General features: G+C 36.1%; 2 protein-coding genes across 2 annotated transcripts; one reads left to right on the forward strand and one right to left on the reverse strand.

Moving 5' to 3' along the window:
* Nucleotides 1-18,645: 18,645 nt before the first annotated feature.
* Nucleotides 18,646-75,211, reverse strand: LOC150075128 (uncharacterized). Its single transcript, XM_090389188.1, has 5 exons — nucleotides 75,027-75,211; nucleotides 61,618-61,779; nucleotides 45,599-45,692; nucleotides 26,776-26,948; nucleotides 18,646-18,756 (listed from the first exon to the last, which is right to left on the reverse strand). Exons 1-5 carry the CDS (start codon nucleotides 75,027-75,029, stop codon nucleotides 18,670-18,672), a joined length of 519 nt encoding a protein of 172 aa, XP_090245314.1. The 5' UTR covers nucleotides 75,030-75,211; the 3' UTR covers nucleotides 18,646-18,669.
* Nucleotides 75,212-78,714: 3,503 nt separating this feature from the next.
* On the forward strand, nucleotides 78,715-96,434 carry LOC150075129 (calexcitin-2-like). The gene is made up of 7 exons (XM_090388374.1): nucleotides 78,715-78,954; nucleotides 83,145-83,250; nucleotides 86,212-86,264; nucleotides 90,450-90,587; nucleotides 94,633-94,738; nucleotides 95,377-95,474; nucleotides 96,321-96,434. Exons 1-7 carry the CDS (start codon nucleotides 78,715-78,717, stop codon nucleotides 96,432-96,434), a joined length of 855 nt encoding a protein of 284 aa, XP_090244500.1.
* The last annotated feature ends 13,182 nt before the right edge of the window (nucleotides 96,435-109,616 follow it).

The following is a 109,616-nucleotide window of genomic DNA, read 5'->3' on the forward strand; positions in this document are numbered from 1 at the left end:
ACAAGAACAAAAGATAAAATTAATTTGCAGGGCATAAAATTGATATTAGCTTTTGTTTTTTGATATGAAACCATTTTTGCATATATTGGTTCTAATATTATATAAATGCAGTTGACATTTTATAACATAAAAATCTGTACAGAGTGGAAAAACAGCATGACACAACTGCTGTTTCAATGAAAATAATTCCATGAGGTGTAGAGAGGAGAAGCTTGCACATTGTGGACCTAAAACATATTTATTTTATAAATAAACAGTGTAAGCTGTATTGATTTTCCCTTTATGCCAAAGCATTCAACTATGTACTAGCTTGGCAGTGAACAAAAATGTTAAATAACAATAAAAAGAGAGAAACAGGAATAATAAAATGCACAGTTGATCAAGGCATGGATAATAAAACTGTAATTTTAATCTAGTAGTGGCAATACACCTAATTGTGATAAAAATGGTGGTGGCTGAACTGACAAGTAACCAACTTTCTTTTTTTAGAAATAAATTTAAAAAAACATTTTTTTAAATTTATTTCTGCTTAGAAAATATATACCAATGTTTTACTTTTATAGTAATGGATTTAAATACTTTTTAATTTTGTTTTTAATGAAAATTGTGAATTTTAATATTTAACAATTGTGTAATTTAAACATTTTATTTCCAAAAAAAAAAAAAAAAAACAGACAAAACAAACAAGAAACTAGTCTCTTCCAATTTTTCTGTTTATACATCCATTAAGAAAAATTAGTATGTATAACTGAATACTTAATTAAAACTATAAAATTAATACTGTACCACTTAATATGTAACATAACAAGCAGAAATATAAAACAATAAATATTTTAAAAACTAAAAAAAATAAAAATAAATATATATTAGATACTATGTCACTTCCATTTTCAAATTAATTTCAAATTTTGCATGCCTAACAGTATGCAAAATTTGAATTATTTCAAAATTTCCCAAGCACATATATTGCTGCTTATATATTACATATATATTTTTAAAAATATATAAAATACTTTTAGATTTCATGCACCAAGCCTGAAAATTTTCAGAATTATGGGTGAGTGCAGTTCTTCAATATCTATTCATACCATGTGATTGAATACATCATTCATAATATATGTTTTGTTAACTACTTAAGTAATCTAACCAAAGAAAACAATTTAGCTATACAAACAGAAACCACTGCATATCTCATATTACTTCATTCAACAAACTTCTATGTATAAATATAGTGCAAATGCATCAGGACTTCTTCATTCAAAATGTTCTGAAACACAAGGCTTACAAATGTTTTTGTTATCAAGAATGAATACCCCTTTTCAAATTAGTCTGCAAAAACAATAAATATCCATTTAAAAACAACCTATGTAAGATTGAACCTTTATAAAGGTATAGTAACAGCAATTAACTTTGAATGAGTGCTGTTACAAAACATCACCTCAGTCACGTCTTGTGACTTTTCTGAAGTGATCTTTTGTGACAGTGATACTGCAAAGACAGCTGTCACTGAAAAAGTGGCAAGAAAATACCATGAAATGTTTGACCCCATTATGTACATATTTCCAATTCAGAAATAAACATAATACCAAAATAGGTTTTGAGTGCTTTCTTATCTTCAAACAACACAGTTTACCTATAGATCATGCCACTCAAGAAATACATTAAAAAAATATTAATCCAAGATTTGATAGCCATTGTGCTAAACAATTTATTCACTCCAATACACAAAGCTTTTGTATTCATTATAGAAAAAAATAATACTGGAATTGGAGAATTCCAGAAGTTGCTGTTCATTGTTTTATTCTTCATCATTAAAATATGAAGTTTGAAGGCGTAGCTTAAAATATGAAGTTTGAAGGTGTAGCCCTAACTTAAGTAACTAAGTCCAGCCACATTCATTTTAAAATGGTGCCTAAAGATAAAGCACTTTTAATTGAACTATATTACAAGAATGGTGATAGTGTTATTACAGTCCTTGTCTCAAGGCTGCCTTGTTTGAGAAGAACCATATTAAATTTTGTAGGAGGTTCGAAGAAAACTACCTAAGTAGGAGTTTGATAGTACTCTAGAAGTGGTTGCCTATCATCATCGCAAGCAGTGATGAGGTACAATAACAAACCTGATTTTGTAGTATCACCACACATCTCGCATGACTGGTATTACCTGGAGCATGGCATGTAAATCCTTAAGGTAGGCCTCCACTGTTTCCCTATAAAATCAAATATCTGCATGAACTGGAAGCACAAGACTATCATAGCTGTTATAATTTCACCCAGTAGGTGACTGACGTGGTTGCATGGGTTTCAGAATGGTTAATGTCTAATGAACAGGTGAAGGACACTTTTACTTTGGATCAGTAATATGCACAAATTGACAAATTTTGACTACAGAAAACCTTCATGTTCAGAAATCACTCCCCCATTAAAGGTTACAGTATGGTGTGGATTTATCACACATGCTATTATTAGCATTATATAGCATCATTATATAGCATTATATAGTTGATGCTATAAAAGCAAGCTTATATAGCAACAACAAAAAAAAAAAAAAAAACTTTCCTGTTTCACTCATCCATTCACTCCGAAAATTTAGTTCACCCTAGAATTTATATAAGCTGTCAACTTCCAAGACAGATAGAAGTTTGTTCCAGCAATCAACTACCCTGGCTAAAGGCAAATTTCCGCACATCTATTCTACAACTGTCTTTTCTCAATTTGAGTTTATGCCCCCTCAGGTTCATAATCTGAGCAAGAGGAAGAATCTCATCAACGTTAAGCCTGCTCAAACCATTCAAGGATTTATACACATCAATCAGATCACCTTGCAGGTGCCTAGTCTTCAGATGCTGCAATTTGCAGAATTTAAGCCTATTTTGGTAAGAGCAACCCTTTGTTCCATTCACTAATCTCATTGCAATTTTTCTATACTTGTCCTAGTAGCTCAACATTTTTCCTAAAATGAGGCCTCCAGACTTGCATGCAGTATTCAAGGTGTGGCCTGACCACTGCCTTATATAAGGGGATAATCACCTCCTTATCCCTGCTAGCAAAAATTCCTATATATATCATTAAAAATACCCTATGAGCTACTCTTACAGCCTGTCTACACTGCTCAGAAAACTTCATATCTGACTGCATAATTACCCCCAGGTCTTTTTCATTCTCCACAACCCTGAGTGTAGCATTGCACAGTTGATATGTTACTCTGGAGTTACAGCAACACATAGTACTTTGAATTTGTCAATGTTAAACTTCAGTTGCAACCTCTCAGCCCATCTGCTCAAATTTTCTAGATCCTGTTGCAGCAGCGTACCATCCTTACTGTTGTTAACAACCCTACCAACCTTCATATCATCTGCAAATGTGGACATTAAGCCTGATTACCTTCATCAATATCAGTGATAAATACAGAAAACAACAATGGGCCCAACACAGACCCTTGGGGAACTCCATTAATAGCATTAGTCCATGAAGAGCAGTGTCAATTGATTTTTTTTTTTTTTAGGAGCATTAGCAACTGAGGCCATATTGCTCCGGGGATATGCGGTGGTCATTCCCTGACCTTTCCGCATCCTCCGTATTTGGTGGTCACGGGCTCGAACCCCGGTCTAATCAAGAAGCGTGTGCTATGCACTGCTGCTCCTGCCCACCTGGCTATGGAGGCGCCTTGTGTCCATTGATTACCACTCTGTCTTCTCCCACTCCACCATCCTTTTTATCTATTGTAGCAACTTGCACTTAACGCCATACTGCTCCAACCCGTACAGTAATCTTCCATGCGCAACATTATCAAAAGCTTTCCTAAAATCAAAGTATACGATATCAAAATAATTTTTTGCATCCAATTCCTTTGTGATCACGTCATAGTATCCAATGAAATTGGTCAGACAAGACATCCCCTTAACAAACCCATGCTGTGTCTGAACTATAACTGCAGTCTTGTCTAGATGATCATGCAGTGCTTCTTTAACCAGTGACTCCATTATTTTTGTTGGAGCAGAAGTTAAACTAATATGTCTGTAATTACTCATGTCATCTTTCGATCCCCCTTTGTGAATTGGAGATACATTTGCACATCTTCAGTCCATGGGGAACTCCCCTGAGTCCACGGATGCCCTCATAATCACGGCTAAGGGCCTGCCTCTATTAATATAACTGGATAGATCCCATCCACTCCAGGTACCTTCCTTATGTTTAACTTAGCAATTTCTCCTCCACTTTGCTCTCAGTTATTACAAAATCATTTAGCTCCCTGCCAGAGTTTGATAATCTTCTGGCATTCCCTTCCCTGAATAATTCCTCATGTGTGAATGTTGATGCAAAATACTCATTCAGTTTGTCAGCTACCTGAGCAGAATCCTCAACAAGCGAACTATCAATATCAAGTGGACCAATCTGATTCATCCCCTTCCTTCTAGAGCTTACATAAGTAAAGAAATCTTTACTGTTTTACTTTGCATCCTATGCCAAAGATTTCTCGTAATCTGCCTTTGCTTGCCTAACATCCTGTGAAGAAAAAGGGACCTATTGGTCCCTTTTTCTTCACAGGATGACAACACAATTAATAGTACACAATAGGAGACAACACAATTAATAGTACACAATATCTTAGCCTTCTGCAGTGCAAAATTGTTCCAGAGATTAATGAACATGGTTTACATGAAGCAAAATTATTATACAGGATGGTGCTATGTCCCATACTGACAATAATGTCAAACAACACTTTCAAGAAACTTTTATGAAGGAGTAAGTTATCAGTCACCATTTTCCACATCCCTGGCAGCAAGGTCACTTGATCTGAGTCAGATCAAGTGACCTTATCACTTGGTCATGGGGAAGGGGTAGCTGAAACACTGTGTTTAAAGAGTGACCCTTCAGCCCATTCAGATTTGAAGGATGCCATCCACAGGGAGGCAGTGAACATTCAATCAGAAATTTTGAAGGCAGCTAAGGAAAACTCTTCTATGTCATTTTTATAACTTAATCATTTTGTGTGCCCCTGGTAATAAAATTTCAAACAAATCAAAATATACTGATTTTTCCTGCATATTAATGTTTTTTTTCATGACTTACTTTCTTCGAGATATTAATTTTTAAGTGGAAAAGGACTTTATAACAACCTCATATATTTCATTATTCAAATTTAAACAATGCATTTCAGAATAGAACAATTGAAAAATCAATCTGTAAATTGAATTAATGTCTAAAATTACTGAAAAATTTTAAAAGCCTGACAATCCAAACACTTTAAACCTCCAAAATCCATCAACTAATATTAAACCCTGCAGATCTTTGAATTTTCCAGATTTCAGGTATCTGTATCATAGTCATAATTTTTAAAACAATAGCGAATTTCTATGCTGCAACTTACTGTATGTGGTACTACACGTGTGTATCCTACATCAAGAAAGAGTTTCAATATGGTATATGAAAAAATATTATACAGTACAGTAAAAATATAACTATCTACCCTAAAAACATAAAACCATACAAGTCAGGGTTGGATTATTCACCGACTACAATGGGCATGGTACCCAGAGTCAACAAAAACTTTCATTTAATTACTTTACTTTATTATAATGATGTTGTATCAACAACATTATTACTCTGTAGAGAACGGTTTAGAGATTTGTTTAGAGACTGAATACTAAAGGAGTTATCTCGGAGTTCCTGCACAAAATTTTTGACAACAGAGTGGTTTTTAATCACTGTGCTGAGATGATGGTAAAAGACTGACATGACCTCCAATGTCACCTGATTTAAACTCATGTATTTTTATCTCTGGGGTTATATCAATGACAGTGTTTCTGAAGAATTCACAAATCATTCCTGCAATTAAAGATCAATTTTTCTGTGTCACATAAAACATTGTAACATGTTCTCCACACTAATAAAACCAACTTATCTGAAAAAAAAAAAAAAAAAAAAAAGATCTAAACCTCCTAAACACATCCTCAAACATTTCACAAATATATGTGGTCTCAGTTCCAATCTCAACTATGTTCATTTCCACTTACAGTCTGCCTAGCCCCACTTACTTTTTTCGGGTAGAATCCTAATTGTTGGTTAATTTAACCACTGCTCATTTAACTTGTCCTAATTAATCACTGTAGTAATAGTAATGGAGGCATGTGATGCAAGAAAGCAAGCATATGAGCTTACATAGCATTAGCCAAAAAAAAAAAAAAAGACAAAAACAATTTCACACATCCATTCCCTCTAAAAGTTTGTCCAGTTCCTCCTTGAATTTATTTAAGCTATCAATTTCCTAGATCGTACGTATAGCTTAGCTTAATTTTCAGCACTCACCTCATAGTAATCCGCTTAGCTGGTGGAGAGTTTTACCACATACACAGTGGAAACTTAATACGTGCTAAATTCCAAATGGGGGAGAAATTGGCGGGAATCTTTTTGTTTAACACCAATTTCTCCCCCATTTGGAATTTAGCACGTATTAAGTTTCCACGTGCACTGAAATGCATTTCGGGAACCCAACCCGTATATAACACAAGCACGCTCTCTTCTCCCCTCCCCCCACAATAGCTAACTGAGGACGAATTTCGAAAGTCGCTCGTGCGCGGCTATTAGCTTTTAATTTTTTTTTTCTTCATTTAATTTAATTTAATTAGGCAACCATAGAATGGAAGGTGCACTTTCCTTTCTTAGGAAATTTATAGCCCATAACTTAGTTTTAAACCCATAATTCCTGTAAGTTATTAGAATCCTATAACCACTATGTATGTGGTAAAACTCTCCACCAGCTAAGCGGATTACTATGAGGTGAGTGCTGAAAATTAAGCTAAGCTATACATACGATCTAGTTATTACATTACAGCACATAAGGACTCCTTAAAAATCAAGCTATCAATTTCCACAATGACAGATGGAAGTCTGTTCCAGCAATTAACCACCTGCTGGCTAAAGGCAAATTTCCATATAAATCTTTTACTGTACGATTCCTTTTGCTTCAAAGGTGGTATCTGTGCATATGTCCACTCTGATATTCCCTCTCAGAGACAGTATTTTGGAATATTCTCTTTTTGATCTTCTCTGGCTTAAAATCTCTGTAACCTATTCTGTCAAATTCATCTGCTACTTCTATTGATCTCCCAATTCCACTAATCACTTGAAACACCTTGACTTCCTTCCTTTGAAGCTCAGCTTTCTCCAGTCCAACTTTCCTAACAGTTAGATAATTTTCCTTGGTGATTTTAATGTCTGCAACTTCAGTTGGTTTCAATTTTCTAGTCACATGAACCATCTGGCCAAAATGCTAAGGCTTTTGCATTTAATAATGACCTTGAACAGATTGTTCATTTACTTACCAGAATACCAGACAATCCTAAACACACAACAACACTCTTGATCTTTTCTCACAAACAACCCTTCTAACAGTTGAGGTGAATAGGCACTTCACATCACACTTGGTGATAGTCTCTCTCTCTCTCTCTCTCTCTCTCTCTCTCTCTCTCTCTCTCTCTCTCTCTCTCTCTCTCTCTCTCTCGTGGTCATTCTCAGCCTTGTATTGTTTGCATTAAAAGAATTCAAAATGGAATCTGCAAGATTTCTGTCCTTTTCCTTGGTTGGATTACTGTTTTAAATCTTCTGATATCAATGTTTGCTTAGATCATGCCACTGAAATTATCTTTAAAACCTTGTTAAACCTTGGTTTTCCAATAAATGTGCTAAGGCTGTTCAAAGACAAGAATGCTGTATATCACAATTGGCTTGAACCCAAATCTCCAAGTTCATTTTCTGCCTACACCAAAGCTCATAACAATTGTAAAGCAGTTATTAATCAGTCCAAACTCAATTTGTTGGACAGACAACTTATGTGATCGAGACTCGCTAATATTAGCGGGTCTCAATCACATAAGTTATCAGTCCAACATGTCTAGTAAAGTTTCGAGACAACAGGATTCCCATAATGTTTTTATACAAACTCGATTTTGAACAGACTAAAAGTATTGCTTGACTACTGTTTTGACAAGAAACATTTTTTATCAAATTTTTTCGCATTTTATCACTTGTTCAAATTTGCTCAAGAAGCAAATTTTCATTTGCTTCTTGTCGAAACAGTAGTCAAGCATTCTGGTCTCTTGCCAAAGCTATTTGGCTGCAACTTTTGCCCATTTGTACTCTCACCTTGGTTAAAATTGGATGGTTCTACTGCCACCTCAGCTAAAGATAAAACTGACTGCATAGCATCCTACTTTTCTTCTAATTCCTAAATTTATGACCTTGGTACCACCTCCTATCATTCCCAGTATACTCCATTCAATGCTTCCTGTGGTCTTCCACAAAAAGGATGTCAGAAGGATTCTAAACAATTTTAGAATGTTTAGAATTCTATAATTGTTTAGAATCTGGAATTTACTTGATGCCAAGGAAATTCCAGATCCTGATGTTATTTCTCTACTTGTTCTCAAAACATGTGCTCCTGAGCTTACTCCCATTCTTGGGAGTAAGCTCAGGAGCACAAAGGTGTGTCACCTTTGTTTTTTTTTTTTTATCTCCCACAACAGAAAAACCAATCATGGAATTCAAATTTCCAAATACAATATACTGCTATGAGATTGGATAATTTTGTCAAGTTCAATGCCCGCAAAATTTAATCCTATTTTTTTATTTTTTTTTTTTTCTCATTCAATAAAAGATCTTTCTTTGTTTATGCTTACTGTGGGTGGGACAGCAATTTCATGCCTTTGAGTGATTGCACCCTTGTATAAATTATACCATTTTACAACTTAAAAATAGGCAAGAAATATTCTATCCTTTATTTTAACATTATAGTGAGCACAGTTAACATTGCATTTTTCACATCAAAAACATTTTTAAATATACTAACTAGAATACTTTATACATAGATGCTCTCACTCATAACAGGAACTTGTCATGTACAGGCAAAATCTTATTCCTAATTCTTGTAGGGTGATTTTTTTAAATAAGATGAGCAACAATCTTCTCCACCAATTCTGAAAATTGCAACACACAAGTTATTTACTATATAACTTGTAATATGCATTGCAATTTTCATGTGAGTGCCTTATATAAAGTATGCCAATATTAAATTAAACCTATTATTTTATTTTTTATGGTAAAACTACTTAAATTCCAACACAACTAATGATGCAGATTGGAAAGAAACATAATCATTGAGAAAATAAAAAAATGACACTGCTGTCACACAGATATATATTATTTTTTTAGTTTAAAGGGACTGTGGCATAGTTTATACAAGGGCACTACTTCAATTCCAACACTACTAATGATGCAGATTGAAAAGAAACAATCATTGAGAAAAATAAAATTGACACTGATGTCACAGAGATATATATTACTTTTTTAGTTTAAAGAGACTGTGGCATAGTTATACATGGGCACTAACACTTGTGACTCATGGATAGTGGCTAGACCCATACTTAATTTTTTTAGTATAAGCATATTGTGATTTCTACCTCTACACTATACTAAACTCGAACATTAATCATTAACTCTGCACAAATCCACATTACTGTTCTTGCATCTGTACCCATTCCCCTTCCAAATATTTCCAAAGATCCTGAACTCCATACACAAAATGGTAATAAAATTAACTGATGGACTTCCATTCTCTTACCGATTTTCAGAGGCAAAATTATAAATTCTTGGCCTCTTTGCTTGCTAGATTTCCGAAGGATTCCATGTGGTGTTTAAAAACCAATGCCAAACCAGCCATTGGCCCACCCCAACTCCTCTGGTCCTCCCAGCAGTGGCAAACCTGGCAAAATGGAAGTTTCACCACTGCTGATTTCCTCTGCTCTTATCATACAGATGTTCACTTTTTGCTGCATACTACATCTATTGATGTAGTATGCAGCAAAATATTAATATTATTTTACAGTCTTTTGTATCATTTTATTTTATTATTAAATCAGTTTTAAACGGTTGGTGTATCTGTTTAAATTTGTGGTACATCTATTGATATTTCCATGGGTACCATTCTTCTGAATTAAAAATAATTCAGAAAAACAGTATGGAAAATTACTTTTCCTTTAATTCATCTGCTTTCTTCAAAAGCTTGGGACATGTGCAGCAGCCAGCCAACATTCTTTTTCCTGCTTTTTTTTATTTTTTATCTCACCTCTTTTTCCATTCATAGTGCTAAAAATACCTTAATAATAAGCCATAAATAATCAATAAATAAGCCATTCCAACATGTTTGAACAAATAAATTAAAGAGAGAAAGTGAGAAAGGAGCATCCATTTATATTAGCTAACGGAATTATTTAAATCTTAGTGCTACGTGACAATTTTTAATCGTAGAATAAGCAGGGTATTCTCGAATTTTTGTTTATCGATAAAAAATTAAACACATTAAAAATAATTTAAAAAATGCAAACGTCTAAAAAAAAGATTTCCACAGATGTGGATTTTACCCCACTTATAGATGTGAAACACATAATTTGTTATGTGTTTCATAAATTCCACCTTTGTGTTGTGCTCTCATGTGTATATATATATTATTTTTTTTAAATTTATTATTATTAATTTTTTTTTAAATCACTGTGAAAACTATTACGAACAAAAATTCTGAAAAGCATAATTAGAGTAAATTAGGAGTAAAAAAATAAAAAAAGTTTGAATAATACAGTAATATGTCAGCATTATAATATTCCTGCTTATTATAAAACATTCTGCACTACAAAATGTCCCTCTAAAACAAATCCTTAATAAAATGGTGATGAAACTTAAAACAGAAGTACATTTGTTGACATTATTTTAAATGAGTTTATATTTAAAAAAAAGTAAAAAAAAGTAAAAAAAAAAAAGTTATGGATATTATCATCAACCCTTCTTTTTATTCTGTAATTCTCCTCTTCCTACCCAAGCAGAGAAGAAGAGAGAGTTATAGGCTGTCTCACATGGCCTGTTAGCTGTTTCTCTATGTGCCTGTGCCAGTTTATACGTTTGATATTTGATATCTCCCACGGGAAGATCCTACACCTTCCAGAGGAAAACTCTACACCTCTGCCTGTGTACAGCTTCCAAGTGAAAATATCTTTAAGAAATTCCTCCAGTTGCTGACAACTTGAACCTAGACCTGTCCAAATGAAAAGCAAGCACCAAAGCCACTATTATCTGATGGAGGAATATGACGAATATACAGTATCAAAAATGAGCCTGCCTAATATAAAATTAATTAAAACTAAGATAAGTGAAACAGTACACAATATTATAAGCAATGATAATAAACAGTTCTGAAATTTAGCATTATCAGAATCAGAGTTAAAAAATTCTGTCAAAAATCCATCAAAGCATTACGATTTATAAGCTTCCTGCTCATTTTAAAACCAACAATAAGCAAATTATTTTTCACCTTTCTCTATATGTATACCTATTTATTTTAGCTCATCCTTCAGGTTACCATTATATAATGAATCACCACTGCAAACATTTACAATTCAATGAAGTTCAATATTCAGATATTCACTTTTACAGTGCAGTGCTAATGGTAACAGCAAACATTTATGTCTGATGCCTATTTCACAGTTATACCGTTACTATTTCAATCACATTCAGAAACATTATTACAATACAGGTGCATTCTTTAATACTGTGTGGTATATAAGTCAACATCATGTTAAATTCTAGCCTTCAGCTAATAGGCAAAGCAATTCAGTATCATCTGTCACAATGTCAACATACATTTATACCTATTTTGGAGGAGGCAAAAATAAAACTGTTCACGATATATACCTGTGACCAAATAAATGAACTACCAAATGACTTAACAGATTTTGTTTCATTGATCATATATATCTCTGCAATTCTATTCATAATTTAAGCTCATTTTTTAACATTTATATACAAGTTCTGTTCTTCATTTGCTACAGAGATATACACACCACATCACATTTTTTTTAGTGTTTTCTTTTGTAAGCATTCTTAGAGAGGGAGATAGACAATTTATATTGCCATCAATTCAACATTTCTAGAGAGGAAAAAAAGATACAATGGAAGATTACAGAAAATTAACAATTGCATATAGTAATTTTTATCACTAAAGATTTTCATATTATTTATAATAATTCACATATGAAGCCAGGATAACATGGAAAATTTTACTAACCAGCGTGCTTGTTAATAAAGTATCTTATTTTTAATAATCAAGTACATACATGTCATTACAAATGGGTATGACAAACTGGAATGGCATTCCGGTGCACTCCAGTCCATTCTAAGCTCTGTATGAAGCACAAAATGTTCAGGTATGAAATTAAGTTCAACACCTCCATAAAAATATAACTTAACTCTTGACATTTTCATACAGTCAATAATTATTAGGTTTCTTTACTATAGCCCACAGATAAGTAATCTATCTTACAAATATGATAAAAAATTACAACTGATATTAAATCACATACTAAAAATAACAGCTATTTTATTTTTCAATATAAAATATTAAATCTGATATAAAATAAAAATGGTATTTTGTTCATGGAGGAATAATGAATATGAGAGATGCTTTACCGCAAAATAATCAAGAGTTTAATTTGGATTTCTTTTCATTGCAAGGCTGATTACCAAAAAATATCCCTCCATTTTCAAACTGAACCCTACATACAGGTAGGAGAATGAAAAATGATTGATACAGAAGTCTCCTGCATCCCCTTCCCCCTCAACAATTTATCCATCTTAATACTTCATTCAAAATGCATGAGATTCCTACATGCAAAAGAAATAAAATTCTGTCTGTCTTGTATATTATATTACTGTAGGATGGAGCCTCTCTAATTGGCAATTAATGCCAACTGCTTTTACTCACCTTTTTATAAACCTTTTTTGATGAAGTAAAAGAAAAAAAAAAAAATAAGAATTTCATCCAAAGTTAAAAAAAAAAAGGAAGGAAGGAAGGAAGGAAAATTATTGATATTCTGTTCTGTCTCCTAAGAGGTTTCATATCAACAGATGATTAGATTAAATTACAGAATGTTGAGTTTAAATATCTATAAAACATACTGAATAAAACATTAAATGCAAAAAAAACCAGCTCAAAGTTTATACAGAATCTTAATACTCAACACCATAAAGATCCATGGTGTTATTAAAAAAGGAAGTTTACTGCTTAAACAGCAACCTCTCACAGACAAATCGATTATAAAATAAACTAAGTAAAAATACAGTTAATACTGGAAAGAACCTTTAGAATGAAGTAAAAGTTAATTTCATCATAGAAAATAAATCCAGAACACACATTACCCTAAACCAAAATTATTTGTCTAAAAGCTTTAAAAAATATTCTGAAAAAAATTCTAGAATTAAATATTTGTATTATAATGAATATTTCAGTTAAATGAATATTTATATAAAAATGGTATTTTAATTTAATTGCACATTGATATCCAGGAAAAAATTTGTAACAAAATAATTTTAGGCTTTATTAAGTTATTATTACAATGAAATGCTAATTGCCTCAATATAAAATTTCACTTGGTAGCAGTGGCAAAAATACTATGCCACCACAGATGGCCTAATGGTATAATTAGTATGGTTGTTAAGAAGTGGAAGGCAGAGGGAAGATACTCAAAAATCCTGTGAGAGAGAGAGGCCTTGGTTAAAAAAGGGCATTTTATGAATATAACCTCATGGTGATAAATGGTAGTTTTAGCAACTAAAAAATTTGGTCAACTCAATTACAGTGGTGAAAAAAATTATTGCAACACCTATATATATATATATATATATATATATATATATATATTTTTTTTTTTTTCTGTTTCTCTACAAAATTGCCTACTATCTGCTTGAAATGTATATAAAAATGTATTTTTTATATAAGGAGTGTCCGTAGTCCATAAAGTCCTTATGCCCTTTAAAAGTATAATAACTTAGGTTCTATATGAGATATTTATAGAACCTGACTTATTGTATATTTCTTTTAATGAATCTGCAAAATTCATTAGAAAAATATTACCAGATTTTATGCACAAAAATAATTACTTGATTTACCCTAATTTTGTTCTTTAATTTTTTTACAGAAAACCTACCCTACAAGAGGTGGCTTCAATAGAAGAGAAAATAAACTGCATCTTCTAGCTAGCAAAGCTTAAGTCCATATCAGCAGTTAGAAGAAAAATTACAAAACATTACACAAAGGAAGCTACACAGAAATTTAATTTCAAACTGGATAAAGAAATTTTAAGAAACTAGTTCATTAATGGTAAGCCACAAATCAAAAGGCCCAGATTAAATGAGGAAACTGACATCTGTAGAGGAAGCTTTCAGCAAAATCCATGAAAATCACTAAGACTGGCATCTCTAGAACTTGTTCCTAAAGCAACAGTGCATAAAATTCTTAAATTCTTAAAGTGAAACTGTACAAGCGACCTCACAAATGCATCAAACATTGCTGGAAGAGGACTCATGCAAGATTAGTTTCCTGTCATGAGTTTAATGAAAACATTGGGAACATGAAAGGGATTCCCTAAAGTCAATGTCTGGTGTGCCCTGGGAAAAACATGCATAATCAGTCTTTTCTTTTTTTTTTTTTGAATTAAGAGTGGTTAATGGTGACAACTATCTTGCAATGCTACAGGATTTTTTTCATTCCTGAAAATTAAGAATTAAAGCCAATGTGGTTTTTCAGCAAGATGGAGCACCTTGCCATGCTGCTCAGAATGTTTGACAATTTTTAAATAGTCTTCCCAAAAAAGATAGACTGGCAGAGATGGGCCAAATGGCCAGCAGATCACTCACCCGATTTGTCCTCACTGGACATTAAAAGTGTGATTTACTCCTCAAAACCTCACTCTTTTTAAATGATCTTCATACCAGAATCACAAATGCCATTAATGCTACAACTGAAACAACTGGAGAATGTGTTTATTGTACACTTTGTATCAGTAAAGATTGAGGTTGTGTTCAATCTTATCACCTATCCTAAAAATTAGAATAAATTACCTTAGCAGTAGGTGCATTTTACAGATTTTTTTATAATAACTTAGATTCTCACACAGAACCTAAGTTACTGCAGTTTTATAGTGCAGACTTTATGGACATCCTGTATTGTTTAATTTTTATCAATTTCTTCTGAACCATAAGATAAAATACATGTCTGTATCATAATGGTATGTAATAATTCCTACTGTGTATGCTTTGAGACTGAATAACTTGTCAAAGCATCCAATTTTATAACAGAAACTAAGAAACCAATGCTGCAATACATATATTATGAAACAAATATTAGCATTAGCATAAGCATATGACACAAGAAATCACACTTATACATCATCAGACAGGAAAAAAAAAAAAAAAAAAAAATGCCCTTCCCATTTCACCCATCCATTCTCTCCAAAAATTTGTCCAGTTCTTCCTTGAATTTATTTAAGCTATCAACTTCCACAATGACAGATGGAAGTTTGTTCCAGCAATCGACTACCAACTGGTTAAAGGCAAATTTCCACACATCTATTTTACAACTGCTTTCCTCAATTTGAGTTTATGACCCCTCAAGTTCATAATCTGAGCAAGAGGAAGAATCTCATCAGCATTGAGTCTGCTCAAATCATTCAAGGCCTTATACACCTCAATCAGATCATCTCGCAGGTGCCAGAATTACAGATGCTGCAATTTGCAGAACTTAAGCCATTCTTGGTAAGAGCAACCCTTTCTTTCTCTCACCAATCTTGTTGCCCTTCTCTGTACTCATTCTAGTAGTTCAACATCTTTCCTAAAATGAGGCCTCCAGACCTGTATGCAGTATTCAAGGTGTGGCTGGCCCATTGCCTTATACAAGAGGTATAATCACCTCCTTTTCCCTGCTAGCAAAATTCCTGTATGTAATTGACAAGATCCCATGACCTGCTTTGGCAGGCTGTCTGCACTGCTCAGAAAATGTCATATCTGACTGCTCAAAACATGCTTTTGAGTAGACTATGATTCTAACCCATGTAACTACTAAATATGGTTAACAACTCTATTCCAGTCACAATTATTAGTTGTAAACTCCTCTGACCATACCAGTGTACAAACAGCTTTTTGGCCTGACAAAAACAAGTGATGAAGCAAGATAGTACAGTCACACATGTATTTGAGTTGATCATGATTCAAGCCTGCATGACTGCTAACTATGGTTATTGATTGTATTCTTATTAAAATGATTAGTTGTAAACTCTTGTGACATATGTCCCAGAGTATAAACAGAATACTGTTTTTTGATGGAATTAATTTCAATATAAAGTATAGGACTACATGAAACCACGAATAAAAAAAAATATTTTTGGAGTTTGTTTATTTCTTTGTTATTTTACTTGTAAGATATTGGCATGCTTATAACTTTTCAACATTCAACTGGATTAATGACTCAGCTGATGGTTGAAAAGTTATAAGCACAGCAATAGCCCTCATCCTTTAAGAACAGCTGAACCCATTAGAAAACATGGAAAGATGAGTTAATATGACAGTCAGTACTGTAATTATAAAATAAATTTAAAACTGCTGCTAATTAATTCAGTTTTAGCTCTGTAGCATAGAGCCAAATCATCCTGAAAAATTCAACTTTTTTATATCATATAAATGATTGCATACTGTTGGCCTCATCATCTTTCCAAGGATGTTTGTGTATACATTTTCATTAGCAGTGCCCTATGTGAATTGCAAACCAATTACTTCATGACTTGATGTACCCACGCACAATTTATCACACCAAATCTTCAACATGGATTTGAATTCGAATGTGAACTCATCAGCACGGTCTGCTTTGAGCCGTTGAAATGCTCAAGTGTCACCTCAGATCATTTCTGATATTTATGCTTCAGCTGTATAGATGCGAGATGATGATCTGACCTGTCCTTCTGATGACATTCTTCAGTTTTGTCCCTGTAACTCTGCTGATCCTATATTTTGCATAAAACATGAAGTAGTTTCTTGTTTAAATTCAATTGCATTGGCTACTAAGGCTGCCTTGACAATGCTCCTATGGCTTTTTCTTTCAATTTTACCACTTTCCCCATGGTTAGGGAGTTGGTTAGAGTTTTATGTGCTATTTATATGCAACACTAGACAGTCTGCTATAAACGACCTTGGTCAATGGAGATGCAAACCTGCTATCGAGGTGTGTAAGGCAACAGTTTATACATGTAAAATCCAAAGAAACTGTTATCAAAATAGTATACTTCCTGCTGGGAGGTGGGGGATGCAAAAGTGATGTTAACCAAGGTGATGCAATAAACTTTTCCAACCCAGTACAAGGCTTGAATACTGTCACTAATCTTAAAGGAAAAGTATTTTTTTAAATTTTTGAAAAATGTCAGAAGTAATTACAAAAGTTATACTATCTCTCTACATTGAGAAGAAACTAAATTCTTAACCTCATATACCAGTGAAAAAAAGATTTATATAATGTGCAAGCCCATGACAATTATGAAAGCAAGCAAAATTTTTATAATCTACCATATGAAAAATTCAATGCTGCTTAAATTTAAGCACAAATAAGAATCTGTTACCAGTTTATCATTCAGGTGTATTTCTATTAATTTATTCCATTTTTTTCAGCAACCAGACATGGGAAAGTAATAATTTCGGCAAAAATGATTTTATGTAATTTAATACATAAAATATTTAAAATATGTAGTAACTGATTTAAAGAATAAAATTAGTACTTTAAAAATAATACTTTATCACTTTATATTAATTACAATACTTTCAACAACTGGTAAACACTTTTAAATATTTCTTTTAATCTCAACAGTTTATCAAAGCAAAAACAAAATCAATATATTTTATGAGATCATTTTAAATGCACAATCCTAAGTACATGTTAATTACCTGACAGAATTTCAGTAGTATTAAACAGCATTTTATTTTTTTTCACATAATATTTTTTCAGACTATTTGAGATAACAATTTATATCCTTTAATATAAATACCATTGCTTCATTTTTTAATTATAAATGTACCTTTTGAAATATGTTGTACAAAGTCATTTTCATTTAAAAGCTTGGCATCGCCTTTTGATCATAAAAAATTGGCAAGTTTCTTCTAAGAGTGCTAAGCAACTAAAGCAGAATGTGTCAGTAAAATAAATTTTGTGTGTGTATATGTGCGCATGTACATCCAACTAATAACTACAGCTTCAGGGAAGGGGAGTGTTCATAAAGAATTCCATCAGTCCTGAATAATTTCAGGTCTATTAATAATTAATTATTTATATTTAATTCTATATTTATATAAAGACATTTCCTTTATCACCCACAGCAAATGTAAGAAATGAGAATGACATTGGCAACTTATTAGGATTGCTTGAGGTAGGTATACATACCAGATTGTCTATAAAATTACTTTCCTGCAGCAAAAAGCAGGGGGGGAAAAGTAATTTAGAGAGTGGATTTGTTGCAAATTTACAGCATCTATAAAGCTTATTAGAAAGCTATATAACACAGAGAAATAATTTTTTTTATATAAGATAATGTACAAAATCTATTTTAGGCACTTCTACTAGTATAAATTCAGCTGAAATTCAAGGTATTGCTTAATTTGTGTTTGTTAAGTACTTACTTTAGCTCATTTAAAAGTAATAAAATTATCAACCACTCTAAGTGCCACAGAGCCATAATTAGTACTGGAGACTTGGTAAAAGCCTTAAGACCACTTGTAATGTTGAAGTGCCCATCTCCCTCTTAAGTGGTAGTCAGTAGGGAAATATCATACGAAGTAAAAAGAGGGAATGTTGAAGTTTCTGGTTGGTTAAAAAGTACAGTAGAGGACCAATCACATACTGAAAATTAAAATGATAGAAAGTAAATTTACTCAGCTCATATAAGCAAGTTTAAATAAACTCCATTACCCAACAATTAACAAAAATTCTTAATAATTTTCTTAATAATGATTATAAGTATAAAACAAACTGCTAGAATTAATTTCAATTAATTTCATTTTGAAACCCCAGGGACTCACATCTGGTGAGTATGGGCTTGGCAAAGCCAGGGTCCTGAGCTGGATACATTTTTCTCTTTCTTGGTGATTCTTTTCTACTTTCTCTCTCTCTCTCTCTCTCTCTCTCTCTCTCTCTCTCTCTCTCTCTCTCTCTCAGGGTAACCTGGGAATTTTTTTTGGCTAGTGCAGCATAAGCCTCAAGCTTCCTTGTACCATACGGCTGATAATAATAATAATAATAATAAAAAAAATCAGTGGCCACTGATTTCACAGCCTGTGTCATGAAATCAGTGTGGCTACCTATTAAGCTTCCTCCAATTTCTAACATTATGCTTCATGGTATTAAATTGTCCTGCAGCTGCACAATTGTTTATCTTTTCTGCATACTCAATGACTTTAAGCTTGAACTTAGCAGTATATTTGTTCTTTCTTGAATCCATTTCGATAGAAAAAATGGGTTTACAGAAACAGAATAAAGGAATGCAGATGAAGAATGTAAAATTATAAAAAACAAAAACCACTGGAAAAGCAACATGTGAACTATGTAAACACTAAACAGTACTAATAGGCTGGAAGTTGGAACTGAATCTTCATTTATATGAAGTATTTGTAAATTTAAAGTGGTATATATGAAAAAGATTCTACTCTTCATGTAGCAACATAAATGACAATAAAGGACTTAACAGTAATAACCTTATTGTTAAAGTTAGCCTACAATGAACATGTGTGCATGTGGTATAGCTTATGTTTGCTAAAAATGCCCCAGGAAAATGCAAAAATTTTAAACTCTCAAAAATATTACATGTGTATAGTACAATCTCCTACTTTTTTGCATAAAAATTTGGGCATAAAAACTTTCTCTATACACAAGTATATATGGTAATAAAAAAAATTTACATTACCACAGTAAAGCATATGGTGTAAAAATTATGTCATTTGTAAAATTTCTTTCTCATATATTTACTTTCAGTCGGGAAACTCAATGTAGTCAAAAGCTGAAGTAATTATAGCCTGTGAATAAATTCTTGAACCCTTCTACTAAAATAATCTTTTGATCCAAACTTTCAGCCTTACAAACAAGTATTTTGACACCACATTTGATGTTTAATGGCAACACTGGCAACTGAGGCCATAATGCATCAAGTCAAATTTGAGCTGAAAACTATATCTTATGAACTTCTACAACTCCAAATATCACCAATCTGCAAGATATTATTCCAGACAATGATAATCAATTGACTTAATATTGCCAAATTCAGCAATGGAAAACCAATGGTATGTATAGGAAAATATACAGACATGTGATCAGCCATAAATAGTTTATACTATCAAAAATTATTTATTATTTGATAACTTTTTTATGGTCTGATAATTTGTTTTTATGATTAATTTTATGGATAATTTGTTCTATGGTGTAACAGTGAACAAAATTAGGCAGCAATAAAATTTTCATTAGAAACCTTCAGTATTGTAGCCCTAGTTAGAGTTAGCTAGCCTACACTGCACATTTATAGTACTTCTAGGTCTTGCACTTTGGGGGTTATACTCATGATTACTAACGATCCAACCAGCATCATGGTATAAGTAAAGGATTTAACTGCCTCAGAATGATAGGATGTGACCAAAATTTAGCACGCTTTACTCACAAGCATAACTTGAATATCAGCTCTGCCTGTCAGCATTTCATACTTCCAAGTGACAGCCTTAGCTGTTATCTTGGAAAGAATGATCAAGACTATCCTCAGCTTCTCAGAACATTGAAATATCACTTATTATACAACTCTGTAGTTGCCCTGCAGTGTTTATGATGTTCCATCTTGGCCAAACTGATTTTTTTTTTTTTTTAAATAAAGCCAATAAAATTCATAAACCCACAATTCTATGTTACTTCATGCTTGAGGATTCAAAGTGTAAGTCTAAATGCTAAATGACAATTATGTAGTTACAGAACAATTACAATATTTTTAAACATGATCTTGGAGATGCTCAAATAATTTTTAACTGTTTATTTATAAATTAAAGTGTTAATTTTATGTAAAACTGGAAAGGTTGTCCCAATTTATTCTTGAATGTGGATATTTTATAATATAATTGCAGAAGTTTCTATATGGCTATTAACTTTAAATATCTCCAAGAAATTATTTTTAAGTTTTATGTAAAAGAACATCCTTTTTATTTTATCAACATATCTGTAGAAATAATTTATATAATTTTTACATTAGTAAAACTTGTATAAAGTATTATCAATTTTGTTCTACTATTTGTATACAAGTATATTTTATAATAAATCATTCTTTCATATGAATAATAACCAAAATGATGGACCAACTACCTACAGAAAAATTAAAAATTTCATGAAGTATCAAGAAAATATGTTTACCTGTCTTTCTGTTCAGGTCTTTATTGTAAAAAAAATAATGTTATTATGAGGCAGAGAGAGACAGATACAGAGATTCTGCATCTCTGGCACTGAGTACATCATGCATTGCTAAATATGAGTAGCAAAAGAATAATATAGAGTAGTGGTTCTCAATAGTTTTCCCCCTTATGAACCCCTTGAGCAATAACAGTTTCTGGTGAGAACTCATTTGATAGTTAATTTTTTAAAATAAATGTTTTGAATGGATAAAATTTATTAAAACAACTGCTTCTGTAATAAGCAGTGTTATATATTAGGCTGACATCCACTTCATTTATGGTTTTGGTAATGGTAACACACAAAAATGGCACTAGCATTATTGGCACCTAAGGCAAAACCTTTTCATGGCACCTAATTCATATAGTATCTTAACATGCATATCTATGCAGTAGTGCAACAAGCAGGGCCTATTTTAGGTGGCACCTGTGGCAGGTGCCTCCTGGTAACACGAGAGCTGAGGCTGAGAAATATCAATGCCAATTTCCTAACCATATTATCCCTAATCAGCAGATTTTTATTGATAAAAATACTAATGCCACCAGGAAACTGGATTATTGGGTGTTGTATCTGAATGTAAAATTACTTACAAAGTTCAAAATGACACGATTTGAGCAATATAGAGCAATCCTGTAGCACATATTCGGCGAATTTCTGCATGCTTTGGAGTTGCTAAAATGCCTGAAGGGTACTAAATATAGACCATTTACATCCTTTAGAACAAGTACCTAAAAAATTATGAGCTATGAGTACATTTCTCTCATTGGGCATTAATCCTTATATGTGTAGGTACATTTTATTCACTGATGAAGCAATATTTGCTTGAGATGTAGGTGAACAGTACTTGTAATAAACATGTATGGGCTGATGACAATCTTCATGCAACAGCTGAAACCAATTTCAAGCCCTGGTTTTCAATAAATATATGATGTAGAGTAGCTGAGAATCATAACTGGATCCTATGTGCAAAGATTCTCGCAGCAAGGAACATATTTTGATTTTTTTGAAAAATGACCTGCCAGGCCTTAAAAATGTTTCTTTCATTGATGGAATGGCATATGTATTTCCATCACAATGAAGCTTCTCTAAATTTTAACAAAAGGTTTCCGATTATCTTATCACTATCTAAAACGTCAAGTGGTCAAGGTGGTTCTTGTCCTTAGCCAACTAGATCTCCAGACATTAGTCCGTTAGACCAGGGATGGCTAACAAGTCGATCACAGCTTTAATTTCAGTCGATCACGATGAATTTTAAATATATATAAAAAATAGATTAGTGGAAATCTAAATATTATTATTGTGACCCCCCCACTGCATACACTCTTATTACAAATCCGTTGAACCATGTGGCTACTCTTGTCGCCATGCAGCCACTAGGCTTGTCTAGTGAAAATTCACGCAATTACGTTGTGAAGAGCAGTATGTGTTGAATTTTTATTTAGCTTACTTAATATTAATGACTGGACAGTACTCATGCATTAATTTAATACCCTTCGATTTAAAATTAATGCTAAGAAAAAGAGTAAAACATATCATTTTCATCAAGAGTAGGAACTAGAATACTTTTTTCTAATGAAAAAAAAAAAGTTGTTTGATTTGAAATGCTTCTGTGGCTATACCCAAAAAAAGGAAATTTAGAACGGCACTTCATCCGCTCCATTGTTGTTTGTTTGTTTAGGGATTTATTAAGCGCATCAGCAACTAGGGCCATAGTGCGACATCACACTCTATGGTAAATACCAATAGGATTTTCCACCTAATAGTGACCTTAGAAAAAATAAATTAAAAGAACTTAAAATCCAGATTATTCACACAACAAAATTTCTTCATGACACCTAATTTACAATCTAAAGCAGTAACTGTAGCATCATTTAAAAGTAAGTCACCTTCTTTCAAAAAAATTCGAACCATTTTCTGATGGTCAATTCATCAAAGATGCATTTTTAAAAATAGCAGATTCTCTTTTTGAAAATTTTAAGAACAAAAATGAATTAAAAGTGCTCTTCACAAACTGCAATTATCTCAAAATACTGTGATGAGGTGCATCAAAAAATTAGTAAAAATGTGAGTGAACAATTGCATGCCCATATTGCTAATTGTGTGTCCTTTTCTTTACAACTGGATGAATCTACAGACGTCATACATCAGTGATACAACTCAATTGCTCATTTTTATTCGTATGGTTTTCGATGATTCTGCCACTAGAGAAGAACTGCTGGGTTTGGTTTCATTAAAAGAAAGAACTAGAGGTCTTGATATATTTTATTGAAAAAATTTAATTACCATTATTTAAGCTCGTATCAATAACAACAGATGGAACTAAAGCAATAGCGGGGCATCTTAACGGATTCATTGCATTATGCCAAAAGGATGATGAATTCCCAGATTTGAGTTACCACTGTAACAAGTGTTAGCCAGTAAAAGATTAAATACTAAAAGTGTTATGGACATAGCTTTCAAAATTGTGAATTCCACCACAGGATGAATTCAAAGGAGACTTTTCAAAATGCAACTCGATGAAAATGAACCAGATTTGATATTACACACAGATGTGAGATGGCTGAGTCAGAGTAAGTTTTGACAGAGATTTCGAATGAAATTAAAAAATTGTTGATCAAAGGGAAGATGATTAACAGCAGCTACAAGATACGGAGTGGTTGTGTGATCTGGATTTTTTGGCAGACTTTACCCGTAAATGAAGTGATCTTAATTTGGAATTACAAGGAAAAAATAAAAATGTGGGCGACATGATTAGTAGTATTTCTGCATATAAATATTAATTTTTGGCAATGGCTAAGAATCTCAAAGAAAAAAAATTTGATCATTTTCTTATCAATTTAACGTCGACAGATACGAAACAAATTTCAGAAAAAAAAAAAACGAGATTTTTCCCATGGAGAAAATATTAATTGAAAATGAAATTATTACATCGCCAAATGATACCTTCCGAAAAGCCAAGTCATCAGCAAAAGACTTGGAAATACATTTGCCGAGAAAAGTACCCAAACGTAAAAAAATGCAATGAACTTTTAAATTCCTGTTTTGGTTCCACATATCTATATGAATCGGCCTTTTCCTATTTGAAACAAAGACGAAGAATCACTCTACTCTTACGGACTTGCATACAGAAGATTCTTTGTGGTCGGCCTTATCACAGTACTGTATATCCCTGATTTTGAAAGCTTGGCAGATGACATGAAGACACAAACTTCACATAAATTAAAAATTTAAATATGTATAAATTTAAAATAAGAATTCCGAATTGTATTTAATTTAAAAATTTAAAAACATTTTTAAATATGTGTTGATTAACTTTTTTAACCATGTGCAATGAAATTTTTGAGATGGTAGATCACATCACAAATTAAGTTGGCCACTCCTGTTTTAGATCATCACACCTAAGGTCACATAAGTGTTAGTAGCACAAAAGGTTAAAAGAAATGCACTGTCAGAGAAATTTAGACACTGAACTGTGTTTGAAATAACCAGCTAATAACAAAGAGAACACCAGCATTATTATGACATGTGGAAATGTCTAACCAAGAAGAAGGCCATCATTTTGAGCAACTGCAAGAGCTTTATTAACATTCACCTTAAAATAATCGATTTTTCAAATCAAGAGTAAAAATGAATGTTTAGCATGGCAAGTTTTTTTTCTTAAAAAATCAAGAGTAAAAATGAATGTTTAGCATGGAAAGTTTTTTTTCTTACAATTGCCTATCTCCATACTGGCATGAAATCAGGCCCATGTTGGCATGAACTTTTCTGCTTAAAACCTTGCAGTTAGACAGATTCCTCCCTAGGACACCCTATATATTTTTATCAGACATTTGTTAAAAGTATGTAAACATAATACACCAGTTTCATTGGTATATGATGTTTACTCTGGCTCCAACATTCAAATACCATGATTACAGTTTCATACAAATGTGTATGAAACTGTAATCAGCAAAGATCATCTTAAAATTTCGGAAAGCTTTTTCTTAGTAAAAGTTTAACTATTGGAATGTTTTGAACTTAATTTTAAAAAGTAAACTTATTAACCTTGAACAGCATTCTGGTAGCATTCCTGCCCAACTTGAGCACAGGATACAGACTATAAGAATATTACTGTGTTTTTGTCAGGTATATAACAATATTAAACATTAAATATAATAATATTAAAATTCAACATCATGAAAAAATTTAAAACATCATTTAACTAAAACTAATGAGCTTTTCAGTGTGTTTTGAGGAACACATCTTTAAAGATTGGTACAATAAAAGTAAGAGAAATAATCCCAAATCTGGCTCTGCATCAAGCTTACTGAGGTATTTTGACTTGAGAGCATAAGGTGGAAGTCCTTCCTTGCACATGTACATAGTTGAAAACTTATGATAAGAAATATATTTGCCTTTTCATAAAACAATGAATATTCTTGCTTTGCACCTCAACCAATAACTCATAAGGGCATTAGTCTTGAACAAAGTTTTCCATCTAAAATCTGCCAAAATATCTATCAAGTTTGGTCTTTATGATAATGTCATTTGATTAGCAATCAAAATACTTTTTTTTTTTCATAAATGACAAGGCAGGATTGGCGGTTTCGTGTTACTGTTTCAAGTACTTCTCCACAGCTAGCGCATGCAGTTGCTCTTCATCTCCAAGAAATAAAAATCTAAACTTCATATATTTTGTACATCTTCTCTTCTCTTGATATTTGTTTTTGAAATATCCAGTGCTGTTTTGATTATACTGCACTATTAATGGATGACTGCAATTCATATTTGATTGAGATGAACTTGACAAATTTGTAATGTTATCTACAAACTAAATTCTCACATTGTATTTCAATATCAATAGCCCAGATCCAGTATTTTCCAAATAATACACTTTACACACCTGCTTGAGGTTAATAAATAACAATACAACTGTGTATGTTTTCAATATACACAGTTGTATATTGTTGTTCAATATACAACACAGTTGTTCAATTTAATAAATGGAAGATATACTGTTTGACTCTTCATAACTACATGTGCAAATTGTTGTTATTAGCATTATTGGTATAATACTAATTCAAATCTTGATGGGCATAGGGTGTTCAGGTAATGTATATCCTTATTTTCTGATAAAATGCAAACATTTCTTATTTCCTTTTGTAGATAATTTAATAAATTAGAAGGAAACTACAATACTGTCATTTAAGAACTGCAGAAATTATGATAGCAAAAAAGGGCCAAATTTGTGTTTTCTGAGCAAATTACCTAATTTTTCTTTCATGATTTCAGGAAACATTATTCTATGATAAAATCCTTTGTTCTTTAAAGTTTATTTAACAAAAAACACCCCTTCACCACAAACAAGAAAAAAAAAAAACTTGAATAAAATTTACCATATAATAATGAATACCCACTTGAAAGGTAGGTAGGTAGTACTAAAATTTCAAACTACATAGTACTTACCTGAAAGAAATAACTTAGCCGTTTATAAGCAATTGCTATGCTCATTTTGCACTCTTTGTCATTTACCACGCTAAAGTGAAATTCAATTCGAGGTCTAAGGATGAAGTCACTCTCAACCACTATCAGTATCTGTTTATGGTATTCTACAATTCTGTATATGATTGTGTATTCTCCTGAAATATAAAAATTGTTTATTTATCATCAATTGTTCTACAATTATGCTAATAAATTTTCTAATATAGTATATCATTTAAAGTATAAGATGAGGAATGATTCATAACTTTCTTTATACAGTCAGTCCTCGTATAACACGTGTTTACACTACACGAATTCGATCATACACGATTTATAAATAGGGGAACGATATTTTAAATAACACGAACCAAATTCGCTTATGCACGATTCGCCTTTGTGTTTACAAGAAATGGCAGTCGAACGCGGAATCACCCCAACCGAACGCAACATGATAGGAATGAAGAGAATTTATAACAGATTCCACTAGCTGAAATGCAACTGGAAATTGTTTTTATTGTTTTATGGTAGTAACCCCTAGAAATGTGCTTTAGTAAAATGTGAGGTGTTAATAGTGTATCTCTGCCTTTATGGTGTTGTTTATTCAGTTGCTACACACGCGCAGCTTTGTTTATGTGTATCAAGCTTGCCTCTTCATTTTGTAATTGTGCTTTATTCCCTAAAAATGGGTAAAATTCTTAAAAGGTGTGAACAGGAAGCGTCCTGGTGAAGACACTACAGATTCAGAGAGAAAAAGAAAAGCAATATCGATAAACAGAGGCGGACTGGATCAAAAATTCTTGCCCGGGAGAATTTGTAGTGGCCTCATACTATGGTTTATGGCCAAAATCACACCGCCCTCCGGGGTTTCCCCGGTAAGGCTTATGGTCAGTCGGCCTCTGTCGATAGAGAAAAAATATGAAATTGTGAAACGCTTTGAGCGAAATGAAAGACCATGTGATATTGCACGTGCTACAGGCCTAAATGAGGCAATGCAGAGAAAAAAAACTTTCATAGCAGGAACAACTCAAAGTGTAATTAAAATCCATTAGATTAAGACACAAAGAATTGGAAGAGATGGAACGACTGTCATCTGTTTGGATAGAAAATGAAACAAAAAACAAGTTGGCTTACGATAGAAGCAAAAGCAGTAGCAATATTTTATTACGTAATAGTCGTAATAAAATACTTACGTATTTTATTACGATTATTTATTGTGTTTGGTAATGTTTTGGTTACAAATGTGTGTTCAATCTTGGGTGGTCGGCACCTAACCCTATTTTTCCCATAGGGCCTGTTGTTTATATTGCACGATTTTGCATTGCACGAGGGTTTCTAGGAACACAACTATCGTGCAATGTGAGGACTGACTGTACTGTGTGCTAACTTATCTTAAACACATCACAATAAATTTAACACATTTACAATTATTTTTATTTAATACTCCAACATGGCCACATAGAGGCATTTACAAGAGATACAGACTGCTCAAATTCAGACAACCAAATAATATTTGGCAACAAATATAAGATCAAATACAGACATGTCCCATGAGAAACCTGCCAAACTTCAGAGATTGATTCCTTGATGGATGCTTCATAAATTGATTCCTTAATTATTCTTATTAAAGACATTAGGAAAAGATTATTGTTCAAGGTGGTTTGAAAAGGCTTTCCAGAACACACAACTATTGGCTTACCGGAAAACTTTCACACTGATCTCACCCAACTGGCCAATTCATCGGAGATCAAACTACATGATGTTTTTATCATGTTAGCCACTGGTCCATTATTTATAATTATGCTGGAGAGTGCAATTATAAATAACCAATGAGTGGATATCACAATCAAATTTTACATTATACCCAGAAGTTCAAGAAGAAAGTCAATGCTATGATTTTCAGAAACAACAGAGCACTATTGAGCAAGCAGCATGTGTAAATTCTGTGTGAATTGAGTAAACTAAATGCTGATGGCATCCTTACTCTTTCTCACACAATACATGAAGGGACATAAATGGAAAAAGATGGATGCACAAAAATTTGCTTTCAGCCAGAAAGTAATTAATTGTTGGAACAAACTTTCATCTGATGTTGTGGAAGTAAATTCCAGCGTGACTTCTGGGTATGTAGGACAGGTGGTTAGATAAGTTTTGCCAATACTTCATGCTTAGCAGCACTAATTGCCGAAAGGGAGTACGAACAATGTGTTTCCAGTTAAGTATCTTGTAATCCGTTCTTATATGGAAATTTTCTTTATTCTCCTGAAGCTATTTTAAGTGTTTCAATATCAAACGAAACATACACGAGAACGAGAGTATCCTGTGTGGACATTTATTTTTGCCGCTCCTGGAGAAGTTTTTTCTGATTTATTTTCTGTTTTATTAGCTTAAATTGGCATATTAACTTATTTTCTAGAGTGGTTTTATATTCTTATTTACGATACTTAGATTAAAGTAACTTAGATAGAGATTTTGTAGGTATTACTTAGTATCGGAAAGGGTATCAAATCCACGTGTTTACTGTTCGTAAATAGCCGCCATTGTTATGCGATACAAAATATCTCGAAATAGATAGCATAAGCTTAATATAGTATAGTATAGTACATAATATTGTCAATTAATCAGATAATTAATCTTGTTGAACTTCATTGTCAATTAAATTGTACTTTTAACTATACATATAACGACTTGGGTTGCATAACATAAATAATTAGTAAAAAATAAATAATTAATACTTAACTTGATAAGGGAGTTATATAAAGGGATTTCGTAGATAACACTCGATACTGAAACATAAATATAGTGTTATAACTGTGTTGAGATATAAGTTTAGGGTTTTAATTTTGTACTGAAATTGAAATTTTATTGAAATTAAATCGAAATCATGAGTCTGACCAGAGCAGCAAAGCAAAAGGCTCAAGCTAATGGGAGTGCTGTGGCTCAGGGGAGAACTGAGGGGGGCAGTTGCCCTCTGAATTACAGCCTATTAAAATGCACTACTTGCTTGATGTTTGTGGAGCAGTCAGTTACGGGACATGATACTGCCATGGGGGATGTCTTTGTGTGTGCGCGATGCAAGGAGTATAAGGAAATCAGGTGACAACTCAGCATTGTTATGGGCCTATATGAGAGCTTGAAGGACAGGGTGGATGCCCTCGAAGGATTAAAAGTGAGGGGCCCATCAAGCTCTCAGCTGCCCACACCAATGCCAGAGCTTGCACTTGGTCATCACGCAACACAGCGGCAGCCCCCAAGGCAGAATGCACTGGTCCCAAAGGAACTAGTAGTTGTTGGTGACTTTATTGTCAGGGAAATGGGAAACATGCTTTGTAAAAAGGATAGGTGGAACAGGACCAGGGTATGTCTGCCAGGGGCAAAAGTTGATGATGTTGTAGAGCAGATATCATCTTTTAAGGGCACAAAATGTGATATAGTTGTACACATTGGCACTAATGATATTAAGAGTAGAAGACCGGCGGAATTACTTAACAGGTACAGGTCACTGTTGAAAAAAAGCCGTGAATTAGGGCTGAATTTGAAAGTGCCTGCAATTCTGCCCAGACACGATAGGAGGGAGTATATGATGAGAGCCCTGTCGATCAATTTGGCCCTGGAAGGATTGTGCAAGGCTCATGGGGTAGACTTTTTTTCAGCCTGGTCTGTACTTGTTAACAGGAGAGATTGCTTCTACAGGGATGGGATACACTTAAATAGAAAGGGTGCAAGAATGTTTGCTGATGCTATCGAGGCAGTGTTAGGTGGGTCGGAAAACTGCTAGATTGGGGGGATACAAGGACTAATAGATTAACAGTAGCCACTGGCAGAGGTGAAAGTGATTCTTGAAATGCTTCTATTGGAATGAGCCGCAGCCTGGAAAATAAGATGCAGGATATTTCAGAGACTGCTGGGAATCATTGGGATACAACTAAACACATAGGTTGTGTTAGGGTAGCTAAGAAAAAGAACAGGTGCTTGTATACTTGCGTGTACACCAATGCTAGGAGTTTAGTAAATAAATTTGATGAATTTGAGGTATTGCTCAAAACATCAAAGGCAGATATTGTGGGGGATTTCAGAGACGTGGTGTCACACAGATATAAGGAAAGCAGAACTGGAATTTGGGGAGTACAACGTCTACAGAAAGGATAGACAGGATAGGAAGGGAGGAGGGGTTATGCTATTAGTTAAGAAATGCATAAAATCCAAGGAAGTGAAGCCAGTCGACATTGCTGGATAGTGCAGTGTCGAGTCAGTTTGGTGTGACATAAGCATTAGGAGATCAAAATTGAGAGTAGGAATGTGCTATAGGCCTAATAACTCTGATGAGTATAATAAGAAACTGTACGGAGAAATAGAGTGGGCCAGTAAATCAGAGAGTCTTATAATGGGGGATTTTAATTTCCCAGATATTGACTGGAATTTGGGGGCTGGTCACTCACACACTAGCAAGGCTTTTGTGGATTTATTGGATGATTGTTTTCTACATCAGAATGTTCAGGAGGCAACTAGAGGGAGTAATACTCTTGATTTGATTATCAGTAGTGATTCTTCATGCATTAAGAATCTGCAGGTAAATGAACCACTAGGTGGTCACAGTGGGCTGAAGTGGGATTTACTCAAAGAGGTAACTACCATTAGGGGTAAAGGGAAGGGTTATTGCTTTCGTAAAGGCGACTACAATGGACTGAGACAGTATTTAAATTCTATACAGTAGGACCAACTGGTGATGTTACCAACAGCAAATTCAAAATGGGAAGCATTCAAAGAACTTATCTTGGAAGCTACTAGGCTTTACATACCAACTAAGAAATATTGTTCAAGGTTTAGGCCTAAGTGGATGTCAGATGAACTAATGAGACATATGGCAGAGAAGAAAAATGCATGGGATACATACAAATTAACACGTGACACAGAAGCCTATGATAGATACAAGTTGATCTGTAACCAAGTTACAAAGGAGGTTAGGCAGGCGAAGGCAGATTACGGGAAATCTTTGGCAAGGGTTGCAAAGAAAAACAGCAAAGAGTTCTTTACTTATGTAAACTCTAGAAGGAAGGGGATGAATCAGATTGGTCCACTTGATATCGATGGGTCAACTGTTGATGATCCTGCTCAGGTAGCTAACAAACTGAATGAATATTTTGCATCGACATTCACACATGAGGAGTTATTCAGCGAGGGGAATGCCAGTGGTGTATTCAACTCTGGCAGTAAGCTAGAGAATCTTGTAATAACTGAGAGTAAAGTGGAGGAGAAATTGTTGAAGATAAATACAAGAAAGGCACCTGGGGTGGATGGGATTTATCCAGTTATATTAAAGGAAGCAGCAAAGGAAGTAAGCAAACCCTTAGCCATAATTATGAGAGCTTCCTTGGACTCAGGGGAAGTACCCATGGACGGAGATGTGCAAATGTAACCCCAATTCACAAAGGAGGATCAAAGGACGACACAAATAATTAGACCTGTTAGTTTAGCTTCTGTTCCTGGAAAATTAATGGAGGCACTGGTTAAAGAAGCACTGCAGGATCATCTAGACAAGACTTCAGTCATAGCACAGACACAGCATGGTTTTGTTAAGGGAAAGTCTTGCCTGACCAATTTGATTGGATACTATGATGCAGTCACAAAAGAACTGGATGCAGGGAATAACTTTGATATTATATACTTGGATCTTAGAAAGGCTTTTGATACTGTTGCACATGGAAGACTGCTGCACAAATTGGAGCAGTGTGGCATTGGAGGCAAATTGCTGCTATGGATAAAGGGGTGGTTGAGGGGGAGAAGACAGAGTGGTAATCAATGGACACTGCTCATCGTGGACTAATGTTATTAGTGGAGTCCCTCAGGGTTCAGTATTGGGTCCATTATTGTTTTCTGTATTTATAAATGATATTGATGATGGTATATCAAGCTTAATGTCCAAGTCTGCAGACGATACGAAGGTTGGCAGGGTTGTCAAGGACACTACTGACACTATGCTACTGCAACAGGATCTGGAAAGGTTGAGCAGATGGGCTGAGAGGTGGCAAATGAAGTTTAACATTGACAAATGTAACGTACTACATATGGGAAACAGCAACCCCAGAGCAATGTATCAACTCTGTGGTACTACACTGACAGTGGTAGAGAATGAAAGGGACCTGGGGGTGGTTGTGCAGGCAGATACGAAGTTTTCTGAGCAGTGCAGACGGGCTGCAAGAGTAGCTCATGGTGTATTGTCGATGATATATAGGAATTTTTCTAGCAGGGATAAGGAGGTGATTATTCCCTTGTATAAGGCAATGGTCAGACCGCACCTAGAGTACTGTATACAGGTCTAGAGGCCTCATTTCAAGAAGGATGTAGAGAATCTGGAACGAGTACAGAGAAGGGCAACAAGATTAGTGAATGGAACAAAGGGGTGCTCTTAGAAAGAAAGAGTTAAGTTTTGCAAATTACAGTGTCTGGAGACTAGGCACCGGCGAGGTGATCTGATAGAGGTGTATAAAGCCTTGAATGGTTTGAGCATGCTCAATGCTGATGGGATTCTCCCTCTTGCTCAGAATAATCACCTGAGAGGGCATAAATTCAAATTGAGGAAAGACAGATGTAGGATAGACGGGAGGAAATTTGCCTTTAGCCAGCGGGTGGTTGGTTGCTGGAATAGACTTCCATCTCTTGTCGTGGAAGTTGATAGCCTAAATAAGTTTAAGGCTCAGCTGGACAGGTATTTCGAACGAACAGAGGGGTGAAGTGGTTATATTTTATTTATTTATTTATTTGTTTTTTTTTTTTTTTTTTGTTTTTTTTTGGCTGATGCTGCATAAGCTTGCTTTCTTGCATCAAATGCCTCTACTAATGCTAATGCTAAAAGTCGGTAGCTTAAATAATTTAAGGAAGAATTAGACATATTATTAGTGAAAATAGATAAATGAGTAAGTAATTCTCTTTTCTTATTTTTGCTAATGTTGCATAAGCTTGCTTCCTTATATCATTTGCCACTACTAAAATATTTTCATAAATTTCCCATTGTCAGTAGAATTATTCAGTAGTAAACATAACTTGATTTCTATACAGAATATATCCTTCAGGTTACTGTCAAAATCAGGAAAAGTGTCTGTTTCTCAGTGCCTATGGATACTAATGATAGGGATCACAATGCTGCTGACTTATCAGCAATGGGAAATTTACACACCATATTTGCTGGATCAATTTATCAAACATAGTTTTCAATTTTTTAACAGTATGTGGGGGGATACCCACATCCAGTTAGCATATTATAATAGATATAATTAAAATATTGTTCTATATCAATTTTTAAATGCAGGTATCTCTCTATCAGCTACTCTCAAAAATTGATTAAAGCAGTCTCTCCATTTCCTGTATCCTATAGATTGATAATGAGGATTATAATGCTGACATATTTACTGGCATGGGAAATTTACATATTGTGCTCAGTGGACATCAGTCTGTTTGCCACACAGCTTCAATTTTGACAGAAAGCCATGGAAATATCCCACATCTAGCAGGATATCTAGCACTGACTGCCAAAATACCAGAAAGTCAACTTGTAAAAACTATTACTTTAAAATAACTGAATGGAAATCAGTTGTGTAATCAGTAAGATTAGTTACCAATAAAAATAGATACTATGTAACTTTTATTTATTTGTTGAAATTTTAAAATGAAGTTTTTTTTTTAAATTCTAGATTCCAATGAACAACTAACAGGATACAAACATTATGTGTCTTGATTATCGATTAACTGACCAATCAGATGAAATCAATGGAAAAATTTTTTTCAGTAGCTAAGAAGTGGATGACAACTTACATATACCAATTTTTTCATGCTTATATCTTAAATTTTTTTAAATATATATCTGATCACTGCTAACATTTTGGATAGATATTTATAAATACAATTTGTTTATAAATTATCTAGTTAACTTTTAACAATAAATGAAGCCATATTCTGAAAAACAATGATGGTACTACAATCAATAAACAAAGTGCAAAAACAGAAAAACAAAAAAAATTATATTCAGCCAATTTTATAATGAAGTGGGTAAAAAAAAAATCTTTTTACCCACTTCATTACTCATTCCTTATTCTAAATTTATTCAAACTATCCACTTCCACACCATATGTAAACACGGAATTTTATTCCAAAAATCAATCCAAACTAAATTGTGTGGAGATATTCCAGTCAAAACTCTGCCTGAAAGTATACCTCACACAATCTACAATCTATTCTACAGCCATCCTTTTTCAACTTAAAATTCTCCCTTCCCCAATGTATGCCATCTGAGAAGTTAAGATGCCATCAACATTTAGTTTACTCAGCCCTATTAACACATTCGCTGCTGGAATGCAAACTTCAATTTTTTTTTTTTTTTTTTTTGTGCTTCAATGCAAATATGTGTCCATTCAATTGCGGTCAATAAATGAAAATGAGCACAGTAAAAGGAAAAGCATATGAAATGAACAACTGAGTGATATCGGCACACTAACTGAACCATGGGTAACTACATTATGGCTGAGATTTTGCATAGCATCAATCACACTGTCTAAAGAGTGCTATAATAACTACATACTTGTTTCACATGTTCTTTGCTTATCTTTAAGTTATTTTATCTAGTTTAGTATTTTTTTTTTTTTTTTGCTTATGCTGAAGTTATTTTATCTAGTTTAGTATTTTCTACAAGAAAAGGTAAAATTCTTTGAAGATTATGCTTGCTGAATTTTAATTCTTTAGTTTGTGAAAAACAAAACATCGTCATTAGTGTGTATCTATCTACTGATAACATTTTGTGTAAAAAGTGTTTTCCTATAAAATTATATAAAGGGTTGATAAATGGATCCACAGCCTGGAACATCAGGATTGAAAAGAAACAGGGATGGACACTATGTTGGAGCTGATAACATTGAATCAATTCTTTATAATACGTCATCTAATATTGAAATATAATTCTATTCAAATGATGCACATTATGAATCTTGTTCAAACACATCTGTTGATGTAAGAACACCAACAGCAACAAATGCTGGCATTACTTTGAGTGATGATTCTTTACAGATGAAATACATTTACTAAAAATGTAGTGCCTACTTGTTCCCATCTCCCCACAGAAGCATTCCAAATAAAGGACAAATAAAGGACCCTCACAAATATAAGCGGCAGAAAACATGTAGGCCTTAAACACTTCAATTTCCAGTAAGCTGGGGGAAAGGAAATATATACGTACTTAATAACATTTATATTTTAATATGCTATATATACAGGCTGATGCTGTATAAGCTTGCTTTCTTGCATCATATGCCTCTACTAATGCTAATATATACACTGAAAGGACAGAATTCGTGGGATACTTGGTTCCAGGTCAAAGCAATGCTGTCATCACCTCTCACTAGTGGACGAACCCACTGCTTGGCAGGTATATAGGTACACTGATTTTACGTAGACAGTAATTCGATATCAGTATGGATAAGATAAACATCATAAGTTAACAGACTACAAAAGAGGGATGACAGTGGATGCCTGATGGTCACTCTATCGCAGAGGTGGTACAGAAATTGAGCTATCTCCGTTCAACACATCAGGAGTGTATCAGGAATACACCATTTCTGGAATAACATCTCATTGTAGACAGCGGTGTGGGTGGAGAAAGGTGGTGAATAACCACCTTTCTCCACCCACACCGCTGTCGGAGAAAGGTGGTGAATAACCACCTTTCTCCGCCCACACCGCTGATATTTGGCCATCGATATTTGTCTCGCATTGTTTCAGCCAACCAGAGAGCAACAGTGGCACAAATCACAGCTGACTTCAACAAGGAAGGTGCCAGAAATGTCTCCACCAAGACAATCAGGCAATCATAAGCCGAAATAGGTTATGGGAGCTGCTGACCCACCAGAGTTGCTAACACCACAACACAGGACTTTACACACCTCAACTGTACCAAAGAACATCGGCACTGGACCTTAGATAATTGGAGAATGGTCTCTTGGTCCAACGAGTCCCAACGGGTGAGTCATGATTTAATCCATTGCGGAACCTGTGGAATGTTTTCCAAGGTCGACCTGGTGACTAATCATAGTTCACCTGGGGATTCTTTTCTTTGTGATCAATGTAAGGAGTGCACCAATCTTAAATTACAATTTGGTGCACTGATATAACAATTTAAGTCCCTGAAAAAATGGGTGCTTGCCCTCGAGAATAATGCATCTGGGAGCTCGTCAGGGACTCGAGACTCCAGCAATCTACCAAGTGATGCACACCCAATTCGGGGGCCTCAAAACAGAAAAACCAAGTGCAAACTACTCTGGTTCAAAAGGACTTTGTTTTATTAGGAGACTCCATTGTCAGGGAAACGGGAAATATTTTTTGTAATAACGATAGGTGGAGTAGAACCAGAGTATGTCTGCCGGGAGCAACTATTAATGATGTCACAAACAGATTGTCAGATTTTAAGGGGGATAAAGAGAATATTATTATTCATGTGGGAACTAATGACATTAAACGTACATGATCTGACGATTTGTTGGAAAAATACAGGACCATGCTGAGGAAATGCTGCGAGCTAGGCCACAATGTCTATGTGTCTGCAATTCTGCCCAGACACGATAGGAGGGATTATATGTTAAAAGCCTTGTGGATTAACTCAAGACTTGAAGGACTCTGCAAGGCTTTAGGGGGGAAATTTCTATCAGCATGGCCCACACTTGTAGGTAGAAGGAATTTGTTTTTGTTTTGTAGAGATGGGATACACTTAAACAAAGGTGGTGCAAAAGTTTTTGCCAGTATTATTGAGGATACCTTAAAGGTTCAGGGAAACTGCTAGTTAGGGGGGGGATGTGGGTAATACTAACACACGTTTATCTGATAATATTGGTCAAAGTAACTCTTGCACATACCTCAAGATATTTGCAAGTTTGGCATTAGCTACCTGCTCACTTGAAACATTTCTGCCCCCAGATGCTCTGGGGGCAGAAACGTTTCAAGTGAGCGGGTAGCTAATGCCAGGGAAGAGAGCCTAAAAATCTTCAAGTGTTGTGTTAGGGTTGTTAAATATACAAGAACAGTAAGTCTTAATTGTTTATATAGTAATGTTAGAAGTGTTGTCAATAAAATGAGCGAATTCGAACTGCTGGTTAAAACAAGTAACATGGACATAATAGGGCTTACGGAGACGTGGTGCCCTGAAATTGGGGATCATGAGTTTCAGTACGGCTTGTATAATGTATTTAGAAAGGATAGGGTAGATAGAAGGGGTGGTGGGGTAATGCTTCTTATCAAAAGCAGCCTGAGTGCGATAGCTTTCCCTGATTCAGACGTTTCACATGCTAGTATAGAATCTGTGTGGTGTGAGAAAGTTGGAAACAAAGATATAATGCGAGTAGAAGTAATCTACAGACCAGGTGATTGTGAAGATTATGACAAAAGCCTCTACATGCAAATGGAATGGGCAAGTAAGCATCAATGTCTTATTATGGGTGATTTAAATTTTCTTCTAATTTTCAAGATTATAAATGATGCTAGAACTAGGGAACATAAATTCAAGTTACAGGGGAAAAATGTTTAGACTGGACTGCAGGAAGTTTTATTTTAGCCAGCGAGTTATAAATTACTGGAATAAGTTGCCTACATGGGTGGTAGAGGCTGACAGTTTAGGGAAATTCAAAGGTCATCTGGATAGTACTTTCGGGTCAGGGAAGCGCATAGGATGATAGGTTTAATTTCTTTTTCTTTTATTAATTATTATTATTTATTTATTTTTTTATCATTGTTTTATTCGGCGTTTTTTTTTTTTTTTTTTTTGGCTGGTGCAGCATAAGCCATAGGCTTTCTTGCACCATGCGGCCATTACTAATACTATTTACAGTTATTTTGAGCAGACAGGAGGGTGCATGCATATCTGGCGGAAACCGCACAAAGCTATGCACCCATCATAGTCAAAAGGAACTGTTCATGTAGGTGGACGGTTGGCAATGTTGGGACCTCTGGTACATCTAGACACATCTTGGAACTGTCCAAGTTACGTATCCATCCTTTCAGACCATCTGCATCCCTTCATGGTCATCATGCACCCACAGGGCAATGGACCCTTCCAGCAGGACAATGCATCTCCCCACAGGGCAATGGACCCTTCCAGCAGGAGAATCATCTCCCCACAGAACCATGGTGAATAGAACATGGTTCAAAGAGCATTCTGCAGATTTTACGATAGTGGAATGGCTTCCCTGTTCACCAGACAAGAACTCTGTGGAGCATCTTTGGGATGCTGTGAAAAAGTCTGTTCAAGCTTTGGATCCTTCACCCAGGAATGCAATGGAATTAAGGACAGCAGTGCAGCAAGAATGGATGGATGGAAATACCTGTGGAACGCTTTCGTGAACTAATGGACTCAATGCCTTGCCATGTGACTGCCCTTATCCAAGCAAAAGGTGGGCCTACCCATTACTAGATAGGTATCCCATGATTTCTGTCCACTCAGTATATATTACTTGTGAAATTATGAGTTATACAGCAATATGATATCTTATTTTTTTTTAGTTGCTTTCACTTTATTCTATTTTATTTCATTTTATATTATTTTATCTCATTTCTTATTCATTTCTTTATATTTGTTTTGTTACCTCATTTCTTTTAATTCTTGATTTCTATCTTATTAACTTCTCGTGTATACCGTAGGTTCAAAATTAACAACCTTCTTCTATACACTTTCAATATATCTATTTATACATTATGGTCGTAGGGTTACATTGCCTAAGCAGTGTCCTTGGTCCATAATACCAAATATATTTCTTTTTCTTTTTCACTCCAATCATTTTCCATTTCTTATTTATTTACTTATAGTTATTATATATATATATATATATATATATATATATATATATATAGTAAAAATTAAAATATCTTCTATATTAATTTCAAAATGAAGAAAGTAATACAGAATAATTGATACTGATGGACGTCCATTAATATCAATAATTGATATTACTATTAATACATCTATTGTCCTTAAACACAAACAAACCGCAATCAGAAAATTAGAATAGGCCTTTGGTATTAGTTATGAGGGACAATAAGCACTTTAAAAGATCGTTTAGGAATGACGTGTTTATTCACATTGGATTCATCAACTCCTTGCAGCTGAACAAAGACAGCTAGCTCTTAGAGTTGTGTTCAAATACCAAGGTTAGAAAAATGGAATAATTATTAGTCTTCGATCCACCACTACAATCCTTGACCGAAACAAAATTCACAGCGAAAGCAAAAGTCATCTCCACCTCCAAAGATAGCAAGCTCCATGAAGTCTGCTGGTAAGTATATGATTACCTTTTTTGATATAAAAAGCATCATGCTATGGGAGTATATATTGTCTGGATAATATTACAGTGAAGCTCTAAAAAGACTAAACCTGCATTATGACAATACAAGATTCTAGAGTGCACACAACCTCAAATGAGGCAAACGTACATGAGTTAAGCATCACAACTATACCTCATCCTCTCTATTAGCTTGACTTTTTCACTGGATATTGAGGTAGTAAACATCATGCAAGTATCTGAAATCATCACTCAAAAATGGCTTATCTGAAATATTTAGAAAATGGTTCAAGAGATGGGATGTGTGTACTGGAGTAAATAGGGTTATATCTAAAAGATGTTTTACACTTTTAGTTTAGTTTATCTCAATATTTTCTGATCGTCCACTCAGCCTTGTAAAAGTGTTAAATCTTTTTTACCCAGTGTTTCAAGGGCTTAATGGAGTCTGAATCTAGTTTTTGGTAGTGACGCTGTCTTGTAGTATACTTGCCACCTTCTAAAGGTAGGTCTTATTGTCAAGAATAATGATCGCCACCACCACCATATGGATGGAGCTGTTGTTCTTCAAGCTTTGAAAGAGCTTCCTTCTCTGCTTTAGGAAGTCCTTCTATGCTGAATTGTTTTTATTGCACTTGTTGATAATATGTAGGACTAGTGAGATGATCCAGTATCCAGGATTCTGGTTACCAAGTGGCAGGATAAGCATTACACAGGAGAGTGGTAGTATACTGAAGATGCCAAATGAGGAGCCACAAAAGTGATATCCTAGGAAACAGAGGAGAAGTGACATTGCTTTCCACAGTATAAATAAAGGGCACACATTCAATCTGAAACAACTCCAGATCGTTATTCAATTACATGGTAGGAGAGACTTCAAAGAAGCCTGGGCAATATAACACATTTTTTTAAACTATTCTATGAAGAAAGAGTTGCAACTGGATCCAGTAAACCCATATTTATTATATGAAGATATATTTAGCACCAATTAATATAGCGGTGTTTGTGTGTAGTGTTGTTTGCATTGGATGGCTGGCATTTTAGCCCAGATAGCTGAAGTTTCTGTAGCTGCCTGGTTTAATCCTACACTGAGAAAACAAAAATAAAAGTAGTATAGGCTACAAGCCAAACAACTGCAATGAGCATAATGAACAACTGTACAGACTAAATAAAGTGCTGCAGAAAATCAGGTCTTATCATGGGAATTTTAACTTTCCAGATACTGATTATAACTTGTGGACTGGCACTTCAATCAGTAGCAGAACGTTTCTGAATTTTTATATGATAGCTTTCTATACCAACATGTTAGAGATACAACGTAATAAAGCAACCTTCTTGATCTAAACAAGTATGCACTGGCCAACATGATTTTTTACCTCCACTAATACATCAGCTGTTTACAGTCAATTTTTATGCATAGATTTTGAAGATAATTATTAAAATTTCACATCACAATTTCCACACATAGAGGTTTTTGTTTACACATAATGCATATATAGTTGTGAAAGTAGTTATGGTACTGATCTTTGCATTACCTGCAAATAATAATGTTTACATGTGCTCATACATGGCAATAATATTGGGTGGAGTCTGATGTTCAACCTTGTCTGTCTGTCTGCCTTCCACCTCTATATTTCAGTAACAGAAAGACAGTCATTTTCCTTAGCATTACATTGTTAAAATGTTTAAACAGAAGCAAAGAAAGTGTCAGAATCACCCTGTCAATTTTTGATAGGTGTAACAGGTTTATAATAAAAACCTCAGAGGAAGAATACCATATTACTAAATGTGTATATTCTTTTTTAACTTTTGCTGCAAAACTGGCTATCGGGACAATCCTATATATGCGTGCTGTATTATCAGTACCCGTGTGGCTAACTAGGAAAATTTAAAGTATGCTTTCTGCTGTTCCTATAGTGTGGTGAGAACTGCACAACCACATTGATAATGACTATTTCTACATGGCAAAAACACCAGGAATGTCCAGAAAAATCAAACACAGCATCAAATATCTTAACATATCTGCAATAAGGCCTCTTCCACATAACAAAGATCTGCTGATACCAAATCCCACAAAAAACATCATAGGATAGAGGAAGCAGTGATGAATGTAGCAAGGATTCTTGTGTTGCAGACTTTGATGGACTATCCACTTCAACACATTTGGACCACCAACAGAAGATTATAATACCTCACATTTAATTAAGCAAGAAGAGTGGACTGACTTAGTTCATGATTTAAACTTATCTAAAAAGCAAACAGAACTCCTTGGTTCTTAGTTACAACAGTGGAAGTTATTTGAAGCAGAAATTAAAATTACAATAGATCAAAAACATCAAAGTGTTTTCAGAATATTTCATTATTGAAGAAGGTATAAGTTTCTGTAAAAGATATTAATGGTCTTCTGAAAGAACTGAGCACTGAACACAATCCTGGCATATATTTAATGATGCCTCATATTAAGTTTAAAGGCAGTTTTGCTGTAAAATGGAAATGCATTCACATCGGTTTCTCTACTTCATGCTGTTGGCTTTAAAGAAACATATGAAAGTGTGTCCACGATCCTGAGTACAATAAAATACCATGACTTTGTTTGTCTGTGGTGATCTTTAGTTAAACGAATTATTCACTGGTCTACAGGGAGGATTTACAAAATGGCGTTCTTTTCTAGGTGTGTAGGACAGTCATGCAACAGAAAAATTATATTGTACAACAGTAAAAATGGGGGAGGAATTTTTACCAGGGAGAAGTAATGCAAAATATGTTCCTGGTTGAACCAAAAAAGGTTCTTCTTCCACATTTGCATATAAACTTGGATTAATGAAGAATTTTGTTAAGGCTCTGGATAACGAAGGAAGTGGATTCTGCTACCTAACAACAGTGCTAATTGGAGAGTCCATGCCATGAACCTGCTTATATTTAAAACCAATAAAACGACATCATAGCTTTCAAAGGCGACTGCCTCCTTTATCAACAGTGGAATTTTACTGTCACGGCAATACCTTATAAGCAGGTTCATGGCATGGCTATCGGCTATCCAATTAGCACTGTTGTTGCAAACTTATCCATAGAAGAGCTGGTGTCCAGAAGTTTTAATGGGTTTGCTCTGCCTCCCCCTATGCTTGCATGCAAATGCTATGTCGATACATTCACCATTATATGGTGGGGAGGAGAAGACTATATTCTCCAACTTCCTCAGTAGTTTCTCCCTTTTCATTCAATTTAAATCAGAAGCTGAAATCGATGATACCCTCCCTTTCCTTGATGTGTTGGTTTGTAGGTATGGACCCAGAGTAAAAACGAGATTGCATAGGAAACCTATGTGCATATAATAATGCATATATTATATGCATTATAGCATGGCACAAGCCAACAATCATAAAAATAGTGTAATAGGTCCCTATTGTATAATGCTAGTTCCAACTGCAGCACCTTTGAGGATAGATTGGAGGAGTTTAAACATATCACAGCAGATCTTCAAAAACGTGGCTACCGCCAGAAGATCTTGGACAAACATATTCGAGAAGTTGAACACTGGCAAAGAGAAGTATTCTCACCTGTTGCTACTGTATACATTCTACACTATCTGGGCTTATAAGAGCAGATCTCTAGAATATTACAGGGGCTGCACACAAGACTGTGAGGCGAGAACCACCAAATTTTTCCAGGCGATGTCATCATTTATTGTTCACATACTTCATTATTGGAACCAGAAATGGCTCGAAAGCTAGTGGATTTGTTCTTCAGAACATAATACCATCAAGAGAGATAAGAAGTCTGTATTCACCATCTCTTCGAAACCATAATTCTTAGGTGGGATGAATGGTTCCATCTGGCATTCCCTGAGCCATTTCCTGTCTCCATGCATGTGTGGAGGTTAATTCCGATGCTCCTACAGTAACGCATGCCACGAGCCATGATCCTGTTGATATTATTTAAGGATGTGCCATGACAATAAATTTATACTGTTGATAAAGTAAGTGGTTGCCATTGATAGCTACGGCATTGTTATATCACTTTTATCTCTTTCAATTTCTAATATTTCATGTATATTTTAACTTTATCTATTTTCTAGCTATATTTTTAGCACTTTTAAACTTTACAGTTGTCAGTGTATTTTATTTTTACATCCAAATTTCATCCCATTTAATTTTATTTTAATTATTTTATTATTTATAAAATGTATTAACAAAATAATAAATTTAATAAATAATAAAAATAAAAATAATTAATAAATATTATTTATTTATAATTCCCTATTCACTGCCATTTCCTATTTTCAAGTTTCCATGGATACCTGGCTGCAATACCAGATGAAAGCAAGGACTAAATTCTCTCATTCCTGAATAAGTTTGTGCAGTGGAGCAGTGCACATCTAACTACAACAGGTTTTTGTAAACTAGCGCATGCTGGAAAATTTGTGAACTTTAATACCTTTATGAATTTTAAAACACAGGGATAGCTCTGTTCTCAGGCATGCACATAGAGCCAGGTCTTGTTTTATGTATTGAAAATAAACTAATTTACAAGAATATGAAGCCATATTTGGCCTCCTAATCAAGTCCCCTCCAAAACACAGGTGTGATATAATACATGTACAGATTGTGCATTCACTGACTAATTTGCATGCTATGTGGGCTGAAAAACTCAGAATAACTTATGAGGGAAACTCTACTTGACCCTGCTTGAGAATGACTAACTACAAGCCTTTAGAAATTCTTCCAGTCTGTGATGAAATTTGAACCCAGACTACCACTAGTGTCAGAGGACATTTAGCCTCATTGCAATAATGTGACCAATAGGCAACATTAAATAGCCAGAGTAAGAAGGTATCTTATAGCTTGTGGTCAGAGATCATGTTTTGGATTGATAAATGTATTCTATTCAGGAAAATATGGGAGGTGTTCTAATTTGCTCCACTTTTAAATTATTACTACTGTGGAAGAATATGAACGACCTTCCCCCTTCCTTTCCAAAGTTGGGTCAAGTTTATGAGGTATTAACAGTGAAGTGCTCCTGTTTGTCAGAATAAATAGACAGGTAACCTTTATGCATCCTTGTTTTGTGCTACACTGTGTGGCATATTAGGTAGGAAGACAGGGAGATTTAGTGGCTGTTACACAATAACTTTGCATCTAATAGTCAATCGCCTGACCCACTCTACAATCTAAATGAAGTTGCTGTACAATATCGTACAGCTTCAAACACAGGGTTAACCTGCTGAAAGCTTTTAATTTTTAGTTTAAAAATTTTAAATTCCTTCACTGCTTATATTTCGTTATGCATATTTAGTTCACCTTTTTATTGTAAACAGCAGTTCAGTATCTTTAAATTTGCTAGTTACATTTCCTAAACCAAATATGACAGACTTTGCAGATGACATGCAAATATCTGAGTGCTTATATTTCAGATATAGGCACTAAAAGCCTTCTCAATGGAAGAAATAAAAACTTGTCCTTTAAAGTTAACTAACATTGCAATAACAATGAATAGCAAAAAATACTTACCCCACAGTGGAATATCATACACAGCATAGAATTTCTTGCCTACACCAAGAGGACGTCCGTCAGCTTCTCGCACGTGCGATACAAAGGGAAACCACTAAATATAGTAAAATTCTAGCTAAAATATAACTATTTATTCTCTGAAGTAACTTTGAATATTTATTTTTATTATTTCTTGAATAATATAGTTTAAATGTTCCATATACAGATGGCTCTTGTACTATTTTACATGATAGCTATATCCTGTCACAGCAAGGCCTTGGGCAATCAATATATATCTTAAAAATTAAACTTTTTGTATGGTATCACTTTTGACTTTTCGATTGGTATTATTGCCTTATAAGTTATATCTACCGCACAGTCAAATCTCCCAACTCAAGGGCAATCCATTATCAGGCACCCCTATGTTCAGGAAAATGAGCAAAAACGGCAAACCACCTGAGAATCAACAAACTTAGTCCTGTTTCTGTTGTTAGTTTTGTGTGTGTGTGTGTGTGTGTGTGTGTGTGTGTGTGTGTGTGTGTGTGTGTGTGTGTGTGTGTGTGTGTTCACAGGCCAATTTTCAAATTATGTGGGCTAGAAAACCTGGAATAACTCACTGAGAAAACCCTACTCCTACTTAAGATCAGCAATCTACAATCCCAAATGAAGACTGCTTTAAGAATTCTTCAGTCTCTCATGGAATTTGAATCCAGTCTTCTTCAAAAGGGTGACATGTCAAAATCACTACACCATCCAAGAAAGACTTAGTTCTTGGAGTAGCCATTTGCTAAAGCAGTTCATTAAGTGGGCCATACATTCTTGAGCAAATGTGACAAAATAGAGCCTACATTATAACTGACTGTACAGAGTGAAGATTTCACCTCAGAGCCATAAAAGATTTTACCATGTTCCAACACTGACAATTGCCCAAATGTGATTGATAAACAAGATTAGTGACTCAGATGATGATAATAAATGATAGATTATTCAGATTTCTGAATTTTACAAGTTGCACATAAAGCATTAGACTGGAGTAACAAGTTATAAACATGTTTACTGTTTAGTGAATGTTTTTAGAACTTTTAGATTGTCTTTTATAAACTCTATGAACATAGCAAGTTTTGTACACAACATAAAAGAAAAGAAAGTGGCCCAGAGAACTGTGACCATTCAGAATATATGCACAGATCATTATTGTGAAAAGCAATATTGTCAAAGATGCTTTGGTGAAGCAATCATGTGAATTTTTTTCAAAGAGACTCTGGTGAAGCAATCATGTGAAATTTTTTCAAAGAGACTCTGGTGAAGCAATCATATGAAATTGTTTGCTTTTCCATTTCCAAAATATGCCATACACAGTATAGTATATTTTGGAAAGGGAGATAATTTTATTTTTACTGTGTTATGCAATATTTATTGTGCTTTTCCGTGCACTATACAATATTTTTCTCTTGAAAAAAGGTTACATTGCGCAGTATTATATATGATGACTTGCCAGTAGAGAAATACAGTATTTTTTTTTTTTTTTTTTTATGACTACTAGAAATTTATAAAATTCCAAGATCCAGCAAGGATCCAACCTGAGGTGTCCTGATTTGAGAGACGTGTAAAGTGAAGTAAGAATCATACATATGGAGATAAAATCAAATGATTCCACCTCACAGCACAGCTGGTTAATCCAGGATTGCTTAATTAATAAAATGGGGAAACCATGCATCTTTAATCTTACATTCGCATCAGGAATTTGAAGTTACAATTTTACTTTATTTAAGAAAGTATAGAAGTAAATATTTGATAGGAATGATCCCGAGGTAAAATAACATTGTAACCACTATTATCCAAACACACAAATACATGTTCTGCTTTATAATGAGTATTAAAATAATACTGAACAGACATTATTTAATACCTTAACCACACATTAAAATGATACCAAACAAAATAAAAATACATGTATACACATATAGTACATTTTAGAACTACATCCTACTTTCAGCTATTAAATAATATTCATTAGAAACATTAATTAATTCACTTTTATTATTTCTGCTAACGATCTTAATCCTTTAGCAGGCATAAAAGTACCAAACAAAAAAAAAGTCACACAAATAGGCATGTCATAGCATTACACTCAATACTCACTATACTGAATGTAATGAGTGTAATGAGGATGGGGGGGAATGGCAAAAAATAGTTGAAAATATGATGTACTTTATAATTCTATTCTTTATTCTGACACTATATTTGATAATAAGAATGAACAATATCTTTACTAACAGCAGATCTCTTACCAAAAATGGTTATTTCTTTATTATCTTACTTCCAACATAGTACAGAAATTGTTGTTGTTTTGGTTTTTAGGAGCATTAGCAACTAAGGCCCTATTGCTCCGTGATATGCGGTGGTCATTCCCTGACCTTTCCGCATCTTCCGTATTTGGTGGTGACGGGCTCGAACCTCGGTCTAATCAAGAAGCATGTGATACGCACTACTGCTCCTTCCCACCTGGCTACTGAGGCACCCTATAGAAATTGTAGTTGAAACCAGATTTCTAAGTGCATGCTAGAAGATGGCACTCCAAAAAGCAATTCTACAAGCAAATGTACACTGAAATTCATATGCTGAAGAATCTGATTTTTTTATGCTACCCTTTTTAATTAAAAAAAACCAATGATGAAGATCAAAATCAAACACCATGCTGCAGAAATATTAAAATTCACAGTGATGCAATTCCAACAAATATTTTAATCTAAAATTTTTTTTTTCTTTCCTTTTTTTTTTTTTTTGTTATATAGGATCATCCAGCATGCCTACTATAGGGTTAACTTAGCCTAACCAAACCTTATCATCATAATTACATAGAGAAGAATTTCCTATTTCCCTTTACAACAGGTACTGAGATTTAGTGGTAAATATTTACAGACAAAAGAAATTTTAAAGATTATTAAAGTAACATAACGGAAATTTCGAACATAGATCAGAAATTGTTTTTATAACAATTTTGTAATGGGATGATCCAGTAAAAAGTATGTACACGAACCAAGTAGTATAACTGGTAGCAAGGCCATGCCAAAGGATGAATGGGGAAACTGCTCTAGGCATATTTCTGTTATAGGTACACAAAATAAATGAAATACATTTTAAGTTGTAGGGAGAGAATACAGAATGAACTATTTGCCCCAGTCCCTATATAGCAGTTTTTAATTTATATGCTGATGACTTTGCAATTAAATTAGGAATTATTATAAAAATTTTTCTCTCCTTCATAGGATTTTTTCCACTCCGTGACGAGTACTGGTACCAAGTGCATGGAGTGGTTAATTGTGTCTGATTACTATTATTATTTATTTCTATTAGTTGAGGAACTCTTACTCTCCTACAGATATTCAGAATTGCAGCTTTCTGGAGTTCCATGTAAGTGTTCTCTGGGAGGCCTATTGCTACTAGGTTCTTTTGAAGGCACTTTGGCACAATGCTGGTGGTTGACACAGTGATCAGGATAGTCATTATTATTAATATTATGACTTTTTCTCATTATGAGATTTTTTTGCCCTGTGACAGGTACGGGTACAAGTGCACAGGATGGTTGGTTGTGTGCAGGTACCATTTTTATTATTGTTGGCTGAGGAACTCTAGCTATCCTAAATGTGTTCAAGGATTGCAACTTTCTGGAGTTCCATATAAGTGGTTTGTGGAAGGCCTATTGCTGCTTGTTCTTAAGGAAGCTCTTTGGCACCATACCAGTGGTTGATATGGTGATTGGGATCAGGGGCGCTGTGACCCTATGTGCTGCCAGTAAGCGAAATCAAATTTGCCGCCCCAAAATATTTCAATTAAAAAATAAAATAAGGCGTAAATAATTATTATTAATTTATTGAAAAAGAAAAGAATTATAACAAATCTCGCATATATAATATAATGAAACAACAAACAAAAATAACAAAATCATTCTGAAATTCAGGAAATAAACTAACTTCTAAATCACAGTAATCTTACTCTATTGCAATAATAAAATAAGGAAAATTATAATGTTAATTAATAATACAAATTTATGTTTCCTTGCTTTAAGAGATGCGAATTTATTAATTATTTCATTTATGTTTATTTGTTCCAAAAGATCATTTTCTATTGAAAATATTGCCAAATTAGAGAGTTATTGTTGAGACACTGTCGCTCGTAAATAATTTTTGATTAATTATAATTTTGAAAAACTTCGTTCACCTGAGGCAACTGAAACTGGTAAAGTCAGAAAAGGCATTAGTAGTGGCATATGAGGCAAGAAAGAAAGCTTATACAGCATCAACCCAAAAAAAAGGAAAAACCCATTTCCCATTCATCTCTCCATCTACTCCAAAAGTTTGTCCAGTTCTTCCTTGAATTTATTTAAGCTATCAACTTCCACAATGACAGATGGAAGTTTGTTCCAGCAATCAACTACCCACAGGCTAAATGCAAATTTCCAAACATCTATTCTACATCTGTCTTTCCTCAATTTGAATCTATGCATCCTCAGGTTCATAATCTGAGCAAGAGGAAGAATCTCATCAGCATTGAGCCTGCTCAACCCATTCAATGCCTTATACACCTCATCCAGATCACCTCACAGGCATCTAGTCTCCAGATGCCACAATTTGCAGAACTTAAGACTTTCTTGGTAAGAGCACCTCTTTGTTCCCCTCATTTGCATAAATTCTTAATGCACCTGCTACATTTGGAAAAGTATCTTTAAAATTGTTTTTAAAAATAAATTGTAACACTTCAGATGGAGTAATATTGTCTTTAATATAAATTTGAAGTACTCTTAAGTTCTTCAGTACTGCTAAACCATCAATATCAGACTCATTACGATTAATGTCACTTAATTTAATATGTAAATCTTTGCAAATATTTAAGAAATCGTTATATGACCATTTCTTTTAATTCAGAAATATTATGAAATATTTTATATATTTCTACATGTTCTTTCAGATTTCTAAACCTTTCAGTTAACGAGAAAATTTTTGTGTCCATAATTTGAAATTTTGTTGCGGATCCCGAATAGCTTCCTCTCTACTTTCATAATTAAAATGACGGCTTTTCAATCTTTTCCATGCAATGCTTACTTCTGGAAACTAAGCAGTAATGTCAATGATGGTAGCCATATTATCAGATGAATCAAATTTTTTGGAATGCTTCCTCTGTTCTGTTTTCTTGAAAATATTCCGTGATTTCCCATTGATAGGCATGTAAGGCAAGGATGTTCTTTGTCCTCCATACTATTTGATTCATTTGCAGAAACACTAATGAAAGAATTCAAAGAAGAGCTGGAAGGATGTGTAAAAGTAGGAGGGGAGAAGATAAAGACAATAAGATTTGCAGATAACTAGATATTGATTGCTAATAATGAAGAATTACAGATCTCCTTGGACACCTTGAACAGCACAATAAAGGAGTAAATTATCAAGATTAACAGCAATAAAACCAAGGTAATGTTAATTTCAAAGAGGCCATGAAGAAGAATCAATGTAACATTAGATGGAATAATATTGGAACAGGTCGACAGATATAGGTACTTGGGAAGCATAATGACAGAAAATGGAAAAAGCCTGAAAGAAATAAAAACAAGAACTGCAATGGGCAAAGAGGCATTTAGTAATAGAAAAGAACTATTGAGAAGAAATTTCAAGAAGGAATTAAGAATGCAAATGGTGAAAACATTAATATGGACTATTGTGCTATATGGCTCCGAAACATGGACACTGGGAAAGAGGAGATTAGATGCCTAGAAGCTTTTGAGATGTGGGTGTGGAGGAGAATGGAAAGGGTGAAATGGGTGGATAGAGTGAGTAATGAGATTGTGAGGAAAGTAGATGAGAGAACATTAGTAAAGAATTAAGGAAGAGAGAAAATAGCTTTATAGGACATGTATTGAAAAGAGAAAGCATGTACAGGAAAGGGATTGAGGGGTAGATGTGTGGAAAGAGAACTATTGGGAGAAGGAGAATTGGAATGATGATTTGTATAATAAGAGGAAATTATGCAGGCATTAAAAGTATAGCACAAGATAGAGAAACATGGCACCAATGGAGCCCTGAACCTGCCTGGGGGCAGAAAACTTGAAGAAAAAGAAGATTTTATAATAGAAAAAATAAATATAAATCTAGATAAGCAACTTAACGTGTCTGCAATTTCATGTACTGTATTTATTTCAAATAAATTATTTGCCTGCCATGTTGAATGTTGGAAGTCGCATTGAGCATCTGATTGTAGTAGTAGTAGCAGCATGTAATGCAAGAAAGCAAGTGTATGAGCTTATGCAGCATCAGCCAAAAAAAAAAAAAAAACACACCATTCCCTCCAAATGCCTGTACAGTTCCTCCTTAAATTTATTCAACCTATCAACTTCCACAACGACAGATGAAAGTTTGTTCCAGCAATTAACCACCCGCTGGCTAAAGGCAAGTTTCCGCACATCTATTCTACATCTGTCTTTTCTTAATTTGAATTTATGCCCCCTTAGGTTCGTAATCTGAACAAGTGGAAGGATCCCATCAGAATTCAGCATTCTCAATCCATTCAAGGCCTTATACACCTCAATCAGATCACCACGTAGGTGCCTAGTTTCCAGCCACTGCAATTTGCAGAACTTAAGACTCTCTTGGTAAGAGGATCCCTTCATTCCCCCTCACCAATCTTGTTGCCCTTCTCTGTACATGCTCAAGTAAATCTACATTCTTCCTAAAATGAGGCCTCCAGACCTGTACACAGTACTTAAGGCGTGGCCTGACCATTGCCTTATACAGAGGGACAATCACCTCCTTCTCCCTGTTAGCAAAATTCCTATATATCATTGACAAAACTCCATGACCTGCCCTAGCAGCATTGCTCAGAAAACTTCATATCTGACTGCACAATTACTCCCAGGTCTTTTTCATTTTATACCAATCTTAAGTGTAGTACCACACAGTTGGTATGTTTCTCTGGGGTTACTTCTACCCATATGCAGTACTTTGCATTTGTCAAGGTTAAACTTCAGTTGCCACTTCTTAGCCCATCTGCCCAAATGATCTAGATCCTGTTGCAGTAGCACACTGCCATTACTGTCATTAACAACCCTGCCAACCTTTGTATCATCTGCAAACTTCGACATTAAGCCTGATATACCTTCATCAATATCATTGATAAATATACAAAACAACAGAGGACCTAACACCGAACCCTGGGGGACTCCACTAATAACATTAGTCCACGAAGAGCAGCACCCATTGATTACCACCCTCTGTCTTCTCCCACTTAACCATCCTTTTATCCATTGTAGCAACTTACCCTTAATACCATTCTGATTGTATAAAACCAATCAGATGACCAGCCAGACTAGCTCAATTTCTAGGCATGTGGGACAGGCATTTGGTTAGGTTTTAAGAGTAAGAATTACCTAGACAAGTCTAGGTAATCAACCCTGCAGTGATATGCTAGTTTGTTTCTGGGGTCAGGTGGCACTGTCGTAATGTGTCATCTGTCACTCTGGGGTCCTTGGTGATGTAGTTCCTGTAATTCCTGGAGTTGATTACCTGGTCTTAGATGGCAAACAAGAAAACTAAGTTGCAGAATGGTAATCTCTTTGGCTCTTTATTTGTGCTTAGCAGCAGCACTAATTGACTCAATTGCCTGAAGGCCAGAGGTGCGAACAATGCATTCCCAGTAATCTCTCGTAATCCGTTTGTTATATGGAAATTTTCTTTGTTCTACTGAAACTATTATAAATGTAATTACCAGTGGAATTTTTAAAAAAGCCACTAAATAGAAAATTTCTCTATAAAGAAGTTTGTTAAACAGAGGTTCAACTTGTATATGTCAAATTTTTTTTGGTGCCCTCCTGAACTGCCCTGGTTGTGTCTGTGAGTGTACTCTGTCTTGTCTCGGTAATCACCCTGCAGTGATATGCTAGTTTGTTTCTGGGAACAGGTGGCACTGTCGTAATGTGTCATCTGTCACTCTGGGGTCCTAGGTGATGTAGTTCCTGTAATTCCTGGAGTTGATTACCTGGTCTTAGATGGCAAACAAGAAAACCTACAATTGAAAGATCAGGAACTAAACAGACCTATCTTAGGTCTGTTTAGTTCCTGATCTTTCCCTTGTAGGTTTTCTGGAAGTTGCTAGAGTTAGGCACCACTATGTCGATATCCATTTTCTTTTTCTCTGAGGGTTATGTCTGGTCTGTTGTGCGGAATTGTATTGTCCATTATCATGGCATGGTCCTAGTATAGTTTGTGAGCAGGGGTTTCTAATATGACCTGGGATTAATGCTTATAATACAGTACACTTTCTTTAATTGACTAGTATTTTTGCACTAACTTCTGATGTGTTATTTATTTATTTATTTATTTTTTTTTTGGTAGTTGTTGGTGCATCGGCATTTGTGGCCATAATGCACCTCCCAAGGTTTTTGCAGTACTTTGATCCAAGCCCGAGGCGGGATTCGAACCCACGGCCTTAGGGTTGCCGGGCAGGTACTTTACCCGCCCGGCTAGCCCGGTCAGCATGTGCTATCAAAGTGCCCTGGTTGTGTCTGTGAGTGTACTCTGTCTTGTCTAGGTAATCACCCTGCAGTGATATGCTAGTTTGTTTCTGGGGTCAGGTGGCACTGTCGTCATGTGTCACTCTGGATTCCTTGGTGATGTAGTTCCTGGAGTTGATTACCTGGTCTTAGATGGCAAACATGAATCCTTTGATCTTGGGGAAGAACCTCCCACTCATGAGCCATGCATTGGAAGCCATCTTTCCTATGTAGTCTTGACAGAGGTCATTGTGGTGTCTAAAATGGAGTGCCTTTTCTTCCATCTTTCTGTATTTGTTCCTGCTGTCTGTGTGAGTTGGGTCTCCTAGTTGACGTTGAGTGGTGTGTGCTGTTTGTCTATCTTCCATATACATATTAATTTGACATTAACATCAGGATTGTGGTGCAGGCTTATTGTAATCATTGAGATTGTACAAATTGAAGACTGCTTATGGTTTGAGAACCTTGCTATTGTCTTGTAAATATAAACTGATTAATACTTGATTATATTGTACTCTAGTGCATGGTTCACACCTGATTGTACTATGGAATTGTAAATATGTTATTACAGTTTCTCCTCAGTGATTGACTGAGGTTGTTGCTGGCAGGTTGTTGGCTGAGTTAAATTAGTTTGATTATATTGTTGATTTTAAAGATATTGGTTGCACTTGTTAATCATAAAGGTTATATTTAGAATGAAAAAAATATATAAAAAATATAAAATACTTAATCTTCTGCCAACAAATTGTCGGCTTGAGTAACTGTTCTTGAAGTTTTAGTTTAAACTTTGTTAAAACTGTCTGGTTGAGAGTTGTGCATTTATTTTTAGTCCTCGCCTTTTTCCCATTATAAATATGAGGTCAGCACTTTTTTTACTGTTTTGGCATGAAATTTTTATGGCCGGATGCCCTTCCTGACGTCAACACTCACCCTTTATCTGGGCTGGGGATATGTGGTGATCATTCCCTGACCTCCTGCATCCCCCATATTTGGTGGTCATGGGCTTGAACCCCGGTCTAATCAGGAAGTGTGTGCTATCCACGGCTGCTCCTGGCTACGGAGGCATGGAGTTGTACATTTGTATAACCACAAATTGTTTTAAATAAGTTTAAGGTAATAATTCATCCAGGTTTTGTGAACATTGGGTTGACAATTGTATTTCGTATAATGATAAGTAACTTGTGTTAAATTAGTTACTAGGTAGTAACTCATTCATCTATAGTTCAGAGCTTGATTACATCTAAATTCTAATTAAGTTATGGAGTTAACTTATTAATTGATCGAGCTACATTTTGATTAGATTTTTTAGCTGTATTTGATTAGCTGTATTTTTTTATGTTTGTTTTGATGGGCAGTGACAGATTCCACTGATGATCTAAATTCTATAACCTATTATTTTTGACTCTTCATTTTCAGGAAATGTGTTCTACTTTCATCCCCTTGCTTCTATCAACTTTCCTTCCCATCCATTTCCCTCACTATTCCTTCTGTATATCCCACTTCCTTTCCTTAAATATCCTTGGAGCTCCCAGGCTTGCCTGATGGCCTAGTAAAAGTCTTTTCCTGGTGGAAGCATGTGGCTTGGGATAGGAGTCAGGGAATCAGGTGTACCCTGCCCCCTGGCTGTGAAATGTGAGTTTAACTTCTGTTCCCAGAAAATTAATGGAGGCACTGGTTAAAGAAGCACTGCAGGATCATCTAGACAAGACTTCAGTTATAGCTCAGACACAGCATGGTTTTGTTAAGTGGAAGTCTTGCCTGACCAATTTGATTGGATACTATGATGCAGTCACAAAAGAACTGGATGCAGGGAATAACTTTGATATTATATACTTGGATCTTAGAAAGGCTTTTGATACTGTTGCGCATGGAAGACTGCTGCACAAATTGGAGCAGTGTGGCATTGGAGGCAAATTGCTGTTATGGATAAAGGAGTGGTTGAGGGGGAGAAGACAGAGAGTGGTAATCAATGGACACTGCTCATCGTGGACTAATGTTATTAGTGGAGGCCCTCAGGGTTCAGTATTGGGTCCATTATTGTTTTCTGTATTTATAAATGATATTGATGATGGTATATCAAGCTTAATGTCCAAGTCTGCAGACGATACGAAGGTTGGCAGGGTTGTCAAGGACGCTACTGACATTATGCTGCTGCAACAAGATCTGGAAAGGTTCAGCAGATGGGCTGAGAGGTGGCAAATGAAGTTTAACATTGACAAATGTAAAGTACTACATATGGGAAACAGCAACCCCAGAGCAACGTATCAACTCTGTGATACTACACTGACAGTGGTAGAGAATGAAAGGAACCTGGGGGTGATTGTGCAGGCAGATATGAAGTTCTCTGAGCAGTGCAGACGGGCTGCAAGAGTAGCTCATGGTGTATTGTCAATGATATATAGGAATTTTTCTAGCAGGGATAAGGAGGTGATTATTCCCTTGTATAAGGCAATGGTCAGGCCACACCTAGAGTACTGTATACAGGCCTGGAGACCTCATTTCAAGAAGGATGTAGAGCTGCTGGAACGAGCAGAGAAGGGCAACAAGATTAGTGAATGGAACAAAGGGGTGCTCTTACAAAGAAAGGCTTAAGTTTTGCGAATTACAGTGTCTGGAGACTAGGCAGCAGCGAGGTGATCTGATAGAGGTGTACAAAGCCTTGAACGGTTTGAGCATGCTCAATGCTGATGGGATTCTTCCTCTTGCTCAGAATAATCACCAGAGAGGGCATAAATTCAAATTGAGGAAAGACAGATGTAGGATAGATGTGCGGAAATTTGCCTTTAGCCAGCGGGTGGTTTGTAGGTGGAACAGACTACCATCCCTTGTCGTGGAAGTTGATAGCCTAAATAAGTTTAAGGCTCAGCTGCACAAGTATTTTGAACGAACAGAGGGGTGAAGTGGAAGTGGTTATTTTTTATTTATTTATTTTACTTTAATTTTTTTGGCTGATGCTGCATAAGCTTGCTTTCTTGCATCAAATGCCTCTACTAATGCTAATGCTAAAAATGCTAATGTCAGGTAGTGGCATAATGAAATTGGGATACTCAACAGAACCCTATACATACGCTGAACACACCTGCACATATACACACTTGCCGGCCTTGGCACTATGCCTTCTCAGTTGCATCTGCGGCATATAGGAGAAACCCCAGAGACCGCAATACAAATGCAAATAACTTAAATTCCATTAATCCCAAAATATCGCAGAACTCATCAAAACTGGTGCTATGAACATGTGACTTGGAGCCCTGATTAATGGAGTACAGTTCTGTTCTCTGATGAGTCCTGTTTTAGCCTACAAACAGATTGTAGACATTATTTCATCTTGAGACAACAAGGAATGTGGTACCATCCCTCCAACATCAGAGAAATGGACACTTACGGTGAAAGTGGTATTCTCATATGGGGTAGAATAATGATCAACAGCCACGCTCCTCCTCATATTTTTGATAGAGGGTACCGTAACTGTGCCGAGGTACCGAAAACAGATCCTCAAACCCTATGTGAGACTTATTAGGGGTGTAGTTGGACCAGATTTTCTTTTCATGCACGACAACGCCACCACAAACAGAGCTCAAGTCATGGAGAATATTTTGAAACTGAAGATATCTGGCGACTTCTGTGGCCAGCACAATCACAAGACAAAGCTGATCGAACATGTGTCAGATGCCCTTGGTCATGGCATTGCACGCCAACACCCAACACCTTGGTCACTTGGTGAGCTAAGGTCTTTGCTAGAAAAGAATGGGATTTGTTGCCACCCTTATATCAAGCATGGTTCACCGCTGTCAAGCCTGTTTAGCCACTGGAGTTCATACACCATAATGACCATATTTTCAAGCATCTTGTATTGACCTCTATAATGTGACCTTTTTGGTAATTCTTATACAGCCACTATAAATGTCTTTTATATCTGTCTGAAGTTTCTCGTTCTCCCTTCATTTCATCATTATTCTGTGGTACACCACCATACCAAATTTTGTCCCGCTTCATTGCATGCTGCACAAGTTATGCCACGTTTTCTACATGTTCTATTAATTTTGTTCAGCAGTGTAGTACAACTTGTTTATATTTGTTTAGTCAGAAGGTAGATCTCCACAGGTGGCTGCTGTTTTATTTGTAGTAGCTTGTTATGCATTTGGGCATGTCACATTTGTATCCACTATTTATAACACATGTGACTAGTTTATAATCAATGATGGGAATTAGAATAGGATCAATATTACAACATGCACAGGAATCTAACAAAATTTAACAGACTATTTATTTTCATTTGGTGAGAAGCACTACTATAGCTGTGACAGTTTGTTTTTTAACCACATCAGTACATATCCAAAGAGCTTATACATGGGTGAAGAATGGGCTGCATGTAATTGCCTAATATTTTGGCTCGCCACTATTTTCCCCACTGAGGAAAACAGTTATTGCAAGGGAATGTACACTCTGCCCATGTAGGCTATATTGGTTCTAAAATCAGTAGATATTGTCAAGATATAGATGTAGATATAACATCTATATACATATAGATGTTATCAAGATAATAAACCCAAAGGAATATCAAGATATTCCTGTGGGTTTGGTTTCTGTGGATTTGTTTCAAGAGAAATTTGTCCATTGAGGATCAGCAGACAGCATGTTCAGATAGGATAAGACGAAAAACTCTGCATTTTGACTCCACTGAGAAGCAGTATCTTCCTCCTAAGATGAAGCAAAAGTTCACTGGCACACAAATTGATTTTTGAGGCAGAGATGTTTCAAAAGCCCAATGAGTAATTCTGAGGTTGCTGCACTCAACTGCATACTAATAAGTTCTTCCTTGCAGGGCCATAACCCTCAGGGGCTCACATCTGGTGAGTTTGGGCTTGGCACACCCAGGGCCTGAGCTGGATATCATCATTCTTCTCTTTCTTGGAGATTCCCTTCTACTTCTCTCTCTCTCTCTCTCTCTCTCTCAGGGTAACTCAGAAATTTTTTTTGGCTGATGCAGCGTACGCCTCAGGCTTCCTTGCACCATATGGCTAATAATAATAATACTCTCTCATAAATGCTTTCAAAGATTGAACTGAGTAAGGAATTTTTCTTTAATTCGTCCTTTGCTTTTTTTATACATTTTGAGGAAAGCCAGAATTTTAATAACAGATGACAAGAAAAATGAACTCTTCTGTTTCAAAGAAGGCATCACTTTACTACGAATTCCACTGCTTTATTTCCCATTACATACCTATGAATCATAGCATATGATATTTACCTTGAAGTATTCCTTATAACATATATTCCTTTTTCCTATAACAAAATACAGTTATTACATTTTCTTGTATGTTGACTAATATATTTAAATCAAAACATTTACATACTTTTAATTAAGTTACTTTATGAACACTCTGTACATAAAGAGACTTAATTGTAACATTCATAATTGATTTTAACTTAACTTTTTTTTTTTTATCGAAAAAGAATTAATAAATAAAACTTTCATGGTCAACTTTGAACTCTATCCCACTACAAAACAAATACAGTGTGTGTGTGTGTGTGTGTGTGTGTGTGTGTGTGTGTGTGTGTGTGTGTGTGTGTGTGTGTAAAATAAAAGATATAATGGGTTCCACCACTACTACACCTGTAGTAGTGGTGGAAAGATAAAAATAAAATAAATTAGATATGACAAATGCACCAAAGCGCACGCACACACATACAGAAAAGGTTGAAAAGTCTTTAGTCCAATACAGATCACAAAGGTTTTCTTGGAAGACAACACTGCCAATCTGCTGTGACTCTTCTTGTGTTCACAGAAGATTTTAGGTTTACAACTATATTCTTCTTTACAGAGGGCATTGAGGTGTGGAAGGTAAAGAGGGTGAATGTTGAGAGAATCAAGTACAATACAGTCATTGAGTAACTTCATATAAAGAAAATGTCACCAAAAGAAATTTGTGAAGACAGGCAGCAAACATAAGGGAATCGTCCTTCATAAGCCATGGTCAAAAACTGGGTTGCAGAATTTAAACGTGGACGAGACAGTGTGAAGATGCACCCTGCAGTGGATGAGCTTTACCATGTTGACAGCTGCAAATGTGGATGCCAATCATGACCTGATCATGCAAGACCACAGAATAACACTGAAGAACATTCAACATCTCCCATGAGCAAACTCGTGATGTTGTGATGAATGTTTTAGGAATGAAGAAGGTTTTTCTTTAAGGTGGTTCCCTAAAGCACTGAATGCGAATCGGGAGTGGGAAAGAGTGAGGTGTTGTCATGAGATTTTGCAGCATTTTGAAGCTAACAAGACTCAGTTTTGGGGGCAGTAAATCACTATGGATGAAATATGGGCCACTTGAATCCTGAAATAAAGGAACAATCGAAACATTGAAAGCATCCCACTTCATCCCCTCCTAAAAAGTTTCAAGTGCAGAAGTCAGCTGGGAAAGTCATGGCGTCCATCTTCTGGAATGCAGGAGTGATCATGGTTGATCTCCTGGAACGAGATGCCACTATCAACACCGAGTATTATTCTAACCAACAGAGACATTTCCGAGAAGAATTGAAGCTCATGAGGCACGAAAAATTGGCCAAAGGAGTCATTTTGTATTAAGACAATGTACCAGTGTACACAGCATTTGTAACTCGAGCAACACTGTATGACTGTGGATGTGAGCTATTATTGCACCAGATTTGGCTCTATCAGATTATTTTCCATTTCCAAATCTCAAAAAAAAGGACTCGAAAGAAAAGAAATTTGACAGTGACATGCTGTGATGGATGCAGTCAACAATTGGTTTGAGTAAAAATCTTCTGAATTTTATTTGAGTGGATTACACAAAAGCTAGTGGATTATACCAGAAAGTGTGTTGACTTAACAGGACTATGTTGAAAAATATGAGTTTTCACAACTTTCCAGCATTCCTTCTATGAAAAGCTAGAAACTTTTCAACCTTCTGTGCACACTCGTGTGTGTGTGTGTGTGGGTGGCCATGCTATTTTCTTCAACTAAGAGGATATTAATATAAAAATGAACTTTCCAAACAGTATAACTATTTAGTAACACACCTAGATCTCACAGTTATTTTCTTGCTCTAAATTTGCTAGTAGTGCTCTATGTAAAGCCATATGTCAATTTATCTGGAAATAATAATTTGTACAATTTAAATATTTAAGTCAATTTCATGCCCATATTACTTCATTAACACTAATATTACATTTATAGATGTGTTAATGATATTTAAATAAACTGTTCAAGTTGTTGTTTGATAATTTATTTCTCAGTAAACTAATATACAGTCATCCCTGTATATTAATTATCATACATTTACTTAATTCATAGCTGTATTTATGTCTGCACAGAAAAAAAAAAAATTTTCCTTTACAAATACTATAAGGTGCACTATATTGAATGCACCATTCACACACACACACACACACACACACACACACACACACACACACACACACACACACACTATACAACCAACTTAATGATAATCTTGAACATTTTTCATTAAATTACCTTGTCTATATAATCAGTTGCTGTAACAAAATTGAATGCATCATCTAGCTTTGCCTTTAAAGTGATAGATTTCGAAGAAACCCACTTGTTCTTTGGAACTTCTAGCTGATACAAGACTGCTACAAGGGCAACTAATATAACTACAACTTTCCAAAAAAGTCCCTAGAGGATTTAAAAAGGGTGACCATGAGAAGAAATTAATCATTATTTAATTCTAACTTAAAACTACAACTGCATTTGCAAAATAATTAATGAAAATAAAAAATATCTTAAATATCATTGTCTTAAAAATTTTTAAAAATGACAAAATGTTTTAATACATCACAACTTCCAGAGGACATCATAAGCATTCTGCACAGCAATTATTTATTCAACTGACAAATAACCTAATGAATAAATTCTATTTCTTTGAGTAATATATAGGATATAGGAGGAGTGGTCGAATAGTTCTGCAAGAACTTTTCAAACACCCCTTTGCAAATGGCCACACTTCAACATGGAAAATAGTTGCAGTGGGATGGAAAGTATGTCATGTGGCAGTGGTACAGGAGTAAGGAGTTAGTAACATGGAGGTCTCCATTAAACCTATTTATTTATGTTTGTAACTACATAAAGGACAAATTACATTTCACTATGGTGAGTACAAACATATGCTTTAAGGCAAAGTTGTGTGATCAAATTTTGAGTGCAGCTAGGAAAAAGTGGCCAAGAGATGCTAGTACTTAACTAACTAGATTATGGGCTGGATGCATTAAGTAGCTCATAGGTATTCGAGTGGTGGAGACAGAGGATGAAAGTCAAGGGCTGCCCCTTCCAAAGGAATGACTGGTGATACTCTTTTTATATGTTCAAGGCATTGTTCTGAAAACAGCAGGCATACCATAATTAAACTCAGATTAATCATTATTATTAACAGGCACTACAGGATCACTCAAGTGATAGAATTTTAAAAAAAGGCATGTTCAATAAACAGTGGCTTGTCCTGCAAATAATAATAAGTTGCATATGTGGTCTGAGAGCCATTTACAGCCATCAGAAATACATCACTAGAACATCTACCCTATTGTCAGAGTGGACCCTAAGCTGAGGGGACCCAAATTTGGCAGCAACTAGAAGTAAAAGAACCATACTTAATAAATTACTAAAGAGCATGTTGAAAATCAGCCCGTTGCATATTAGCATTAGTAGAGGCATATGATGCAAGAAAGAAAGCTTATACTGCATCAGCCAAAAAAAAAAAAAACTTCCCATTTCACCCATCCATTCACTCCAAAAGTTTGTCCAGTTCTTCCTTGAATTTATTTACGCCTTCAACTTCCACAACAACAGATGGAAGTTTGTTCCAGCAATCAACCACCTGCTGGCTAAAGGCAAATTTCCACACATCTATTCTAAAACCATGTTTCCTCAATTTGAATTTATGGCCCCTCAAGTGCATAATCTGAGCAAGAGGAAGAATCCCATCAGCATTGAGCTTGCTCAAACCATTTAAGGCCTTATACTCTCCTCAATCAGATCACCTCTGAGGTGCCTAATCTCCTGAGAAGTGAATAGAACACTGCAAGACATGAAGTGAAGGATGATATTTTGAAGATAAAACTGTCCTTAACAGTATCACTTAAGTTTATATCACACTCACATGCTGGAAAGTTTACTGTTTCAACTTGGGAGATTAGTATTATAATGGCTGAAAGATGTGAGGAATTGGGCTTTTTCTGCATTGGCCCAAAAAAAAATAAATAATAATTCTATCATTCATACTTTCCCTGTTGCCAAAAAAGTGCCTCTCCAATTCCATATTGAACTTTACCAAATTATCAACTTCAACCACTGTTGCAAGAAATTCATTCCAATAATCTATAACATGCTGCCCAAAAGTAAACTTTATGAGATTCAACCTCCTGTTATAACCAGAATTTTGTATTTGTGCCCCCAGTTCTCTTTTCTGCCAGTTAAAATATACTTGCCTCACCCAATTTACTGATTCCTTTAGGGCATTAGGATATATCTCTATCTGGTCCCCTCTAAGATGTCAAGTTACCAAGCTTTACAGTCTGCATTTTTCAGGCTGTTCTTCATATAGACATTGATTAGCAATCTTTACCAATCTGGTTTCCCTTCTCTGAACTCTTTCTAGAAATTTGTCTTTTTTCAAATGTGGTCTCCAGTCCTGAACACAACATTCTAAATGCAGTCTCACCAGCTTCTTATAAAAATGATTAATGACATCCTTTTCCCTACTTGCAAAGGTCCTATACATCACAGACAGATCACCATGTGCTTTCCTAGCTGACTGTTTACACAACATGGAAATTTTTCATGTCTAACTAAATAATAACCCCTAAGTCATTTTCCTCATGCACTACTTTTAACTCCACTCTCCCAAGATTATAAGTAACTCCTGGATTTCTGTTTCCTAAGTGCATGATGAAAATGACTTAAGGGTTATTATTTAGTTAGACATGAAAAATTTCCACACTGTAGAAATTTTTCACGTCTAACTAAATAATAGTGTCTAACTTCATGTCTAACAAAACCTTACATTTAGAAGCATTAAACTTCAATTGTCATTTTTCAAACCATTTGTGCAAATTAAATTACTTTGAAACAGAATGAACTGGTTCATATCATAAACACCCTTCCTGCCGTTAAATCATCATTAAACTTTATCAAATTCCCCTGCACTCCCTCAACAAAATCATGAAGGACAAGAAACAGAATTATTCCCGATACTGATCTCTGAGAAACTCAACTTGCTGCACTGGTACATCCTGAAACATGCCCCTTTATGCCCTCTCTCCTATCTTTTAACCAGTGCTTGATAGAAAGCAGGGTCTTGGCCATTTATCCCCCATTCACTTCAGTTTATATAATAGCCTTTCGTTGGGAACCATATCAAAAGCTTTACTGAAGTCAAGGTAAATAATATCAAAGTTGTTTCTTGCATCCATTTTATGACTGTCATAATAAATAATTAAATTGGTCAGGCAAGACTTCTCCTTCATGGACCAATGCTGTGACTTATTAAGGATACCATTCCTAACAAGATAATCCTAAATTGTATACTGAATCAGAGACTCCATGACCTTATCCATCACAGAAGTCAAACACACTTGGTCTATAGTTGACCATCATGCAAAAGATTTGCACCTTTGCAGACTGAGGAGACATTAGTGCTTCTCCAGTCCAGTAGGTTCTCCCCAAAGTCCAATGATGATCTCATTAATATCCTAAACTGGATGAGACAGTGTTACTACTGGCAAATGATACAAGAAAGCAAGCTTATACAGCATCAAAAAAAAAAAAAAGGCACATCACTCACCTGTACCACCACTCCAATAATTTGCTAGTTCTTCCTTAAATTTTTAAGTGTAGCATTAAGATCAAGTTATGGCTATGAATAAAGGGATGGTTGAGTGGGAGAAGAATGAGTGGTTATTAATGCAAACTGCTCTTTGTGGACAAATGTTATTAGGGGATTCCACAGGGTTTGGTGCTGGACCCATTGTTGTCTTCTATATTTATTAATGATATTGATAAAGGTATATGAGGCTTAATACAAATGATACAAAGGTTGACAGGATGGTTCAAGACAATAATCAAGGAAAGCCTAGGCAAGATCGAGAAAACCTAGGCAAATGAGTTGATAAATGGCAGATGAAGTTTAACATTGACAAATGTAAGGTGTGCATATGGATAACAGTAATCCCAGATTAATGTACCAATTGAAGGAGCATAAAATCAAACTGAGGAAGGATGGTTGTAGGAGAGATGTGCAGAAGTTTGCTTTCATCTGCGGGTGGTTGATTATTGGAACAAACTTTGATCTGTTGTTGTGGAAGTGGACAGTTTGAATAAATACAATGATGGGAGACAAGCTATTAGGCTTGCCTTCTTGCATCATTTGTCACTACTAATTATAATACTAATTTACTCAAACTAAAAATGCTTCTGCAAGACCAAATGGAAGTTTGTTCCAACAATCAACAACCCACTGGCTGAAAGCAAATTTGTGCACATCTATCCAAAACTGTCCTTCCTCAATTTAAATTTATACATCCTCATAAGTGTTGGATATACAAGAGAAAATATGCTATCAGCACTGCACTTGCTCAATCCATTCAAAGCCATAAACACGTCAATCAGATCATCTCGCAAGTACCTAGCATCCAAATGCTACAATTTGCAGAATTGAAGCCTTTCTTGGAAAGCACACCCTTTTGTGTCCCTCACCAATCTTGTTGCCCTTCTCTGCATCTATTCCAGCAGATCTACTTCCTTCCTAAAATGAGGTCTCTGTGCAGTACTCAAGATGCAGCTAAACCATTGCTTTGTAAGATGGGATAATCACCTCCTTATCCCTGATGACAAAACTCCTGTATACCATTAACAAAACCTCATGTGCTGGTCCAGCCTATCTGCACTTCCAATCTGACTGTAAAATTAACCTCAGGTCTTTGTGAAGTGAAACTTCTTTAGGCAAGCTCCAGGCAGTTTTTAGATGGGAGTAACTTGTGTTCATGGATTGACAAAAAATGCAACAAAAATGTGACCGTTGCCATAAGTAAAGGCATCACAGGCATTCTGAATGTCCCGGTTCTTGCACAATCATCAAAGTTAAGCAACATTAGGCATGGTTAGTAATTGGGAGGATGACCACCTGAGAATATCCGGTGTAGTTGACTTTTTTTTTTCTTTTGTTAACCTATGGAAAATATTCTTCCGATTTTCACATATCATTTAATTTTGTTAATTGGTAAGGTAATAAGGTGCAAATCTGTGCTTTATATCTTTACTTTTATGGCCTGTGGATAATATTCATCCTATTTTCGCTTATTATAACAGCCATTAATAGAATTAAAATACCATTAATTAGGATTAAATGACCGGCACTTACTACATATCGTATAGTGAATGGTATTTTGTTATGGAGTGTCCATCGTCAAGTGATTTGATTGTATAGTGAACCAATCTAAAGCGGGGGGGGGGGGGGTCCGCTGTAGTGAGCATTGTAAGGTGTATATAGCAAATGCACACATGCAATTCATCCATGGATTGAAAAAAATCGCCAAGAAAATGCAACACAAAATGATTCATCCTCCTCTCCCCCGCCATTATACCATTTTGAGGGACCAGGCACGAGCGACACAGGACCCAATCAGTACCCCTACTGATTGTGCCATTCTCCACCGTATTTAATAAAAAATTGAGGGAAAACAATTTATAATTCAACATGCCGAAGACTAATAGTGAGCACTGTAGAGCACAGAGCACGTATACATGCAATGCAACCACCGAAACCACCTCCACTGAGTACATTCCTGTCTTGATGGTCCTGAATAACTTCTTTAACCAGTGACTCCATTATGTTCCCTAGAACGGAAGTCAAGCTTACAGGTCTATGATTACTCACTTCACCCTTCAATTCCGCTTTGTGAATCGAGGACATTTGCACATCTCCAATCCACAGGAACCTCCTGAATCCAAGGATGTCTTATAATTATGGCTAGAGGTTTGCTGTCCTCTTCTTCTGCCGCTCAACATATAATTGGATTGATCTCATCCACCCCAGGTGATTTTTTTATCTTTAGCTTTAACAATTTCTCATCCACTTTCCTCTGTTATCACAAAATCATTTATTTCTCTGTTAAAATTTCATAAACTTCGGGCATCCCCTTCCTAAAAATTATTAGTGCTTACATAAAGAAGTCTTTGCTGCTTTTCTTTGCGTTCTTTGTCAGAGACTTCTCATAATCTGCCTTAGCAGATTATGAGAATAATCTGGGGTTACTCTGAAGTAACCCCAGAGAAACGTACCAACTGTGTGGTACTACACTTAAGGTGGTAGAAAATGAAAAAGACCTGGGAGTAATTGTGCAGTCAGATATGAAGTTTTCTGAGCAGTGCAGACAGGCTGCTAGGGCGGGTCATGGGGTTTTGTCAATGATATATAGGAATTTTGCTAGTAGGGAGAAGGAGGTGATTGTCCCTCTGTATAAGGCAATGGTCAGGCCACGCCTTGAGTACTGCATACAGGTCTGGAGGCCTCATTTTAGGAAGGATGTAGATTTGCTTGAGCGTGTACAGAGAAGAGCAACACGATTGGTGAGGGGAATGAAGGGATTCTCTTACCAAGAGAGGCTTAAGTTCTGCAAATTGCAGTGGCTGGAGACTAGGCACCTGCGCGGTGATCTGATTGAGGTCTATAAGGCCTTGAATGGGTTGAGCACGCTGAATTCTGATGGGATCCTTCCACTTGTTCAGATTACCAACCTACGGGGACATAAGTTCAAATTAAGAAAGGACAGATGTAGAATAGATGTGCGGAAATTTGCCTTTAGCCAGCGGGTGGTTAATTGCTGGAACAAACTTCCATCTGTCGTTGTGGAAGTTGATAGGTTAAATAAATTTAAGGAGGAACTGGACAGGCATTTGTAGGGAATGGTGTGATTTTTTTTTTTTTTTTTGGCTGATGCTGCATAAGCTCCTACACTTGCTTTCTTGCATCATGTGCCACTACTACTACTACTACTACTTAGCATGCCTAACCTCTTTTGTGACTTGATTGCAGACTCTGTTATACCTACTGTAGGTTTTCATATCTATGATAATTTATAAGTATCACATGCATTTTTCTTTTCTGCCACTAATCTCACTAGTTTCTTTGTTTGTTTGTTATTTGGTTTTTAGGAGCATTAGCAACTAAGGCCATATTGCTCTGGGATATGCGGTGGCCATTCCCTGACATTTCTGCATCCTCCATATTTGGTGGTCATGGGCTCGAATCCCAGTCTAATCAAGAAGCGTGTGCTATGCACTGCTGCTCCTTCCCACCTGGCTACGGAGGTGCAATCTCACCAGGTCATCTGATATTCATACAGGGATGTTGGAATGGTTAAACTTTGAGCAGTATCTTTCTCTCAGTTGGTATAAAAAGCCTAATAGATTCCATTATTACTTCCTTGAATGCTCCCCATTTAAAGTTCACTGCTAACATTATCATCAGTTGGTCCCACTGAACAGATTTTAAAAACTGTCGGAGACCATTCTTGTCACCTTTATGAAAGTAAAAGCTTCTCTGCTCACAATGGTAGTTACATATTTAAGTGAAACCCACATCAGTATACTGTGATCACGAGCACCCAGTGGTTCTTTTACCTACAGATTCTTAATGTATGAAGATTTGTTGATAATCAGAACAAGAGCATTTCTTTTTCTCATTGCCTCTCTCTAGCATGCTGGTATAGAAAACTAGTCATCCAAAATATCTACAGAATCCTGCTACTGTCAGAGAAACCAACCCACAAGTTTCATTCAATATCTGGAAAGTTAAAATCCCCCATTATAAGGCATCCTGAATTACTGGTCCACTCTATTTGTCTGTATAGCTGTTCATCACAGTTATTGGGCCTATGACTTACACACTTCTACTCTCGTTTTTGTTTTCCCAGTGCTTATGTCATACCAATCTGATTCGACACTGTACTGGCCACCGACTTTGACTGTGTGCACTGCCTTACATCCTATGTGCTTTTTAACTAAAACATTACTGTTATGTCTGTCCTTTTTTGCACACTTTATACTCCCCATATTCAAATTTTGCATCTCTTATGCCTGAGTGAACCATGTCTCTGATATGGTATCAGTACAATGTTTCTGAATCTGATAACTTTACCAATATTTCAAATTCATGAATTTTATTTACTAAGGTCCTAGCATTAGTGTACATGCACCTAGTTTTATTCTTAGTATTCCTAATACAGCCCATGTATTTGCTTGTTCAATGAGCACTACCAGCAGGCCTTACACCTGGCTTTCTAGTTTGCTGTATAATCCATTAGAATCTGGGCAAGAATCATTTACACCTCTGCCTGCAGCTGCTGTTAATCTATTCATTGTGTATCCCCCCCACCAAACTAGCAGTTTTGCAACCCACCTAACACTGCCTCAACAGAATCAGCCAATAAATATCTCTGTAAAAACAGTCTATCTTGTCAATAAGCACAGACCATGCTAAGAAAAATTCTTCCCTAATGAGCCTTGCACAGTCTCCCCAGTACTAAACTGACTAACAAGGCTCTCATCATGTACTTCCTCCTATTGCATTTGGTCAGAATTGCATACACTTTCAAATTTAATCCTAACTCAATTTTTTCTCAAAATTGCCCTGTAATTGTTATGTAAATCCTCAGACCTTCTACTCTTAATATCATTAGTACCAACATATACAAGAATATCAATTTTTGTACCTTTAAAATAAGAGCATCTCTATGTCAGGGGTGTCACACTCAGAAGTGCTCAGGGACCACACAGACATTCTCGGGGAGGTAGAGGGCCACACAAATGGCTCTCAGGTGGCTTGTGGACCTCACTAATGTGTATATAGCATATCAGCGACATTATTCAGCAAAATATATTATCTTATTCTTGCACAAAATAATGCAATCTCATAACATCAATATTTATGAAGGTTGTATAACATGAATATTGTTTAAATTTCATATCTGTATATCTCCTTTAAGTGTCATAATTTACCATTTGGGCTACTTATATATGTTAAAATGTACTATGAAAGTTGACACTTGGGGCCACATAACAAATTCTTGAGGGTCCCACACAGCCCCTGGGCTTCCAGCTTGACATGCCTGCTCTACATCATCATCAACTTTTCCCCCAGGCAGATATACCCTGGTCCTATTCCACCTATCCTTTTTACAAAATGTATTTCCCATTTTCCCGACAATATCTACCTCCTGTGGGACCAGCACACTGCCATAAAGGATCTCATTATGCCTTGATATAGCAGTGAATGGATTCCTAATCCACCCTTTGGTCGCGTCTGGTTCTGTAAAGTGTTCCTTCACATTCTGATGTAGAATTTGGATCTGTTTCTAAATGATTTCTTTTTTGACATGTTTAGAAAATAATCATCATCTGTTGAGAAAAAGTCAAATTCTGGGTGATCGAGGTACTTGCATCACAGTTCAGTCTTCTGAAGGAATCCTGATATCATATCCTGTAAGTTAAAAAGTCAAGATATTCTGGGTGAAGTGACGGATTTAGGCTATTCAAGATAGCGAATATATACTGCTGAAATACACCACTTGAAATCACAGAAAAGGTCTTTACTGATATTATCAGTTTTGTGAAGAAATGTTTTTCTCATTCCTTAATTCAAAAACTCTTATGAGCACCTTTGTCCTCAACAGCCAGCATATCCTGGTGCAGAGAAGCAAAGCCTTGTACTTATTACCCATTTCTTTGCACAGAATGCTGAAAAGATGCACATTCAGTGGCTGCAATTTTATCAAATTCATAATTTTCACTACTTGCTTCAAAAGTGAATCAAGATCAGAAGGCAAATTTTGACATCATCCATTCTCCATAAATGAGGGCAGGTGTGGATTTCCATTCACACACAACCTCTTTCACATACATATAAATGCCTTTCTTACCATGCACGTAGCTTGTGCTCTGCCAGTGACAATTCCAGTATACACCATTTTCAGTCCACATCACAGGTCACAAAATAATCATTAACCAAATGGAAAATCTTTTCACCTGTGACACGGGTTTATGGTATAATAAGCAAAACAAAAAGATGAGCACCTCTCCCTTATATACTTACTACACATAGGCTAAAAGATTATAAGTATTCTGCACATCAGTTTCTGTTGTTGTTATTTGGTTTTTAGGAGCATTAGCAACTAAGGCCATATTGCTCCGGGGATATGCGGTGGTCATTCCCTGACCTTTCCGCATCCTCCATATTTGGTGGTCACCAGCTCGAACTCTGGTCTAATCAAGAAGCATGTGCTACGCACTGCTGCTCCTGCCCACCTGGCTACGGAGGCGCCACATAAAATGCTTGCTTCTCCATGCTATGCCACTGATTCTATGCAATGCTGCACAGTGTCATTTGACAAAGGAATTTTTTCAATAGCTTTTTCTGCCTTCTCTCTAAGCATAACATTTCTTATTTACTTTATGGTGGCTTTACAAGCTCTTCAGCAATAGTAAGACTTTTACTTGTTTTTGCTATCAAGAGTGAAATTTTGAATAAAGCCTCTATAGTTTTCGTGTCTCCTCTGCCCTTAACAACAAAAGTCGCAGATTTCTGTGTGGAAAGCATTATTTTGTGCTTGTTCTGGAAAAACTCAATTAGCTTACTCTGCATAACAGACAATGCCGAGGGAACTAAGGATAATGGTGTCCAGATAAGTGTTAATCAAAACATTGTTCCAAAATAATACTGATGTAGTGTTGTTTACAATGTTGCTTTTTTTTTGAATAGTAGAGATAAGTAAGACTTTTACTTGTTTTTGCTGATATTACTGAAAGCTTACAGCTTGTGGTATTTCAGTTGTAGGAAAATTCGGGTCAGTACTCTACTGTACAAATTTTTTTAGCGATAAGAGAGTTTAGTTTTTTGATTGTATCTTCAAATTAACTTTCTTTGAGTAAACTGTGAACTATATATATATATAAGTGCATATACTGTATATTTTTAAAATTCTACTTCAGATTAATTCTTTATACATACAGTCATGGGCAATTACAAAAAAAAAGTACTGTGCTAATAAAATTCTGAAAATATATTACCAAAATTATGCATAAATGTACCTCTGCATAATACAAGATCTTGTACAGATGAACCTTAGGAAAGTAATTCTGAACTATGAACTGAGCACCTCAGGGTTTAGTGCTGGGTACCCTTGTTGTTTTGATATTTATTAATGATACTGATGAAGACATATCATTTAATTTCTAAGTTTGCTAATGATAAAAAGGTTGGCAGGGTGATTAATGACAGTAATAGAGGTATATGCTACTGTAAAAAGAGCTAACGAATTAAGCAAATGGGATGAAAAGTGGCAATTGATATTTGATATTGATAAAAGTAAAGTAATCTGAGAATAACATACCAACTGGATGGTACACAAGGTGGTGGAAAACAAAAGGGTCCTACTGTGTGCAGGTGGGCAGGAGCAGCAGTGCATAGCACACGCTTCTTGATTAGACCGGGACTCAAGCCCGTGACCACCAAATACGGAGGATGCAGAAAGGTCAGGGAGTGACCACCGCATATCCCCGGAACAATATGGCCTTAGTTGCTAATGCTCCTAAAAACCAAATAACAAACAAACAACAAACCTACTGTGTGTGTAATTGTGTAGCCCAAAATGAAGTAATCCTAGAAGTGCAGACAGGCTTCTGGGACAGATAATGAAATTCTGCCAACTATATATACAAAAATTTTACCAGAGAGAAAAAGGAGGTGTATAATGCAATGGTAAGGCTGCAACTTGAGTACTGCATACAAGACTCGAAGCTTCATTTTAGGAAGGACGTGAATCTGCTGGAATAAGTACAGAGAAGAGCAACATGATTAGTCAGGGACACAAAAGATTATTCTTACAAAGAAAGACTTCAGTTGCCTAACTGTGGAAATTCAGTTGCCAAATCTTAAAAGGTCCAGGTTTGAATCCTGCTAAAAGAAACAACTTATGGGCCCTTTTCAACAGAAGTGATATAAATATTGAGGTGGAAAGTTTCCCTGAAATTAAAATTGTGGCTTCTAAAATAATATCAAAAACTAGGTCTTTCACAGAAACATTTAACTGTAAAATTCCAGTTGCTATGATCTTCCTCCTTAAAGGTTTGCTGGTTGTTCAGAATATACACAGGGGTTGCTAAGAACATGAAGCATCAATGTTTTAATTTATTACACCAGTTATAATACACCTGCTTTACCAGTTATATTCAATATAATCACTGTTACAAAAGGATAAGAATAATATGTTGAGTGAGAGATAATACATAGGATTTTTAACGATCCAACACGATACAGGAAAGCAAAAAAACCTGACATATTTATATGCATTGTAGAAATAGAAATTTAATAGAAAATGTGATTATTTCAATACTACACAAACTATTTCAGGAGTACACTTCAGCCTATTATAAGTCCTAGGTCTTGAAAACAATGCCTTATATGCGACCACCATTTCCATATATATATATATATAATGACCATTGTTAGTGGAAAAAAAATTGCACATAAAATACTGCTGTACAAACTGGAGCAATATAGCAGTCACTTGCCCTTAATGCTACATTGCTCCAGTTCGTACAGCAGTATTTTATGTGCAATTTTTTTTTTTCACTATGGTCATTCCATAGATAGCAGGAAAAAAAGATACAGCACAGTACTTCAGCCCACGAAAGGTAACACCACACTGCAGAAAAAGACAGAGTGGCTATTAATGAGCACTGCTCTTTGTACTAATGTTGTTAGTGGAGTCCCCCAGGGTTCAGTGCTGTTTAAAATATTTATCAATGATAGTGATGAAGGTATATATAAGGTAAATGTTCAAGTTTGAAGATGATACAAAAATTAGAAGGTGGTTAACGACAGTTATCAGGGTGAGCTACTGCAACAAGATCTAGGAAAATTGGGTTGATAGGCTGAGAAATGGCAACTGAGGTTTAACATTGGCAAATACAAGGTACTGTTCTTGGGTAGCAGTAACCCCAGAGTAATATATATCAAAGTAGCGAAGAATAAAAAAGACCTGGAGGTAATTGTGCAGTAAGAGATGAAATTCTCTGAGCAGTGCAGATATACTGTCAGCACAGTTCATAGGGTTTGTCAATGATATACAGAAACTTTGCTAACAGGAATAAGGTGATTATCCCTTTGTATAAGACCATGGTTAGGCCACACTTTGAGTACTGTATATGGGTCTAGAAGCCTAACTTTAGAAAGGATGTAGATCTGCTGGAACAGGTGCAGAGAAGGGCAACCAGATTGGTAAGGGAACAAAAGGGTGCTCTTACCTAGAAAGGCTTGTTCTGCAAAAAACAAGCATGAGTCAAAAAAATAATAATAATAATAAATAAATAAAAATTAAAAAAATAAAAATAATAAATATATATATATATATATATATATATATATATATATATATATATATATATCACTTGCTCATCTCCTCTAATAATTTGTCTAATCCTTAAATGTATTTAAACCGCCCACTTCCACAATATCAGGTGGAAGTTTGTTCTAAATATTAATTAATGGAACAACCTAGTGGAAAACAAATTTCACACATCTCTCCTGCAGCTATCCTTCTTCAATTTACGTCATTCATTTGTGCGTTGTTCGAGAAAGAGTAAGAATGCGATCAGCATTTAGTTTACTTAATCAGATGTCCTCGCAGGTACCTAGTTTCCAGGCACTCAAATCTTTCATAGTACTAATAGCTTCGGGTTTGTTAACTTTCTGGTGAGTGCAGATTGAAAAGTTTCGTTTTTCTCTACACAAACCATTAAATGGAGTTACAAAACAGAAAACCATGTGCAAGATCCCTCTCAAACCTAGTTCCGTCTGAATTCAAGTGGCTTACCATGCTGCTGGTGGATGTCCTGCTCTCCCTCCCTCTCCTTTAAACCCTCATACTGTGCAAAGGCAACACAAAATTTCTCTGGTTTTCACGTGTTAAATAAATGCAATTTGGTGTCGCATACGACTATGCCGTGCGCACAACTTCAATTCCGTTACTACGAAAAGCTCATCGATCGCAACTTAAACCAAAATAAAAATGTATTCCACTCAACACTGCTTCACCAGCTGTCTGCTCCAGAACCCGGTCAGTGTTCAAGCGCCACCTTCAATTAAAAATACTTCCAATATTTAGAGTTTCAGATTATAGCTTAGACTATGTATATAAAGTGCTTAGCATCATAATACACAGCCATTTCTGAAAAAACAGAAAATTTTTAAGGTGGCATCGTTTTAGGTTATATCTCATATTGTGAATGCCTTCACAACGAGTTGCCATGATATTGCACTACTTCGAATAAATAACGCTTCACCTAAGGAGAAGACTAGTGTTACTTATTCTCAGATAGGTACCACCACCCAGACAGCACTGTTTCAGGGCTATTTATGTATGTATGTGAATATCTACTCGAATATCCACTTGTCCCTATTAGACTTAGAAAAGCAAAAAAGGTAGAGGGAAAGTTATAGTAGGAGTGGAAGAGGAAAAGAAACAGTGTAGAAGAATGAAAGGGACAGTAACTCCTTCAACTCACACCACTCAAGAACTCATAAACTCCTCGAATAGGCAACGCTTCCCCAGTGGAGAAGGCTGTTGTTACCTATTCTTGGAAACTCCGCACTACTGGAAACTCTACACCCTAGCAGCACTGTTTCAGGGCTATTTGGCCCTTCGTCAGTGAGTGGGTAGGTACCCAAGTGATGCAATGGTGGCAAAAACAGTTATGAAGTATAACTCCCCAATATGAGAGATGCCTGATGGTGTATGATGTATTTAGACTAAGGCGCATTTAGGGCTAGAGCCTCAAGCTGCGAACAAATTTAGACTATGTATATAAAGTGCTTAGCATCATAATACACAGCCATTTCTGAAAAAACAGAAAATTTTTAAGGTGGCATCGTTTTAGGTTACATCTCATATTGTGAATGCCTTCACAACGAGTTGCCATGCACTACTTCGAATAAATAACGCTTCACCTAAGGAGAAGACTAGTGTTACTTATTCTCAGATAGGTACCACCTATCTGAGAATATTTTTAACGATGCCACCTTAAAAATTTTCTGTTTTTTCAGAAATGGCTGTGTATTATGATGCTAAGCACTTTATATACATAGTCTAAATTTGTTCGCAGCTTGAGGTTCTAGCCCTAAATGCGCCTTAGTCTAAATACATCATACACCATCAGGCATCTCTCATATTGTGGAGTTATACTTCATAACTGTTTTTGCTATCATTGCATCACTTGGGTACCTACCCACTCACTGACGAAGGGCCAAATAGCCCTGAAACAGTGCTGTCTGGGTGGTGGTACCTATCTGAGAATAAGTAACACTAGTCTTCTCCTTATGTGAAGCGTTATTTATTCGAAGTAGTGCAATATCATGGCAACTCGTTGTGAAGACATTCACAATATGAGATATAACCTAAAACGATGCCACCTTAAAAATTTTCTGTTTTTTCAGAAATGGCTGTGTATTATGATGCTAAGCACTTTATATACATAGTCTAAATTTGTTCGCAGCTTGAGGCTCTAGCCCTAAATGCGCCTTAGATTATAGCTTATTATTATCATCCATATGGTGCAAGGAAGTTTATGCTGCACCAGCCAAAATAAAAAAAAAAAAAAAATTCTAGAGCCTCACTGTCCCAACCCATCTTTCCTTGTAAGCAGAGCAGCCCCCCAAATTTGTAGAACCCTGTTCAATAAATATTGTGGCCCTGGGGTCCTGTGCAAAACTTATACGGGGTGTTTTTGTGATGATGATTTTTTTTTTTTTAGTTTTTAATTTTCCAAATTTTACAGTAACTAAGAAATGATTAAATAATTTTATATTATACTAAACTAAAAAAAAAATAAATACAAATAATATTTAATACATTAATTAACAAACAATGCAGTTATTATTGAAAGTGAGTATGGCATAAAAATTACATTTTTAAATAACGTCCTATGTTCGATATCAAACGAAACATACACATTGAGAATGAAGTATACGTTCTACTTCTAGCAATTTTTAAGTCGACTCGCGCAAGCGCTCTTGTAGTGTCGATAATGTAAGTAAGATGGCGGTAGGCGCGTTAATGGAAGTGCGGAAAAGACGCGGATGGTATTATTATTTAGACCATTTGAGCACGGGACCCGTTCAACGAACCGGTTGAACATTGGCAGAGAAGACACTCCATGGCAGACACTACAATGATTTCCATCAAAATCACATAGATAAAACTACTTCCAATGCATAGCTCACGAGCGGGACGCTCTTCCCCGAGACTGGACGATTCATGCTCGCCATCCATGACCGGGTAATCAACACCAGGAACTATAGAAAATACATCATCAAGGAGCCCGGAGTGTTCGATGATACATGTCGACGATGCCACCTGGCCTCAGAAACGATCCAACACATCATTGTGGGATGCAAGGTGATCGCCCAGACTGAGTACACTCATAGACACGACCAGGTAGCCAGGATAATGCATCAGAAGCTAGAAAGGAAATACCAGTTGATCGAAGAAAGTGTACCGTACTACAAGTACGAACCCCAGGCTGTACTAGAGACCCCCAACCCACAAGCTGTACTGGCACCGCGCCATAATAACGGACAATCCCGAAAAACAGACCGGACATAACCCTTGTGGACAAGAAGAAAAAAGATACCTATCTGATTGACATACCAGTACCCAACACTAGAAACCTGCAGAAAACCCCATGGGGAAAAAATCAGGAAGTACACGAACCTAAGACAGGAGATAAAAGAAATGTGGCATGTGCAACAAGTAACGACCATTCCGATCATCGTGTCAACCACAGGTATGATGCCAAAGACTCTACATAACAGCCTAGCAGAAATAGGTCTCCCAGCGAACACCCACAAGGAACTCCAAAAATTCGTAATCCTGAACACCTATAGGATAGTCAGAGAGTTCCTCGACCAACAATGACACCAGACATAACAACAACCACCCTGTGTACTTGGTAGCAATACCCGTCACGTGGTGGAACCCTCCCAATCAGGGAGAAATAATATAAGAGCAATAATAATAATAATAATTATTATTATTATTATTATTATTATTATTATTATTGCGTTCTAGTTTTACCATACCTGTTATAGAACTAGAACGCAAGAAAACCAAGGGCGTACAAGAAATAAGAGGGTGGGAGAGTCAAGAAGAAGAAGAAGTAAAACAGATGATCATGAACTCTCACAACAAGCGAAATCCAGGAACAGATAACGTCCACAACTACTGGGCACAAGAAGCTCACTTGCACTCACTAGCAGCTAGCAGAGCAGTTCACTAGAATGATAAGGCACCCAGAGACAATCCCGAAGTTTCTCACTCAAGGAATCACATATCTGAAGCCTAAAGACGATGATACAAGAATCCCGGCGAAATATAGGCCACTCACCTGCATCCCAACAATGTACAAGATCCTAACCAGCTGCATAACCAGGAAGATATCAGACCACTTGGAGAGCCAGAACATAATGGCCGAATAGCAGAAAGGATTGAAGCGGCTGAGCAAAGGATGCAAGGAGCAATTAACCATCGATGGTTATGGAGCAAGCTGCAAGAAGCGCCGAAACATGAAATAGCCTACATCGATTACAGAAAAGCCTTCTATTCCGCGCCTCATAACTGGCTAATAGAAGAGCTGAACATGTACAAAGTCAATGTGATAGTGACAAAGTTCCTAAGAGAAAATATGGCAAAATGGAGTACCACCATTAAGGTAGAAAAAATGTCACAAACAGGCAATCCCCATAAGGTGAGGAAACTTTCAGTGAGATGCCCGGAGCCCATTGTGGTTCTGTCTGGTAATTAACCCGCTATCTACCATGCTCAACAGTAGCAAATACGGATATAACCTCAAAGAAGGAAGGAAGAACCTGTATACCCTCAGCCACCTGATGTACAGGGATGACATCAAGCTCTACGCGGGAACCGAGAAGCACCTTCAGCAACTACCCCAGATCACCGTAGAATTCAGCAATGATATTAGGATCGAACTTGGTCTAGACAAATGCAAGACCCACGGATTGCGCAAGGGAAAATTAGTCAACCGAAACTACCAGCTACAACGTGGTAAAGAGATCGAAGCCATGGCAGAGGGAGAGGCCTACAAATACTTGGGGATGATTCAGGCTCAGCAGTTACAGCACAAGGAAATTAAGGCCTCCCTGACCGACAAATACAATCAGAGACCCAGAAGCCTGCTGAAAGCAAAGCTGAATGGAGGGAACACAGTTAAATCCATAAACACTTATGCAGTCCCAGTGCTAACACATACTCCTTCGGGGTCATAGATTGGACTAACACCGAGCTGGAGGATATCATGAGAAAGACAAGGACAATGATGACCAACAGCCGTCAACACCACCCGAAATCAACCATGGAGAGACTGACAATTGCCCGGAAGAAGGAGGAAGGGGTCTGATAGACCTCATTGAGCAGCAGAAGGCAGCGATAGTTAACCTGAAGGATTACTTCCAAAAGACACAGCTGAAATCCACCAAGCCATAAGGAAGATAGACAAGCGGTATACTCCACTCAAAGTAAGCCAGGAGTCTAACCCCATCCAGAAGATACAAACGAAGCTTGAAAGATGGGCAGAGAAGACACTCCATGGCAGACACTACAATGATCTCCATCAAGATCACATAGATAAAATTGCTTCCAATGCATGGTTCACAAGCGGGACGCTCTTCCCCGAGACTGAAAGATTATTCATGCTGGCTTTCCAAGACCAGGTAATCAACGCCAGGAACTATAGAAAATACATTGCAAAGGAGCCCGGAATGTCAGATGACACATGTCGGTGATGCCACCTGGCCTCAGAAACGATCCAACACATCACCGCGGGAGGCAAGATGATCACCCAGACTGAGTACACTCATAGACACGACCAGGTTACCAGGATAATACATCAGAAGCTAGCAAGGAAATACCAGTTGGGCAAAGAAAGTGTACTGTACTACAAGTACAAACCCCAGGCAATACTAGAGACCTCAACCCACAAACTGTACTGGGACCGCGCCGTAATAACGGATAGGACAATCCTGCACAACAGACAGGACATAACCCTTGTGGACAAGAAGGAAAAGGCTACATATCTGATTGACCTAGCGGTACCCAACACTGGCAACCTCCAGAAAATCCATATGGAAAAAAATAAGTAAGTACGCGAACGTAAGACAGGAGATCAAAAAGATGTGGCATATGAAACAAGTAACGACCATCCCGATCATCGTGTCAACAATAGGTATGGTGTCAAAGATCCTACATAACAGCTTAGCAGCAATAGGTCTCCCAGCGAACACCTACAAGGAACTCCTGAAAGTTGCAATCCTGAACACCTGTAGGATAGTCAGAGAGTTCACTGGGACCGCGCCGTAATAACGGATAGGACAATCCTGCACAACAGACAGGACATAATCCTTGTGGACAAGAAGGAAAAGGCTACCTGTCTGATTGACATAGCGGTACCCAACACGGGCAACCTGTAGAAAACCCATGAGGAGAAGGTCAGGAAGTACACGAACCTAAGACAGGAGATCAAAGAGATGTGGCATATGAAACAAGTAACGACCATCCCGATAATCGAGGCAAAGACCCTACATAACAGCCTAGCAGCAATAGATCTCCCAGCGAACACCTACAAGAACTCCAGAAAATCGCAATCTTGAACACCTGTAGGACAGTCAGAGTTCCCCGACCAACAGTTACACTAGACATAACAAAAACCATCCTGTGTACTTGGTAGCAATATGCGTCACAAGGTGGAACCCCCAATCAGGGAGAAATAATATGAGCAATAATAATAATATCCTATGATGATTCCCTGGTGGAAGTCGCTAAGCTGAACGCCTCGACTGTTTCGATATTTCGTTGAACTGCTTACTATTAGCCTGAATGCAATTTCTTTCATTTGTTATTTCTATTTGCGCTTCCTCTTTGTTCTTTATATTTGATATTTTGAGTTGCTGTTCCTAATGTGTCGAGGAAGTTTCCATCCTGAAGTAGATTGATAATGGCTGCTGCTTCCTAATATGTGAAAGGCGGATACAGTTCGTTTTATTCAGATCCCCTCGGATCCGGATACTTTGCACAATACGATGCGTATTTTAGATGTCTGAGCATTGATCAATAAGGAAAAGTCTAATCAATAACAATTTTTTCTGACAATTTCTAAACGAATGCATAAATATTTTTATAAAATTGTGCTTCAACATTATGCTCTATTTTAATAAATAACGCAATTAACAGCGTATATTTCTCCATAACTAATGAAAAGACTAATATCGATATTTATTTCTTTGAAAGCAGGAAACGTAGGCATGAAATGAAGGTCAAATTGATTATTCACTATACAGTAAACTAGAGATGGGAAATAATCACGATGGCCATATGGCACTGAAAAAGTATTTCTCATAACTGTGGAAAACAAAGCAAAAAAAAAAAAAAAAAAAAAATTAACGGTGAACTACCACAGTATTCGAAGCGTGCTATCTTACGGGCAAACATCAGCGAACTGTGAATAACCTAAAACCGTGACACCTGCAGATCCACATATTTTGTCTCCAACCATAAAGCAGTAACTTTAAACTAGTTGCAGTGCGTGTTGAAAGAAGATTATAGTAAGCTCGGTGCGTGTAAAATAAAATAAAGTGTTAATAGTATTCGATACTACATACGTATGCTGCAAACAGGAATTCACCAAAGTTGGAATCCACTTACTAAATATGGAAATTAAATGGTAAGCGCTTCTTTCCCTTATTCACAACGCAACTCACAATAATATGCATATCAGTGCATTGTATTTAAAATATAACTATGTAATTAAAAATAAATCAATAAAACACATTACCAAATTACGAGCTTATTATTATCGAATTTGTAAACGTGAGCAATGGTAATATTGTTTAGAATCATAGACATTTCCCAGAATAAACATATGGACCGCCTCCCCTCTCTCGAAAATTATCGTTCATGTCAGATATGTGAACTTCAGATTTTCTTATTTTTTAATTAAATTTTATCGATAGTCCTAACGTCCTATGAACGTTAGGACCTGAGGGATGTGACGCTTGAAGTGGTTGCAACCAGATGATGCCAGCTCTCAAGGCCAGTAAAATAAATACTGTACAAGCCTTTCGTGTGACTTTTCTATGCTTTTCTGCGTTGAGGATAATTTTCTTGTTCGCACCCAAGCGTCTTGGAGACGGCCATCTAAAATTCGTGTAAAATTCTTGGCATACACTTGTTTAAAATTAAAACTACAGTGATATGTTAGTCACAAATAGTTTTAGTAAAGACACTCTACCATGCGAAGTATTTAATTAGTTTATTGGAAGGAGAGGACAGTTATTACCATATACCCAGCCAGTACCAATAGCCAAATAAATTGGCTGTGTTCAGGATTTCTGCGTTGACATCCGTCTTCGGGCATGGATTTTTTTGGTTTAGGTTAAGTGGTTCTTGGTTTAAGATAGATACTTATTCAAAACCAAAAACCCTGCCCTGAAGACGGATTCCAACACAGCAATCCGAAACGTAGCCAATTTATTAGGCTGTTGGGACTGTTTTGGTCTACTGTAATAATTGTCCTCTCCTTCCAATAAACTAATTGAATACTTCACGTTGTAAAGTGGGAATAAAGATATATTTATTTATAATTCCACTTAATGTCCTCAAGTTTAATTATAGGAAGGAATCTTAATAGATAGTTTTAAAGGAGTGACAAAATACCTGGAGCCGGCGATCTTTCTACTTTCAAGATTGATTTCATTTTTAACTTCCACAGTTGGAACCGGACATCTATCCAAAATTTAATCAAAATTTAACTGAAAGTGCGCACTCTACTTTCTGCCGAAGATTTTCCAAAATTCTTTTTGAAATAGAATTTAAGGAGTGATAAGCGTTGCTGTATTGCTTATTAATTTATTTTTATTTGTTTAGGATCTGAGTAATGAGATGGGAGCAAATTCAAGCTATCGAAAGCCACCGAACACAATTTCGCCCTTCCGTAGAAAAAAGTTGCTGTATGAATTTAACACATTCTTTGGTAGGTATTTTTGTATAACTGTTTCGATTTGTAAAAATATGAACATACACTATTCATCTTTATAAATGTATTCAATAACTTAAAGCAGCACTTTCCAAAATAGGATTCGCAATGAATTTCAATTGCACACTCCTTTAATTCATTAATATTTTGCCCTAACAAATTTTGAGTACTCCGTGAGAATATAATAGTTTTGCCACTTATCATTCGTTTGGAAAGGTGCGGGTTAAAATCCAGCGGTGTCTGGAAGAATTCTTTACGGCCTCTTCAATCGGAGCTATAGTTATTCGATGTCAGTCGAAGAAAGTTGGGCAAGATACGAATACTGCATAAGGTAAACCTAGAGCCGGCCCCAAAATTTGTGAGGCCCTGTTCAAGAATTACTTGCGGGGCCCTAATGGTGATTTTTTTTTCAAATGTTATAGCTCTTGCAGTGATGATAATATGGGTAATTAGACGTTAAGACTGTGGTAGGCTCGTTGATAGAAATGCGGAAAAGACATGGATGATATTATTATTAAGATCATTTGAGCGCGGGGCCCTGTTCGATTGAACCGGTTGAACATGCTTGTGGCCAGCACTGGGTGAGCCATTCACGAACATCACCCTTTGATAGGTTACCAGGATGTGACCTCATGAGGAGCACTGCTTGGATTAACTTCAACGTAAAGTAAAAATTGTTTCAAATGGTTCTAAAAAAAAATTGCCGAAATAATAAAACATCGGTAACTGACATATCTTATATGAATTATAGACACATCCCTTTGCAGTCCTGCAGTGTTTCCATTTTGACTCAGGGGGCGGGCACTGCAAAAAACAATCATTATCTTCAAAACTTCAGAAAATTTGGACAAATACTGTACATTTTATGATAATAACTCAGTTATTGTCAATCATGTATTTAATAAATGTATTTATATATTTAAATACATAAATCGTGATGTTTAAATATATCAATTTATTTATTAATTATATGTCTCCTAATAAAACCGTCCAGATTCGATTCTATTTTGTCTTTAAATGTTTGTGTTTGCTAAAGACGACTGTGCCCATTGCTTGTTAGAATGGATTCTTCCATCGCATCTATTTTTAGATTCTTATTTAAGAATCTCAAATTAGAAGTTTAGAAAGTGAGAGCGAAATTGTTGAAGCTTAACGTAAAAAAAAAAAAAAAAAAAAAAAAAAAAAAAAAGGCACGGGGTAGAGGGGATCTATCCAATTATATTAAGGGAAGTAACAAAGGAGGTAAGCACCCTTAAACATAATTATGAGAGCATCTTTGGACTCAGGGAAGGTCCCTATGGACTACAGAATGAAAATGTATCCCCAATTCACAAAGGGGATCAAAGGATGATAACCAGTAATTACAGACCTGTTAGTTTAACTTCTGTTCCACGAAAAATAATGGAGCCACTGGTAAAAGAAGTAATGCAGGATCATCTATAGAAGGACGCAATTATATTTCAAACACAGCAGGGTTTGTTAAGGGGTAATCTTGTTTGACCAATTTGATTGATTACTACGATGTGGTCACAAAGGAACTGGATGCAAAAAATAATTTTAATATCATATACTTGGATTTCTGGAAAGCTTTTGATACTGTTGCACATAAATATCTGCTGTATAAATCGGTGATAGCCTAGTCTATCAGGAACAGTGTGGTATTAAGGGCAATTTCTTGCACTGAATAAAGCGATAGTTGAATTGGAGAAGACAGAGAGTGATTATCAATGGACACTGCTCTTTGCAGATGAATGTTATTAATGGAGTACCTTAGGGTTAAATGCTGGTCCCATTGTTGTTTTCGCTATTTATTAATTATATGAAGGTATATCGGGCTTAATGTCCAAGTTTGCAGATGAAATAAGGGTTAGCAGAGGTATGCTACTGCATCAAGGTATGCTACTGCACCAACATCAGAAAGATTAGGAAGATAGGTAGAAAAATGGCAATTGAAGTTTAACATTGGGAAATGCAAGGTACCTCATACAAGTATCAGCAATCTCAGATTAATGTACTAACTTTGCGGTACTACATCGACGGTAGTGGAAAATGAAAAAGACCTGGGGGGTAATGTGCAGTCAGATATTAGGATCTCTGAGCAGTGCAGATAGTCTAACAGGACAACTCATGGATTTTTGCCATGATATACTTACAGCAGTGGTTGTCAACCTTTTTTGCCCCATGCACCCTTTTAACCATATGTCAGAATGTCATTCTCCCCTTTCCAAGATTGTCTGACTCAAAAGGTGCATTCCAAAAAGATAAAAAAGTTAAATATTTATCTTTATTTTTAAATAAAGATAAATAAAGTGTGATGTCCTGTAGATTATGTACAATCTGTAGAATTGTAGTTTGTAGAAAGATAAATATTCCAACAGTTTGAGTCTGTCAATCTGTGGTCCCAATTTTCTCCCCTGAAACCCTAAAATTCTCACCAATAGTTGAGACTGACAGTGAAGAAAGTCAGAGGTCAGCTGGATAGCTATCTACGTGACGAGGGAAGCGCATAATATGTATTTTCTCTTATTTACTTCTTCTTCTTTTTTTTTTTTTTTTTTTTTTTGGCCCGGTGCAGCAAAAGCCTGTTGCTTCCTTGCCCTCTATGGCACTTATGCTATATTATTGTTTATTTTTACGCAACGGGAAATCGATAAAAGCATTTAATGTAAAGCCACTGGTGTGCAAAAGTGTTTCGTAAATTACAAGTTACTAAATAATTGTAACGTAGCTTTTATTATTATTTTTTTATTCTCGAATTTAAATGTATTTAAATTTATTATATTTTATATTCAGGAGAACCCCTCGGTAACAGCCTGATGTAAGTAATATAAGTAATTTTATTCGTGTGATATATTGTATGTATTATTTTGGACAAATAAAGGAATTTAATAATAATAATTGTTTTTATGGGTAGTGTTCGACAAATTTCCTGTTTTAATGTTAACTAATTTTGTTTAGATCTCAACAAAGATGGAGCTATTACGGAAAAGGATTTTCACATGTCTAGGGAGGTAAGACAATATCTAATCTAACGAATCATATAATGTTAGCAATGCTGATGGGTAATTTTAAGGCTACATAAATACAATGGCATCCGAATATTCCGAATCCCGTTAATCCTTTCTTTCAATCCACGGTTACAGCTAGCAAAAGATTATTATACTTATGTAATAACTTCACTGCATAAATATCAAAACAAAAATGAATAAACTGTTGTCGTTCTTTTATTATTTTAAAACTGATTAAACATCGGTTTAAAAAAGAGTAAACAGTTTTTAATAACTTGCTGTATGAGTAACGTAACGCATTTTTGTATTTCTTTAGCATATATTCTTTTCATTCTCATTTCTTTCATTGGCATGATGTTTTACATTAATTTTAATAATAATTTTTTTAAATTTAATGATTTTTAAACATTAATTTTTTTAATAATTAAAGTTACAAAATACACTTTTTATTTTCCGTTTAATTTATTCTGACTTTTTCAGTAATTCGACTTAGTTTTGGTTTATTACTTTCCGTTTACTTTACGTTACGCCCTGATGGGTGACATAGTTGGTATTTCTCCCTGCACAGTGTGTAAAAGACCTGAGTTCGAATCCTGTCAATGCCGCAAGGAATTTTTATGGACCTTTTTCACAGCGTGGCTGAGTTAGCTGATCTTAGGCGAGGGTTGCATAATGTTTCTTCCGGAAATTCGGGTTTTTCGTCCAGAAAACAGCAAATCGACCACAGAACACACGCAGTTTACAGACATATTATATACGGCGCAATAGGGCCTAAGTTGCTGATGCGCCTGAAATCCTACAACAAACAACGACCAACCAGTTTCAGATTACATCGTTATAGGAGTTGAAAGGCAAGCTGCCACACGCAAGTAACTTGATGTTAGAAGGTATGAAAGACAGAATTGCTTTTTGCTGATTGGCTCTGGCCTGTCTCTTTAGAATATCCTTTTCTTCTTCTTCTTCTTCTTCTTTTCCATTAAGCGTACTGCTTATTGCGTTTAACACAGATCATCTTTTCATCTTTAATAGGATAGAAACCAGACTGTTTAGAACATGCTGCTACCAAATAGAAGTTTTCCAAGTTGATTGAAAATGAATCATTGTTGCAACGTTTCTCGCCAAATCTGAGCGCCATTTAGTAGGCCTAATGCATTCTACATGAAAGGACGAAGCAGTATGGAAGAAAGTTAAGAAATCAAATGTGACTGGAGCTTGGCTAAAACTATGGTTTGGTTGTATGCAAAATTACCCAGGGGCTCACATCTGGTGAGTATGGGCTTGGCTCACCCAGGGTCCTGAGCTGGATATCATCATTCTTCTCTTTCTTGGTGATTCCTCTCTCTCTCTCTCTCAGGGCAACTCGGAGAAATTTTTTTGGCTGGTGCAGCATAAGCCTCAGGCTTTCTTCCACCATATAATAATAATAATAATAATAATTTGGAAAGTCAGCAGATGATAAACAAACAAACATAATAGAAAAAGAAACGATGTTATCTCTTACTGCAGAATAAACTTTTCCTTCACAAAGCGTGACCCTGGTTTTGCACTTCTTTCAAAAAAATATTTCAAGCATTTACTCTCTTATTATTCGTTTAAAGATGACAGTCACTTTCAGGACTTATTTGTTCTTCTAACACAGCAGTTCCTTTCTTTCAAATAATAACAAACCTCTTGGCGATAGCACTTGTTTCGAAGTAGTGAAGTATCAGGGCAACTCGTTGAAAAGCAAAGTTTGTTCTGCTGTGAGCATTAAGACTATTGCATTAATTAGGTAATTTTCATATGTTTTTGTCCCCAGCAGAAACATAAGAAAGGACAAGATATACCTCCAAACTTCATATAACTTAAACGGTCTAATACTGTTAATAATTTAAATTAACATAATTGTAACATTTTATGTGTTTTTTTTAATTTTAATTTCTTAGCAATAAATATTTTAGACATTTTTTTTTTTAAATTTACATTAAAATATAAGAAATTCCTTGCTTTTGTAAATTCAGAGCTTAGCTTCTTACTTTAACATTTCGGCTTGCCCTGCGATGATGTAAGCCACAGAGTAGTAAGATAAAATAGTAAGTAGTAAGATAGGCAGTTAAAGCTACACCCTGACAAGCAGGATGCAAGAAACTATACAAAACACAAACGTAAAAACAAACAAGCAAAACGTATGAAATTAAACTATGAATAGTAATTTTAAAAAATGCTACCTTTTGACAAGATGAGATTAATTAAATGTTAAGTGTGCCTTAAAAGTGGATGGGAACATCACATTAAGTCCTGAATGATATAAATTCCAATTTGACTCAGTGGACTATATCTCTTCTGCTAAAACTCCATCCAAATATTACCAAATAGGGATCGGAAATTTTTATGGAAGGTTAAGTGACCAGCAGATTTCCCATTTCAAAGTGCTTTATTCACCGAGTAGTACAACTGGATGTGATTAACGTATAACTTATACGTTAAATATCTACATTAAACACAAAATTTTCGCATAGAATACTGAACAATATTTAGTTCTGCTTCGCTAATTCCTAAGATGAGTATAATATGCAAGTGGTATCATATAAAGTGATACTTTATTATTTTTTAAAGTTTGAGTAGGGCTTATTGAGTGCATAGGTTGATAAAACGGGCCATTCGATTTAATACAGGATTTAAAATCTCTAGCTTTCATACTGAACTAACCAAGTTTATAAAGCAACAAGAACATAAATTTTTTTTGGGCCGATAGGATACCAACAGAGCTGAATTAAAATGTATTTAATATTTAAATAAGAATAAAAACCATCTTAAATTTTAACGTTTAAGATTGTTGTGTTTCTTGGAAAGTAGTGCAATATCAGGCAACTCGTTGCAAAAGCAAATTTTATTCTGCTGTGAACATTAAGATCATAGCATTAGCTAGGCAGTTTAGATCCTACTGGCTGTAAAATCATTTGCCTTTGTTTATTCAATTTTCTGAACAGATGCTTCCTGGAGGACAGAGAACAAGCTCAATTAGGCCTATTTTTTTAAGGATTTAAATAAATGTATTTTCTCAGTTCAAGACTCCTTAATTCCCGAAGATGTTAGGTTTCATATGGTCCCAATAATCGGATAACTGCATTTCATTCGTTCCCAGACATTTAATAGCGAATTCAGGAAAATTTACGGGGGAGGGGGCTTTCAATAGAAATATCTGTAAATAAATAAATATTATAACTTATATACCGTAAATGAGCATTTTTCTAGAAACATCTGAAGAAAATGCGTGTTGTATCAGTGCGTAAAATAAAACAAACTTGGATACAGGTTCGGAGACCTAAAGTTTTTTAGTAAAAATCAAACATTAGTGGTAGATATTATTTTTTAAATAACATTCATATTAAGTGGATGGGCACTGTAAATGAATACATTAACTTAATAATATATAATTTAGGCTTAATAAATTTGCATTGATTTGTGAGTCGGATGATGGGGAAGGCGGAAGGGTCCCTTGATCTGCCAATGTTCACATGTAATGCGTTCGATAAATTTGCCGAGACTGTCTCGCATTTCTTTCCACAAAGTGACACTTAAACTTTTTTAGTTCCTCCGAAGTCCTTTGGCCATTTTGTATGTTCTTCACACAACTAAAATAAAAATTCCTAATCACTTCGATAAACAACATATTCAACAAATTCACTTCCTACCAGTGACCAATTTGAATCTTTACGGCTGCTGTAAAAAAAAAAAACAGTTCGTATGTTGCGTGAAATGCATGACGTAGAAATTAAGGATTGAAAACAGGAATACGTTAAATGCATAACACTTATCCCATTTAGAGAGCAGGTTCTTTTACTGACAGCCATGTTAACAAATTCACGTCTAGAACATTCAATATATCATCTTCAGCCTGGGTCGATCCGCTGCAGGATGAATGCCCCCTCCAGAAGATTCCAGCAAATGCTGTCTTGCGCTTTCTGTTGCCATTGTACACCAATATATATTAAACTACATAAATTCATATCACTTCCAATAAGAGAAGGTAAAGCTGGGTGAAAATAACTCCTTCTAGTGGATATTTTGCACTTATGAATAATTACTTTTAAAAACAGAAATAAATACACAAGATGATTTTTATTGTTGGTAATGTTAATTACCAACATGTAACATGAATACATCCTGACAAATTAAATGATCAATATAATTTATTTTTGCTTTCAGTTCATATGCAAACTAAATGGCTGGAAACCAGGATCCAAAAAGTATGAAAAGATACAAGAAGTGTACAAAATTATTTGGAGTTGTTTATTAGCAGAAGCAGACTCTGATCAAGATGGCAGACTATCCTCTGACGAATGGGTAAGGAGACTGGATGAACTATATATATAGTTTTTTTTTTTCCTTTTACTATCATTCCATATACACAACTTCTCAAAAATATTCAACCCCCCCATTCCACCTCTGAAAGTAACGAAGAGCATACGCATAAGTAACAAATATGAAAACATGCAAGAAATATCAGTAGCCTGAGATTCTACATTTTACGTAGTTCCAAGATGTTTTTAACATTAGCATTAGCATTAGTAGAGGCATTTGATGCAAGAAAGCAAGCTTATGCAGCACCAGCCAAAAAAAAAAATAAAGTAAAAAAAAAATAAATAAAAAATAACCACTTCCACTTCACCCGTCTGTTCGTTCGAAATAACTGTCCAGCTGAGCCTTAAACTTATTTAGGCTATCAACTTCCACGACAAGGGATGGAAGTCTGTTCCACCTACCAACCACCCGCTGGCTAAAGGCAAATTTCCGCACATCTATCCAACATCTGCCTTTCCTCAATTTGAACTTATGCCCTCTCAGGTGATTATTCTGAGCGAGAGGAAGAATCCCATCAGCATTGAGCATGCTCAAACCATTCAAGGCTTTGTACAGCTCTATCAGATCTCCTCGCTGGTGCCTAGTCTCCAGACACTGTAATTCGCAAATCTTAAGCCTTTCTTCGTAAGAGCACCCCTTTGTTCCATTCACTAATCTTGTTGCCCTTCTCTGTACTCGTTCCAGCAGCGCTACATCCTTCTTAAAATGAGGCATCCAGGCCTGTATACAGTACTCAAGGTGTGGCCTGACCATTGCCTTATACAAGGGAATAATCACCTCCTTATCCCTGCTAGAAAAATTCCTATATAGCATTGACAATACACCATGAGCTACTCTTGCAGCCCGTCTGCACTGCTCAGAGAACTTCATATCTGCCTGCACAACCACCCCCAGGTCCCTTTCATTCTCTACCACTGTCTGTGTAGTACCACAGAGTTGATACGTTGCTCTGAGGTTGCTGTTTCCCATATGTAGTACTTTACATTTGTCGATGTTAAACTTCATTTGCCACCTCTCAGCCCATCTGCTGAACCTTTCCAGATCCTGTTGCAGCAGCATAGTGTCAGCAGTGTCCTTGACAACCCTGCCAACCTTCGTATCGTCTGCAAACTTGGACATTAAGCTTGATATACCATCATCAATATCATTTATAAATACAGAGAACAATAAAGGACCCAATACTGAACCCTGAGGGACTCCACTAATAACATTAGTCCACGATGAGCAGTGTCCATTGATTACCACTCTCTGTCTTCTCCCCCTCAACCACCCCTTTATCCATAGCAGCAATTTGCCTCCAATGCCACACTGCTCCACTTTGTGCAGCAGTCTTCCATGTGCAACAGTATCAAAAGCCTTTCTAACATCCAAGTATATAATATCAAAATTATTCCCTGCATCCAGTTCTTTTGTGACTGCATCATAGTATCCAATCAAATTGGTCAGGCAAGACTTCTCCTTAACAAAACCATGCTGTGTCCGAGCTATAACTGAAGTCTTTTCTAGATGATCCTGCAGTGCTTCTTTAACCAGTGCCTCCATTAATTATCCTGGAACAGAAGTTAAGCTCACAGGTCTATAATTACTTGTGTCAGCCTTTGATCCTCCCTTGTGAATTGGGGTCACATTTGCACATCTCCAGTCCATGGGTACCTCCTCTGAGTCCAAGGAAGCTCTCATAATTATGGCTAAGGGTTTGCTTACTTCCTTTGCTGCCTCCTTTAATATAACTGGATAGATCCCATCCACCCCAGGTGCCTTTCTTGTGTTCATCTTCAACAATTTCTCCTCCACTTTACTCTCAGTTATTACACGATTCTCTAGCTTACTGCTAGAGTTGAATACACCTCTGGCATTCCCCTCGCTGAATAACTCCTCATGTGTGAATGTCGATGCAAAATACTCATTTAGTTTGTTAGCTACCTGAGCAGGGTCATCAACAGTTGACCCATCGATATCAAGTGGACCAATCTGATTCATCCCCTTCCTTCTAGAGTTTACATAAGTAAAGAACTCTTTGCTGTTTTTCTTTGCATCCCTTGCCAAGGATCTCTCGTAATCTGCCTTCGCCTGCCTAACCTCCTTTGTAACTTGGTTACAGATCAACTTGTATCTATCATAGGCTTCTGTGTCACATGTTAATTTGTATGTATCCCATGCATTTTTCTTCTCTGCCATATGCCTCATTAGTTCATCTGACATCCATTTAGGCCTAAACCTTGAACAGTATTTCTTAGTTGGTATGTAAAGCTTAGTAGCTTGCAAGATAAATTCTTTGAATGCTTCCCATTTTGAATTTGCTGTTGGTAACATCATCAGTTGATCCCACTGTATAGAATTTAAATACTGTCTCAGTCCATCGTAGTCACCTTTACGAAAGCAATACCCCTTCCCTTTACCCCTAATGGTAGTTACTTCTTTGAGTAACTCCCACTTCAGAACACTGTGATCACTGCCACCTAGTGGTTCATTAATCTGCAGATTCTTAATGCATGAAGAATCACTACTTTTCTTAGAGGTCACCACGTAAATTATTTTTCAGTGTATGATATAGCAGATGGTTACTTTTGCCTTCCAAAGTTGTCAAAGGTTGGAAGATCGATGGTAATATAACAGTTGGGCTACAGTCAAATAGGGCTAACTGGACAGGAAATGGACTAATATTGATCAGCGAATGCTGTAAAGGATAATCATCCTTGAAAAGGCCCTTACAAAACGTCACATTAGGAGCTTCAAATGTCAGTTTAAGAGTGTTCCTTCGTGATTAAAACATGATACTTCTAGATCCGCACACTTCAATGGTCCGCCACCGTATTGAACCTGCTACGGTGGCAAGTCGCTGATGTTGCATCGTAGGGGAGAGAGCGATCTTTGCATAGTATGGTTGCTAATGAGTAGTGGAATATGATCCCTCATATTTCAGTGATTGTAGAACAACGGAAAGTGATTTATAATATCACAAATTGCGCTACGCAGTGTTTAGCGTCAACTTGAGTTATGGCTTGGAGAATGCCCAAAGAACGCTATCTATTGAAGTACATCGTCCCCGCAATACAGTTCGGAGGAGGAACGCCATAATGTGGGATGGGTCTTTTTAGACAGGTTGGATATAGTGACAAAAGTGTTCATTGGCCATAAGTGCTTGTATATGGACATTGGGTAACTCAATGATGCCTGCTCTTTAAAAATTCTGTAGAACCATTCATGCTTCGGCATGATAATACTGTCCCACAAAGCCAAGTTTTTATATATGTGATTTGAGGAGAACTAAATTCTACAATTAGCATGGCTGTTCTAGAGTACTGATCTTAATCAGATAGAATCCAGAATCATGACGAAGCTAGCACGACCCACTTCGATTTATGAGATAGTGACTGCACTGAAGAAGGAATTCGTTTAAATTCTAGCTGGTCCTTATTGCGGATTAGCTGAACGTCTTCTACGAAAGTCGGCACTCTCGTTTGTAACAAAGATGGGCCCAAGCGTTATAAATTCCCATTTCTTTCGAAATTGCTGGTGCCTGTTTAGAGAGGACACATTTGAGAGGACAGTGTATATTTATTCATATATTTTTTTTAATTTCTATTGCGTCATCTATTATATCATTAATGAAACTGAAACTTATTCCTATTTCCCTAGATCACCGTCAGGTTAATATCTTAGATTCTGTGATGGTTATCATATTCGTTGCTAAATGTTTAAGAAACAGTGATTTACTCTTGTGCCCCCACAAGCAGGATAGCTTCAATACGAGTCAAAGATTTCATTTCGTCGCCTGAAACGATCTTAAAATTTGGCGAGCCTTCCTCTGTGTTCTGACCTTTTTTTGTGTGCTTAAAATTTTTATTCTCCAAAATTTTCGACCGGCGGTTGTTGCTTCAGTTGTAAGTTTTGAGAATTAAAAAGTACTTGATGCAATTCACAGTAATAAAAAGACAAATATGTTCTTTAATCTCTTAACACTGAACACTGAAAGCAGAATTTTATTTCATTAAAAAACAAATACAGGGTCTTCTTTTTTTCTCAGGTTCGAATGTGGGAACATCTAGGTCCTGTGCTGAACAAAAATGCCGGTCTTCCTGAATGGCTTACAACTTATTTATGGTACAGATTTAATATGTATGACAGAACAGGTAAGTTAATCTTGAAAAGGCTACCAATGCATCGTTTCACGTTTTGTAGTACCACTAAAATCTGATATAGTTCAGACCTTGTGCACTCATATTCCTTAAAGGAATATGAGTTTATTTTAGAATATTACTTGCATATTAACCATTTTTCATTATCAAGAGAAATTCGTAAAAAAATATCCAAACAGGCATATCTGTGCCAAATAAGACAAACCAAATATTAGAGTTGGTGAACACCTCTACCATATTCTCTTAACAGTTTTATAATTATATTTTGTATTAGATTGAATGAAATTTTATTATATTGTAAACTATGTTGCAGTTTAATTGGATAAAATTTACGCTTATAGCCTATGAAATGTTTCAGCAATTACAAGTTAATAAAAATTAATTATGTATCAGTTATCACAATGCAGTGTTTTGAAGTAAAAAAGACTTCATCATGAAAACAAAAAACATCTTTAGATTAAGAAAAATCGATACGTTTTTTGTCGTTATTTCAATAAAATTAAAAATTACTAATGAAAATAAAACACACCTTTTAGATTATCAATATCTTTTATTATTTTTGTTATTTCAATAAAATTAATCCTATTCTCCGGCTATTAAGCCTTTTATTTTTTTCAAGTTGTCTCTTACAGGTAATGGAGAAGTGGACTCTGAAGAATATTCTTTCATCCTCGAGAATTTTGGAATTCCAGAGAGACAGTCAAGACAATGCTTCATCATGTTTACAGAGGTAAATACAGTTATCTTATTTTTTAATCTGCGGTGTCTCTTTACATTTTTATTGGAAAATGTAATTAAGAATACACAAAAGAATTTCTCGGACTAATATAGACGTTCAGTAATGGTTTCAGAGAATTAAAAACAAAACATTAGAGAGAAAGCATTATTAAAGTTATGCTAGCAACATTTAAACTTGGTTCGAATCTCGTAACTTGTTAATGTTTAAGTTATACAGTTAAAATCCTTTCAACTTTCTTTCTACTCATTTGATAATGGCTATATCAGGATTTATCCACTTCTTTTTGTGTTTTGAATATCTATTGTACGTTATGGTTACTGTTTACTTTGATTTTTAATTCCGAAATAAGAAATCAGTTGAAGATTCTTTCACAGAACTTTGTCTTATTTTGAAGTCAGAAGAATATATCTCACTTATCCATAATATGTGTTCATATACGTGAGTTTGTGTGTACTTGTTTAAATTCGTGATGCAATTAAATAATTAAATTTGAAACGTTCTGGTTACTGAATCTTTTGCTTATTTTATTTAGCTTATAGCAATTTCAAAGAACTAGAGAACATATTTAATCAATGTAAATCAATACACAGGGCCGTGTTAAGGTGGAAGCAACCACATCCAAGAACCAGCCCTCGGGAGCAGCGCAAAATTAATCTCAATGGGACTTTTCGTAATTGGATAGCGGCGAAATAATTGTTGGGACTTTTCACGTAATGGAAGGGGGAAATTTTCTTGTTCCCACTCCTCCTTTTGTCTTGATACTGCCCTGGCCACATATACAACTTAACTTTAATGTTCTAAATTCTAAAAGAAGATTTTGACTTTCTTTCATTGCAGAACTATACCAAGAAGCTTGATTTCGTTTACTTCTGCGAATTGGCTGCTGAATATTTCTATTCCGATGATCCATGTGCTCTTGGAAACTTCATTTCGGGAAGGCTGCAATTCTGATTCTGTACTGAGATTCGAAACTAAGTTATGCTGACCGTCGTGAGCCTCTTACCCTAATAAAAAGACAATTTACAACGATTGAATGTTATATATGAAATAAAAAAACTTTGCTCTTTCCCCATTCTACTGGTCATCCTTTCTAGTCCCTTTGTTCTTTTTATGGAGAATTCTGAAAGCCATATACAGAAAATACTGTACTTCCTTAGTGTGTTTTGTGTTAACTACAGATTTTGTATTATGTATGAACTCTCAAAAATTTGGTTGGATAAGAAATAAATTGAAATATTTAAGAAATAAATAAGAAATATAATTTTTTTCCTTCACAAAAGGCATAACAGTTTTAATTCCATTACGTCTTCTTACCATTCACACACCCAGTATTTTCTTATTTAATTAACATTAGAAAACAGGAAGTTTCGCGGGGTTTTTTTTTTTTTGGATGATGCCACAAAAAGTCATATGCTTGCTTTTTTGCATCACATGCCTCTATTACTATTTCAAGTTTTTGTTGACATTGAAATTTGACAACCTTGAAGCGACATTATTCAGGCGCCAGCTATCAAGAACAGCAAAATTAACAAACAACGTTTCATGTATGCAGGAAAAACGTTTCCTGTTTCATCCAGGAAAAAATGAATATCCTAAAAATTTGATATTACACCATAAGTGCTTTTATTAACTGTGTGTTTACAATTACAAAAAGAACAATTAACAATTTTTTAAGAAATATTTCGTCGTCACAAATGAATAAATACCAACTAGGACTGGACTAGATAAATGCCGCCATAATGAATGCGTAAATTTCCTATGGTGTCATTTATTTTTATGTCCACCTAAAAAATAAAATAAAATAATGAAATACTAATAATTACAATAATAATGAATATTATAATAGTTCATTCAGTTATACAGTTACGAAAAAAAACAACATTAATCAATTAGCCTACAATAATTTGATATAAATCACCTTTATTCTTCTTATATTAAATATTTATTACAACTGATATTATCTATTAAATTATATTAGATAAATCCATGTAAGTTTTAAAACGAAAGCTTAAAACATGCTCAAAGAAAAGCTAAAATTTCGGGTTCAATGAATATTAAAAAATTGATAATATATAAAACTAAAAGTCAATATAATAACAGTTATTTATCTCTCGTAGAAAGCAAACAAACTCCGAAGGACGTCGGCTCTAAAAGATAAAATTTCATTTATTTTACAAATAAAATGAGTTTTTCAAATTTGACTTCGAAGCTCTTGCTTGTCACTCTTTATTAAAAAAAAAAACATAGTGACGTATATTTGGCTTTCGTAGTTGGTACTTCTTTGCAACAACATAAGCTGTGAGATTTTCGATTTATCTTTAAAATATCCCCACGTTTATTAAAATTATAATTTTTCTGAACACGACATGAAGTTTACCACTGTGGTGTGGCTTTCCCTCAGAAGTTTAAAACACTTGGATTTGAAACTTTGATTTCATCCAAACAAGCTCAGAGTTTGCTTTCGATTAATTACAACTTTTCCAGTAATTTTATTGATTAGTGTTCTTTGATGTTTCTATAAAATATCTGTAGTCGGCTGGTGCAGACGGGAACCAGCGTTAGTAGGTGACGAGCAGAATCCTTTTGCTAGCTGAAGTTTCCAGAGGACAAAGAGAAACACTAGTCTAGATTCTAGATGGAATTACCTATAGCGAAAGATGCCATTCAACAGTTCATTTTAAACTGAAATCAGACCGTACTATTATTACCGAATGACCTACCAACCATCAGCAACTCAGACATCATATAGTGATCAGTGATTTCAGAATGAATGAATCTTTTAAGTTTTAATAAAGTTATGCTGGACTTCTTGAATTATCCTCCACCTCTGAATATTAATTCAAAAATATTTGCTGCGTGCATTATTCAAACAAGAGGAAACGGTTACTTTTGACCGTCCCCGAGGAAACTTTGAGAATCTTATGTAAGCTGTAACATTTTGGCTGTTGACATTTCATTTCTTACTATATCAAACGAAGTTAAATTAATTTTCTGTTAATAATTAATAATTGGCAATATTAATATCTCAAAATTTGAAACTTTCGTAAACTTGTCAACGTATAGCAATAAAATAAGGCGTTTCACTGTTTTCTAAAATGCCGTTCGTCTAGGTCTTACCTTTGCAAGCCCTTTCACATCGTTCCTTTGAAAGAAATCTGTTTTTATTACCTTTGCAGCCACCGTAAATGAATAGTTTTCATTTTTCTTCATGGGCATCCCAGTAGAAAACCGGGATCGTACGTGAACAAGGTCCCCTTTCGGGAGCAAGGTGGCAAAATCTTTCCTTGCCATTTACCCCTGAAAAAAATATGACAAAAAGAGACGTCAAATAACAGGAAACTTTCCCTGAATGGAATCTAAAATTCAATTAGATCTATAATAACATGTGTATATGTAAAGGGCGGTACCTGGAACATTCGTTCAACTCCGCCTCGTGTCTCTGTGAAGAACAGTATCACTACAAATGGACCATATATATGGGACGTAGGTTTGTGTGTATTATGTATGTGTTCTGCTGTTCTGTTCTGGCCACTTGGCTACCCGGAAGTATCAGTCATCTGGACAGATGATGCTGGGTACTCGTCCATACCACATAACATCTCAAAAAAAACTCTGACCGACCTGGTGGGTCATGATCCTCTAGGGGCCCATTCCAGAGGGATATTAGCAAAAAAAAAACACACAAACATTCACCCGTGATGCAGGTTTTGAGAGAAGAAAAAAAAGAAAAAGAGAGGTGAGGAAAGGAAAAAAATAAATAAATAAAATAGAATAATAATATGCCTTAAAAGGTTGATCTCTGATTGGTGCTTGAGGCTATGTTGCTACCGCATTAGTTGTAAGCATACGTTTCCTTCTGGCAAAGACAGAAGCTGCAAACGCCTGGAGTGCAGACAAGTGATGTGGGGTCAGAACAAGTTGGTCAACTTGTTTTCTTTTGCTCCACAGAAACAGAGGTCAGTATTTAACAGACCTTGCTTGTAGAGTTTTTCGTTAAGGGTCCCATTCCCAGTAATAAGATACGATGTTTCCATACTAATTGTAAACCATGAGCTAACCTTATTCGACATCACAAAGGAGACATCCGGTAGGAAATTTCTGGTTACAGTGTCAACAGTTGAATTGTCCCGCCTTGTTTGCCACACATTTATTAGCTCTTTGAGCTTTTTTTTTTTTTTTTTTTGGTAGTTGTTGGCGCATCGGCTTCTGTGGCCATAATGCACCTCCCAAGGTTTTTGCAGTACTTTGATCCAACCCCTAGGCGGGAATCAAACCCGCGACCTTTGGGTTGCCAGGCAGGCACTTTACCCACCCGGCTAGCCCGGCCGGCGAGCTTTTTCTCTTTTATTATCTTATCTTATATACCTACCTCCATCATGGATGGAGGTAGGTATATAAGATAGGTATTCCTTTTTTGAGCCTAAAGCATAATCCTCTAAATATTACATATAGGTCTAATAGCAGAGTCTCAGCAATAATCTGGATTGCCGCGGTGGACACAGTTCGGCAAATGCATTGTATTGCTAGTAGCATTACCCTCTGGATTGAGTTCAGTTTTTGCTTCATTTGACAGTTACCACTCTGTGGAACCTAGCTCCGGCCGCGAATGAGATTATGGGAAGGAATACCACTTTATAGTACAGGAGCAGGGTCCGCCTGGAAAGGCCCACTCATTTCTTGAAATTCTAATGATGGAGGCTGTAAACTTCCTGGTTTTTTCACGAAGGTGTCGTAGGTGAGGTAGGAATGATAGCCCGTGGTGTATGATCACGCTCAAGACCCTGGCCTGCACGACCAAGAGGAGCTGGATACCATTAATTTTGACCTGGGGGGCCTCCTTATGTAAACTTTGGTTTTGAAAATCGCCATCTTTGTTTTGGTGGGATTAATCTGAAGTTTGTTGGTTGTCACCCCCAGGAGGTGAGACTATCAAGGACTTTCTGCGCTCTCAGTTCAAGGACCGATCTTGAATGACCTGAGTGATGACAGTCAAATCATCGGCAAATGCAATGACTTTTGTATGTTCAAATGATTTGTGTAGCCAGTTTTGAAGCACTATATTCCAGACCAGGGGACCCAGAACCGACCCCGTGGACACCCCTGGTAAATAGGCTTCTGGATCTGTTGGTATTTAGATTTTAGATGATCGATCGCTCTGAAAAGTAGTTTCGGATTAGCCAATAGAGATTGTGAGGGCATTCTTCCGATCTGAGGCGTTCCAGGGCGCTTTCCCACCACACGTTGTTGAAATCCCCCTCAAAATTAATGAACAAGGCCATTTCATACTTGTAACTGGACATCTACAGATGCAGGACCAGGGCTGAGAGGACCTCCTCACAAGACCTACCTCGGCTAAATCCATATTGTGCAGGCGAGATCAGATTCCGAGAAAGAAACAGATTTGTAATGCGCAGAACTATTAACCGTTCTAGGATTTTTCCTAATTTGGCCAGAAGTGCTGTGGGTCTATAGGATCTCAGCTCTGTATTGGTTTATTGGGCTTGACGATGAGGCGGAGTAGTGCAGTCTTCCAGATTTGTGGGAAACAAGAGTGAGAGAGACATTTGTTGTATAACAGTAGTAGGAGCTCAGGTTTAATTTAAGTAGTGTAATGATGAAAGCATATTCCACCATGTACAGTCCTGGGCATTTTTCTATATTAATCTTCTTAATAACTGCTTCAAGTTTCGGTTTTGTGAATGGGTCATTTTGCACTGACGTTTGGTATTTTTCATTGTCTTTTCTGATTGTACTGTGTTCTCGAAGGTCTTCCAGGGGGTTATCGTCAGGAAAGAGCATGTTGAGAATAGCGTTGATTGAGTCCGCCCAGTTAGAGGTTTCCTGCTGAACAGATTTGATGGTTCTAAAGATGTCAGTTGAGAAAATATTGTCTCGTGCTAATTTGTATAGTAATTGCTATGTATTCGCATTAACTGATTCATTTACAAAGTTGGACCAGGTCTCTATCTTTCTTTGTGATATTTCCCTGGTATTTGTATTTTTCTTATTTATGTAGTATCTATAAAGTTTGGTGACATCAGAGGTTGGCCAGTCTCTGTGGGTCTGATATATTTTTCGCGCTCTGTGGACATCTCTTTTGATTGGTCAATTCTGTTGTCCACCAAGCACAGGGTCTAGTGCAAACTCTCCTCTTACTTGCCCACCTATAGGATGCCGTGGTTATGGCGATTTAAATGGTTTCTGCCAGTTCTTCAGGCGAAAGCGCTGTGAGATGGGAAGAGTCTAATTCTGGAAATTCCTGATTAATGGAGGCTTCAAATGTTGCCCAATCTACCGTTTTCATGGAGAATCGGACAAAGCAAGGCTGCGGTTCATGGAGAGGGACTGTCGGTTGGTTATTAGTAATGTGGAAATATATAACCGGGTGGTCACTAAGCGTCCAGTCTGGAATGGTTGTCCAGTTTTGTATGGGTGTTCGGAGATCATTGGTTGTAATAGTTACATCAATATTTGACTGTCCTATTCAACTGGAATATGTAGGTTGTTAGATTCTGGATGGTTAGGTTCCTGGTGAGGATAAGATCTTCAAGCAGCAGTCCTCGGGGATCAGGAACTGGGCTCTGCCAGAAATGGGTCTTCGCATTAACGTCAGCCGTAATTAGGATGTTCTTTGAGCCTAAAAAAGTCTAATGTATGGTCAAGATAGTTAAATGATTTCTAGAACTGTCCAGAGGGCGGACAGTAGAGGGACATTAAGTAGAAGGACATTGAGTGGTGCCCGATTTGAATGCAGGTTGCAAACCTCGTGCAGAGCCCATGAACCACCAGGACATCCAATTTCTCGTTTAGAACAGTTATACAAGTTTTGGGTCTGAATTGGTTGGCTGTATGATTCTTGCTGGGGTTGAAGTACCCTGTGATTTCATTGTATTGCAAGCGGGGATTTTCGTTTGCATATGGCTCCTGAATTGCAATAATATCAATCTTGTTATCTTCAGCTGCTTTTCGGATTTCATCTGCCACCACACGTGATCGTTGTCCATCAATTTGCATGACCCTAAGTGTTTGCGATATTCTGCTTAGATGGTTAGTTGGTTGATTGGTGAGTTGAATATCTGGAGTTTAATGGCCAGCCGACTGGGGACTAGGACAGATGGTTTCAGCCATCTGCGGACCTAACTCGTGCCAGTTCTAGAGCTTTTCGGTATTCCGGGCAGGCTGCATCTCTAACAGAATGATTATGGTCACGTCATTTTCTTTTGCAATTAATACAGCTCGGCTGCTCATCCTTGCTCGGGCATTCGGCATGCATGTGACCGCTTCGGGCACAGTAACAACATGTTGGTGATGTGTGGGTACAATGCATTGAAGTATGTTCAAACCCCGGCCAAAGAAAACATTTTGTCACCAGAGTGAAGGGCATAAATTTATGGGAGCTGCACCCAAGGAAAATCCTGTCAAGAGACATCAGGCTCCGGAACAGGTTTCATGGCAGTGTGATAACTCGGTGCGTTACTGATCCCTGTCTAGCTTTGAAATTAAACCGAACTGTGTTTTCACTCCAAACCTCTTCAATGGTGTGTCCTAAATCGGCAAGATTCTTGAAGAACAGATCCTGCAACATTTCTTCACTTTTGAGGTCTCTTGGTATACCGTATAAAACAACGGACGAGTTAGCTAGTTTTGGGGGAGTTGATGAAATTCCTGAAGAATGCAGGCTGCTGGCTGCTTAGATGGTCACTAAACCATCTTTGGAGGTCGTCTCCGGTAAAACTCCACGGTTCCGGATAGACCTAAGTGCTTTGACTTTCACAGTCTTAAAATCTGTCTTCAGGATTTGTTGTACTAGATCTTTGATTTCTTCACTGGTGTTGACTTCACATCCCTCCGAACCTCGTAGGAGAAGAATGTGCTGTCGTTTCGAGTTATCTCATTTTGTTGATTTCATTTGGTTGATGGGTCTAGGCTGTGGGATCGCTTTCTTGGGTTTTACCAGGAGCTGGGCAGGAACCAGGATCTTTCTCCAATTCTGCGTATTCTTTCTGCGATAGAGGAAGCCTAGAAAATGTGTCCAGAACTTTCTCAAATATTGTCGTCCTTGACTTTAGCTCTTCATTTACTGTCTTGAGCTTCTCATTATCAATGAGGGCAAACGTTGGGACATTGGAAGCTGATGTTAAAGTTGGTATTGCCAGGGGGGGGGGCAGAACATCAGCCTGGGCTATTCAAGAGGAGGGAAAGAAAACAGCTGTATGTGGAGATGCTGGGGGTGATGAGGAGGCAGCACCGGCAAGTGATTCCAAGAAGGAGGCTGCTACAGGGTTTAAGATGCTGAAATCTAGTTTGGAGGAAGTTAACTCGTCAGGATCTTCTTCGCAGACCGTAGCTTTAACTGCACAGCATACGTCATCTGAGGGAAAATTTAAAAGCTTAAAGTACAGAACCCAGTCTGAAATTACAAAAGCAAGCGATTTTTAATTTTTATTTTTTTTTATTAATTAATGTATTTTTGAAATTTTTTTTATAACAGCATGTGGCGAGGACAGACGAGAATGTATAGTGGCAGCACTCATTCAGTAATGCATCCCAAAACCCTTGATGTGAGCATCAAAAATATTTATAGCTAAGAAAACAAACATAATTGTTTCTTTTCTTAGCTATATTGGAATTCTGTTAATTTAAAAAGTAAATTTACATTAAGTGTAGGATTTAGGGTTAAAAAGCCTCCGGTAAGGCTCCACTTGTATAGTAATACAAGTGGAGTCTTACCGGAGTCTTATGCGAGATATAATGAAAAAGAGTTCCCTATTTCATTATATCTCGCATAAGTAACACTTCCCGAGTAGAGAAGACTATTGTTACTTATAATTCTGAGTGGGCACCACAACCTAGACGGCCGTTTTAGGGCTATTTGTCCCCTCATCGGTGAGTGGGTAGATATTCCGATGGTATAACAGCTGACAACACAGTTGTGAATTAAGTTCACAATATCAGAGATGCTAGTGGGGTGTAGTTTAATGGTTGTAAGGTTTAGGGATAAAAAAGACTCGACTGCGGGACTTTTCAGCCCTAAATACTACACGTATTAAGCTACACCCTACTTGGCATCCCTGGTATTGCGAACAGAATTTACAACTGGGTCATCAGCTGTTATACGTTATCATCGGGATACCTATCCACACCTTACTTCACAGCGAGTTGATCTGATATTGTACTACTTCAAATAAGCAATGCTTCGCCACTGGGGAAATCTAATGTTACTTATTCTCGGCGGATATCGCCACCCCTGGGTAGTGGTATTCGCCGAGAATCCACTGGTGAAATGTTGCCTATTCGAGAATCCATTGTCGAAGATAGTTTAAAAATGATATAGTATGTGGAGAAGTTTGTATCGCACTAACTTTTGTTCGATTAGTGAATTTTCCGTAGTCAGAGGCTTTCAAAGGTGAAACCTTTTTAATATACACATTTTGATTTAATGGAAGACATTTTGCGATTGTTTTCATCGATATCCATAATTAGATACGCCGACCACGTTAAGAGTTAAGTTCGATGGTTGTGAACAGTTCTGAATTACAAATTTGTACTTAGTGGTTTGTTGCTCTGTCTTAGGCCGCCGTAGCCTAGTGGTCAGGCGCGCGGGTGCATAAGTACACGTGCCTTGAGTGACCAGGGTTCAAGCCCGTGACTGCTGAATATGGTGCTGTTTCTTGTATTCAGTCTATCTTGTGAACTCCTCTGACCGCTTGGTCGTCCCGGAGTATAAACAGAAGATTTATTGTAATTGTGACCTTTTGAGACTCATCTGTTCAGACATCACTAGCCAGAAATGCTTTTGAACGATTCATTGATATTTTTATATTTTTTCGTTATTTTGAATAATCAAGAAGAAAACACAAAAGGCGATATTCACTCGGGATATTAGCATTAGTATTAGCATTAGTAGAGGCAAATGATGCAAGAAAGCAAGCTTATGCAGCATCAGCCAAATAAAAAAAAAAAAAAAAAACACTTCCATTTCACCCCTCTGTTCGTTCGAAATACCTGTCCAGCTGAGCCTTAAATTTATTTAGGCTATCAACTTCCACAACAAGGGATGGAAGTCTGTTCCATCAACTAAAACTGCCCGCTGGCTAAAGGAAAATTTCCGCACGTCTATCGTGCATCTGTCTTTCCTTAATTTAAATTTATGCCCTCTCAGGTTTATGCCCTCTCCCATTCTGAGCAAGAGGAACAATCCCCTCGGCATTGAGCATGCTCAAACCATTCAAGACTTTATATACCTCTATCAGATTACCTCGCCGGTGCCTAGTCTCCAGACACTGTAATTTGCAAAACTTAAGCCTTTCTTCGTAAGAGCAACCCATTGTTACATTCACTAATCTTGTTGCCCTTCCAGCAGCTCTATATCCTTCTTGAAATGAGGCCTCCAAACCTGTATACAGTACTAAAAGTGTGGCCTATAAGGGAATAATCACCTCCTTATCCCTGCTAGAAAAATTCCTGTATATCATTGACAAGACACCATGAGCTACACTTGCAGCCCGTCTGCACTGTTCAGAGAACTTCATATCTGCCAGCACAAATACCCCCAGGTCCTTTTCATTCTCTACCACTGTCAGTGTAGTACCACAGAGTTGATACGTTGCTCTGGGGTTGCTGTTTCCCATATGTAGTACTTTACATTTGTCAATGTTAAACTTCATTTGTCACCTCTCAGCCCATCTGCTCACCCTTTCCAGATCCTGTTGTAGCAGCATAGCGTCAGTAGTGTGCTTATCAACCCTGCCAACCTTTGTATCGTCTGCAAACTTGGACATTAAGCTTGATATATCATCATCAATATCATTTATAAATACAGAAAACAATAATGGACCCAACACTGAACCCCGGGGGACTCCGCTAATAACATTAGTCCACAAAGAGCAGTGTCCATTGATTACCACTCTCTGTCTTCTGCCACTCAACCATCCTTTTATCCATAGCAGCAATTTGCCTCCAAGACTACACTGCTCCAATTTGTGCAGCAGTCTTCCATGTGCAAGAGTATCAAAATGTTACTGATGATTAAACATGGGTGTACAGCTATGAAGCTGAAATGAAATGCCTATCATCTCAATGGAAGCCACGAATCATATATACCAAAAACAAACTAAATTTCATTTGTTTTGAATTTAATTTGCTTTGAAAATTGTACTATGAATGATGATGAAAATGTACTGTATTATACTATAATCTGAATTTTCTCATTGAGGAAATTCGGGCCTCTATTGCCAGAAGTTTCTCAAACGATGAAAAAAATCTACACCAGTTTCTTATTGGTATATGTGTAAACTAATAAAATTCCCTAGAACTTTATGGCTAGAATAAACTTCTGTGGAAGTTTGTTCCAACAATAAAGTATCGCTGGCTAAGAGCAAATTTCAGTATATTTATTCTGCAACCATCCTTCCTCAGTTTAAATTTATGCTTCCTTATGTGTGTTGTCTAAGCAAGAGTAAGTATCCCAGCAGCATTTAGCTTACTGAATCAATTCAAAACCTTAAACACTCAGTCAGGTCACATTACAAGTGCCTAGTCTCCAGATGCTGCAATTTGCAGAACTGAAACCTTTTTGGTAAGAGCACCTTTTTGTTTCCATCACTAATCTCATTGCCCTTCTCTGCAGCAGATCTTTATCCTTCTTAAAATGAGGCCTTTAGACCTGTTTGCAGTACTCAAGATGTGACCTAACCCTTGCTTTATACAACTGGATAATCACCTCCTTATTCCTGCTGCCAAAATTCCTGTATATCAATGACAAACCACCGTGAACTCTCCTAACAGCTCATCTGCACTACTCAGAGTGTTTCATGCCTGACTGCACAAATTACTCCCAGATCTTTTCATTCTCCATCACCTGCATATTTTGGCACGTTATACCATAGCAGCTTATGTGCCATTAAACCACCATAACAACAACAACTCGGGTTAGAAGTTTCCAATATTCAAATTTCCTGTAATTACAGTGTGCCAAATTTGAAGTAAATTTTAAAAATACTGGAAAGTGGATGTAAATAATACTTTATAAAATGTTATATGGTTCTTAAATCTTTTTAAAATTATTACAATCCATTTTACAAATAATAAGAAGTATATAAGCATGTGCACGTTTAAAGGTTCGCGCGATTAACTGTTTTTACAACTGGAAATTGGAATAGATTCATCTTTATATATTATGTCTAAAATGTTTTTTCTTAAATTTTCTGCTAAATTTATATTTTTTTAAAAAATAAAACGCGTGAAAACCAGACCTTTTTTAAATGTTTAATCTTCTTATTAAAAAATAAAAAAAAACTAAAAAAAACGCATACAATAACTATTGCAATCCATTCATAAAAGATGATATAAAGTGTATTGATGTCTAACGGCACCACAGATTTCCCCCATCTCCGCGTTGCTTTCATTGTAGGTGTACCAATTCACTGGGAAGGCCAGAGGTTTAAAAGTGTGTGGATTTTGTGTGTGTATTGTGTATCGTTGTTCATCTGGCCATTTAGCCGCTCGACCCCTACTGAGGGACAGGGTCGGCTTGTTTAGTCCCCAGTCCCTCCTGGTCACTCTTGCGAACAGAATATTTCCGTACCTTTTGTTTAATGTACTTTAAATGGGGCTGGAAAGACAGATTTTTGTCAATGATGATTCCGAGATATTTGATTTCTGTTGCGAGTTTTATTGTGCTGCATTGGATTTTCACTTGCGGTGGGCTGGCAAGATCGAGTCTGCCTTTCAGGAGTACCGAGCAGGTCTTACTTGGCGAAATCTGCAGGCAATGGATTGTAGCCCAGTTTTGCAAAATTCCTATCGCGTGGTTGGCTTTTTCTTCGATCTGCGCTCGTAAATCAGCAGCAACGGTTAGAATCAAATCATCGGCGAAGGCCTGGGCGCCGACTTCGCCAATATCAAGGGCCACGAATTCATCTAAAATCATATTCCATAATAGGGGTCCTATGACAGAGCCCTGCAGGTACCCCCAGTGAATTTGTCTGTTAGCTTCCTATACGGTGCATCTACTTCGATTGTTCTCTGTTTTAGGTAACTCCGGATTGTGTTATACAGGTTTAGGGGCACTCCAATCCGCCTAAGTCTCGCGAGGACGCTGGGCCACCAGATGGCTTCAAACGCCCCCGAAAAGATGAAATACTGGTAGACTAGAAGAAGAATTTTAAAAAACCATAAACTTTTTTCCAGAAATTAAAAAGAAAGTTTACACCTGTCAGGTATATCGCCACCGTTTTTGTAACAAACAGGGGTGCTACCACTGCAGTAGTTTAAATGGTAACTACAGAAATATATGAATTGATAAGATAGCCCTCCTACTTTTAGATAATTTCAATAAAATTTAATACCATTAGTTAATTTATTATTTTGTTAATTATTTTAATAAAATATATAATAATATATAATGAAATGCTGCAAGCCGAAATAAAATATTAAGTTACGCAAAATGAATTAATATAGATATAATTTATGTCACCTGGTCTGCATATAATGTCACGTAAGAATTGCATGCTTGAAAAACACAAAAACCTTACCTGTTTGATAGCAAAGCAAAATCAAACAAACAATAAATATTGAAGTCTCGTTTATCCACGACATTATTCGTACTTGTATTTAACCCAAGTTCGTAAGAAGAGAAAGAAATCGAGTGAAGGTTGTTTGTTACCCTACTATATATATATATATGCAACTTTTTTTAGAAACGCACTAAAATTTCAGAACATCTCTAAATGTTTTGCACGTTTCCACTTCAAGAAACGTGTTCAAACAAATTTTCTCCAATCCTCTCCCATCATTACTCATCGAATCCAAGAAGCATGCACCTGTGCTTCATAAGCACAGGTGCGTGTTCAAAAGCGTTATGAACGTGTCCTACTTCAAGCGTGTCTTACTATGTCTACATATCGCTCAGGTAATCCTTTAATACAAGGTTGTGTTCTCAGAAACAGACAGGCCATGACGCAACAGATTTTGAAGAGAGAAATATATAATGGTAAATATTCGTGTATTGTACGGCGGGCTCCAGAGTTCCCCATATAAGTCGCTGATTCATCTGACAAGACAGGGCCAATGCCGGCAAGTGTGTACGTGTAGGTATGTACAGTGTAGGAGCACATAAAACCAAAATACTGC

This window comes from Mastigoproctus giganteus, chromosome 14 (assembly GCF_048544385.1).
Source record: "Mastigoproctus giganteus isolate SK-2022 chromosome 14, ASM4854438v1, whole genome shotgun sequence".
NCBI classification, from domain to species: domain Eukaryota; kingdom Metazoa; phylum Arthropoda; class Arachnida; order Uropygi; family Thelyphonidae; genus Mastigoproctus; species Mastigoproctus giganteus.

Excerpts from the sequence above, each read along its gene's own strand:
- LOC150075128 (XM_090389188.1), bottom strand. Across the intron at positions 26,949-45,598 it reads GTATGATATTCCACTGTGGG|GAGAATACACAATCATATAC; the intron begins GTAAGTATTTTT and ends TTTATATTTCAG. Across the intron at positions 18,757-26,775 it reads GGCTAAGTTATTTCTTTCAG|TATGTGATTGGTCCTCTACT; the intron begins GTAAGTACTATG and ends TTTAATTTTCAG.
- LOC150075129 (XM_090388374.1), top strand. The coding sequence starts at position 78,715 with ATGCAAGGAGCAATTAACCATCGATGGTTATGGAGCAAGCTGCAAGAA. Across the intron at positions 83,251-86,211 it reads TGAATTTAACACATTCTTTG|ATCTCAACAAAGATGGAGCT; the intron begins GTAGGTATTTTT and ends AATTTTGTTTAG. Across the intron at positions 90,588-94,632 it reads GACTATCCTCTGACGAATGG|GTTCGAATGTGGGAACATCT; the intron begins GTAAGGAGACTG and ends TTTTTTTCTCAG.